The sequence below is a fragment of the Phalacrocorax aristotelis genome, chromosome 6 (assembly GCF_949628215.1).
Source record: "Phalacrocorax aristotelis chromosome 6, bGulAri2.1, whole genome shotgun sequence".
Classification (NCBI taxonomy): Eukaryota; Metazoa; Chordata; class Aves; order Suliformes; family Phalacrocoracidae; genus Phalacrocorax; species Phalacrocorax aristotelis.
Genome location: NC_134281.1, coordinates 54,929,290 through 55,056,285, shown reverse-complemented (window position 1 = coordinate 55,056,285; position 126,996 = coordinate 54,929,290). Strand labels below are relative to the sequence as shown.

Genomic DNA, 126,996 nt, shown 5'->3' with positions numbered 1-126,996 from the left:
GACTTCCTGACCTTGGACCTGTCTCGTCACCCTGACACTGCCTTATGATATGGGCTCTTGGTTGGGCCTGTCCACCATCTACAGGTCTGTCTTGCCTACCTTGCTTGGGTGCTGTGGGATCTCTCTTTCCTCAGGTTCTCTTGGCAAGCAGCCCTGTTCTTGCTGCCTCCTGTCATGCTGCACCTTTGTAATACAAACCTGAAGTCTTAAAAGTTTATTTAATGTCCAGAAGACTCAGGCTGCTGCCCACAGCCCAGATCCAGTGAGAACTGCTATTTGGTGCCTTCCCGTGTCCTGTATTTCTGTGTGCAGAGCTGTCCTATCTAAATAGACACTGAGCCTGCGTTACCTGTTGCTGTATGGCACAAATTCAGACTTGGTAGGATTTAGCATGTGTCACAAAAGAGGCTACTATAATTCTAGACTTAAGTATTCCTATAAAAGCAAATGGCTAGTCTTTGCCCCCACTACAGTAACATCCACTCTCTCCCTGCAGAAATATCTTGCCACTTCTCTCACTCTTACGTCCTCTGCTGTGACACCCCAATTTGAGTGGGGGAGAGGTGATGTGTGCTGACTTCATGCTGCCCACCTTGCCAGGCTGACAGGCTCTCCAGGAAATTGAATTGCAGTGCAGAGGCACCTGAGCATCTGATTCGTGTAAGCAAATCAGCCCTGACGGATCAGAATTCAGTACATGTACTTAGATGCTTCTGCATTTTGCTGCCCAGTGCATCTTGCAGTTCTGGTATTAGGAGGACTTTTCTACTGCTGATGAAATTTTCCTATCTCGCTGCCCAGGAGAAGGCAGAATTGATTCTATTGTCATTTCACTGTTGGAAATATCGTATCAGTGTACCACATGGTACAGATACATCTCACGTGCCTTTGTAAAGAAGTATTATTTCTATTTTATGGGTGAAAAAGAGAAGCATGCATACTAGATGATTCTATACTCCTGTCATTGTCACTAAAAAGGGTTTGTCACTGTTGCAAAATTAATTTACAGTTGTATAAAAGAAAAATGCCTTCCCCAACAACCCCAAAGCTGTTATCCGTGCAGCAGGAATCTGTTGAGGTACAATGGTTGGCCTAAATAAAAAAGCTTTCATATCAACTAGGATTTTCAAAGAAACCTGTGTGTAGAAAGAATGATAAACTATCATATTTCAGTGTTTTAATGGTGCATATAAATGAAATCCAAACTTCAGATTAATATTCTGTATACAGTTTTATTGTTTAAGTAAAGAGCAACTCTTCAGTAGTCCTTTAAATATGAAAATATTGTATTTCTGTAGTATGAAGTTTTTGTAGCTCAGCTAATGTAAAGACTTGATCTAAAACTAAGATTTCAGAAACAGATTTGCAAGTGAACTCTGCTGTAGGAATACTCTGCAAAACACAAATTCTAAAGATATTGTATGAAAAAATTTGTTTTTAAACTATTAAACATCACAAGGCAATAAGCGAATACATCTTAAATACGTTACACTTTGTATGACAGTCTATGACATCTAATCTATTGAGCACATGGCTGGGATCGGGGAGGACTTGTGCACTTTGTTCTGCCAGAGACTCCGGAGGTCGTGCTCCAAGCAGTGTACGAAGTGTGAAGTAAATTAGATGAATGTCGGAAATAGACTTTCTCAACCTTGTACATATTTCAGATCATTATCTCCTGTGTGTACTTATCTGATAGGCACAAATTCACTGCTGACATGACATTGAACCAACAGCATTGGAATAAATCTGAATCTCTATCCATTTCCTTAACGGAGATGCAGAATATTTACGTGGTAGGAATGTTGTGAGAGTAGTTCTTGTACACCATTGTCAAGTGAATATGAGTTTTACTTGACAAAGGTATACTAACTATCTAACCAATTTATATGCAAAAGGATTTCATTCTTTTCTCCCAGCCCAAATTTAAATTAACAAGGCATCAAGAGACCTGAATCATGAAAATAAGTGCAGACTTTTCTGGCAATTGAATCAACATCTTCAAAAGATTTACAGCTTCTTTAGGTCATAAAGCTTAGATAACAATTACATTAAGAATTGTTGTGGTGATAGTAACATAACACACAGTAGTTGTCATGTTGCAATAAATCAGACTAATGATGACTTCAGACTTATTTAAATAAACCTGTATGAAGCAATTTCAGTTACACCTGCTAAGGTGTGGATTGAACAGGTGCTGAAAACACTTATATCATGAACGAGCACATTAACTACATGAGAAATGGTGCAACTTTGCTGGGGCAGGAATCTTATTACCATTTTTCTTCTTGGTGATTCCTGACCATATTGCTTAAATAACGGTTTAATTCCTGCCTCCAACTGCAAAGGAGGAATGATTAGCACCCTGCTACTTGGGCTGGCAGGCCAGCACTAGCATAGGGAGCCTTTAGTAACACTGAAAATATTTATAAAAACTGTTTTTATTTCCTGGATGACCACATCAACTTAGTTGACCAGCAGATATAAATTTCCACTTTCTTTCAAGTTATGCCTCACTTTATCTTGCAGCCTTCATACAGTGGAAATAATTTATTTTTCTTACTGGCTTGGTGCTTGCTCAACAATTAAAAAAAAAAAAGCTCTCCAAACTGCTGAAGTTCTGGAACTCCCTTTTAGTTAAACAGGGGCAGACAACAGATGGGAACTTGAAGAGATTATTTGAAAAAGAATCTCCAAGCTTTGATTACTAAACAGATAAAGACTCTCTGAAATGATATTTTTGTGTAGTTAAAATTAGAAGTACTCACATCTTAAAGCTGTTCAAAAACATGCCCGAACCAAAGGGGCCCCACTAAGCTTGAGTGTAATTGACTGTAGTCTACGGATACCCTTGGTGTTACAGTATCCGCTTACATCAGTACTGAATCTCACCCAGAGCGTGTTTGGAGTGATGAGGACTATAGAAAATTATTAATATTAAATGCTACCTTGTGTCATTATATGGCTACAGCTTGTAAATTCACATTGATCTGTACGATAAAAGATGTTTACAGTAGCAATGAACTCAATCAAGCACATTTGCTGACAGATAAAAAAAAATAACAAACCATCTTGCTGGGCATTTGATTTCCAGGAGATAATCCCAGAGAGTACTCTGAAGATTAGAGAGAGAGGAGATAAGAAGTTGTGACAGGCTGGCAGTATCTGCCTGAAACACCATCCCCTATTAGCAGGTGTTGGTGCTGCTGGGAGGCTGTTGCAGGTGGCTTATTATGGAAGAAATGGGTGTTGCTCTTTGAAGCAAAAAGTATGGTTGGGCTGAGAAGTCCAGCAGTGAGAATCCTGAGGGGATAGAGAGTATAGGGAGGGAACTTGAGCTGAACCTTGTTTCTTCATTGGTAATGTTTTCTAGTCAGTCGCTAGGAAATGAGTGATTTTTGACTGCACAGACTGTGTTTGGACATAGTTTTATAACAAGTGGGAAAATACACCTGTTCAGAGAAGCATAATTAACTACTTTGTAAATATATTCCAAGATGAATGTCATGCAAACAGAAGAAAACACACTTGGAATAGCTAAGTTTCATGTTATACAGCTTCATGCTGGTCCTGTTTCAAAGATTTTGGACTTCAGGATTGTTACTTCTAATGTTGTGAAACACAGTCTTTCTGGCACTCTCCAGCACTATCAGCTGCATGAAGATACAACCTGTTCCCAAAGCAAGGGCATAAACACAACTTCAGATTTCTGGACCGTATCAGACTGTGCAACCTACTGCACCTCTGCAAGCTGATGGTTGAATGGACAGGAGAAATAGATTTGCATCTCAAAGCCTGTTTTGTTACTTAGTTCAAAACCCAATATTCTTTAGAGAATTTAATTATCGGCTTTATTTTGAAGGAATTATATTTCCTGGCTTTGAGATGGATAACATATGCAGCTTTACAGTGCTCATAATTATTCAGGGAGTATGTTACCGGTATCAGGAGAGGTGAAATAGGAACTGTGCTCAAATAAATAATCAATCTGTCTCTGAAAGATAGGATTGATCTGATTGCCCCTGTAATTCTTCTACCGTAACAATCAAAAGTCATAAAGGTATGCAGCATCCTGGAAGGAAAACCAGGAAAAAACTGAGAAAATACATAGAAACATGTAGATCTCTGAGAAAGCGTTCTTACTGATCTCTAGTTTTCTGGATGATCTTCATGCCATAAAAGGTATTTTTATTGCTAGTTCTATTACAATAATTATCTAGGCACATCTGTTGTCTCAAGTGCATCAATGTTCAATATTTAAACTAGCTCAAGTTTAAAAATAAAATTTTATTTCATGTTCCTAATCAAGCATCTGTGTATTTAATACCCTGTTTTGGTTTCTTACTAAATTTTATTAGCTCTAACGTTTCAACACGGAGGTAGTGAGTGCTGTCTACTTTCAGAGTGTTTCAGAATACAGATCACATGTGGGGGGAAAAAAAAAAGTAAATCTGATCTGCTTCTGGGAAATAACAACTAAAAGCACATTCTGGAAGAGATTAATGCCTCCCACCTCCCAGGAATGGGGATGAGAAAAGGCATTTGTGCTGCCAGGCTTAGGTCGTTGCCGGGAGGCTGTGTCATAGGTTGTGATTTCCCAGCTGAGACCGGCATCTCTTTGTACCAGCCCTCCCCTGGAAAGGCGAAGCATTGGAAGTGAGGCTGGGCCTTTAGAAAAGTCTGCCAGGAGCAGAGCGGGGCACAGTCATCATGCCAAGCTCCAGGTTTGCCTGCAAAGTATAAAGCAACAGCTGGGCACAATCTCTCATCATAAACTCTCATTTGATTTGCTGCTTTTCCTGCTATATAACATAATTTGCTCAGCAGAGAGGCGCACCTCGCTCTGGGGTGTTAGAGACCAGGGCACAGCATGCGGGCACGCAGCTCAGACAAAGCAGGCAGGATCTGCTGCAGGCCCCAAGCAAGCTTTGACCTGGACATAACATGCAATGCATGTAAACTGTGTAAGTGGTTTCATCTGCAGTCGGTGGCAGCATTCCAAATGACTAACGGAAGGAAAATCAAACCTTTCCCTATGAGCATCCTGTAACACATCCTTCTCGCAGCTGTGAGGAAAATAAAGAACGCTTTACATGGGGACAACCTCAGAGCCCATCGCCTCTGCTATAGCGTGGCATTTCTTTCATTAAAATTTAGATCTGTTCCTACAAACATCTACCTACACAAACAAGCATGTGAATTTCTATGAGATTATATGCTTGTGGGCAGAAATTATACCTCTGTTTCTTTTTTTTTTTTGACAAGCCTAACAAAGGTTTGAGTGGTAAATAAATGATAATTTCTGTGTATCAGTAAAACCCACACTGTAAGCTGCAATCAAACCCAATAAAAACATGTCCGTAAAAAGTAAGACATTCTTTAACTTTACAAGGTACAAATCCATACTACACATAACAAAACAGTCTGATGTCTCTCTAGGATCCCCTAAAGGATTTTTCATGTGGCTTTTTGTCCTTAAGAATCATTCGAATACTTGCAAGAAGCACATGATCTGCTCCTATTAAAATATCAGCTTACCCTGCAAGATGTTAAAGTAGAACAAAAACCATAATGCTGTTCAAGTTGCAATTACATTTTCAACCAGCCTGCTTCACATCATTTAAAATTGTCAACTTCTTCCCCTCCAGTTCTTTCAGGCCAAGAAAAAGAAAACTTTAAGCTAAGCCTACTGATTGGATTTATTTGTAATTACTTTGGGAAGGCAGTTGGAGAGATTCTCTTGGAAGGCCTATTTTAGCAAGAGATTGTGCAGAAAAGGTTAGACTGAAATTGATTTTAAAGGTATGCAGTAGTGAGGAATGTGTGATGTAAGAATGTAATAGGATGAATAAAGTAAGTTAATTGATAAAACAGAAGAAAACCCAAACATTAGCAAGCAGAATAAGTCAGTAAAAGATACAGCTAGTTCCATGGCAAATATAAATCAGCCTAAATCCAAGCAGTCATTTCCACTGCTTATGAATCGGGCTCCTAACCTTGATAAACAAAAAGGGTACTAAATCTATTGAGAGAGTGGATTAAATTTCAGATACTTTTATTATTCTCAAAGAAGATTTTAAAAAAAATTTTATTCTTTTGGTAACACTCTATAAAATCTTTGCGTGACAAATGTTCCTCCATTTTTTTATAACCTTTAATGCATTTATCTGACGAGGTCGCGTGCCTTACGCCGGGACGCGGAGTGCTTCCGCAGCAGGCTGAGACGGCGCTTCCCGAGCGGCACGCAGCCCTTATGCACGCAGGAGGAAAGCATCGCTTACTAAACTGAACGAGAAGGGGGGAAAAACGCCGTTTTCAAAGGGCGTACAGCCCAGCGGCTCTCGGCAGGCCACGGCGGGCCCCGCGCACCCCGCGGCCGCCACCGCCGGGGCGCCGCCCGCACCTCACCTCACGGCGATGCCCGCTTCGGCGGGGCGGGGGAAGCAGCGCCTGGCTGGCGGCCCGGCCCTCCCCGCCTGCGGCAGCCCACCGCAGCGGCCCTTCCCTACGGCCGGGGCCAGGCCTGGGGCCCCCTCGCCCCGCAGCGGCCGGGAGGCGCGGCTCCGAGGGGCGGGAGGCAGCGGAACCACCCCCCCCCCCCGGCCGCGGCCGGGCCGGTGAGGCGCTGCCCGCACCGTTGCCAGGTCCTCCGCTCGCGTCCTCGGGCAGGGAGACAGCGCGGGCCGCTCCCACCGCCAGCGGGGAGGGGGAGACCGGCGGCTCGGCGGGGCTGGGCCCCGCTCCCGGCACCGCCCGCCGCCGCCCGCCCTGCTCGGTGGCCACCGCCCGCCTCCCTCAGCCGCTCTCCCCGCGCGTACCTGTGTGGGAGGGCCCGTCCTCCTCGCCCCGCCTGTCCGGCCGCCGGCGGTGCCCCCGCGCGGGGAATGGTTTCTCCCAGCTCCCCGCCGTAACCTCCCGCTCCTCCTCCCGCTAGTGCCCGGCTCGGCAGCCGCCGGCTCGGATGCTGCCGCCGGGGAGGCGCACGACGCTCCGCCCGGCCCGGCCGCGCCGCGCCGCCCGGGAGCACCGCAGTGCTCGGGGGCCTCCCGCCCCCCGCCGCCACAGGTAACCCTGAGGGAGCGGCGGGGCGCTCGCCCTCTCCGCCCGCCCGTCCCCTCACGCCACCGGCGGCAGGCTGCCCGTCCCCGGGGGGAGGCGGCGGAGCGGCCGCCTGTGGTGATTCAGCATCGCCGCCCGCGCAGGAGGGGCGGCGGGGAAGGGCAGCCGGGGGGGTGCCGGCGAGCGGGGCGGCGGGTGTGTGGGCACGGGGAAGGGCCGCCAGCCCCCGCCGCTCCTCGGGTGCCCGGCCCGGGGCGAAGCGCTGCCGGCAGCGGGGGGGCCGGGCCCCGCAGCCCGTGGCGGGACGGCGCGGTGCCGCCGGCCCCTCGGGAAGTTTCCTGAATGCTGCGGGCGGGAGGGGAGCGCCACCGCCCGCGCCCCGCGGGGCGAGGAGGGGGGGCCCGCTCCGGGATCTGCCTCCCTCCCCACCCCGCAAATTTTGCACGCCAAGTCCATCAGCCGTGCGGGACGTGCCGCCGGTACGGCCGGGTCTCGTCGGAGCCAGTTAAGGTTAAAACGGGATCGCCTGTTGGCAGTGGCGGTACCCCGCGGAGGCCGAAATGTAGAACAAGTTAAATCTCCGGAGATGCGAGTCCTTCCTGGGCTTCTCTGCGCTTAGCTGGGAGGCCGTCATCTGCGGAATATTTCTGAATTTCTGCTATTGAAATCGCACGTAATTGTAAGGAAAAAGGAAAAGCAATTGGTGCTGGGGTTGCTGCTCAAGTCTGCGAAACTGACTTAAGGTCTCAGTATTTATCGCTTTTGTGCCTTTTGTATTTGCAGTTTGAATACCAAAATTAGCTACTCCTTCTCAAAAAAAAACCAACCCTAAACCAACAAAGAAACACCACCCCGCCCCGGTTCAGTATACTTCTCTGCCTAAATCCTTTGTTAATTTTATGTACCAGGGTGTTAGCACCTATCTAAATAATACTCGGAGAAATTCTGCTTGCTGTTTTCACAACTGAAAGACTAGAAGCATTTTTTGTGTGGGTAATGGTTGCCCCCCAAATTCTACAGAGTAGCTCTAAATATATGGTGACTTGGCATCAGTAGAACCTTTTGCCCCTGTTTTAAGTACTACCATGTAGTTTTTAATAGAAATAGGGTATGTGTTAATGCTACTTTGAACAAAAAATGACAGAAGCAGTTGTTATGCCAGGGGTTTTCCTACATGGTGAGTAAATGTAATGTCTACGCTGACACATGGAAGTATTATTTTTGAAGCCAGATTCTCTGAAGACAAATGTTACAAAGTTTCAGGAAATTACATGAGCTATTTCATACAGAATATGTAACTTCTTTCATAAGGAAAGAATGTGTTTTTACCTTACCTGTAGATACTGTCAGTATTATGCAAGAAAGTCTAGAACAATGGTTGTAAATTTTTTTTTTTTTTTTTCAAGAAAAAACGCCCCCTTTCTATGTTTCTGATGGTTTGGATACATTCCACATACTTCCGAAGGGATCTGCCCACTAGTTTGGGAGTGTTAGAAGAGGCCAGGAGATCAAGCCTGTCAGCAGTTATTAGGTAATTATTCCAGTAATCTAGCAATCATTTTAGTAATCTGGGGCTCAGGTTTGCAATCAAATCAGGCGTTGTTCCCACGCTCTTCTGACGCTGACAGTGTCAAACTGGCAATGTAGATAAAGTTGTGGGCAAGTCTGAGAAACTAGGAGATGAATTGGTCAACAAGCAGTTAGACACTAAACCATCCTGCAATCTTTTGTGTAGGTAGGACTTTTTTCTAAGATCTTTATAATACTCTATGTTGATAATGAAAGCCATAAATATATTTTTGAAGGTGAAATGTGGGGGACTAATGCTGGCTGCTGACTGTGCTTGCTCTGGATTGTCAGCATCAAGAAAGGCTGAAATATGATTTCTTGATTTGAATCTCCATCTGTGGGTATTTATTCTAAGTTTTAAAAATCTCTGTAGGATACATATGGCAAATGAGTCATTTCTTGGACTTCCGCATTTTCTAATGTTCGGGGGTTTTTTCTTTTTTTTTCTTCCCTATGTTTTAATGTTATATTAAGGAGTATTTTTGTGTTTAATAGGTACGTGCAGATGCTTCATACAAATTGAGAACGTGTTATTAATTTAAGGATGGAAATCCTTAGAAAACCAAGAAAATTGGAATGAAATCTTAACGTCTGAAATCGAGAAATTGATAACATTTCCCAAGCTACCTTGCATCTACTTGTATCAAGCTTCTGTCTTGTCCTAAAAAATGAGCATGACAAAATGTTGCAAGATAATTTTTTGATATGTGAGTCACTAATGTTTTTTTGGCTTTGTGCTGCAGTTTTATCAGTGTAAAGGCAGCTTATTGAAATCAACAATGCTTATTTCTCATATCTGTAAGTTTCTGCAAACCTTCAGAAAATGTTGGGTGTTATTACTGCCTTGAAGGCTTGTGACTTTTTGGCCAATCCTAAATCATGAAGACAATGAATTGTATTGATTGGCCTTGTAACAGTCCTTGAAGAAAAAGATGAATGCTTGTCAGCCTTCTACCTTTTTGATGAGGTATTTCCATCATCTGGAGTTGACACAGTGACTCTACAATCATCTGAGGCAGGAGGGAATAGTCATATTTTCCTAAAAGAAGGCTAGATGCGGTATGAAGATAGTGGGAGTTAATTTTATTTGGAAAGATGCTTACAAGCATTCAAAGTTAAGAAAATTCATTGCAAGTACTACAGCATACGTATTGGGGGATATTAGCTGGATTTTGGTTGCCCCTTGTGAACTTCACAGTATTTAGCCTCAGATTCACTACTTTTTTTTTTCCTTACACACCTACAGAGTTAATTGGGGCCATTCAGCTTCTGGCAGTAGGATTCAAATGGCCCTTATTAAATATGGGGAAGCTCTTTAGAGCTCCATTAATGCTTTCCTAAAATCCTGCCAGAGTGGTACTTTGCAGCTACTCCTTTTGCAGACATTACGAGCTTCATTTAAAGTTTACTGGAACTAATAAGCCTTTTAAATATTAATATTTAAAATGCTAATGTATTTTAAATTTAGAATGGAATTCGCTGATACCCTCTACACTGATGGGTAAGAGAATCATCTGTAATTGGGAATGGATACGGGGAAAAAAAACGTTGTGACGTACTGAAGTGGTCAACCTTTGAATCTGTTGAGCATTAGAGCAAATCTTCCTGCTCCACAGTAGCACCCCTCTTGGAGCCAGAAGCTTTCTCAGACCAGGAGGTTCTATAGTGCCTTGTTGTTCTTTGTGGTGGTGGATGCAGGAACCTACAGGTTCTGCAGGGCTTAGTCTTAGCCTTTTGTTTGTTCGCAATATTCTTCCTTGCCTTCTCTTGTAAATGTTCATATAGCTGTACAAAATCATTTTAAAATACCACCACATTAACTTATACTCACTTAACATTTTTGCTCTTGCCTTGAACTCCATACATCAGGAAACAAGCTCTAATGTAGCAGAAGAAATTTTTGGTTTTGTGTATTAAAGGACTAAATGAAGCAGGCATAATGGTTCTTGCCTTCAGTATCAGTTCTAATCTGAATATTGGGGTCTCAAAGATGAAGACCAATGCATATAGTTGTAATATTTCTTTTCCAGATGTCAAAAATAGAAGTTCAAATAGTTTAAAATGTTTAAAATATAGGTATTCATTTAAAAAAAGATCTTTGCTTCAAAGGCAATATTTAAGAATATAATCATGTTTTATGGTGAGCATCCATCTCTGGGGACACAGAAACAGTACTGCTTTATGGAGAGTCCAGATTAACCATAATAATGAAAGACACAGAGAAGAAGACAGCATTCTGATTTAGTACTCGCCTTTCCCACCTGCGCCACAAGCGTCACTTTGGGAGGATATCCCACGGAAGCCTAATACACACCACTGCTCAGATGCACCTTAGATGGCTGCATTACTGTTAACTGATAGAAAACCTGACCGCCTAAAAGGATGTAAGTGCTTTACGCTGCAGTTCAGGAGCCCCTTCTGGCCAGCAGTACTAATAGAGTACTAACAGTCACTCTTAAGAAGACAGACTAAATCCACTTCTCATATATAATAAATGCTACAGAAAGAATTGAGTGGGGTGTGGGCTTCACAGTAGGACACAGCAATGTGTTGACAAGTTTATTTTCATCCTTGCTTAGTAGCAAAATGCTAAATATATTCTTCTTTGGTTACATTCAAGTATGTTTCCTTCCAACTTTGTCCTTGGGTTGACATGTGTTTGTTTTATTTTTAGCGCTTGAAAACCAGCACGGTGATATACCTATAGGGTGCAGTGGAAGCACTGGAGTATAGTATGAGAAAATGAAATCAGATGCTTAATACTGAATTCATGCAGGTGAAGAGGCAAAGACCGAGATACTGTGTATGCACGCAAGAAAGGGTGGACTGACAGGGCAGAAGGCTGTGAGATTTGATGGGGAAATTGCTCTTATTTGTGTGCTCAGAATGGACTTTTCTCAGAAAATGTGGAATAGAGCTATGTGATGGAAGTCTGCATTTTCTTTGCTTTTGTGGGTGGTTTTCATGTGTTTAGTGTTCATTGAACATTACATTTCTGTGAGTTTTGTTATATTGTTTTACTCTTCCAGGGTTATCGCGGTGGGGTGCGGGGTGGGAGAAATGTGCTAAAACACTTTATATGAATTATTGATGGAAGAGATCTGAAAGACGTGCAATTTATTCACCCAGGAAAAAACAACCTTTTTATTACATTTTATTTCATGTGGCTTTTTAGAGGGATATAATAATATCCTACTTTTTTATCTTTATGTCAACCTGAAGTCTTTGAAAGGCTATAAATTACTACTGAGCATTAACAATTAGGCATTAATTTGAATAAAAGATTTTTTTTGCTTAAAAACGCACAAGAGTGATGTGAGAACATGACTTTGGTACATTTTGTACCATTTTAAAAATGGAAGCATTTTCTGAAAAGAATGCTTCTGAGGATGGGGAGGATATATTCAGTAAGTAAAATAAAGTGTTACTGCATGGCGAGCCAGGAATCAGTGCTGGTTTGGACTGTTGCAAGATTTTTAGTAGAGTTGTGAGTCTTGTAGGATATCGGCCCAGAGCAGCATCCACAGGTGAAGAAACAGAAGAAAAGTGAGGGAACAATACAGAGTTAGGTCTGAAATTCTAGACACCAGTTGAGAAGTGATGTGGTTAATGACCCCAAGCAGTTGCTTAAAAAAAGCCTGTTTATGACTTTTCTCTGTTGCCTCTAGGTATGAAGAGAAAATGACAGGACATTGTGGCCCTTCTGCCAAAAGCAACACTTGGGAATCCAGACATACATGGGAAGCAAGCCTTTGATATTTCTGAGAAAGTGAAATAAAGTTTATGAGGAATGAAAATAAAAGATATATTTTTGTGAGTAGGTGTTTGGGAATGCCTGATGCAGATACTTAGCGCACAATTTAGTTTCACTGATAAAGAAGAAATACCTCCCAGTCAGTCGTGGGATGTGCATGCATAATGCTGTTCCAGCTGTTTGAGGGTGACACATTAATGGTCCAGTTGAGGCTGATTCTCTGCAGCAGTAAGAAAATTGGAACCAAGACAGTATGAGGGGCTATGGGAAAAGTTGTCTGTGAGAAGAGACCTGAGCAGAGATGTCCAGGTTTCACCACCAGTTCTGTGCTTCCACAGGAAATTGTGTCTTGGTTGGTTGCACTGAATTTCCTCCCAGAACTTCCTACTGTTTCAAGGTTCTTGAATTCATCTCTTCTTCAGTTTTGGAAGATGTACCAGTCCAATCGTGGCTCAAGGAGAGGTCTTAGTCCTTGGTGGGCTGGGTTTTTGTGTTTGTTTTTTGTTTATTTTACGTAGGGTGAGGTTTTAATGCTGAGCATCTTGGATGGGATTCATCTCACCAACATTTATTCATCTACAATCCAGATATCTGCGGCTGCCTACACTGACTGTATGTAGGCTGTCTGTGAAAGCACCTCAGAGAAACCAGCTCAAAATCTACATTGTAGGGGTCTACATTTATACAGATGAGTCCACTGTTGTGTCTTTATATTTGAGGAATAAATGTGCTTGCATCATAAATGTGTCATCTGTGGGATTGCATTGTAGTGCTTTTCCCTACTGATTTGGGTGAAAGGGAGAACCACACTTCTTATGAACTGGGGAAAATGGCAACAAACTGTGGTAGAGCTATTGAATTTTCAGAGCATTATTTCTTTGTACTCATGGTCCAAATATGGACATTCCTCTGACATTCTATTTCACTTGAATGGGCAAGCAGGAGAGGCATTCTCTGTTGTTCAGAGAGAGCATCTACTCTTACAATTCGTAAACTTAAGGGGAGAGGAAGTGAGAGGAAATGCCATTTACATATATTGTAGCCTTTGCACATTCTTCTCCCAGCTTAATTCTACCTGTATGTGATTCCTGGAGGATGGCATTACAGCTAGTAGGACTATAACCGCTTTACGTGAATATATCCTCCTTCATCTCCCTAGAATCTGGCTCTCCACAGCACTTTGTCTTTGCAGGACAGGTGTGAAAATAGTGGTGCAGTTGGCCTTGTCTGGCACGTGTGATGGGCCTGACTGCTCTACGACACAGGCACAAAAGAATGGAGTGCAGTTTTGTTCCCCAGAGTTTTCTCTCTTTTTTGTTTTTTGTTTGTTTTTCTTTTTCCCAAGAGGAGAAATAACCTGTTGGACCAGTCCACCCTTCTTAAAATGTACTGAGCTATCGCATCAGACCAACCTTTTCTTCATGAAAAAGAAAAATAATGTGACCGAAGTCATCTTGTGAAAGGATGTCAGAAAACAATTTCTCATTGATATAAATTGACATTGTAAAAGAAAAAAACCAAATTTAAGAAATGTGAATGGTTTCAGGGTACTACAGAAAGGGTTATCCCAGGACAGGAAGTAACATTTCTCTTTCCATCACTTAAGATTTCATTTGGTTTAAAGGTTGCTGTATGAGGTCGTAATCCTGGCCCCACTGAAACCATCGGTTTGATTTCAAAACCTGAATCTTATTGGTCTGAGGCTGGAAGAGAATCATAACCATTTTTCTTATAGCGATTAATGAACTATTAATCTTCTTTAGCTTACTTCTGCTACTATTTTATGTTATAGTGGTCTTGACCTCTTAATTATGCATTTGGAGAAATCATTGTTCTGGTTACAGTACCTCATGTCTCTGGTATAACTCCTTCCCAGTCACTGAGTCATTTTCTGGTTTTAGATTTTACTTCTTTTTAGCTTATTGTTATGACTAAATCCTACTGACTTTCTTCCCACGGCTCTTGTCACACTGTAAGTAAGGTGGGAAATAGCGCGTTCTTTTCTTGTACCGTGTATCATGCATTCTCTTTTCACTCAAAACACAGGGAGAAAAGGCCTAGAAAGGGTTAAGAAAGACATCTATAAAGTGCTAGGGATAGGCTGAAAGGGAAGGAGCTGCTGCAGCAGCGTGTCTTTCCCTGGTGTACCGGCGCTGCCTGAAACTGTATCAGCTGTCAATTATTGATAGAAAAATCTGTTTCCAGGGGGCTGACTCTTCAGATAGTTTCAGCAATGCAACACTAACGGTAAGTGATTTCATTTTGCTACTTCTACCGCAGAATTATTTTAAATCTGTTTCCATGTCAGTGGGAGGTCCCGGTATGACTGTTTATTCTGCAGTATCTAATCTTGTCAGTTAAATCCATGATAAATAAACACTTTGCACTCTTATCAGTAATTTGTATGCAGATGCATTTGGTATATAATCCTGCCACATGCTGCTGCTAAGTTGTGTGGTTAGTTTTTTTTTTTTTAATTGCTATTGCTCTTTATTGGAAACTATGTTAATTGAAATACATTACCTTCCGACTGAACGCTTATACATTCTGTCCAGCGCATATATTTTGGAATGAGTTTTTTTTCCCCCTCAGGATTCTTGTGCCTTTTTTCCATTTTTCTTTCTAATCTATCCTTGAGCTTGCAGTTGATCTTTCCTTATAATAAAGAGAGCTAGATTTGGTAGCATCTTCTGAAATCTTGATCCATTAGCTAGACAAAATATGCTTCTGGAGAACAGCATGAAGCTGTTCCTCTGGTGATATGTCTATATATTGCCTGCACAGTAATCCTGGATTCTGACCCTGTGCATCCTACATGAGCTACAAAATTTGAAGCACTGCCTTTAGACAACCAAGCAGTTCTGAAATGGATGCTTGAAGCTTATAATCTTTGTTGAGAAAGAGAGAAAATCAGAGGCAACTCAGTTATTTTTAGCTCTATCTCTACTGTGCTGAAGGTTTGATTTAAATGGACTGTAGTTATGACGTGGATGAGACATGGGTTGGTCTTGCTACCAAATGAGTCTGTGTCAATTATATTCCTGAATTGTGCTGCCAGCAGAGCTGTTCTGGAACCAAAACACTATAATACAAAACAAACTGTGTCCACAAAAGTCAATAGAAATATCTATATTTACTTCACTGGGCTATGGGGAAAGATCCTGCTAGGTATGGCTTGATCTCATTTGCACTATAGACTTGAGACAAGTGTTGTACTTTGTGTACGTTTCTTCCAAATGACAGAACTGGGAAATTTCCTGGAGAAAAGCTCTTTCTTTGAGTAATCAAAGGAGCATAACAAATGGGAAGAAGTTTAATAGTTGTGAAATAATATTTAGAGTCCTGGATCAACAACCAACTGTGAATCCCAGTTTATTCTCCATTTCTTTCTGTTTGGATTATCAATGGTCTTTCTCCTTCATTTTCATTTGTACTAACACTTTGCATTAAACATATAATGGAAGATTTATTCTTATGGTTAATAGGTGTGTTGTAACTTTTCTATACCTTTGTATTTATAAATAAATTTGGCTCAGTTTGATGCGTTTCTTTCTTCCTAATCCATGGTCATCAGGTAAATATAATACTCGCTGGCTACAAAAAAGTCTTCTATAATACGAAGGGTGTGATTTATTTTGAGTCAGAAGCACGAAATAATAAACATTATAGTTTTCAGCCTAAGATAATATGATTAAGAGTGTGTGGATCAATTCTCAATCATGTTTTATTTTGGGTGGTGGTGTGTGTTGCTATAACAGTAAGAAATTAATGTATTTGTTTCTTTTGAATATTTGAAAACCAGTTAACTTTGTAGCCAGCATATATTTGACTGTCTAAGTTTATGCCTTTCTGCTTCATTAAGAATGCACCTTTAAAAAATACAAGGTTAAAGCAATGAAAAATCAAATTGAGCCCTGCTAAATGAATTGAATATCCCACTGCTCAAGCTTCTGGCTGCGGACTTTTATTTCAGTACATTTATCAAGCGTAGCTCTTAACCAGCACACAATGACTTTTTTTTTTTTAAAAAAAACAACCACCAAAACAAGAAAACCACACACTCCAGAGCCAATTGCTTTTAAGTGTTGCTTTTTGGGAGCTGACCAAGATGGATGAGGACAGGGCTAACTGTGATATTGTTCCAAACTTGGAACTGCGCTGCTGCTGTGGTTTAAGTCATGAAGGCAAATAGGCATGCTTAGGGCAGTTATCTCCACAGATTTTGAAGTTATTTTAAACTGCATTAAAAGCTCTGATGTCAGTAAGATCTCTGTACCTCAGAGGCAATGTATGATTACTCAATAAATAAACTGTTCCATGCTACAGGGTTGCATCAGTAATGCTGTACTTATCATTCAGAAGGTACCTTATTCTCATCCTCCGAGTTCAAGCATATCCTGGAAAATTACTTTTTGGTGGGCTATCCTCATGCTTTGTTCTTTTAAGCAAAAATTAAAACTAGTGTGTATGACGTATGATGTACCTCATTTGTCTGTCTTGTTTTGGATATTCAATTTAGGGTCAATATTTAAGGCGTGTTATTTTTCTAGGCTTTCTGACAACATGCTGAATTTCTCTACCAATGAGCAGTATATACACAAAATATTTCTATAGTATGATACTGGAGTCTCATCTCATTACTGATGAGGACAGTGACTCTATTTAGATCCCCTACAATGGCTAAAAATAGCGTGACACAGAGGGTTTGGAGCCAATCCAGCCTTTTAAAGGAATTTTTATCAATTGGGTCAATTCTAGTTAGAGAAGCTTCTGAGGACTCCCATCCTTTTGAAACTGCTGATTTTTGCCCTGTTTTCATTTGCAAAAATATTTTCAAATCAGGGGTACCCCATTGAGCCCCAAATACTAAGCTGTGGGGAGGAAAGCATGTTTTTGCCAAAATGTTTCGTAGGTGTTGGAGCTTCTGGCTGGCTTGATCAGCTGTTTGTAAAGTATGATGAGCACTGAGTGTTGGTTGCAGTAGTCTTTGTGATGCTGTAGGCCAGCTGCGAGTATTTGACTGTCATTTTTTCTTTACAGAGTAGAAGTACATGGCACAGGCATTAAAATGTTAGAGGTCTGCCAGCCCTCATACAAGCATACGAGTATTCCCAGTGGAGCTGAGCTCATTGATTGGAAGTGTCAGTATAATATGATAAACAATTCAGTGATCATGTATGAGCAACTTCTTTGTACTTCCATGGTCAAGAAGATTTCGAATAGATGTTTCTTGTGAGTGCACCTGGTGGCTTATTCAGGGCCTGATTTTTTTTTTTTTTTTTTTAATGTTTCACTTCAGGTGCTAAACCTGCAGGCTAATGTCTGCCAATTTATATTTCAGGCTGCTTTGTGAGAGTCATCCTTGTTGCTAAACTAGAAAACATTGTTATGTGGCAGCATGTGAATTAGGATGATGTAATCCTCAAATCAGAGTTGTTGTGGGCCATGTGTGATGACAGCAGTCTGCATCTAGAGATGCTGAAATAGATCTATGAATGGTAGGCCTGTAAAAAATGAGATGTAGTGGGACATACTTCATGTGGGGCTAAGGTGTGGCTCTTGCAATGCGCAGAGGTCTGTGGAAATTATTTTAACTATATATGTATTCTTGTATCCCTGAACTTGAGGCTGTTTTCATACCTAGCCAATGCTTTAAGCAAGAGAGGCAGAATCTGATGTGTGAGTGGGAACCTTCTAAAGATAGTATCCTCAGTAAATCTTCCCCCAAGGCCTATTTATAATATAAGGAATCATTGCAAATATATCGGCTTCATTAAACAATTACTGCTTTTTCTGTTCTACAAAGACAACTATGTTGATATATGTAAAATGTTAAATTGTCCTGTCTTGTAGATACTGAAGATCTCTAGCTCTCGCTAGAGAAATAAATCTTTTGAGAAGTGAACGATAGAAAAAGAAAGGAATAGTTTAATTTCAGCAGTCATTAGTGTGTGGTGTACACAATTTAAAACACTCTGTGGTACTTGTTGGCATATGTTGACATGCTGTAATGAAGGGCATGGATGGCGCACTGCAAAGTCAAAAGCAGAGCGGTGATGTTCCCACAGAAGCCACAACTCAATTCCTCTCTGAACTCTCTCATTTACCCTTTCCCCTACCAAAACCACACTGTTAATGTCAGACTTCAATATTACCGTTACACAAAACCAGTACTGCACATTATCATCTCTGTTTCTCTCATTAGTGGCCATGGCTGTCTCACCACAAAGAGCATTGGCCCTTAGCGTGCGGCAGTCCGGCAGTCCGCATGGCTTCCTGCACTTGTGGTCCCCAAGACAAGTTGAACAAGGGTCCTTCAGCTGTTTGCTTTGAAGGGAATGCTTCATTTGAGGGGACGGGTATCATGCCACTCAGCTGTCTCTTGCAGAGCTGATGTGGCCAATGCACTCTAATGTAGTGTATGTTTCTAGGCTGAAAATGCCTAGATTGCGCCAGTGCTATTTTAAATGAAGGTGGAATAATTGTTGGTGTTGCTGAAGTAGGTAGTTACAATAAATAGGGATGGGTTTCCATTCAGCAGTGTTCAGTGGAACTTATTGTGGGGCTAGGAGTTTTGAGAGTTGGTGAAATGCTGTCCTGCTGACAGATTTATGGTGCTATCAACACTTAAGGAAGTGGTGAGCAGTTGTGCAAGACCTATGCGTTGTCTATGCTTTTTGCTGACAGAGAGTAGAACATTAAAGCTGATATTTTTTTAGCAGTGAGTGATGCAGATATATGTTTTCTGAAATTAAGATTTTACTGTGTAAAAACACGGTTGCACTTTGGGTTGTTTGGGCTATTTTGTCAGTATTTTTCTGTGCCATTTTGAATGCTAAATGATATTTATTAAAAGTTCCCTGCATTTTATTTATGAATTATTGATTTATAAGTCAGGTTCTTTTCACTTGCCTTGTCAATTAGTATATTTCCTATGTTTACTGAACAAGCAAAAGATTCAAACTTTGTCCATTTTATTGTAGTCTTCTAATTCTGTCTTGCTTTCTTTGATGGTCCTCTCTTTCAATATTCAGAACATAACTGTGAAACTCTATACCACTCAATTTGCTAACAGTCTCAAAAATGTTATCACATTAGAAAGGGCTTTTGAAGGGTGAAAATGAGCGAAGAGATAGTCACATTGTGCGCTCTTCTATGAAAGACACTTTGGAGGTCAGTTTTTGCAGAGAAAATCAATCTTCAGTTTTGAAAGCTTTGACATTGATTTAAATTTGGCCAAGGATTTGAAGCTTCCTTTTGGAAAATGGATGAACTCAAAAAGAAGCAATATTGCTTCAAGACAGCACTGAAAAGAAAAAAAAATTGCTTCTGTGCCCAATTCCGATCTTTGTATATTGTGAGTAGGAAGTGATTAATTCCTGTGAAACACTTCTGTTGTGACACTTCCACCATCTTAACAGCTTCGAATATATTTCCTGTTTTCTGAATTGGAGATATATACTTGCCATTTCGTAGACCTTTTTTGATAATAAACAATGGAAAACCCCAACCCAAAGCGGTGAAGTGCAAAGGCAGGAAAGACCAAAAGAAACTCTCCCATGAGCTGAGACGGCAAAGCCCCCGAGGCTCTGGGCCAACGTGTGTGGCTGAGCCTCGGAGCTGGCACCGAAGGGTTTGTCTTCTCACCAGACTCCAACCATTTAGGATAACCCATCTTTGATGTTCTCCAGCAAAAGATACAGGTTCACAACTGTGATGTGGACTCTGTTCAGCATTGAGTTTGAAGGTAGACTGGAAGGGTCAGGATAGTTTATGCTCTCAGTATTGCTAATAGGGGTTGTAAAATTATGTTTATTATATAAGCTGTGTTGCAGAGGGCTAAGAGTGACTCTAGGGTCTTTACTGATCGGGGTCTTGAATGGGAAATGGCAGCTGTAAGGTTAAACTCACACTAAAATCACTGTAACTTATGGATTCAGAGGTAGAGTGCTGTTACCATAGCTTGGTTTGGTCATTTTGGTTGTCTGTTTGGTAGTTCAGAGAAACTTTGGAAGTTTTAGAAGTGCTGCCCATTTGGATAAACTACTTCAGAGGACTGTTTTACAGAACTGCATGATTCGAAAAAATTTTAAGTTGTGTAAATCATGCTGTTTGTATTCTTGTGTAGCTTGTAGCTGTCCACTTAGCAAATCAAATACCTGAGAACTCTGTACATCCACTTTATCTGAAAGAACTGCTGAATAAGCATCTCATCTCGTTTGATGGTGAGAGCAAAGGCTGTTGAAATTAATAGATTTCATTTGACTTCAGAATATCTTGAACCAAACCCTAATGTGTATGCATTTTTAAGCCAGCTGACAGATAGCCTTTTAGAAACAAACTTATCACTTTGATACATTGAGCCTCAAAATGAGGATTGCTTTTTGCATCTCGGATTTCTCTGTAGGAGTGAGAACTTGCCCTTGCCACCAAATTGTTTTTTTAGCATGTTACAAAAAAACTGCTCAGCTATGCTTGGTTGTAGCAAGGACACTTCAACATAGGTTTTGTCAAGACACATTGAAAAAAATTGTGGAAGGGTATGATGCTTTTAATTCTGCAGTTTAATTACTGCAAGTTGTTATTACCTTGCTTTTTGAGGGTGGTAGTGAAGAAGGCATTTTTGGCTATTATAGTTTCTGTTCATGTCTTAATCTCATTTTGAATCCTCATTTTATAGCTTAGTTCCAGATCAAAAGTAAATTATAGTTTTGTATAACTGCAATAAATAGCAGACCCCTCACTATGGTGTATCCAGTCTTCCATGCTCTAAGATCTAAGGGAGAAAAAAACTTATTTAGGTCAGACTGAAAAAAACAGAACTCGGGTGTTCGCTAGGTCAATGCTCAATGCTCTGAAGACTATTTTAACTTCTTTCTTTTTCATGTGTCTGTGAAATTTTTAATTTTAATTTCCCATCTAATTGGGGAGTGGGGATTGCAGCGTGGTGATGTTGTCCTCCTATCCCTGTGGTCATCTGCCAAGTTCTGTAACTATATCTTCAGTGTCTCTCCATTTCAGAGTGAAAGCTCCTTATGTCAGGAGCTTTGTGGATTTCTTCCCAGCTACTGTGCATTTCCAGACACTTTTGACAGCACTGAGTAAATTGCACTAATGGGCTCAGAAAAAAAGCAGTCTGCTAGTTTTAAAATCTATTCTAAAATATTCCACTGTTGGTGAGTGATTACTTGTCTGTACACAAAGAATGCAGGAAATAAAACTGACGATCTAGTTTTTGTAGCATTTTACCTAAGTAAATACAAAGACACTTAAGAGATATTAGTTGTTTCTGAGAGGCCCTATCGTTTGTGCCACGGCTTAAACTTTGAAGTCACATTTTCAGTTCATGTATGTAAAGTTAAGCACATGCATAGCCTATGGAGCTTTTCAAATTGGTCACCAGTGGTGTCACAGTAACTGGAAGGAAGGAAGGAAAAGGTTTGCTTTAAAAAACAGTGCGTTGAGTGGTACAGTGTTGTCTCTGCTTTGGAACATGGAGAATTTTGGTAGGTGAATGATTCTACCATTCTTAATGCTTAAATTTATTAGATTAAATCTATTTTAAACATGCATATGCAATCTAGTCTCTTTTTGTTAGGGTACATAGTAGTGGTTTCATAGTTACTGGTATGATCCCAGTTAGCCTGAAGAATCTCATTGACTTGTGTGTTCTTTGGAATAGAATCTCAAGTTGCACCACTTTATTTTAAGTTTGAATTTGACTCCCCCGTCTCTATTTTGATCTGATTAATTCAACCTTTCTCTAGGTTGCTTACTCTTTGGGAAAAAAAAGGGTCCGATGGCATGCAGTTTCTATTTAGAGATTAAAAATAACCTTTTCAGCTCCACACTGCATCAGGATGTAAACTGAAAGATCATGAAAGGCAGAGGTCACTTGTGAGTAGTATGGAGCAAAGAAATTATGAAATAAGAGAGGGATTTGTTCAAAAATGCTTCTATATAACCTAGGCCTAAAAAAATATTTTTTCAGGCAATTTACTAGCTTCTTAGGATACACTTAATTTGTATAACAGCAAAAAATACTCTTAATTTTTTCTTTTCTACAATATATTACAACTTGTTATCAAGCAAACATGGATCATTCCATTAACTATGAAACCACTACTTCCCACTGTCCGCTGCTCTTCACCCAGGCGCCCTTATATCTTGCTCAGACTGTTCCCTTAGATGGACTCGAGCGTCTGCTTTGGTCCCTGTCTGTGTGCACCACTTCCCTCTCCAGCCAGAGCACCCTCCCTCTTTTGCACCTGGAGGAAGAAAGCTCCTTTGTTTTTTTCTTTCCTTCCCCCCCCACCCCTTTTTCTTTTTTCTTTTCCAGTCTCTTTCTAGGACAGGATTGTGTGCAGCATTATCTCTCTTGCTGGCTCTCTCGCACCTTTGCCAGGCAACAGAAAAGATATCATCTTTTTTTCCCCTGTAGAACACTTTTATTCAAAGTGCTTGTTTGTATAAGAATGTGCTAACCTGACAAAGATGCATTCATTTCTTCTTCACAAGTCTGTCTCCATGTATTTATAGGTTACAGTTTTTGTTCAGCCACCCTTGAATCGATATGGGTGAGCAACAGACCTTCGCCAGTTTGTGTGTATCATGATCTCAGGGGGGAAATGGCATGTACAGCAGGAACTGTGATACTTTTCTGCTGAGTGTGAATTCAGAGATTCCCGGTGGCTGACTTGCCAAGGTTAAGCAAGCTCCGTCAGTCCCATTTTGGAAATCGAATACTTTCTTCCATGTTATTAAAAGCAATCTCTTAAAAACAGGTCTGTCAGGTAGGATACTAGATAGATATGCCTCTACATTGCTGTAGCTGAGCGCAGGTTATAGGTTATGCTTATTTTATAAGTAAAAACTTGTCACGGTTATAAGAACTGACTCGGAATTTGATGTATTCATAAGCTGACGATGCTGCTGCCGTTACTGTTGCGTGACCCGGTGGGCCCTGCAATAAGCCTTGCCCTGTAAGTGGTGATTCTGTCGCGGCGGCCGGGGCTGCTGCAAAGTGGTCTGCGCTGCAAGTCTCTTCCCTTCGGTATGCCTGAGACGACTGCGCTCTGACTGGGCGTGGGGCTGGGCAACGATAACAAATGAAGGGATGTGAGCTAGAAAAAGGTGCCTGGGGAGGACCTGGGTCAGAGAATGAAGTGACTCTGGAGTGATTTCTGCTGTATAGAAGTCAAAAAGAGGAAAGACGTGCGGGAGCTTGTGGCTGCCAGGGCATGTGGCATGGCAGTGTTGCATCTCAGTGCTCTGTCAGTGTGCATCCCTCTCCTTCCAGCTCCCTCCCCGCAGCAAGAGCCCTTCATTTATTGCTCTGAGGTGTAGTCCTGTCTCTCCCGAGTGACCCGTTCCCCCGTTAGACACTCATGTATCTTTCTTTCTCTGTCCAAACCAGATTTGTTTGGAGTAGCTCTTAGAGATTCTCTGCATCACCATATGCTGAGACAGGGATGAAAAGAGCAACATTTGCAGAGAGTTCGCTATTGTCTGAGGTCCTTGGGGTTTTTTTGGCACAGCTGTTCCAAAACAGCTCAGGAAGGAGCCCCATCCTCTTCTCATTTAGCAGCTTATGAAGTGAATGAGAACAGTGTGATGAAGCCCCACCATGCACAGCCGTGTTAATGGACCTAACAAACAGTTGCAGTTTCCTCGGGAGGATTGCAGCCTCCTCAGTTGCCTGGTCTTAGGTTTTCTTGCTGCAGAACTGGAACTGCACCGGGGACGCACAAAGCATGGAGGTCTAAGCAGGAGCAAGTCTACTGCTCCCGCACCTTAGCCTACAACTCGCAGCGAGTGCTCTGGGTAATGTATTCCCCCAGATGAGATGCCCTATCTCTCACCTGGCACTTGACATGGTGGGGAGAAAAGCTGAGACTGTCCAATTTCATTGGACTGTATTTGCCTGTTGGAAAGGAGGTGCTTCCAGCAGGACAAAGGAAAGGACTGCATTGTGTGTATAATATTTTGGAAAAGTTCTTCTAATTTAGAACTGCTGGTGTTTTGGCATTCAGTGAAATGGGGGTTTGGAGATGGGCGGCTTAGGAGAAGTGAAGCAATTGTAAAACAATTTTGAATTATTATATACAAGCTTAAGGCAGACTACAGTTTATTGGCATAGGACAGTGCTCGTGAAAAGTCAAAATCCTGGAGTAAGTTTGAATATACAATACAGTAATGGTCCCTTTTGTCTTTGAAAAACTCAGTTTAAATCAGGTTTTGACAAATAGACTGCATGTGTCTTTTCAATAAGATTTGGCATCATTAGAGGAGTGCATGCTTCAGCTGTGGTAATGAAAATTGTCATCCATAATCTTGTTAAGAAAAGAGTTACTTCAAAGATCAGTTTGCAGAGATTTTTGTAAGAGTTAGTCAGTCCAATTACTTTGTTTTCCATATGGGCAAACTACTAATTGTTCATAGAATACTCTGAAGTTGACCATAAATCTTAATCATCGACTCGTGTACGTGTGCTAAAAAGTTGGCTGGCTGAAAGTCATGTGCCTTGAGGGTTGGTGCTTTCTACTTAAACCTGGAAGAGTGTTTTAGGCAAAAGAGTAGAATAGTTTCTATATAAAGAAAAACACTAACTCAACAATGTAGTGCAGTTTGGAGCTTTATGGTCCACCTTCAGAATACGGTGTGTTATAGTTACTTTGGGCAGGTATTTTCCTGCGACTATAAGATGAATGAAAGCTCTATGAGCTGCTTGGTTTTTATTACCATATCATAGCTTGTAAAGGATGCTGTATTAGTAAGGGCTGGCATTTCTCAGAGGGAAATATTAGTCTTCTTGACATTCTTCCAAATTTGTTGAAAGTTTTTAGCCAGTACAGCGGAAGAACCACTGCTAGGCGTTTGTGTATGTGCATAGAAGTCCTTAATTGGCTGACAGGCGTACTTCAGTATTATTCCCAGGAACTAAACATGTCTTGTGCTCTGGTGGTATTCTTAGCTTGGGAAACAGATAACATGCAATATTCAGTGAGCCATTGTGCCCGGCACTGCTTTTCCTTCACAGTGGTTTTAGGGAAGATGGATGCTTTCCTTTCCCATCTCTGTGTCTAATTTTAGTAGGCCAGCAGGCAGGAGGACTTTCAGGCCACCTTCTCAGATGATGGCATCCAAAACATTAAAACTTCAAAATGACCTGCCAGTTTTAGTTCAGTTTGGGGGGATTTTCTTAGTGAGCTCTGGTTCAGCAAAGTATGTTGCGAGGAGGTATGGCTGGGAGTTACTACTGTGCTGTCAAACATTGCATCTGTGTGTAAAGGTATGAAGCTCAAGGTATCTGCTTTTATAGTTTCTTACCAAGAGGGTGACTTGTCCAGAATATAACTGTATCTCTCTCTCTCTCTCTCTCTCTCTCTCTGTGTGATGTGTCCATGTATGTACACACACACACAAAAAAAAAAAAACCGAACCAAAGAGGATTTATAAGTAATGCTCTGGTCATTTTGCTAATGCACATCTTGTGCAATCTTATGACCAAATATGTTTTACATCATAAGACATGGATGAATTTGACTTTACTGTAATTTTCTGCTGTTTAAAACAAGTTTTGAAACCACCACAAGTGGCAATATAAACTCGTCTAAAGCTAGGGTAAGGAACTTTAGCCACACATATAATTGCAAGAAAGAAATGAAAGCATTTAAAAATCAGTAACTTATATTGCATATGTTTTGAAAACGTGTAGATCTGTTTGAGGCAGCCTGCCAAAGACAGCATTTATTTCCTTGCAGACTTTGTTATAATAGTGCTGCACACCTGAAGTCATGTAGCAGTGCGTTTAGAAATATTTTATTCCTGAAGTTTTTTCCTAATATTTTAGCCCATTTTTCTTCTGTGCTTAAGCTGGACCTAAGAAACTTCTTAATATGTGGGATTTTCACATGTGGTAGTGTATTCATAGAGGGAAAAAAATTTGAAATTTTGCATCAGTGTAGACTTGAAAAACAGCATTTTATGCAAATAATTACTAATTTTAGAAGCTGACAATTCAGATACTTGCCAGCCCAAAGTGCCTTTGAAATTATGTCCGTTGTGTCGTGAAGTGGTAATGAAACTCCAGCCATGTGTTACCAAGCGATTATTGGACAAATGCTTTAAAAATATTGAAAAATGAAGAAGTGGAAAAGCATTATTAAGGTGATTTCAGTTATTTCCTATCTGGTACCTGAAAACACATTACACAGTGTGTCTCATTTTAAATTTTTCCTTAAAATACAGTTTAAAATTGCTATAAATTTGAAGGGCTTTGTGGAGATAGAAGTTTGCAGTGTTGATTGAATTCAGTGTTACCTATTTTCATGCCCAAATTCTCTCATACACAGATGAAAATTAAAAAATGAGGTAATATAATCTCATTTTGAAAATTAATACTGCAAAATTATTTTTTCCAGGAACAAAACAATTGAATTGTAATGAACAAACTTTTGTATATACTGTAACTTGATCAGTCTTTTAAAATAAGCATTAGTTTTGACTTGTTACTACAAACATTTCCATATTTAGTTTTCTGCTGTTTATATTTTTTTCAGGATCTCTGTGACAAAGTTTCTCCTATATTTTATTGTTTTTTAATACAGATACCTATCCATTCTGGAAGTAATATTTGCTACAACCAGAGACTGAAATGGTGTGACCGAAGCTTTAAATAATTTGGCTTCAACAGATCCATCATTTTCTGAGCACTTGGAACAGAATTTGGGCTCTGCTTCTGCACTATCCTAGGTTATAATGCCATCCTTGCCTAATGAGGGAGGTATGGTAGTCTTGGATTTTTAATACAGCCTATTAATTATTCAGTGTGCTTGTACCGCTAAGTTACAATGAAGTGCATGTTTGGGTTTGTAGTTCATTGGTATACGTTATTTGGGTTATAAAGATGTTGATAGTTACAACGTTATTTCTCAAAGATAACCATGGAACTGCTCCTCTGACTTTGAGTTCGGAACTACCCTATCAAAGCACAATTAAAAGGAAAGTCAGAAAGAAGAAGAACGGAGTCATCACTGCAAATGTCGCTGGCACGAAGTATGAAATAGGTAGGAAGCTACATATTTTGTTTTCATCCTAATAGCCACTGACGCGAGTGAATTACTAACTAATGGGTTGGATTAACGGACTTTGCGTCAAGCTGACAGTGAGGCATTTCCAAAGGATTTTCTTTTGTAAGAAACCTTTGGGGTTTGTTTTTTTTTTTTTTTGTAACATTGAGTTGATAGCTTTGAACACTGTGCACCTATTACTCCCCACTTGTTACTTGGGAAAGGGCCTTGAAATGCAAAAACTTAAGTAATTAAGAAAGCTGTGGAAAAATCCTCTAATTGTGAGTTATGGATGTGTTTAGAAGTTTACTTAAAGCTTTGAAAGATGAACACTGTAAATTTAATGTTAAATATTATTATACAGAGGTTTCTCAATAAAATCTACTACTGTATTTTGATGCTGGGGACTACTTCAGAAAAATCTTTTCTGCTAGAACCTGAGTTGTGTCTGCCACATAATCAGTCTTTTATCTTTTTTTTTTTTAATATTAAAATAATGTATGCATTTGCTTTTGTAGCTACTGTACCTTGACTAAGGAGGCATTCTTGTCCCCTGTCTCCAGTGATGCTTAGAGTCATTACTTTTTTAAAATTAACATATGTGGTAGCTAAGATCAAGTCTAAAAGCTGTGCAAGTGGACTTTTACTAGATGACCGTGGAATGCCCTGAAGCTCTTTACAGTTCCCATCAGTGGTTGTGCTCTGATTCCAGCCTCAGGTGCTGTAATGCTGTAAAGACAGGTTTGCAATAGGCTGATGGAAATATTGTAAGATAAATAACAGCTTGCATGCTAACATTGTTCTCAGACAAAGGGCTGAATATTGGAAGTGTTTAAATTCTTAACTGAATTTTTAAATTTTGAAAATGAACTATTTTAGAGATTTGAAATATTCCTTAAGTATGTGATTTCTCCATAGTACGTGTGGTAATACGAGAAATGGGATTTGTGAAAACACGTGATGAAGATGAAACAGCTAACCTTATATGGAGTGATTCTGCTGTGCAGCAAGAAAAGATCGCTGAACTTCGGAACTATCAGGTAGAGTGGTAGCAAGCATTTCTGACACGTCTCACTAAACCGCTTCACTCTGAAGCGTTCAGTGATGTCTCACCTCTGGACAGCTACATTTGTATGGGGAGAGAAAAACCCACATAGAACACCACTGCAATAAGGCTGTATCACGATGTATTTTAAAATCCTATTTCCCTTTCCAGAGTTATTTGTTCATACCACTTGGAATCTGGTGCTTAAGTATTTGGGGCTGTTTTCATGCTTTTGTCTGCCAGCTGGGTGTTGTGAACGATCAGAGTTTGAAAGAAGATGCAAAACATAATTTATAAGTTGCTTATAAGCTTTTAAGCAGTAAGTTAAGAAGCAGAGCCCTCTCCCCAGTTTCTGTGAATAAATAATTCCTTTTTAACCGTTACTTTGTGATAGCATTTTTTGTTCCTAGGTAGCTTTGTGAAAAAGAGTATTATAATCTCCTTTCATGTCTGAAATGAAATCAATGGGCGTACTCATGTTGGTGGAGGAGGATACAATGTACAGTATCTTTAGTATTACTAAGAATACATAGTATGATGTAAGATATTATCTTAAATAATTTATGTGTAACACTAATTATGTTTGCCTGAGCATGCAGTTGAACGTTTTAAATGATTGTATTAGGTATATCAGGAAGCTAAAAAGTACCAACTAACTGTCTTTTTTATTCCTTCCTCAGAGAATCAACCATTTTCCAGGAATGGGAGAGATCTGCAGAAAGGATTTTCTGGCAAGAAACATGACTAAGTAATCTTCCTTTTAATATTAAGAAGTTTTTCAGCCATAGTATTTAATGTAGTACAATACTGAGTTATTGCTTGTAAGGTTTGTTTATTTTTACTAAGAGGCTATGAGAGGACCAAGAATAGTTTCCAAAGTTCGTTAATAACTTTGGCTTTGGTCCTGGATCTGTAGCATTGGAGCGGGCTATTGTATCTCTCCAATTGACTTAGGTGGAAAACGGTGCGGGTTCAGTTCTCTGTCTATGCGCTGCAGAATGTAGGAGAGCCATAAATTATTGTATAATGCACTTAATACATAATACACCCAGGCATATATCCTGTAATGGTAGAACAGAAAAAATAACAGGTATGTGGATAGATATTGTTTAAAATAATTAATTGTTATATTTTTGTGTATATTAAATATGAAGCATCGTACTGTTTGTATAAGAAATAAGTCAGAGATGCTCTTCTGTCTAATTATAAATTCACCTCACTCCAATGGAGTAACTGGGTTCTGAGAAATTATCCTAGCTGACAATCTGTGAGTAAGAGCTGTAAGAAAACTATACTAAATAATGATTCAGCAGCCTGGTAATAAGGAGAAGTTTAGGGATAAATGTATGTGGATGTTTTGATTCTTCTAATCTAAATTAGTTTAAAGAGCAGTTATTAATAGAGTTAATCTTTTGGCCCCCAATGTTACCTACCCTGCATTTCCTGTTACCAGAACAGAATTTGTTTTCATATGTTAATATAATTAATGTGATATCTCCTCTCTCTGTTTCCTTTTCTGTTTTGTAACTAGACCACATAGCATGTAGCATGTATGCAACTATTATGATGCAAATATTACGTGCATTGCTATGGTGTCTACATGTCTTACATATGGATGTGTGTGTCCATACATGCTACACAAGCACTTTTCATTGCCCCTTCCAGACTTAAACACTAACTAAAACCATAGAGATAGCAAACAGCTATTTGGAGAGGTCCTGGAAACAGTGGAACAGCTTGGTAGGCAGCGGTCTCCCTGTGTTGCTGCAGTTCTGTGATGTAAAAAAAAAAATGTGCAAAATGGACAAAAGGCTCTTGTTATCATGCACGCATTGTTTTCAAATACAGTCTGGTTATACCTCTCTCTGTCTACTGAATTCTGAGTTCGAAACACAGTTTAAAGGTACTCGGTGTGCAGATTGCACATGTTATAGATAAGATGGGAATAATTTCTCTGATACGATAACTCTGGGTCAAACATACTTATGTTGTGACTTCACTTAATATCAGTAGAAATTAAGGGTTATTAAGGGATATTAAGATATTAACAGGGGTTTAATCAGTCTGGTTTTCGCAGTACTAACCTCACAATTCAGTACTTAGTATCCATAATTTACAAAAATCAAAATGATACGTCTTGAGACTGCTCGTGAAGCAGACATACGTATGTGAAATCACAAGTCAGTTGCGGTACGTGGTTAGGCTGGCTCTTGTCCGTAGAGTGGAGGATTTTGTTCCATATCCTGCTGTTCTGTTCGTATTTGTTTGAACAGGATAGTGCAGAAACATTAACTGTTCTCTTGCTTTTCTGCTGCATGCAGTCTTTTCTATTGCTGATGCTGACTCGTACAGAATAGCTGTGGGTTTTGCACCGTTGATAGTTTATGAAACAACTGTTGCGAACTGGTGGACAGTAGACACTTCCTTTTTATTTTGCTTCTACCTTTGTTTTTATACTGATCTTACCCTTCCATTTTATGCAAGCTGCTGGGAATGGAGAGAAAGAAAAAGATCTACTGGACTCTGAGAGGCAAATGCTCTTCCGGAGGAATTGCACTTCAGGAATTCCTCTTACAGCCAATATCCAGGCACTCTGGACCACAGGACAATGTGGTTTTCACATGCAGAAGGGTGGAAGAGAGCATTGTAATATGTAGCATGTGTAATGTGAAAGAAGACAACCCAGCACAGGAAGTGTAGGGACACATTAATGGAACAGACAGAAGCAGGAATGTAACTGAGAACAAAAGGAGGCATGAGCATCATTTTCAATGAGAATGATCAGGGAAGAAGAAAAAAAAGGTGCCGTTGTAGGGCCAACTAGATCTTGATTTCAGTAAATGGTGTCTTAGATGAGATCTCCTCATGTGAAGGATAAGTGTGGTTACCGAATGAATATAGTAGGTGGAGGAGAAGGTGTACAGGATTAATGGAAAGGGGAACCCATGTATGAGGTGACATTTTTTGCAACACCTTTGTTTTTTACGTTTAAAAGGTTTGTGAACTGATCATGGACCAAGAATCGTTCTCATCCATACCTACCCACTGACCTCCTTTCATACTTGAACACTCAGAGGATCTATGAAACCTAGGCAGTGGAACCTGTTATTAGACTGACAAGTCATGTCTTTAGTAACCTACGTTTTGTTCAACATCTTTGATTCTCTTGCACAGAAAGCACTCTGAGAAACAAGAACACAGTCTGACCACATCCATGAGCTAAAATAGCACTCAGAAGAACAATAATTTGCTGTTCAATTCTCAGATCTCCTGGTAAGGGCTGCAAAGGCTAAAGGATAAAGCAGCACAGTGAAGAAGTGGTTACCCGCAGTAGTGGATAGCAGATGTGCTGAAAAATGGGGCTATTGTAATGGAATAGGTCTTGATTCCACAAGCTCCTTGATGATGTTCCGAAGCCGTTTCTGAATAGGGCCAAGCAGGGAAAGAACTGAGTTGTGTTCTTATGCTGAAAGTTTTAGAGAGCCCTAGAACTTGTAGACAATGGCTAAGTATTGAGCTTCATATTATTGTTTGTAGCCTACCCATATGCATAAGATAGAAAAAGGCATATAGAACTGATGTACTTGCAGTCACAAAATAGTATTGATGTATCTAGAGTACCATGAAGCTATGTTCATTGAGTAGGGAGTATGTGTATTGAAACCTGTGTATAAGTTAAATGGCAGGTCTCTATTGTGTAAGACTTCAGGGTGTATATGATAAATAATTTGGAGAGGGATGGAAGCTAACACAGAAATTGCTTTTTGTCTAAAAACAGGATAATTTCTGCCTAGATAAGCTATTCAGCTAGCAAGGTAATAATATTTGTAAGTATATAGCAGATGGAGAGTAGTTTAAAATATGCATGAATCATGACTTATAATATCTATATATGTGTTTTAAAACTTTTTTTGTGAATATTTGGTGGTTTTCATCAAACCAGATCTGTAAAAATAATAGTTACAATGAAACTGCAGAGGCACTGAACCTCACGCAGTACTGTGACTGCTATAGCTCCTGTGGTTTCTGCAGAGTGTTTGTTGGGTAGTTGGCTAAATATTTCTGTGACAGTGTATCCATTATACCAGCGGGGCTTGGCTACAGTCCTAGCCTTACAGATGTGGTTGGCAGCTCTGTTTTTTCCATTAGCATTTTAGCCACTTAAAGGAAAACTGTCTTATGCTGCACTGGGAGTATTATGTAGGCTCACAGCAGAAGTGGAAAGTTGAACTGATATTGTAAGTCTCTTTTACATTTAAATTATCCTGATGCTATTAGTTTCCATTACAAAAGGAGAAGTATACCTAAATGGGTAATTAATTAAAAAGTATTAAAGTTCATCATAGTGTCATTTTTTAAAAAATCAAAGTTGGGGAGCTTCCTGTGTCAGTTAATTTCCTTATAAACAACCAGTCACTTTCTGTTGGTCAGTGGATGTTTGTATTTTAGATGTGTCCACCCTGTGTTACAGAGTAGCTTTGAGTTACCCAAACTAATTTCGTATGAGGTTATGTATGAAGTGTCAGGTATTCTGAGTACCTAAAACAAGGTAGCTGCACCAGTATTGAACTCAGGAAAGACTAAACTATTCAGCTGAGAACTATGCTATACTAGTCTGCATAGTACCACCAAGTCCTCCTTGCTTCTATAACTTGGCTGTTAACCAGTATTAAAGCCTCTCTGCTTGAAGCTAAGCCATATGTATCTAGCCCATACTGCCGGTCTGGTGTGGGCGTATGCTTCCTATCTGCCAGATACACAGCTTTGGGTGATGGAAACTTCTGCTAAATGAATTCTCTACCATTTTTCCTCTCTATTTGTCTTTTATGCATTCAGACAACAGAGCTATAAATGAGATATGCTCACTGCCTCAGCTGCCACAGCTACTAAAGCAGGGAGATGGGACCTTGCTGCATCCTTTAACCAGATTCAGTTTCAGAGATTGTTCCCTATGATGTCTTAACCTTATTTTTGTTTTGGTTCTTCTATTTTTTCCCCTCTTGGCTTGCTTTGCGTTTCTTTGCTTTCTTTTGACTAAATAAGGTGCTCAGGGAATCTCAATCACAATATGCTGGTATCAAACACAAATCCAGGCTTCTGTGTTTTGCCCTAGATTGGAGGTACATGAGCAGTTGCTCGGCCTGTGTCAAAGTTGATTTACTACAATTCCTTACTTTTGAAAATCCTGCAAAAGACTTGAAAGAAACAAAAAATTCTTCTTAAATGGCTGTTATTTTAATTTTGATTTCAGTCCTTGTTGTTAATATTTTTTTGCACCCATGAAGAAACTCCAAATATCCCAGGTCCTCTTTTTTTGTGTGTTGATCCTCCTACACCCCCAAATACATACCAATATAAAACTTGCCAAATATCCCCACCCCTGCCAAGGGAAAAAAAATTAGAAAAGAGGAATCCAGGAGTCTATTAGGTAGAAAAAGACCTATAATCACATGGTCTATTGTAAGTTTACTATTTCTAAGAATAGGAGTAGCATTAAATCATCTAACTGAACAAAAACTACAAGAGCAATGAATGGATGTCAAGAAACGAGATGGATGCCACTAACACAATAAGCAAATACGATATGATAATAAGCAAAAATGCACAAGATAGTCTGCTTTTGTTGTTGTTAAAGTATGCATACAAATATGTTACAGAGCTCTAACCGTTCTTAAACGACTGCAGAAGTTTGCTTTAATATTTCAGCATTTTGTTAAAAAAGTTAACTTGTCAAATTATTGTAAGTGCTTTTTAATCCTGAGGGTTGATACATCAAAGTAGTTAAAAGTTTTTTAACTCAGTTATACTTTTTTGCAGAATGATCAAGAGTCAGCCTCAGGAGTATAGTTTTATTCCTCGAACATGGATCTTCCCTGCAGAATACACACAGTTTCAGAACTATGTAAAAGAACTGAAGAAGAAACGTAGACAGAAAACTTTCATAGTCAAACCAGCTAACGGTGCAATGGGACATGGGTAAGGTGCATGTTAACTTCAGGCTTCTTATTCATTAAAGGTGCAACCCAGTGCTAGTTACAACATTAACAGAAGCTGTGTATTAGTAAGAAGTTTGTAGTTAAAGTTGTATGATTGATATGAGAAAGTTCACGTATTGGACAATGGGTTACCAAGCAGAAACAGCTAAAATCTAGAGCTAAATAAAAGTGGTATTTTAATGTTGTTCTGAATGTGACATAATTAGAGAATGCATTTTCTGATAAGCCTCAAATAATTTTTAAGATTAGGATTATTTTTATAGCGAATTTATCTAAAGCATATATTTACTAATCTGTTGTGGTTAGATTAACAGTGAGATTGTATTGGGCATAAACGGCAGGGTTTTGGGGCTGGCTGCTGCAGGGGTGTTGTGGGTGGGAGATGATCAGGATCTTCCACAGCTCTGAAACCCGCCCAACCACCCCATTGTGTGCCAAAACTGCAGCCGCTCAGAGAAGCACAAACACGTTTAAGAGCGGCAGTCACGAGGTGTAGGAGAAACAGAGGAGGCACTGCTGGGGATGCGGCTGGAGGTGTGCCCTTGGGAGCAGGCGACACCCAAGCCGGAGGGACACCCCTGCAGAGGCTGCAACCTGCATTTGAGTTGAAATGGCTTTGCCTGTGAGAGGGCTGCACAGTAAAACCAGTGAGATAAATATTACGATTTCGTTCTTACCTGGATTCTTGCTTATAGATATTTCCATTTTAGCTTTTATTGCTTTTAATATCAGTTTGGATTATCCAGTTTAGTAAAACTCTTAGTTATTAAAAATATATCAGAATTACTGTAAGAGTAAAGCTCCCAAACTCTTCCATTTCCTTATTCTTCAGTCCTCTTGACAGGGCCAAAGATAAGCTGAAGAAAAAGGTAGCAGCATATTTCAGAGAAATGCCTAGAAAGTACTTCAGTATATTAGGAGTATTCAGCACAAGAACACTGAAATATATCCTAAATGATAGAGGGTAAAATTAAGGCAACAAAGGTATGGGAATTCAGGGTTAATAATGATATGCTGAAATATATTAACTATTACAGTTATTTAAAAGTCTGTGTAGTTAGGGGCTGCCAGTTTATTGTCTGTATACAAACCTTTTTCATTCTGATGTGGGGAAACTGGCATACAGAAATACTGAGCTTTAATCTATGCCATCCTGAGCTGTACTGATCAGTGTCCTGCTTTGCACACATCACTGAGTCAGGTTAGCACCGAAAGTTCTTTGCACCTGTAGCTTGGGCAGAAGTTGTGACAAAGGCAGACTGGAAGCCTATTTTTGGAGCTGCTTGGGGAAGAATAATCACAAAAGCTGGAGACTGGTCGTTCTGCCAAACAATTTCTAAGTGTAGAGGGAAATCATTATTACAAATTGTTGAATCAAAGGAAGCAGAAAGTTATTTTGAAATGGCTCATTGCCTTTTTTCATCCAGTGAAGCACCATAAGGGACAGGAAACCGAGAGCCGTGTAAGCGAATGGCACTTTTTCTCTACTTTACAAATCAGATATGCAAGTCTCTTTCTTCAGGTAGACTTTAGCCGGACTACCTGGCTGGGTGACCATGAAATCCTATTTTGAAGAGTAATGTCAATGTTCCTTTTTTTTTTTTTTAAATAACTTTTGTTTTTACCAGGATCTCTTTAATAAGAAATGGAGAAAAGTTACAAGCTCAGGATCACTTGATTGTTCAGGAGTATCTTGACAAGCCATTTCTTATGGAAGGCTATAAGTTTGATTTACGCGTGTATATTCTTGTAACCTCCTGTGATCCATTAAAAATATTTTTATATCATGATGGACTGGTGAGAATGGGCACAGAAAAGTATCATCCCCCCAGTGACTCAAATTTGGTAAGTTGGAGTTCATTCCAATTTATTGCTTATGCACATAGAATTCTACCTGGGTAGTTTTTGGAGGAGGTAAAATAAAATAAATTGACATGAGATTTAATTTGGTATTCATCTGGCTGAACTTTATATTACCTTTGAAGAGAAAAAATTAAAATGAAAGATATTTAACTCATGCTTTTCTATCTTATATCACAAGTATAGCCATATTATTGCTTATGTATAAAAACTTTATATGACTTTGCATGTATGAATGCTAAAGAGTTTAAATATTTCCTAAAACACAGCAAAAGATGTCAATTATTGGCATTCAAGCCAGAAAAAAATGAAATAAAGTGAAAATCACTTCAAGAACAGTTACATTGCTTTTGCATTTATCTGAGATTCAGTTTGGGGTGGGGTAGGGGGGAGGATAACCTTATCTCCTGCTAGATCACTGTTTAACATCCCTGAAGTTTCGAGCTTTTGCTGAGGACCCTGCAATGTCTCAGCCTTTGTGTTGTGAGCCTACACAGAAAACATAAACACAGCGATATAAAGACCAGGGCATGAGAGTGGTTACTGCCGGCCCTGAACATGAGGGCATCCGCTGCTGCTGCTGTTTGTCAGTGACTGCTTCAGCAGGGAAAGGAGTATGTACCTGACAACTTTCCGATGATAGAGCAGGGCTGCCTGTGAGCTTGCAGAGAACCAAGAAATGTAAGGGACGTGCTAAAGTTTTTTGACACTATAACACTCCTGTTCACTGTATAGCATCTTCCCTGTTGGGAGGTGTAACACCTCTCTTCTGGCACAGACCAAAATGCAGGTGTCTGTTATGAAGGAAGTAGATTTGAAGCATTGGGAGGCATCAGTAGGCTTGAGTTTCTTATACCTCACTCTACTCCATTGCCACCGTATCGTTCCTTTGCTGTACCATATACTTTTAGAGTTGCTTCAATGATTTATGCAATAGACAACACATGGAGAGCCTTCTTCCCTACGTGTCACTTAAAATTGTGATTGTCTCTTAGTGCTCCTTTGAAGAATGCAGGTATCATTTGGAGCCCAGTACAAAGGGAACATTTGGAAGAGTTCCAATGTTATATTTGGAATAGTTGACTTTTAATATTTTCTATTGTTACTAATCTCAGCATTAGCAGCATTGAAATATTCTCTGAGTGGATAAACAGAACAGTGTGTGTTCTCACAACTGTTGGTGTTGTAACCTTCATTGTATGAAATAGCCTGGCTTATCACTAATGACATTGTTCTTTGGATGATATAGTTCCACAGTGACATTGTTCCAGATAACTTGAAACTAAATATTAGTTCAGGTGTTTAACAGATGTTCTAAAAACACTTCCATTTTCCTGTAGTCTGAAATAATTTCTATTTCATGGAAAGATGACATTTATAATGACTGAAAACCAATAGGTTTCAGAAAGATTCTCAAGGCAGTAATTGGAAGCCATGGGAGAAATTCATTACTTGCAGTGCTGATACAATATATTCTTAAGTAGCCTGCAGTTAAGCTGATTGGTTTTGATAATTTCATTAACGTTTTTTTTAAACATACGTAAGTGCAGTGAGATAAACGACAGCAGAAGGCTTGTGTTTTCTATTGGCTATCTTATCAAAAAGGAATTGGAACAGAAGGCTTATGGTCAGCTTAGAACATCAACTATGCTCAAGTAAGGAATCAAACAGAGAACTGTCACTGTGCTGAGGACACGCATCACGGTAGTGTAGGTGGAAAGCTGGAATAATATCTGTGCTGGGAGATAACGTAAATGTATAAATAATGATTTATAAATTGGCCTTGGAAAGGTAATGTTGTTTTCCTTTTAAATGCAACTGATAACATCAGTCTAACATGAATGCTGGTGACATATAGCACTCACTCATTTATGCAATGTATATCTTGAAATTTACCTCCCTCTGATGTATGGCTACCAGCCAGTCAAAAATGAGCAATTTTGGCAGATATCGACATGGCAGATGAGTTTATATGTGAAAGATATTTTATAGTATCACTATCATGAGAACATTTCTCATAAATAAACTACAGTGAAAACTGAAACTGAAATGTGGGATTGTCTATGAAACAGATGCCAGAGTGTTTTTTAGCACTTTTAAAGTAGCACTTCAAAATACCATCTTTATTGTTTGCTTCTTGTGGAATGTAATCATTCTGTAAGTTATGATAATTGCTCTTCACTTTTTTAGGTAGTTGTTTACACACAGACCTGTAAAAATAGCAAATATATTGCCTAACCAGATGTTGAGCGAGCACAGGTTTTGTTATAAGAAGGCTAGAACATTCAGTAGATGAAATCTCCAAGAATCAGAAAGGCTAAATCTGCACACAGTATTATTTACAAATATGAACTGTTTGACTATGTCATTATTAATTTAACATATTTTTTCTTTTAACTAATTTGAATTGACCATTCTAGAGTTGTATTTAAGCGTTTTCTTATGTCTTCTCACCCTTTTTTTAGAGTCAATTGTATATGCATCTGACGAACTACTCTGTCAATAAACATAATGAACACTTTGAACGGGATGAAACAGAAGACAAAGGAAGCAAACGCTCCATAAAATGGTTTACTGAGTTTCTAGAAACAAATAATCTGGATGTTTCCAAATTCTGGAGTGATATTTCAGTAAGATAAAACTAACATGCTTTTCTTTATTTTGTATATGTATATTCTCAGAAAATTAATTGCTTCTGCTGTCCACATTACTGGAATCCAGAATGATTTTTGAAAGTATATTAACCCAAATATTCAGCAATGCATGCTGCAGATGACATATTATAAATAATGAGTATGGTTTTTAAAAGGCTCAATTCAGAGTTTGATTATAAATTTAATGTTAAACTTTCTGAGGGACGAAAGCCCTTTCAAACAGTTATTCACATAAGTAACATGATACAAAGGAACCTTCCCATTTAAATTCCTGGAGACTTTTCAAGAATATAAAGTGAATTTTATGTGTGAATATTTCCAAAATTGTAGTCAGTGTTGCATGTATCTGTGGACTGGAACCTGCGCCATTGAAGTCAGTGGTTACATTACCGGCATCTCTGGGTGAGGAATAGGCCTAAGACTGTTAGAGCTTAGGCATTGTCTGTACATATGATTCTGAGATTATTTATTGAAAATTATGTTGCATAATGAAATGGGTGAAGATTGGCTATACTATGCTTTGAACCCAATATACCCTCAGCATTTAAGTTACTACATAACTAAAAGTACATATGTACTATGGAAAGTATAACAATATACTCTAGAGCTATATAAAAAAAATCTATCTGTTACTCCATAGGAATAGTTCATTTATTACAGACCATTTTTTGCTATTTAAAATCTATTTTTAGTAGATACCGTAATGAAATTTAAAAGATTACAGTACGAAACACATTAGTTCAATATATACTGGTGTCTTCTCTCCTGATAAATTTTTCTGAAAAAAATCCCTACAGGAGTTAGTAGTGAAGACTCTCATAGTTGCAGAGCCACATGTTCTTCATGCTTATCGCATGTGCAGGCCAGGGCAAGCACCAGGAAGTGACAGTGTCTGCTTTGAAGTCCTGGGATTTGATATTCTGCTGGACAGAAAACTAAAACCATGGCTCCTAGAGGTAAACCTCCTTAAACAAATGTAAAGTAAATTTTTAAGAGTAAAGTTAACTAAGCCCCAGCTGAATCCATGTCTTTGTAAGAAAACTTCCAAAGAAAATCTGTGCATTGCAGGAGGTGCTGTTGTTGAGTACATAAATGGTGCTTTTTCTGCAGTATCCGTATGGAAACACTGCCTTGCAGTGATTTTTGGAGACTCAGATAAAGGTAATTGTCTTCCTGGAGGAATGTTGCATTTCAGATGTTTTTGAAAGTTTTAATGAGAAATGTGATGTTAATCCAGTTGGTATTTTAGCTGAAGGACCTTGTTTATAGCAATTGGGTGCTACATAGATTTACTTCATGAGTATGGCTCTGTATATGGTTCTGGCTACTTCTGTGAGTGTATGGTCTTAATTTTATTTTTTTGGGGGATATGTGTTCTTTTCTTCTCCTGTGGCTTTTAAAAGCACCCATGTAAACAGAGGAAACTAATTCAGTATACATGAAATATGGCCAAATGATTGGCATGAATGGACTGGAAGAAACATTTCTCCTCTGACATATTACTGGTACAGTTAAGCTTAAGTGGTGCTTGAACACATTTTCAACCAGGAATGTTTGAGGTTTGTCCATTGTGTCTCTATAATTACACTATTTATAACATATACGTGGAGTTCACTTACCTTTATTTAGGTTGTCTTATATCGTTATGGTAACTGTTTGGGAAGCTGTGTAGACAGAAGAAAAAAGCAAAACGTATTAAAAATCAGTCTGTTGACAGCAAATCATGAATATGATTTTACTACTGATGAGCAAAATGTACACAATTAATTTACTGAATTATAAGCTTGTTCTCAGGCCATTAATACTGTCGACAGTTGTTTCGTTGTGCTTATTTCTCTCAGGGGTTCAGTATAATTTTAATTAGAAAAATATAAATCCCTTCACTGTTGCCATGCAGACGTAGGCATATTTGCTGGCTTTGATGTGCTAGCCAAAAGGAGCACATGACATGAATTTAGTCTGTGCTGCACTGGCATCTTTTTTTTTTTCCCAAGCAAAGCCTACTATCTGTTTGATTTAGCTCTACACTTCCAGATTATCATCTGTAGGTTGCCTGCAGCTTGCGTTTAAGTGTAAGTAGTTGTTTTAAGTACAGACTGAAGTTGGTCTGTGTATGCATTTCATCCAGCCTTGTAGCAAATGGTGACAAACTACTTCTGTGAGAAGTGGTGGATCAACCTGTGCAGTGACTCCATTCTGAAGGTCACCCCTCTATCTCTGTGGATGTTTACATGCAGTATGGAGATTTTAGGGGGTTTGATTCACCATTTATGATAATGGGTCCCAGAACAGAATCATACTATCCTTGACATCTTTTTTTGTGAGGAAGGGATCTCATAAACTAGTAAACGCTGCTCTGGTACTTTTGGTTGCTGGAGAATACTTCAGGACTTGGAGTGGGGTACCTGGTTATTTTTTTTTAAATACAGAAGTCTAATTATTTCCTTTTCTGCTTTTGGTGATGCAGGTATCCTTCAACTTATTTTGCCAGACATTGAACTAAATTAACAGAAATTTCAAACTTTGAAACTTACTAATTCAGTGGATGAGTACAGAAACTAAGTTTTACTGTGCTTGTTCATGTTTTTTGATGCGCTCTCAGAACAAACATACAGTATGTGTATGTATGCACACGGTGTGTATACTATATGTAGTGTAGTAAAGGTCAAATATGCAGTGTGTATATATACACTATACTTAATAGATGTTCAGTGTGCGTGTGCATATATGTATATCTGTATAATTACTTTTTTTCCCCTTTATCAGTTCTGGCTTCTTCCCCAGCTTTCCACTCTTATCTTTTCCCACCATTTCCCTCTTGCCAAACCCCCCTTAGGAGAGTGAATCATTCTTTCTAACAGTGCTAACAAGTACTAATCACAAGGCTCTGAATGTTCCCAGTGTTATGGGAAAATTGCCAAAAAAGGATTGGGATGGTAAATCTAATTTCATGTTTCCATGGCTCATGTAGCTTTTCTGCTATAAAGATAGCTTAATAAACTATTATAAGAAATAAATTGTGCAACGTTATAATGGCTCCGCTTTCCTGAGATGACTTTTGTATGTATTGCCCTGATGTGATGTAGCTCTCCTGCTCCTTGATGCTACTGAACTTCCGGAACCTTCCACCAAAGTGAGGGCGTGGGAAATGCGTGATTGCCATCTGGTGGCACCAAATGTTTCTGGCAAGCACCTCTGCAGTCCCAGCAGCCTCCATCCTTTCTGAGTAGCAACAACTACCTAGATCTCCCTTTGGTTCCCAGAATATCCAGTCTTACTCTTTTTGGCCACAATTTCCGAGCTATGTTACTTTGTCTACATAGAAAAACCATACAGTTGAAGTTCTTGGATGGACTCCAGTCTCGTTCAACCTTATCATATCCAGTTGTGATCACAAAGTTGTAACCTTTTTCTCCAAAGATCACATTTTAAGAACTGCCTCAAGCGCAGGGTATCCAATTTCCCTTGTGATTTATGTGGATGAGAGAAACTCACCTGATATACAGATCCACAAATTTATTATTTAGTGTAACTGAACTAGCAACATCTATTCAAAACTTTATCTGTCCAGTTAAAAGGACTTTGGACATCTTAGGCTGAAATATCCAATTTTGCTAATTCCTATTTATGAGGTAGTTAAAGCTCCCATACACAAACTTTCTGGTATCTACTCCTTTCTCTTGTGTTACGCTTGCCCTGTCTGTGCCTCTGGACATCCAAGGGCCAACACGGGGCAGGAGAGGTCTGCTCCTCCCCAAAAAGGTGGGTGGTTATAGCAAGTTGTTGGTGTCTTGTGTTCCTCACCAGGAAGAACACACTGTTGATGGTGAAGGTTGCTTCCTCTTTGCTCGTAGCTTTACTTAGGGTTGTTTTTATTCATTTGTTGCCACCATCTACTTACTGGCTGTTCCTTCACTGGCCAGCAATTTTGCATTGTCTTCAAGTTTTACCATAAGTGGTTTGTTTCACATTTCCCAGATTCTGCTCTGTGTTCTCTTTGTTATCCCGAAGCCCACTGTTATCTAGTTCATTCCTGCAGTGAACACTACTTGGCCACTGTGATCGGTGTGTGTCTCAGAGTCTCTGGGTTTTCAAGGCCTTCGCTATCATCATTTGGTTGTACTTTTGGGGCCCCTCATACAGTCCTGGTTTTGCCAACAGTCTTCAAGATGTGCCTTCCTGATAAAATTACTGATGCTATATTAACACAACCTAGTCATGTGTATGTCCCGGTTCTCGGGTCATTGAACTCTAAATAATCGTCTCTCAGCAGACAGATACATATACAATGCTTTGGTAACCTGTTATTATGAATACCTGTTGTGACCACTGGTATGTTATCAAGATTCCAGCGCTGCTGTCGTACAGGTTAGTTAGCAACCATTTTTCTTGCCTGGAAACAAGGGGTAGCCACATGAAAAATAAGGACAGTACTTTCTTTTAAGGGAAAAGCAAATTTCTTAACATAGTGTTCTTGCCTAAGACTTCCCAGGATTTCTCACCTGTGATCATATTTGACAAAGCAGGACACTTTGTTCCACGTAGCCAGTGTTTAGCCCCTTACAGGAGTAAAATTATGTGCAGATATCAAACAGCTGAATATATAGGGTAATGGTATCTGCATTTCTTGTATTTCCTCATAGCTGTAGTCTAAGTAGTACATTCCAAATGTATCTCATTGCATTTCATTGGTGCTTGAATTGTTCCTGTGATACCATTTTTCATAAAGTTGCTGCATAAATGTAATCTTTTTTGTTTGAGATCGAGTTCTGCATCTCAGTCAGCAGCATGGCTTGTGGAAAATGACCAGCCTTCAGCAAAGTAGACCAGATTCAGTCACACCTTCTCTCTCTCAAAGTGTTGAGCATGAGTCAAAAAAGTGCACTTACAGTGATGGACCCACAGATTGATGGCGATGATCTGTTTGGCACCTGTGAGGCCACATCTCGCATCATCTCATGTGTGTGGTCATGTGATGATGACCAGAAATCAGGAATATTCTGTCCAGTTTTATCCCCCAGACTAAGGGAGAGACGTCAAAGTGGAGCGAGTTCAGCAGAAAGGTGCTAAGGTGCTTAGGGGGCTGGAGCACATGCTGCATGAGGAGGAGCCGGGTGAACTGGGTTTGCTTCACCTGGAAAGGGAGGGCTTTGTGGGATCTAACTGCAGACCTGAAGTGGGGTTTGAGAGAAGCCAGTCAGGCTCTCCTTAGAGATGCACAGTGAAATGGCTGGAAAAATTCAAGAATAGTGCATAGGGGCATGATGTGGAAAGGTTGCCTGAATGAAAAAGAAAGAGAATAAAAGAAACAAATACCTAGAAAAACTTCCTGTGTGATCTTTTGGGATTTCTGTTATTGCTTTGAAATAGGGAAATGTATCTCTTGTTGATGCTCTGATAAATGCACATAGATGATTATACCAAGTAAATGTGCTGCAGATTACTTGTCAAGGGGAAAAAGCTTAAACTCTTCTTCATACAAAGAACTTAAAGTGAGATTCTCATTGGAAAAATAACTGAACTGGCATTTTGGGCACCTGAATTTGTTATGCCTTCATGGTTTCCAGACAGATATAAGCCCATTTGGGCTTTACCGTGAGGCTGGCCATTGTTCCTTTATAATTTAGAACTGTAAGAAAACCGTATTCTGCCAGCTGCATATTGTGCCAACTTGCCACAGAGCACGTGAATTTTATTCAAATGGGAGATGGAGAACGTTTTGGGTAATTTTGTCAGGTACAGGCAATCCCCTGTGATTTTCAGATTGCTCTTAACAGTCATAAAAGTTAAGAGGATTTAAAAGCATTCGTGTTTGAAGGAAGCTTATTGTAAGTTTGAAAAGGAACAATTTATTTTCTTTGTAGATTTGCAAGAGAGAGCACCTGCTTTACTCATATTCTTCAGTAAAAACTATATGTGTTTCATAAAGCACTTCTATGTCAGTCACCGAGGCAGTGTTAACAGAGGAGCACAATAACATAGCACATTACCGATCGGTTAGGTGAGCACAGCGCCAGTAATGCTGCCCTCCCATGGTCTTCAGCGAGGTCAGCATTTCAGTTGTTTGATGAGTGTATATATACATATGTATAAAAGAAAAGCTGCAAAAGCTCAGTTGCCCCTTGACCTAAGAGTTCAGCAATGCTTAGAACCTTTCCAGTTACTGTTAGGAAGAGCAACTGATGAGACTACTCATTCAGCTCTTTGGTCGAATCCTTTCCTTCTTTTAAATTATATTTATTTATAACAAAGAAGACTTCCTTTCAGTGAGTTTTGTGCCCAGGCAGCCTCTCCCTCTGTTGCCTTGGAGAGCCATTTTTGGGGCTCTTTCTCCTGCTGTCTGCTGGATTTTTCTTCTCTCTGACACTTGTACAAGGGTTCTCCTTGCTCTCAAACAGTAACAGTGAATCCACTAAGCACGCATGGTTTTAACTGGCTCAATATTTGCCTTCAGTAGTACCTCCTACTCCTCCCGCTTTTCCAGTAAATAAAGAGTGGAAAAAGACTGCAGTTTGATTTCACATATAGTATTGTGTTGCTGTGGGCAGTTGCCCGAACAGCTGGTCTAGCAACTTGTCTCTGTCTGGTGGTCATGTCTATCGGATGAGATGTTTCTGGTTGCTGTTTGGATGAACATCTTATTTACCATTCCAAGCAAGCCATAATTTTACACCAAACCAACGTGCAGAACTTCCTCACGCAGGGACTTTACAACGCTTGGCCTGGCGCAGGGAAGAGGGAAGTGGCATGAAGGCAGGACTAAGAGAGGGGCAGCACCAGTCCTTTCTGGCCGCCTGCAGTCACACTGGACGAGGTTAAATGTGAAACTGTCCCTGTATGAGGCAGTTCTGTGGTGTTTAAACTGATCAGTGTACCAGCTGCAAGATCTCTGCATTCCTCCCATCTGTTGTTGAAGGCTTGTTCCCTGCCCCCTTCCCTGTGACAGCACTGGTGCTTGTAGGATTCCTTCCTGAGATGATCAAGGACCAAAGAAAAATAATTTGTGGTGGGCTTAATATTCATGTGGATCATTGGGATCAGCTTCCTCACCCTCTGTGGACCCCAGGGCCAAGACAATGAAGTAAGCAGAGTGTGACAGCTTGGATTTGTATTAGTTTTAACTGCCATGGAAAAACAGCCTTCTGCTTATGCTAAGAAAAAGGGGGTTAGCACCCTTGCAATTTGTGAAATTTAGAAATGAGTGATTAGAATGAACTTCATGTTTATCTCTAATCAAAGACCTGCTCAATGATAGCCACTAACAGCACTCTGTGTAATAGGATTTTTATGGCTTATAAATTTCTTTTGCTTTTCAAATTCTGTTGTTAGCAATCTCAATCACTTTAATAAAGAATGAGATCCCTTCCAAAACATTCACGCTGCCCTACAGATTGAACAGAGATTAAATCCCTGTTATTGAAAGGATGTAATATTTTATTCAATTGATTTTAGGTTTATAAAGTCATTCCTGTAATCTCTCTTTATATTTGAAAGGTCTTTTTGATAGGTATGTGTGACAGATAGTGGAAAATTTCTTTTTCTGTTCCATACTAATAGGCTGCAGCAGTGGGGAGTGAGAACATGCTCTTTGACTGTTTTGGTAAGAGGTGAAATGCCAGGCTAAAATCTATCCCATGTCTTGGTGAAGAAGAGAACATTTACAGAGAATAATTTTTGTAAAATCAGAATCCTTTGCAAATGTACCTGTGGATGGGAGCCTTCACAAGAGGTACTTCAATTTACGGTGCTTAATTTAAGCATTACATGTGTGAGGTTCTCTACTGACAAGTATGTAATTATGAAATACACTGAGCTACACAACTGCTGTGCTTATAAGCAGTTTGATTAATTTTATGTGCTATATTCAGTGAAATTTTAATTATGAAACCCACGTTGAAGATTTCAGTTGCAGGAATTAAAAACTTATGCAGACAATTCAGTTCTATAGCTATTGAAAAGTCAGAGAAAGTAAAGAAGCTAAAGTATCATCACCAGTAAAGCAGATATTTGGGAGATAAAACTGTGATACCATAAAAATAATAGATGTGAGAAACATTATGTCCAGGATTCTATATAGAGGAATACTGTATTTGTTCATTAAGCAGTTTTTCTTTTCTGTGCATTGCTGTATACAACAGATTAGAAAATTTGAAGCTTTGAAGATAGTTTATCCAACGAAACCTAATGCACGACACTGCCATAGCTCCGGAATTGGTGTTATAAAATCCATGTGAGTAGCTTCAACCAGACAGCTCCAAGTGTAAGAGTAGTGCTGATCATGGAAAGTATTCAGCTAGGTCAAACCTTTGAGTGAGGTCCCAGGTAGTCTATAATATAAGACACTGTTAAGAAAAAAGGCATTAGTTACCTCTGAGAACAAGCAAGTGGAGCCTTGAAAAGGTATTGTGTGGTGAGTCTGTAAAATGTGGTAACCAGTTCAGTTCGTTGTGCTCTTTGCGGGGAGTGTATCTTCTGTAAGCTCTGGAGATTAGATGATCTCCTGCTTTTCCTTTTTTTTTCCCTGGCATTGAAGAGGGGTTTTCTGGTCTAGAAATGTTATTTGTGGATTAAATCCTTTGTTTTGTGACTTAATTATGATTTCTCGAAGATTTACATCAGGAGTATGGGTGGTTTTGCACATCAGAGACTTACACAGCGGGTTCAGGTTATGAAGTTTTGGGTAGCAATGCTGGATGAAGATATTTCTTTTTTATACCTCCCATAACTCCATCTCACTTAGTGATAAGTAAACTTTATAGCTGACATTTAAGGTCAGCTGTCAAGACTGCCTCTTGAAGTTTATCTTGTGAGAAGGGAGATGCATAGCCAAGGAAGGTAAAGAGAAAAGTTTGTTGCTGAAGCATCCGTGCACATAGTGACACTGAATCAAGAGGCAGCTGAAGTATACACGTAGACAGTATGGAACAGCTAATGAACTTTACATTCACACCTGCTTTCTGTGAGTTAACTTTCTGATGTACCCAGTTGCTCAGATTTTATTTGTACTGGACCTGCATCTACTGCTACCTGAAACATATTGCACCAAGCCAAGTTTGCGATGGATATCCAGAACTGGATTGCTGTTTTTACTGCCCTTCTGGTTATTCGTCAGGATGGAGGTCACAGTAGGATTGGGATCTCAAATATTAGTCATGAATGGTGTGTCAAAAAATGGAGGACGGAGGTGATAGAGCAGTGCTCCAGTTTTAACTATGACTGCCGTAGCTATTCAGCTTCTTAAGTGACTGCATTAAAATGACAGAAATCTTAGCGTGGAATGATTGTGTAATATGTCACAATAGCATTTTGCTTCATAATAGCATTGCAAAAGCCTTCTTACGTCTTTCCTACCACCACTTTACTTGTCTACTTAATAAACACAGTCAGTATGGTTTTGTTTGTTCAAAAGTGCCAGATGTAGATTTTTGGCAAAATTCACCAGGTAGGAGAGAGCCTGTCATTTAAATTATTTTACACTTTTCATACTGTTAATTCTCACTGGTGCTCATATAAGTAACACATATTTATAGCATTTTTCTTAATGAAGAATTTATGCCCAATATTATACTTCGAATAGTTGTAAGTGTAGGAAGTACCCAAACCAGATATGCATACAAGTGTGCACTTCTGTATGCTCTCAAGTTGGATGCTTCAATGCCATGTAAGCATGCGTCTGTGCATCTCTCAGTATTGGACCAACATAGCATTTTACATGTTCAGAATTAGTCTCACTGGATTTAAGGATTCAGTGTATATAAAAAATTAGAAATTAATTTGTTGGAAGTTTGAAGTAGTATATTCCTGTCTGTTAATCTGCTTTTAATGCATGCAAAAACATTATTTCAGAGTAGAATATTGTTAGTTGCTGCATGTTCATATAGAGTAAAAATTTCACTACATGGTACAGAACACCGTTTTGTTCAATACCTACCACTTCTCCTTAATAAAGAGCTGGGGCCTCATTTTGTGCCTCTGTTTTCAGTCCAGTGAGCTTTTTGTGCACTTGGGTATTTGCTGGACGGAAGCAAAAGGCTCCATATTGGATCTTGATGCATATGTTTTTAAACATCCGTAAATCCTTCCTGTATTAGTCAATATGATATCTCAAAATCAGAGTAATCCCAACTTATTTCAGTTACCAACTGTATTTAATCAATGCAGCTCTAGTGAAAGTGTTTTGTTTAAGCTTCATGTTGGAAATGAGATGCGACGTGTCTGGTCTTGTCAACTGCCAGTACTCTTTAATTAAATGTTGGAGAACTGGGTTTTAGTCCTTGTATTTGTTTCTCTGAAGGTTCACGTTTGCTTAGCTGAAAGTGGAACATTCACATTTAAAAAAAAATGAAGGTCAATAACTGTACTATCACAGGAGAGAAAAAAAAATTAGCCTGTGTGATGTGATAGGAGACGAACGGGTCAGTCTAAGGAGGTTGGTCAATTAAATATTTGGATGAAAGTTTTCCAAAAAAGAATATGTATGCACTTTTTCACTATTTCTGCTGAATTTTCATGATTTTTCTTTCAACATCAGATCTCATTGCTCACTTTGCCAGCCTGCCTGCAAAACCAGCAAACAAGCTGACTCTCAAAGCCAAAAAAGGTACCCTTCGGCTATAAGCAGAAGCGATGGGGCAGCTGGGACTCAGCAACAGGGCAGCTGGTGGCTCACCAGCCAGAATAATTTTGTCCCACAGCTGCAGAGGTTCTGCAGTGCTCTAATGTATTAGGAGTGTTAAAACACAATTTTAATGAACTGCTTTTGTCCTCTGCTCTGAACATACTGTCTCCGTATCCCACCTCTTATTTGCATGGGGCACTAGGTATTAGTTTTCACTTCTGAGGCTCTTTAGCACCTGTCCCTTCTGTAACCAGCACTGCTCATCACTGGCCAGGTGAGATCCCCACCTCTCATTAGCACCCATTGCTCATGTATAAAGTTTTATACTGGCCTGGAAGGTGTTCCTAGACGTGTTAATGCAGCTCCTTCATTATCCCGCCTCAAAGCTTTCCAAAAGCTACATTCTGCTGCAGGGGCTCCAAAGCTTGGCAGTGCTTATGTGGTGGCTGGTTGTGACTCCTGGCTGTTAAGCGTGTGATTTAGTCTCACTGATTCGCAGTCGTGTCTCCCTTGCTCCTCTATATTTACGGTAACATTTTTCATCTCTTATCTTGTACTTAGCTTATAGGCTTTTTGTTACTGAGACTGTTAATTATTTTATGTTTTCACACTATGTACTGATTTAATAACTTAGATCTCTAGGTGTTGCTGTAGAGTGTATCTGAATGGTTATTTAAATATACTTGAGAAGACCTTGAATCAGAGCCTCTTTGTGTCCTTATATAGTTGTTACTTTTTAGAGAAGTATTCAAAGTCGCTTTCAGACTGGGAGCTAGGAAAGAGTTTAACTCTTCCTGTGCTAGACTACCATAGCACGGCACATAGTCTGTTATAACGTGTTTAACAGCACTTTGCATGGCAAATTTTCTGACTGCAGCAACCAAGAACAGATTAGACTGGATTTATGGTGCCAGTACTTGAGTGGAGTTCATCGTCAGTGTTTGGATAACTTGGTGGCTGAAAGGTACATCCCCTGGATCCCAGTATCTGTGATACTCAGTGCTCTGTTTTTTTTAAAAAATACAGACGGAAATGAGCTTCTCAACATGTGTTCTCTTAACCTCTGCTATATTTGAAAGAATGGTTTCTCCAAAGGCTGTTACAATAGATGTGTTCCCAGTGAAGGTGAACATTCCTGAGTGTTCTGTGTCTCATTTTTTCAGATTAATCGTGCCCCAAGCTTTGGAACTGATCAAAAAATAGACTATGATGTAAAAAAAGGTGTTCTGCTAAATGCATTAAAGCTTCTCAACATACGGTAAACTTCTCTTTTCTTCAGTCTGGCTCTCTTTGTGTTGCTTTGATTTTTATTCTTTTTTTTAATTTGACTGACATAGGGAGAAGGGAGACCTTTTTTCCACCTTTGTATTTTCAAAATGTAAATATTTCCCTTGCTGTCAGATTTGCTATTGAAATTAACCCCAATTTAATTATTCTCCTTGCTCATGTGCTTGAAAAAAGTGAATTGTAGTAGTAACTTCCATACTTTTTAATGATTTTTTCAAACAGGTCTCAGAGTGGGGATATGAATACAATCATGGGCATGGGGCCACACAGGAAATTTGCTTTGGCGATAGTTTCACATATGGTCAAAAACCATACCCCTCTACAGGAAAGCTTTGTAGTTAGGATATATTGGAGAAAATCTGCACTTCAGGAAATTAGATACAACCACGTTTGTACATTAAATTGTAGTACAGAGTCATTACAGCACACCTTAAAGTGTGAAAATATTGTAGCCGTAAAAGTTAATATTTAAAAAAAACTCTTAATGAGTGTTTTCATTCTAATTTTATATCATAAACTGCACATGACTGAAAAATACAGATGATATACTTGAGATGAAAGTGCTGAGATCTCATCTCAGCTGCATTGGATTAACATATCTTAATATTATCTATGTTCCAGGACAAGTGATAAAAGGAGAAATTTAGCTCAACAGAAGGCCGAAGCTCAAAAAAGACTGTATGGTCAAGGTTCAATGAAAAAACTGTTACCAGGTTCCTCAGACTGGGAGAAGCAGCGTCACACACTGGAAAGGAGGAAAGAAGAACTGGTAGGAAGGAAAAAAATGTGCTGTTTCTTGCCCATGGCTTATGCCCTCTTTAATTGTCCTGTTTTCTTGATTTGTAGAAGGAAAGACTTGCACAAGTACGTAAACAGATCTCCAAAGAGGAGCATGAAAATAGACACATGGGGAACTACAGGTAGCTATATTTGTATTAGTAGCAAGTATTCAAGGCATTCTTTAGGAATAATGGAAACAAATATTTATGGTAGATTATAATTTTCTGCCAAAAATGTGTAGGCATTTATAGAAAATATATACATGTACACCAGGTAGTAAAGGTTTCTTTTTTCGGATAGTCCTTTTTTTGATTCCATATTTTTGCATGTACTTAGGAATTTATGTGACATCAACCACACTAGTATTTGTGCAAGACATCTGCTAGAAAAACACGATTGTTCACATGTTCACGTTCAGTGTACCAAGAACCATGACTGTCATTATGGACCTGTTCTGCAACCACATACGATGATTCTTATCTCTAGGGGGCAACAACACAGGGGTGTGAGTATTCCCTCATAAAAAAATCAAACTTCTGTATTCCCTTATAAAAATCAAATCTGAATGTTATCTATGTGGCTTCCATCATTTTTGTTAGAATGGCATTTGAAATACTCTACTCATATTCCTGCACTTTGGTTTTGGATCTTTGTAGACTTAAACGTAAGTATCTTCAGATGCCTTGGTAAAATTCATCCAAAAGGAAGTTTTAGCTTGTTGGTTATAATAGGCATTGGCCAGAAAACAAGAATCTTGTTTTATGATGTTATTAATATTATTTCTTGACATTTGCTTCAATGAAAAGTAAAAGCAAGGCCTTTGAATATTTGATGAAAGGGAGTGGAGTACAGCTAGGAAGAGATGATGGGAGCATTTGCCTACTCTTTATAACATTCATCCAGGATGCGGGAGGTCTGGGTTCACATCTTTTATTCTGAATTAGTCAGAATGCCTTTACTGCTGTTCTTCGTGTCTGGTTTTTTTGGGCAGATGTTCTATAATTCCCAGTAAAGTTCTTAGTTAAACAGACAGATATTTCTGTGAAATTTTCATTTTTGATGAATTAAGATTTTGCCGACAAAAAGTCTTTCTTTGTAACACTCCCAGTTTTAATTACATCCTTTCCTTACATATGTGGACCTGAACTAGTACATCAAAAATCCCCACAATGAAGCAGTTATTTTCATGCTACTTGAACTTTAAGAAAGAGAAATATGATGATGATGTAATACATTTTGCTTTCTCGATAACTTTAAAGTCTAACTTCTTAACTGATCACGTTTTAGGTTGCTTATTCACTTCTTGACTGAAAATGAGCCAAATGTGCTCTTTATTTAGCTTTTTTTGGTAATGTAAGTCAAAAATACAAAAATATTGTTTTTTCTTCAGGAAAAAGTGAAGTATTTTGTGAGGAATGTGCACATGTAGAAGGGCAGAACAGCTTTGTGTTTTCTTCTTACCATGTGTTTGCAAAAAGGCTGAAGAATCAGCAGAGCTTGGGAAGTGAAGGAATCTTGGCTAGAGATGCAGAGGAGTTTTATCTGTGATGTTCTCCTGCAGAGCAGAGCTAGCTTCTGTCAGGCATTGCCATAGAATCATGGATGTTTTGGGTGCTAGTATTGCTGCATGGATTAATATTGCTTTCTGAATAAAAATCCAGAGAAACCTCAGTCAACCTCAGCAGGTTTTGGTTTAATCTATGGATGTCAAGTTCAGCAGTTGGCTTAGTCAAGTGTCTGTCTGCAAGGACAACTAGCCCACTGATTCCAGTCGGAGTCCTGGGGGGCCAAAGTAGGGGCCAGGCTTTCAAGCATGAATTCATGAGGAACTGAAAAGGATGTATATGCATTTGAAATGGCCTTTAGCTGCAGTGTATTTCTACATTTATTAAAATGAATATCCTTTCTTTGAAGTATTGTTCTGTGGCACTTTTTTCAGCAGTAGAATCAACACCATTAAAAAGTGTCAACTGCAACTAGATTAGAGCTCCTATGGGTATTTTATGCAAACTGGCACCACCTTCAGTTTGCTTTAGAATTGCCCTGAGTCTAATGGGATCATAACCACCCTTTTTTCATTGCAACAACATCATAATGAAAGATACTTTTTCAAGGAGGAAAAGACTGAAAAGGAAGAAGGAGAAAGAACCTTTTAAAAAGTTCACAAAAGATCCACAAAAACATAAAAGTCACATAATGCCTGTCAACGTATAAATGATCCCTATGCTTCACACAGCACGGGCGGAATTAGCTATGGATTACTCCTTACAATACAATACAAATTAGTCTTCCTCCTTCATCATTTCTGGGTGTGTTTCAGGCATTCATGACAAATGGATTGTAGTGGTTTTCTTCAAAGCCCATTGTTGCTCAATGAACGTGAATAAATCACCAAGTCCTGCTTCTCATACCGTCATAATCTCCTTACCTGTGATTTTTGATAATAATGGCATAGCTGCTCTGATGGAAAATCAGAGTCACCCTGCTACATCCATGTACCACAATTTTTTTTTCTTATAGGTTCTATTTCTTCCTGTTCATTATTTTGCAGGATTTAGTGTTCGAGCGCAGTAGAAATTCGATCTTTAATTTACATCATGCCCATTAACTCAAAGTAATTGTTCAGTTTTTCACTGTTTTGTGTCCTTTTATTGCTAATACAAATTGTTTTGTGACTCTGAATTTTACATGCAATATTTTGTTAATATTTCATGCATTATTCACACCTGAATGCATCATTCACACCCACTGAAATTTCAGAGTACCACAAAAATGAGTTTTGATATATCTCTGGAATGACCTGCATGGTATTTGTTTTGACTGGCTAATTGCTGGTTTACACATGAATGTGTTCACTGAGTTAAAATTAGATTTAAAGAGCAATGTTCAGAGTATATGTTTTATTATATGATATTATGTAATTATTATAGATGGGATGCATATGCATTATAGAAGAGACTGTGAATTAGCTGCATTACTTTTGTTCCTAGGGTGATAAGTAGCTTGGCTTCTATCTTTAACTCAATTTTTCCCCCCCTGTTTTAGGCGAATTTACCCTCCTGATGATAAGACATTACTTGAAAAGTATGAGAGTTTGTTAGCCACTGCTTTCCAGACATTTCTTGCTGGGAGAGCAGCTTCACTTCAGCGGGAAATGAATAACCCTTTAAAAAGAATGAAGGTACTGAAACACAAGAAGTATTGGCTTTAGGAGTTATTTATGTTGGAATTCATGATCTTGTGGATTAGTTTCACGATAATCATGTGCGATGGCTAATAAATAGCATTTGATAATGTTTCCATCATTTTATTATTATTCTTTGTGCAGCTTGCGGGCCAGATCCTTGAATCTGGATGAACTGCAGTGGACCCAGGGTGGAGACAGGCTAGATGGGTTTAAGCTACTTTACCATTTCCCTGATCCTCAGCCTTACCCCTGGGCAAACCAGAGGTTGGCAGAAACTGCTTTTGAGCTGGTAATTGCCTCCTTCTTCCTCCAGTAATGCTCCCAGCCTATTCATCCACTTGTATGGACTGCACTGAGAGATATAAAACCAGCTCCACTAGTTTAAGGCACCCAAAAACTCTGGCTGATTGCCTACTTACGTAGTCAGAGATAAACAGTAGGAAAATGGCTACCTTTAAAATAACCAACTACCGTGATTTAATTTGAAATCTGAGAAATAATTTCCCATCTTTGTAGCTGGCATCATCCAGCAGTTTTACAGGAATCTTTGTTCAACCCTTTCTTCAGACTTTTATCTTTAATAAATGTTAAGACTTGATTTTAACTTCCAGTTTCATGCTGATTGCAAGCAGAGATGCATGCATCAGAAGAAATACTTTTATATCCTCCTATGGAGAGATTCATAGTCTTATTTCAGGAATTAGTAATCGAAGTAATTTCAAATTCCTACCAGTTGGTGCTTGAACTCGGGAAGGGTAAGATATGTCCTGAATTAATTGTAGTGAAATTCCCATTTCTAGGAGGAGGACATTTTGGATCTTCTGGAGCAGTGTGAAATAGATGATGAAAAACTGATGGGAAAATGCACCAGGCAGCGAGGACCTAAGGTATTTGACTTTTAGATACCAATTTTTTTGTTTCACTCTGTAGAGAAGTGATCTGAGAATTTTAAGTGAGGAATTTAGTTAGCTGATCCTGGTGGAAGCTTTCTTCCTCCGACTGCCATTAGCCTGTTTTGGTTTTGGTTTTTTTTTTTAAAGTACGAAGAGAAGCATAACTACCATTAGCCCAACTAAATCCCATTAAAATTTTAACTGGATATGAGATCCTTCTTTGCTTCTCTAAGCTGTTTTGAGGAATTGTGCATGGCAACAACTGTTGTACAAGAGATTGCTTGATTTCAGTGTGTGAAATTATTTTTTTACATCCATAGCCTGTCTCAGAAGAATGCTTTAATCTTTAATCGATTAGTGCCACTAAGGAATTTTGAGATCATGGGATAAGAGGCACTATGGAAGCTCAGAGGATTAATTGTGATTATGATGTATCTTGCTTACTTGCTAAAAGGGTTGTACAGTATATCTTGGAGCCTGTTTTGTATCAAAAATCCGCTTCTAAAGTGAATGTATATTATTTTTAGCTTAATGCTTTCTGGTTGTGTGCATAGTTCATGCAAGTGTTTGCCTTAAATACACTGCATATCTCTGTAAGCCAGTAAAGATAAATAGTTTGGGCTTGGCTAAAATAAGTATGTTTCTTATATCCTGCAAACATTTTAGGCTAAGTCTGCTTAGAAGAGCCTACATTTGTATCCCTGGGTTCTAATGGATTTGCTCATGGATGCATGTAAATTTTTTTACAGCATTTTATGTTTCTGAGAACGTGGTGTACAAATCTAGGAATTTCTGTACAAAATGAATGCTGACAATTGTCCTGAGCTTGCAGGGGTACTTTATGCATGTGCAGAATCCAAAGAGCTACATCTTATTGCAGGCGTGCATATTTGGAAAGAGGATCTCCATACCCAATCTGGTATTAAGTTGGATTTGCAGGAACCTCATTAAAAATATGGTGATTTTGGGAGCTAGTACTTTAATGGTGGATTCATTTAAAGAAGAGGAAAAAAAATCCAGTCTACTCTGACAACACACTCAACCCACATTCTTCAGGGATTCTTTCCCTTGAGGTTTCCTTTTCAGTTCTTTACCATAGGGTCACTTAGTTCAAGTTCAACACTTCAGTCATGTTTTTCCTGCCTTCACCCAGCAGCCCTCAGAGAGCATTTGTCTGGCTGACTTGATCTATACCATCTCTACACTGGTTGCACACAAGCCATTCCCAGGCTGGAGGCCATAAACATTTAATAGGGACTGACCCCAAATAGAGAAACCTCTTTTAATTAGATTTAAGATGAAGTTTGGTCAATTTGAGTGACACTATATGGCATGGTCTTCTTTTGTAGCAGCCAAATGGATTCCGCAGTTTACAAGCTGCACTACCAGTACAACATCGTTAGTACTTACAGGAGAAAGAAAAAATTGTGTATAATCAAAATTCCCACTTTTTTTTTTTTTTTCCATAAAATCGATGAAATTGGAAGGCTGTAAAACTCATCTTCCTGTAATCATAAAACCCTACAAATAAAGATCCATTAGTGTATAAAAAAGAACCACCTATGCAAGGTCTGATAGACAAAACAAACCCAAAGGAGCAGTATGTTTCATGTCTTGTTACCCAACATGAAAGGTTCTTTTGGAAGGTCATGAAGTCGTGCCCTCCCTTAAAAGTCAGTGGCTGGCCTGCTGACAGAAGCTACTGTTAGGAAGTCTGCCTTGGGCACATCCTCTTCCTTGCAAAAAGGAACAATCAGGGCTCGGAAAACTCTATACAGAACAGCTGGAATAGTTAGGAGAGGTGTTTTCCTCCTCATCCTCCTCCATATATAGAAACATATATATATATGCACACACACACACACACACACACATATATATATCTGAGGGATAGAGGGATGTGTGTGTATAAATAAGCTGTGCATGTAACAGCTATTCCGCATCTGCTAGGATTTTCAGCCTTATTTTTATTTGAATGTGATTAAGAGCTCAGAGTAGAAAACAAGTCAAGAATTTCCCAGAACGAAGGCATTTTTGCCTGCAGTTAAAATACTGCTGAATTCTGCTTAGTTTGAGAAATACGTTCTGGAAGTGTCTGGCTTATTTGTAGCCTCTAGAGGGCACCTTATCCTTACACACTGAAAGGTTTACTCGTGTTTATTGCATTGCACCTGTTTGTGCAGGAGAAAGAACTAAGGAAATAAAATAACTGATTTTTAGAGGAAATGAGCAATTAATTTTATTTTTATTTTTCTGATATAAAATCAGATGAGTTTAATCAAAGAAAAATTAGGTTAGCATAAGGGGAAAATCAAGGTGATTAGAACCGCTAAGCAATCAAATATCATTTATTTTAAGAGGTCAGTTTAAAACCAGATCTAGCTATTACTTTTCACTATTGCATTTTGTACTTTCATCGACCTTTCTTTTTTTTAATTCTTCATTAACTGATGTGAAGTCTTGGTCAGGATGTTCTTACTGTTTAGTGTAGAATGCCTGCGGAACATGCATATGGTAAGTGGGAAAGAGATTTACCTTAAAGCCCCTGTGAGTTTTGATTAAAAAATGTTTATTATACCTTGTATACCTCATCAGGAATGTCTGATCAATCTATCTCTGTGATATGCAGCATTTCATGATTAGGACAGCTGTTTTTGAGAGGCAGTAAGTGTTGAGGCACCTTAATCAGTCCTTTTGGCAGGTAGATATCGAAATATTCTTTGTGTAATCTAAACAATTCCAGGAGTCTCCTCAATGGGATATACTTCTTCAACTCTTCCTTATATGGTCTAACAACTTGGGCTTGCATAAACATACTGTTGTTTTTAAGTTAGTGGCAGAAATTTCTTTCCTTCCTTGGCTGGAATAGAAGTTCAGGTAGAATATATTTAGTTATAAAGTGTATCTTGCAGGAACAGTATCTCTGGGGCTTTGTTCTATTGCCCTTCACAACAAATTTTGGTGCATTACGTTATGCTAAGATAATAGGACAATTTAAATTCATCCCGAGAGTTCTTCTATTTCACTGTGACCCAAAATATGTTCAGAAATCATCATATCAATTTTTTTAAATCTGAGTTTTAATTGCGGTCCGTTGGCGGAGTAGGAAGATGAAGCCATCACCGTAGCTTCTTATAGATGAGAGTTACTGGAAAAAAAGAAAAGGCATAGGAAAAAAAAGGGACCACATGAGCCTTCTTAGGATAATAGATATAATGGAGGATATTGCATTTTTCTTGTCTGCCTGATGGTAGATGGAAGAAGAATAATTTTCCGGTGTAGTCTATGTTCTTGCATCAGTTTCTCTGTTTCCTACTTTCTGCTTCTTGTCTTGCAGTATCCTTGGTAATAGCACAAGATTAATTACCTAATGACACTGAATCCCGCGTGCATATGGCACACCAAATACACCTAGCATAGCTTGCTATATTCTTCTGGTTTCCGCTTGCTGCGGGATGTGGATTAATCACTTTCTCATTCAGAAGTGTACCAGCCCAAGTCCCCTGATGTATTTCTTTACTTCACATTGATCATTGTTAAACTATAGATTCAGTTATTGCAATTATCAGTGATGCATTGAAACTGATGGTAAATGGTATTCCATATCACTTCATTTATGATTTCAAACTATAACTCAATATGTCCGGGAGTGTAAGTCATACTTGAAATAAAATTATTTTTTTCCCCTTACTATGGTATGCTGCTCTTCATGTGAGAAAGATTAGGTTTGCTGTGTAGTGAATTTAATGAAATATTCAAGCGTTTATTTAAGAATAAACTTCCAATCAAATTTAGGAGGGTTTAAATATGTACAAATGAACCTGGCTGAATCAGGGACCTGGGGTGATAGTAAAGTGTTCTTTTGGGATTATGAAGGAATTTAATTTCTTGGGCGTTTTTTCTTTTTTTTTTTTGCTTTAGCCCTTGTGTTCCATGCCAGAAAGTGCACAGCCCCTGAGAAAATTTAAGAACTACAATAGTGATAGTAGCTGTGATAGTGGTAGCAGTATGTCAGAATCGGGAGAAGAAACTGAAAAGGAAGATCACAATGAAAAAAAGGAGAAAAAAGTTTCATATGATCGTGAAGAAAATAAATACAAATCTTTGGAACGATCAGGTAGGTTAAATGATCACTTTTCCATGTAAGTCTGGCATTCACACTGAATTATATAAAATGCTTCAGTATTTTAGAATGTATCAGCATTTGTAACTCAGGGTTAAGCACTGGTTTGCTTTAAAATATTTTCTTTAAAATATTCTTTAAAATATTTTCTAAATTAATGAAAAAAAAAATTTAAAAAAGGTAAAAATGAATATTCTCTACCTAAAGAGAAAAATACAGCTGGGCTACGCTTGGAAACGGTGTGAATGTTCCTCTTTGCTCTTAGAGGGTTTTTTTTTGAGCAGATTGTTGTTTTTTTTCTCTGTAAAAGGTAGTCTTATCATGCTTAAATTTGCTGGAGTACAGAAAGGATAAAGAAATGTATCTGGGGATGTATAGAAGGTAATGTCTTCCAGATGAGATCCCTCCACAGATTTGTGTTTTGTGATTGTTTTCTTGCTTGCTGCAGAGCATTAGTGTGTGTTCTGTTGAACATGGTAGATATAGCGTGTTATTTTTTGTTTCAGCAGTGTATTGTCTCAAAGAATTTCATTTTGTAACTGTACTCATGTAACGCTGCTTCTAAAATTTTATTTTTCATAGCAGCACCCTTTATTAGCAGAAGACTGAATTTAAAAACTGTACAGCTATGCAGGAGGAGATGAGGGAGACCGGATCTGCAAACATGGGATCCATGAACCAGACTTTCTCTCCTGCTTCCATATTCTTACAGTCGGGAAGCCACACATAGTAGCCACATACTTTTTGACCTATAGGGCATATGCACTCTGTCATAAATCTGATGCATCTTATAGAGGACTGGAGTCTACCTGATTAAAGCTGACTACTAGGAAGAAATAAATATTCTTACAGAGTATGTAAATTGTGTATTATTAGAGGATCTGATGTGACTGGCTGCTACGTATATAGTTCTTAGTCAACATACATTATAGTATAACATATGTGCACACATGTTGGTTGTGTGTTGTTAGTGACAAAGAACGAAACATGGGTGTTAAAAGAATAATAAGTAATTGCATCATTCATTTAATTTGTCCACAGGTAGAATGAACTGGAAACCTTCAATTAAAAATATAAAATCTCCATTATGTTCATCCCCCACATCATCCACAGGTCCAATAAGGCGTTCTGTAAGCTGCCCTCGTTCAATATCAGTATTGACTATGCAGTCACAAGCAGCTGAGCAACGTCCCTTTTCAGCCAAAGCATCTCTGCAAATCCAGCGTGCATCCTCAGTGAATAGGTCTCATTCTTTAAATCGCAGCCCATCTTCAGCCAGAGTCTCTCAGACACCCGGCATGGGAAGTACAAATTCTTCAGGGGTGAGTTAACACAGCAGTTGCATTAAAAATGTGTTCTATTTATCTAAAACTCAAAAAATACATTACTAATTTTTACATTGTTGGAAAACCTGAGTTACTACAGTCAGTGCTATTTCGACAGTAACTCAGGACTATAAGGTTTCTAGACCTGCATATGACTTGCAGTGGACTTGTGGTGAGAGTCAGTCTCTGGTGCAGCAATACAGGTGTCATGTTTTGCGAGAGTGGAAATCTTAGAGTTTTTGTGACTGGGAAACCGGCTCTCCTAAACAGGTGTTTGAAGATAGAAAGAATTTTACCCCTGCTAAAAAGTTTCTGTGATTTGTTTGGGGACTGCTGGTTCTGAATTCTTTACAGTAACAAAAATATATCAATATTTCAAAATCAGTCTATAATCCAAGGGTAAATACATTTTACCAGAATAAAATGCTAGTAAGACTTTGTATGGGTGTCCATTGTAGAAGAAGGTGTAATTAATTTTCAACTTACTGTACTTAATTCTTATACCACTGCAGTGGAGCTTTACTTCCAAAGTGAATAATTTTAAATTTATAGATAGCTCTTGTCATCTTTGGGATTTGCCACTGCGATAACTGTCTCAGAAGCCATCTCTTTTTTTTTTTTTTTTTTAAGTGAAGATAAAACTTCTTTCATTTTGAAGCCTGTCCCTGAGGCAGACAAGCATTGAGACTCAGGTGGTCTAACTAAATAATTAATAGAATAAATAGATCAGATTAAACACTTCAGCTGTTTAGAATTTGTGTGGCTAGCTGTAATTTCACAATCTACTTCTGAACCACACCCTTCTTCCTGTTGTGACCAGACTGTCACCCTCTTTGGTATCTCCTTCACAACCCAGGCATTTCTTCTTTTGTGTTTGCACGGTGGACTGCGTATCCACTTATCCCTGGGCAGTGTTTGCTGGGATTGGTTCCCAACCTCATTCAGGATTGCACTGGGTGTTGGTGCCAGTGCATTTCCATTCACGTTTTGGTGCCTGACCTGTACACTTCATTACCCAAATAATTCATCTGGAGATGGGGCAAAACAAATTGGCACTTTTACCCCATATTTGCAGCCTTTGTCTGTTGAGGTGAGCTTTGATTGTGAGAAATCCTTTTTTAATGCTAATTAACTGCTTCATAGTATTTACTATCTCTAATCATCATTTTTGCCCAGTAGAAAGCTCATTGTCTGTTTTGCCTGTGAGGCTTTGTCTAACTGATGAAAAAGGGTCCTCTTAAAATTGTGTGCTGACATCTTGTGAAATAATCCTTAACGTGGTTTTCCATCTTTAAAGTCAGCTAATAGAATTGGAAATACAATAAGATTGTGTCTTCACCACAATGTGTTAAAGGTATTTTTTATCACATTAGCCATCTCAAGTTTAAAAAGTACCCTTTTATCATCAAGATGTACTCTGAGAGTTTAATGAGACAGGGCTAATATAGATTTTCTGTTCACATTAACTCTATATCAAATACAAATTACTGAAAGATTAAAAACAGTCTCTTACCATCTGACATTAAAAATGGGCTACTTGCTTAAATTAACGTTAGTAAGAAACTGTACTCTCTTTTTCATTGAGAAAGCTCCACCATAGAAATAATCTTGATATGCAGAACAATTATATTGGGTGTTAGAGCTTAGGTCACACTTCTTAAAATAATGTGAATAAAATTACTTACAGAATGGATAAGAGCTACTCATAATTTAGCACTCTATTGTGAATGGGACTCTGTTCATAATTATTTTTGCAACTAAGAATAATATACTATATATTACTGCTAGAATAAAATTAAAATTGATAAACTGTAACTTACTAAGAAGAAACCATTTATACGTGATAAAGTTTTAGTTTATCTATCCTTTGGGTAAGAAAAAAGCAGTATATCGCCATTTTTGGAGGCTGCTGAGATCCTAATTCAGTAAAGGTATGAAAAATAAGTTTAGAATAAACAGTTGGGACTTACAGACGTGGTTATAGCAGTTATAAACACAAGTGGATTTGGAAATATTTGCTCTCTTATTTCAGCCATGTTATTATATATCATATAGCAAAATATTTGGTTATGCTTAATATTTATCACTTAAGCTGAAATATCCTTAAGTATTGTAGTTCTTACAAAATACAAAGACTTAGAAATGCCTAAATATTTTGCATTTCACTCTTGAAAAAGCATAAAATTAAGCCCACTTAATCTTGCAAATGCAAAAGTATGCAAAAGTAAAGAAAGAGGATCAGAAATACTCCTAACTAGTCTCTAAGATTTAAAGAAAATCCCAGACCTCTCCAGAGATCGCCTTATTTAGTAAACACTGTAGCGGTTTGTGCTGGTGTTGGTATAAAAAGCACTGATATTTTAAACAGAATCTTGCACAACTGAAGATACCATCAGAACGCCCGCTGACCGGAAGAGGGGCAAAATGTCCTTACGTTTCAGTGCTTCCTGAATTCTTGGCACAATGACATGTAATTGGCAGCTTCTGTTAAATTGTTGTAGTGAAGAACTGAAAGGAAGTTTTTTATGACTAATAATTTCTTTTCAGTATGTTGAATTTAAATTCAAAGTCTGTTATCTAAATTTCAAATTTATATTTTAAATGGTGTGGACATCATAAATCTCAAATATATATTTGTTTATTCTGTTTCAAACAAACTTACATTTGAACTTTTTCTTTAATTTCTTGACAGCTATAAGTAACGGTGATGTACATGAGGCATATGTGTGTGTATATTAGTTATGTATTAGGTATTATGTCTGTCCACTTCAATAATGTGTTTTATGTCACCCTATTTTAGAACTTATTTTTGTCAAGGAAACATCTTTGTAATGTGAGCTAATGACATGCCTGACGTTTTTCCTCTGCTCCGTATTGGTTTTTAGGGTGAGTCTTTGCTGCAACAGAAAACAAAAGAGCAAGAAGTTGCTTTGACAAAAGAGACTCTTCTCATTATCAATGACATGAGAATGAAGTTCCCAGGTAAAACAGATGAAGAATCAGAATTAATTATAGAAGATGTAAGTATCTATAAATAAGACAGAAGAATTACAGTCTAGGCACTGTTTAGGCCACTAAAATGAAGGAAAGTAGAAAGCTCAATTTATGATTCATGAGCTCCTGTGGCCTTAAAACTTCCGTAACTCAGCATAATTCAAAAGATTTCAAAGGTTGGAGCTTTGCATACTTGAAAGAGCAGTACTGAAAACACTCCTATGTCTTTATAAAATATATGAGAAACAATCAGGAAGGTTAGGGAGATTCAGTTTTTCATTGTGGAGAAAGTTCTAACTTTAAAGTTAAGAAGAATGTTACAGTTCATTAACAGTTTATATTTCATCTGATATTGTTAGTACAGAATCTGACATGTTTAGCTTACCCTTGAATAGGCATACTGCAGAACTCAGAATGGTATCCTGCAAGGCAAACTGGAAGTTTGCTAGTTGTGAAGAACACCAGACACACTCTTTTTGGCTCTTTGGTGTACAAGCTTACCCTTTCTTACACCTGACGTTGTCCTGAGCTTCATCATTTGGTATCAAAGACTTGTGAAACAGTGCCCGATCCAAAAGGCAATTAAAAAGCAGCACCGAATATTCAGATATATAAGCAGAAACTAAGTGGTATCTAGATCCCTTTTAAATATCTAGTGCCAAGAAACTAACATCAGATTAGAAAAAAAAAAAATTAGTTCTTTTCTCAGTCTAGTAGAGATATGGAGAGATCTAGTAATTTAAATTAACACCAGTATCCTGATGTAGTAGGCACGGTCCGCGGTGTGTTAAAAATTAATCTAATTCATTAGCTGGTCAGAAATGTCCTTTGCTCTGTGAGCTTTGGAAATGTTGATTATGTGTCCAGTAATCTGCACAACTGCATCACAGTGGAAGGGAATCGTCCTGTAATGATGGTTGATTTGGATGATTCTGGAAGATAGCATTCATAATGAGCATATGTAGTTTCTCATCTTAGAATCAGAAATAAACTGCTTCATTAAATTTTCTCCTTCAGATATGTGAGAGCGTATGTGCATTTAAGCACGTATGGGAGCGTGTGTGTGTACGTGCTCCATCTGGTGGTGCTTTCTCATACAACGTTAGCATGGTTATAAATGCACTTCCTTATTGCAGAATTCTTGTATAAATTTGCCTGACCTTCAGCAGTTTCTGATGGGAAACAATATTTCATCATGGAAGGAAACAAGTAATGGTATATTAGTTGTCAGTGAGGCAGAACTTGCCATAGGTCTGGAATAGAATAGAAAGATAAAATAACAAAATAAAAATAAAAATGTATGTTCACAGCTCAACCTATTTTGGTAGCACTTAGACATCATAAAAAGAGAGTATTGCACTTCATATATGATCGTTTATAGAAAGGATGTTTTCAAGGTATGTCTAATGTCCTTTATGCAGCAGAAACCTCACTATTTAAATAGATTAACAGTTATGCATTATTGAACTCATTGCTGTGTTCAAGGAATCTGAGCTGAGTCAGTCAAGACAAGTTTGTACCTGCTTTGCAGTGTACGGCTGTCAGAATCAGGTGGAAGAGAGGGTAGGATTAAACTGAAAGATTGCCCATGTCTTTGCAAACATTCCCCCCCATAAATCTGCAAATATTTTTCTATTTCTTTTAGAGAAAAGTTCTTTTCACAGAGGTCTTTTAGATGCTCACGCTTTTTAGCATTAGGAATGCTCATGAACGAAGTGTCAGATTTCAGCTGTTTTTATGTGTATTCTTTTATCTTGTGTTTCATGATGACTACAGATTATGGATAATTGGAAGTATCATAAAACAAAAGTGGCGTCCTATTGGTTGGTAAAACTGGATTCTGTAAAGCAGCGAAAAGTAAGTGACACATATTTTGTTTTGTGAAGATCGTCTGAAGTAGACACATAGCAGTGTTTCTACTGGTGTTTAGCAGTAGCTGGCAGTGACTTGAGATGCCAAAATACTGGCTATTAATACTAACATATATACAAATTAATTGCATTGCAAGAAGTTATGTTGCTCCACATTTAGACAAGCATAATTATCCTGGAATATAATTTCAAAAACAATTTCTTAAAAAATTAGTCTGCCCAAAGAAAAGCAAACAAATAAATGATTAGTGCTTACATACCTGATTTTTAGCAAATGTTCTTAGAAGTGTATTGATTCAGCAGACTTGATTGATAAGGGATAAACCAGCCAGCAGTTTCGGACCAGGCATATTAGCGATATTGCACTTGGTTATTTGGGTTTTTGACCCACCGTATTACAACAGATCATGCTGAATAAAAAGTAGACCTGCCAAACAAAGGTTGTGGACATTGTTACAGCGTTCAACTAGCTGGTTTAGTCTTGCAAAGGACTAATTATATTCGTTTATTCTGTCTTCCTTCATCTGCTGTCTAGGAGCTACTGTCGCGCATGACATCTAAAGAGTTTTTCATCTGTTTAAAACCTGACATACGGTAGTATTTCAGTCATATCTGTATGTCATATGTCAGTCAAAGTAATCTTCCCAGTATAATATTTATTTTCCTTAATGTAGCGGAAATTATATCTATTATTAATACTTTAGTGCCCCTAAAGCAGTATTTTGGGTCTTTCTCTGCCTCAGTCACCGACTCATTATATGGATTAGCATATCAGTTCCAGGCATTTAATCTCTGTGTGTCTCAGTTTCACAATCTGTTTTTATAGACCATAAAAGAAAGTAACTTAAAATGCTGCATAGATGGTAAATATTATAATTGGAAAAGGTTGGTAGGCTGTTATAGAAGAACAGAAGAACAATTTCAGATCCTCATCTCAAATTACTTTTTGTAAACTCAGCAGTATGAACCTCAGTCTTTCAAATTGTATTTTATTAAATATTGCATTAAGTGCTTGTGCTTTCATACTGGACGGAGAAAACATGTCCATTTAATGTGATGTCATGTGATGGAAATATATGTGACTATCCAAGGTAAATTCAGCTATTAAATGGAATATGTGTCCACACAGCTTTCTAAAGCTGAATTAGACATGACAGACTGAAGAACTTGGAAATGTAGGAGGCTATAATTTAATAAAAATTCTTCTCAAACCATGTCAGATGGCAGCACAGATGTATAATTTAGGAGAATTATTTCTTGTGCCATTGACAGGAGTCAGCAGAGCAACCAACTTCATTGGCTGAAATTGTGTCAGTTTTTTGTTTGATCTACAGCTGTTCTGCTGAATAGTCCTTTGCTTAAAACGATCTCTTATTTCTTTTTTGTTACAGAAAAGCGTGCTGTAATCCCAACATATGTGCACACAGGTCTTTTCTAATGTGTGCGTATGGCAGCTGTAGCCTTTTGCCCAAAACCGGAGAGTCTTAGTGAGGGCTTGTAGAAAATGGTGATATGGAAGAAGAGCTGCTAGGATGGAGGAGGGATAGGTAGATACATACACAGGTGGATAACAGGGCCAAAAATTCACACTGTTGCTGCAACAGAGATCTCATTTTCTCAGCAGGAATCTTTGGGACAGTTGGAACTGGTGGGGGGTGTGTTGCTAGAATTACGTTCTTTAATCTATGATGCCACAAGTGTAGAAAGAAGTCACCAGACTGAGCCCATTGTTGCAAGCGAGCTACAGGTCTTTCACACAAGTCTGGCTAAGGTGTCAGTTTCAGCTCTTCCCCATAGGTCATTCCCCAAAACTATGGCAAGGAATTGCCACAGGGAGAGTAATAAATCTGCTCTTTGAGGGGATGCCTGCACTACATTCCTCAGTTGCCCTTCCTAAGGTCCTTTTGGCCACCTGACTTAATTTACCTGTGTCTTTCTGGTTTTGGTTTTTTTTTGTTTTGTACTTTCTTTTCAGTCTAGTCAGAATTTTCTCCTTGAAGCGCTGTTTCAGAAAGCCTGCAATAAAGGGTGGTTCTTCCTTTATTAGACTGACAGTCATGTAAAACCAAGGGCACATGTATAAAGTCAGGACGATACGAGTCGATATGCCAGGTCATTATTAGCAAAAACTGCACAGTCAGAAATGTGGATTTCTTTGCTCTTCTTGTGAGGACATCTTTTACAACATAGGAGACATACAATTCCTGAAGCACTAGTGGGCCCTTCATCTTTGCTTGCACTGGAAATGATTTGCCGCCTTTTTTTTTTTTTTTTTTTTTTTGGTTTAAAACTGCTTTTAACCTCAGTCCCTTCAAGCAATCAGATACTGATTCTTAGAAGGGCAGTTTATAAAAATGGATTAACTTTGACAATGACATTGCAGCTGAGGACTTCCAAATGTGTAAGCTTTTGTTGATTCGAAAGAAGTATGTTTTATATTCCAATGAGATGGGCAAAGGAGAAGTGAGCTCAAGGTGGAGAATATTTATGCAAGTAAGGAATCTGTCTCAAAGGTACCTTCTGCAGCTTTGTGAAATACAGACCAGAAACTCAGTCGCCTTCACTATACTTACTGGGAGGTTCTAAAACACGAGAAGAAAATACCTGGGCAATGTACTAGATTTCACAATGTTAATGTCTGACAGGTATATTTTCTTAAGAATTATTCAATATGATGTAGAAAAATGAAACTGATCGTATTTTTAGTGTCTAATATTCTGGCATTGGCATTATAGCAGAGGTACAGGAGGCATTTAGAAGCAAGCTGGGAGTAAACTGATGAAATCAATACACGCTAAAATGAAATTTAGTCTCCCAAGACTTCTAAGAAAAAAAGACTTTTCTGTGGGAGGAGTTGTGACTGCTTTGTGTTACATCACTTTACATAATTTCTTTAAATGTGTTTTGATGGTTACCAGAGGGTCTGTATATCTTGTTTTGAATATGCTTTTTCATAACATCTTGTTCTGTCACACCTAGATAATTGGTTACGTTAAAGTAAATGATGTAAATTAAACAGAAAGATGGGGGCAAACTAGGGAAATTAACTTGGAAAATGGGGATGTAGGTTTCATGAAGTTCCAGCTCTTGTGCAATGCCTTGTCTCTTTCCTTAAATGGATGATTGAGGCCATGTTTGCAAATGAAGAACAATTAACTGGGACATTTTCCCCTTTGGCACATTGGCAGTATCAACACAGTAAAAACAGCAAGAAAGTTTTTCCAGAGTACCTCCAGTGTGCAGCTTGCTCTAAGATGCAAGGTTCAGTCCTTAGTTTTCTTTAGCTCCAGGTGCTAAAGTGAAAGAAAATGCTGCCCATTGGCATCATGGTTCTTAGTACATGCCTTTTGGACTAGTGAGAGAATCTATATGGGGTGGAACTGTTCTGTTCTACACAGGGAGATAAATTGCTGTTAGTCAATGTAACATTATAAAGAAATTTATGGTTGATCCTTTATGAGAATTAGGGACTTAGTTGGTTCAAATGGATGTATAAGATCACAGCTAATGGCCATTTGTGTGGAAAAGCCTTAATCAGGTGAGATATGAGGAAAAGGCTGCTTAAGAATCACAGAATCACAGGTTGGAAGGGACCTCAGGGATCATCTAGTACAACATTTCTAGGAAGAGCGCAGTCTAGACAAGATGGCCCAGCACCCTGTCCGGACAACTCTTGAAGGTGTCCAATGTGGCCGAGTCAACCACTTCCCTGGGGAGATTATTTCAATGGTTGACTGTCCTCAGTGTGAAAACATTTCCCTCTGGTGTCCAATCGGAATCTCCCCAAGAGCAACTTGTGTCCGTTCCCCCTTGTCCTCTCCATGGGACTCCATGTAAAAAGGGAGTCTCCATCTTCTCTGTAGCTACCCCTCAAGTACTGGTACACGGTGATGAGATCCCCTCTGAGCCTCCTTTTCTCAAGGCTGAACAAACCCAGCTCTCCCAGCCTATCCTCATATGGCAGCTTCCCAGTCCTCTGATCATCTTGGTGGCCCTTCTCTGGACCCCTTCCAGCCTGGCCACATCCCTTTTGTACAGCGGGGACCAGAACTGCACACAGTACTCCAGGTGTGGCCTGACAAGCGCTGAGTAGAGCGGGATAATGACTTCTTTCTCTCTGCTGGCAATGCCCTTTTTGATGCAACCCAGCATCCTGTTGGCCTTCTGGGCCGCAGCAGCACACTGTTCACTCGTGTTGAGCTTTCTGTCCACCAGGACCCCCAGGTCCCTTTCCACAGAGAAGTAGGACAGTAGGCTAACGCTGCTAAGGGAACGTCTGAAAATCCGGACCTGTTCCACAAGCGTGGGCAGACCAATACCTGGGTTTAGCTCCTGTACTCACTAAACAAGATAACCATCCTTAGGTTATAATTTGCTACTCTTTGGGAGGAAGAAACCACAGGTGTGGTTTTAGCATGTTAGACACCTGTATTCATAAAGATTCCTGACAGAGAGGGCAGCACTGTGCTCACATTGGGTGCATATGTGCATGGAATTAGCGCAAGACCTATGCACGCAGACTAATCCCATCACAAAAGAGCTTAAATAACATGCAAATGACATATTTCACTGAGGTTGTCATTATTAGGCAGCTATAGATGTTCTGCCAATGAAACATTTCTCTTTGTTACACAGCTCCTTTGTGCTATTGCAAGCATTTTGTTCATTTATGCTTTTTTACTTCATCATGTCTAATCAGACTATTTACAAATAGTTTGTTACGCAGGACCAAAAAATTGAAGGTCTACACCATGCTTCCATACTTCACTGTTTTACTAAATCCCCTTCACCTTTTGAGAGTCAGATGTTTAACCATGTGATCAGTCTGTCACTGTACATCTGAAAGTTTCCTGGACCTTCTAAATCTTGGAGTTCGCAACATCTTGTACCAAATAAGTGAATACCTCCTCCATCTGTTCACCACCCACTTGAGCCTGACTGGTTTTTGGGAAGACGCTGTTTTGTGAAGGGTGTCTCCTTTACAGGAAATGATGTTGACGTTTTTGTTGATAGGTTACATGCACCACAGACTTCTGTTCAGGACATATTTGACACTGTTCAGAGTGCCAGTGTGGGGCCTAAATACTACTTCAGTCATAAAATTATTCCCTGTTGTACTGATAGTATCTAAATAGAGAGAAGCCAAGACGCTCTGGAGCCTGTTTTTCTCCAGTGATTACGGAGGGGATCTAGAGGCCTGACATAAGAGAACGTACAGGTGTTTAAAAGCAGGCAAGATGACTCCTGCCTTCCATGTCCCAACTCAGTGGGGTGTGCGAGGGCGCATCAGAGGACTCTGAATTGGATGTGCCAGTGCCTATTAGTGTGTGTGTGTCCACTGAGTAGCTAAGACTTACTGGCTAAAACTCTCAGTGCTATCCTGAATCCAGCTTAGCGTTTTGTTCACCCATCTCTTTACACACTTGCATTTAAATGTAGTCCATACGTAATAAATTTGTTGTGTTTCTATAAACATTGCTATTTCAGATACCTTGCTGGTTATTTTATTACTTATCGATTTCACTACACTGCTTCCTGCATGAATGGTAAACCGGAATGGTTTGTTCTAAGGTACCACCGAGATTCAACAGACCTTAAACCAAAAGCAGCTTGTTGTGGGTTTTCAGGACATTTTAGTTCTTTATAAAATAGATGGTATTTTAAAAGGGAGGGGGAAAAGAAGAGATAATCTTCAAGTACATAATGTTGGGGTTGTTAATTATTTGTCCATTTTGTTTCTATTTAAACTTTTTTTTGTCATTTAAATGAGCTAGTATTGAACAGACAGACAAAAGTAGAAATGAACTTTTCTATAATAAAAATAAAATATTTTTATTTGGTTCTGCAAAATGTTATTGACAGAAGAAGTGTATCAGAAAAGTTTGCTGATGAATGCACAGAAATGAAACAGACATCTGTGGAAGTTTATAGCTCTGCAGTCGTCTGTGGGTGTGTGTTTGTGCGTGTGTGTGTGTGTGCAGTGAATCAGCTAGCAGTTGGTTTTAGGTTTTGCAATATGCCTTTGCTTTGATTTGCTTGGAATACTCTTTCCTAGGTTTTGGATATAGTGAAGACAAGTGTTCGTGCAGTTCTACAGCGTGTCTGGAAGGCTCCAGACATTGAAAATTTACATCTGTACCGTCTCTTTAACCGTGTATTTAATCGCTTGCTTTGGAGCCATGGTCAAGGTCTATGGAACTGCTTCTGCAATTCAGGGTAAGCCTATTTTTCTTAACTTAGTCTTCTTCATAACTCAACAATTATAGTCAGTGCTGGCATACTTTGTTTCTCATTTTAATTCAAGAGAATGCTATACTACATTGAACTTGCTTTAAAACCGTCTAAAGATATAGTATAATTAGAAATCTAATAATCTAGGCCAACCATTTCAGTAATGGAATCAGACATTTAGTAATGTATTTACAAATATAATATTCTAAGGAACAAATCTAATTTTCAAAATATCTGAGCTTTAGGTCAACTCTTTCATTGGATGGTGCACAGTTTTGAGGCCAGCCACTGTGCCAAATGTGGACGTACTATCAACAGAAGTCATTGTCGTATCTATTTGAGCTCACGACGTACAAGGGAAGAATTCAGTCACAATTGCAGCTGACGTCTTGTGCCAAATGCAGTGTCAGTTCTGTGATTTAAAAATAATGACTTTGAATTTCTGTGCTTGATTACGTTTACTGTTTCCCACACTGGCGGGATTTTAAGTATATGCAGAATGGGAAATGTCCACACTGATGTAAGCAGATGTTTTTGCTTTGCGTAGCAAATACAAGCTTTCTATGAGGGGAAAAAGATCAGGCCATATATTAAAAATTCGATATCTTACACTTCAAAATCTATGTGCCTGAAATCAAAGGCATTCATGTAAGGGTAGGTTTGGAGGACCAGATCATAGCTATAAAATAATCTCCCCCACCCCACTGAATTTCTTTATAAAATAAGAATACAAATGTGTAAATATTAAATATATTGCATACAAAAAGACATTTTCTCTGTAAGTATATACAATATCTAAAGAATGAAAGGCGTTTTGATTAGCTTGCATAAGGTGTTCTAAGAGATTTATTGAAAAGGAACAAGAGCAAGCACACATAGTATGCCGATGGATATTGTATGTACAAAGGAATCAGGTCAATATGTTCTTCGCACATAGTCATTTGTCATATGTAGAGAATGCATGTAATGCACTTGTTAGTTGTTTCCCACCAAAATGGATCACACAAAGAGGAGGGATCTAATACCATCCAAAAGGTCATCAGTTCTATGGGCTTTTTTTACCGTTATCTTCTCATCGATGAAGGCCTGTTGTTGTTGTGCAAGCCATTAGGAGTCTTCGCATTTTTGTCACTGAGACAGGCCGTGGGAACATGTAGATATCAGCCTTAAGATTTGCTAGAGGTAGGTATTGGGAATGCAGCACGCTCCAAAAGTTAAAGTAGGGTGAGAAAAGGTTTCTGTGTTTCCAATCTGAAACATTTTTTCTGTGTAATCCCCAGCAGCTGCAGGGTCTCTCTTCGTGCCGGCAGAGGTGTGTGAAGTCTTGAGTGAAAGCTCAATTTTTATTGTCATAATAATTACCTCCCCTTTTAATAATGCTGTTGTTATTTTGAATTTTAGTGTGCAAATCTTCTAATATGCATAAAAATTTTCATTTAGGATTTTTTTTTTTCCAAAGAATGGGTTTTTTTGTTCAAAACCTTTGAACACCTCTGCTGCTCTACCTGGCTTGGGAGAAAAGTCTTTGAGCCAGCAGAAGAGTTCAATGAAGAGCAGGATTTCACATCTAGCAATAATTTAATTCATGCAGAACAGGACCCTGCTGACTCCAAAGTGGAGCTAAATTCTTTGACAAAAATCCAATTCCTTGTAAGAGGAGTTGCTATGTCAAAGATTCTAAAAATACTGTAAAAGTAATATACAAATATCCAGTATGTGTAGAATCACTCTGCATGTAATGTACTTAATACAGAATTCACAGAAGAAACAGAAAGGCTGTTTGTACCTCCCCAGTACGTTGTTTATTCAGTTACAAGCATCCTTCTTGTCATGTAGTACACAACAGACAACTCCTGACAGCACCTCCGTAGCAGAAATGCCAGCTTCTCATCACTCTTTCTTAGAGTGATTTCAAAGAACAGATTGGAACAAGCATAGGGCATGTGTAGAATTTGGGGAAACCTGTTGGGAAGGGGTATTAATGTGCTAATTCAGAAACAACATGAGTACATGAAAATGTACTGAGTATGGCACTTTGACTCTTTGTAAGATATATATCTTGGGAAAAGAACAGAGCTAATAGCCTGAAGGTTTCCTCTTGCTGGTTAGATCTCTGATAGGCATGTGCTATTTTAGGAAAAAGAATGAGCAAAGAAACAAAGAAAAGCTCAGTGAAATAACCACAACGTAGATGGTTTCATAAAGCTACATTTGTTTTACTGTATAATAAACAATTAATAAGAGAAAACTGGTAGAAGCAGTTGACTTCAGATGGTTACAAAAAGAATAACACGTAATTGACCGTATTGCACAATCAAGCATAATATTCTTTTCTGGATCTGGTGAGGACTCCATGATTTCTTACTAATGTATGGAAACTAAAGTTACAGCATAACAAATTAAGCTTCCTTTGGTAACTACTCTGATCCCTGTTGACTGCAGTATAATGGAGTGTGAACTGAATCTGTGTAGCACATGGAGGAGGCTGCACAGGCACATTTATACGACAGCTCGTTAAAATTCACATATATATTTCTGATTCTCAATCTTTATTATTAGGGTAACTGTATACCACTATGTTCATAATCCGCCATAGTTATAGCAGGCCACATATTATTCTTCACTGATAAAATCCCTCATAACTTTAGGAAGGTGACCACAGACCTCAAAGCCCAGAACTTGTTGCTTCCACAAGATTTTGGAGATTTATGGATTGAATTAGAATATAATTCTGTGTAGCACTGTGAATCTGCTGAACTAATGTAATACTTGGAACTTCATCTTGCTGCTTTCTACCAACCATCACATCACTTCATGAGGAAGGGATGAAGACAATAGATTAATTTCCATGTAAAAATACATGTGGAAATTTCTCAGACAGAAAACAATATTGAGAAAAATATACTAAAGAAAGTAGTAGCTCTTCAAGCAGTAGAATTATTCTGGTTATGAAATGAAACAGTTCTGATGCCTTACAAACAATGTTTCTTAATTCATTATATGGATAATAATTAATGAGAAATGCTTGCATCACTAGAAAATTATGTGTGCAGTGGAAGTTCTGTAGCAGTGAACAGTTTCAGCTGGAACATATTATCTAGACTGAGGAGCCAGGCTGAAAAGTCAGTTATCTATACATACAGTTTATCATTTAGTCATTAATATTCATAATTCCATCCTAATACAGCATAATTAAAAATATCTTACTAGGCATAAGTAAGCTTGCTGGTTCTTTGATGTTGTTTTAAGGACAAACTTCCTACACCAGGGATGTGAAACCTACTGCTGGTCTCGGTGGACAAGGCTAAATCATCCCAGCTGTTTTGTTGAAGCCAGATTTTCCTCACTCTATGAAGTGCTTCTTTCATAAACAAACAAAAAACCTCAAGCTTACAAACCATCTGTGCTACTGGATAATGGTTTGGCCAAAAAAACTCTTCACAGGGATCATGTTGCCTTTAAAACAGATGTAATGATCTGTAATCTGGTCAGAATTCTGCACACACAGATGCGTTGAGGTGTATGCAGAGAACTATTGTCATCATCTGTGATAAATCATACCTCGTTTACATTGGTATGGCAGGGTCTGGGGTTTTTTGGGAAGAGAAATCGCTTTTTAAGAAAACAAAAGCATGATGGTCTGCATTTCAAAAAGGAATGCTTCTGTAGATACACTTTGCAAGTTGCACTTAATTGTAAAAGACTAGAAGAATTCTAGAATTGTAGAAGACTCCGTAGGACCAGATGGGGTAATAAGTAGTATTTGAATGACTAAACTGAGAAATTCTTGTCATATGATTATTTGGATAAGGAAGCCGAGCACATACTAATCTCCTGTAAATTAATTTCATATTTGTTTCTTAACATCATGTACTTAAATTAGAAGAATTTTATTATGCTGTGTAGACACTGAGAAATAATTTATTATTTTTATTGATTCCTTTAATATCACGTCACATTCACATTGAGGTGGTGGCCTGTTTTTGTTATTCCTGCTGTAAGACACACACACAATTATATGACAGTAAATCTTTATGTGCTAAACCTAAGTAATAGCCCTATAAACGCTTTAGGGAACAAAGCAAGTGAAAAATGGCTGTGGGCATTTCACATACGAAGATTAACTTCTTAATTTGTGTTTTGGACTCAGCATCTGCCAGCATTTGTGTTAAATAGTATAGATCTTTCCTGTAAACAGGCAAGGTCATGCTTTTTTTCTAGTTCCTCTATTGTTAAATCTGATATAAAGCAGTAAAGCTCTCAGATTGCAATTTGTGACAGAAAACATGAAGTTGTGTCTTTTTCCGGAACAGGAGCTCTTGGGAAACCATGTTCAGTAAAAGCACAGAGGTGGTGACTCCTGAGCAACTCCAGTGTTGCCAACGAATAGTGCAGCTTTGTAAACACTGCCTGCTGGTGGTTTACAAATATTCATCAGACTCAAGAGGATCCCCAACTGGGATTAGCCCCCACTGGGATGATACAAGGTATGCATTTCAATATTCTCTTCCTAAATTAGAAGTATAAAGGGTAATATTGAAGCAGGTTTCAGTCCATGTTGCTACCACTACACTTCCCTTTAAGCCTAGTTCACTAGGTATTTAAAAAAAAAAAAAAAGGCAAAACTCCCAACATTTCCCTTGATTCTGAGTTTCTATTGTTCTAATCTCTCTAGCCCACTCATGAAGTGCTACTAAAAGGAGACTAGATATACACATTTTATGTGAAGCTACACTTTAATTAAAGTCTTGGTTGCCTACTGCCTAAGTGGCTGCAGCAAAGGCGTTCCATAAAGTGAACTGAAAATTTCCTTTCTTCCCCTTCTCAGATCCCTCAAAGTCACTGATTCCAGATTTGCATTCCTAGAGGTATCCTAACATGTATGATACTTCTGGCTTGACATTCGCAGTGGGATGCTATAGGGGCACAGCTCCAGCCAAGGGTCAGGTAAGTGCCATCTGATTTACTGTTTTGCACAGTTTTGCAAAGTTGACTTCCAAAACCTACAGACTGAAAGTTCTATTATTTCATTTTACAGAGCATAAATATATTTTCAAACCTTGCAAAACAGCATCATATAGTAAAAAAATTATTTGGCACTTACCCGATTCTCCATTGGCTGGTTTAGTTCTCCAAGCGGATACAGTAGGGATTATAATATTGTCAGTATAGGGATTACTGAAAACGCTCCAGCTGTGGGAGTCAACGGTCTGCAATTTAACAGTCATAGGTGGAGAATGTACGTTACAAATTACTCAGGTTCCAAATTCTATCCATAATGGCAATTTGAATTATTATGTATATAAACTTACAAGTGCTTTGTTTATATGAAACATCTTACAGACATTATTTCATAGAACAGGTCCATGAGTTAAATATTACGTGAAAAGCAAACCTTTGATATATTATCTGTTAAACTTATTTTATGACTTAATTGCTTACTTGTTCTATCTCAGACTAGTTATTTGATACACTGAACACATTCGTTATTTTCATATGGATCTTAAGGCACTCTACCATGATTTAAAACCAACCAGAAATGGAATTTGTTTGGTCACAGCAGAAGTAGATGTATGTTAGCCACAAAACAAATTGTATTCAAAATTAACATCTACTGAGCTATAGCAGGAGTATGGTAAAGTCATCTGGATTAGCTAAGACTAGAAAATCTTCAACCTTGAAGTTTTTATTGCTTTTACTCTTAATACTGCAGAAAATTTTTCATCATGACCAACCACAAACTGTTCAAACTGATCGGATTACTCTAATGTACTGCAGCTAAAAAGCTTGCATATGGGAAGCAGTGAAAGGGATGGTCCCTTAGAACTTTCTCATCTCTAGTTTCTGTGTTTCTTTGAATGCTGAATGGAAGTTTATTCATAAATTTCACAGGCTAGAGGAATCTAAGTCCTGTATATGCCAAAGATCAGTACGTCTTCAGCAACGGAGTGTCATGACAACTCTGATTAAAGTTACAGTTTTTTAAATTAATCTCCACAAATGTTAGGTCTATACTGTGGATACAGCAATATGCTGGTTAACCATGATATTCTGAATTTGTTAAATGAAAGATATGTATGTAAAGAAATATTATGCCCCCACAGTTCTAAGGTAATGAACTATTTTTCTAGAGATGGGAGAATCACAATACTATGTCACTTTTCATTCAGGTTTCTGTTTTTAAATGATGTAAGAATCTGCACTACTAACAGTAATTTTCTTGATGGTCTGTAAAATTGTGTGAAGTGCAAGAAAAGATCAGAGTATAATTTAATAAACATAAAAGAAGTAAGTTTTTTTCAAGTGTAAAGAAAACAATAGGAGAGCTCAAAAACTATACCAAAATCTCTTTAAAATAATAGCTAAAATAAAACTGTAAAAAGTCAGACTTTTCATATTTTGATAAATTCACCTGTGTTACAAAATTAAAAATATACCATGGACTGCTCGACCCTTACAGCTTGCTAAATAATCTTGTCTATTACATGGCCTATTCTCTGGGAAGCATTAGAGTTTTCTACTGTATCATCAAGCAAAGGCAGGCCTCAGTCTGGTGACGTAGTGAACTGTCAAGCCTACCACCAACCCATACTAACTCAGACTTTATATTTTTGTGAATTGTTTAAAAAATATATTGGTGATAATATCTTTAAAGTAACAGCTTTTCTCAAAGCTTAAACAAACCAAATGTGTACTCTTTCCTATATAGATTGTCTCCCATTGATGCTGTTTCTGTCCATGTGATTAGTAGGATCGGTCTTATAACTTAGTCATCATTAATATGATTCACTAGAATGATGACACAATTTTTAAGCAATAATTTATACAATGTGTTGTGTTAATCCATCCTAACATTGATATAATTCATTATGAAATTCTGATTTAGTGTGGATGTTATTTTTGCACAATTACTGTACTCATCTAACGGCTTCTGCAATTAGCTCTTAGGAAATGATAACATGAAAAGATCTAAGAATGAATATTAGGCATATGATAAATTATTGGTTGTAGTATTACATAAAATACGAGCTATATAGTTGCCTGAATTTAAAAGGTAAATAGTCACTGATGTGACTTACTAGGTTGTAGCATCACTGTTTCTTGATTTACTAGAGTACAGGTGATAGTGTGTCTATTTTTAGAGCATTGGAGCTGGAAACGAAAGCTGAAAGTTTTTCTCCCTAATTAACTTTTTTTTTACAGCTTAACTTTTTGTAAGCTGCTTAACATCAGTTGCAGTTTTTACCCAGTTTAAATTGAATAAATAGTACTATAACAGAGAACAATGGGTGAAATGTTAATTTTTGGTAGCAGCGTTACACAGAATGCCATTGTTTTATTTATCCGCTTGCGTTAAACATAAAGGACTGGAAAGATGTTTGATCCTCATATAACATCTTGAAATTTTGCTAAGAGTTTCTCTCAGTTTAGATCTGTTTCCTGAGTTAGCTAGTGCCTTAATGCCCTGGTGTTTTATGAATAGTATTTATTGTGCATAATTTCTTGCATACAACGACTTTAAGTTATGGCGCGTGAATGGCTAATTCTTTTGCTCTTGAATGTCACTTTGACTGTAAAATCTGCTGTATTTTTCATATCCTTTCTAGGTATTTATTGCCAGGACCTTCACTGTTCATCGTTAAATCATCCTCGTCCAACCTTAGCTGCAGTTCACCTGGAATGCCTCGCCCTAACATTTTGTTCACACACAGATACAGTCACTTGTGAAGCAAAAGGAAAGTTGCTCTTCTTTGTAAATAACGGCACTTCATTTTTTTTTTTTTAAACTAAAATTTGTGATGGAGCTAAAAATAAGCACCGTTATATATTTACTACCATATTATGATAACATTTAGCTGAAAACGTACTGTAAAAGCATAGCTTTTCTGGAACATAATAAACCTTGTTAAGTTGTTTACACACACATGTGAATGTGTAGATCTTACTAGGTTTATAAGTAATTCCTTCCTACTAGAAATGTTATTTTTGCTGCAGAATATATAAAATGGAATTGATCTTGAAGATCCCATTACAGTGTTACATTATTTTGTAAGTACAATACTTTGACTTGAATATTATTTATTGTAAAGTATACTATTTATTGTCTCAAATGTAATTCATCCTTTAATGAGGAAGATGATTAAAGAACTCTAGTAGAACAGTAGAACTGCAACAGTCATTGAAAATAATCTGATCATTTCTTGGACATGTTTGATATAATATAATCTAAAATAATCCCCAAACCCTGTAAGCCAAACCTAAAGCAGACACTTTATTTTTCCTCTGATATTACAAGGTCTATTTAAAACTGCTATTTTTCTTAAAGGACATGGTGTAGTATCTTTTAGCCAAAGTGAAGGCATCTAGTACACAAGCAGTAAAAATACCAGTTTAGGCATTCAGTTTCTAATCAGATTCTTGTAATAAAATGGAAGCCAGTGTTTGTTACCTGGCTTTCATTCACGTTACTGAAGTCCTGTGCCTTTAGGTTTCCTTTGGGAGCAAGCAGTCATCTCCAACTCGCACAAGCATGCATAGTGGATAGTTTTTCTGTTCTACTGCACAGGTGGTCAAGCAGACTTTTTTAGGAAATACTGCAGCTATAATGTATTATTTCAACCTTAAACGAATTGGTTAGTTGTAGTTTTTAGCATACAATCTAGTACATACTCTAGAATGTATCCTCACAATGGACGGTATTTTCTAGATTGCTGATGCCTTTAAATGTTGGAAATCGAATTCATTAGAAAGCTCTCATTCAGATTCAGTTTCCTGGGCCTGGCTGAAGGGCACCAAAGGAAAACGAGCCAGAGCAGGAGTCTAGTATTAACAGGACTTGCAACCTGAAAATGTCATTTAGGATTTGCTACATACGCCCGTTCATCCCACTCCGCATTGTGCCATATGCGCCTTACTCATTACAGAAACAATTATTAAAAAAATCAGTTAATCTAGATGTAGAATGAATTAAGTTTTTAAACTGAGTAAAGAACAGAGTAGTTATTATTTACCAAAGACTTGTTTACTTACCAATCAGGTAACCCTGTAACGTGTTTGTAAATTATCAATATATTTCAGGTATACTTAAAAAAAGATAATTTGGGGACTAATTATCCTCAGGAGCAAGTAGGTTAGAGGTTTTTGATATCCAGAGGTTTAGGACAAATTTAAGAGACTTAAAGGATTTAAGACTGAAGTTGTCTGGAAATTATTTTTAAAACTTTAGTCATAGCATATATAAAACTGGGAATTTGGGTGAGATTTTTGATGCCTGTGCTGTAGTGCCTCAGCTCTAGAACTGTAGGATATATGATAATGAGACCATTTGTAAACAGTTAAAAACACCTCTTGAGATTAGCCAGATATAAGCAGTCTTCTGGTACGGAAAATTCTTTTTCGTTTTTTGTGGTAATACTGGTTTAATAATAATAATATAGTATGTTCACTTTAATTGTAGATCTCTCTTGGTCCGTACGGTGACTACTAATATTAACATACTATGGTTATCTGTAAGACCTAATAAAAGCTGTAAATTCTCTCTTCTTGGGGGAGGCTTCCACTGCATTCTGCTTTTGGCCATGAGGATAAAACCAGCTTCCAGCTTAGCTTGCCAGACTCAAACAGAGCCTTAGGGCAGTAGGGTCACATGCCTTCCCCACCTCCCCCCACTTTTTTTTTTTCTTTTTCTTTTAAACTACATTATGATCTCTGTTCTCAGAAGCCAGTGCTGGGACAGGTCAATCTGTACTGAATACTCTGCCAGCAGAACGAGGGCTACTAACCATACCTGTGCGGGTATGGACAGATCCAGAAAAAAAATACATTTAGCATGTACAAAATCGGACCAGGTGGTTGGTTTGTGTCTGATGTTGCTTGATATACTCATATTTCTGATAATCTTTCCTAAAGTGGTACTGTCTTCCTAATCACATGTGAATCAATACTTTCAATAAACGTAATGCCACGCTTCCCTGCCCAGCTCCTCCTAGCAAGTGTGCGTGGTCTGCGGGTGAGTTACGGGCTGCGCCTACAGTCGCACTCCAGGCACTGCTGAAGGTGGAAGCATTCGCTCCTTTTCTCCTGCAGAACAGCAGCACTTCCTTCATGATCAGTAAGTAGTCCTAGTAAATGAGCCTTTAAATAGTAATTAGTTCTGGCCTCGGGCTCTTGCACCGCTGCGGCTGAACCTTCAGCCTGGCGACCAGCAGATCTGCTGCCCCCTCGCCTTGGCCCCACCAGCAAATCTTTTCTTGGGAAGCAACTAATTTATTAAACGTGGAGGTGAGACCAACCCCCGAAATGGTACAACAGGATGGCAAGTGTATTTCCAAGTTGTATGAGAGTTGTAATTAGAAGGAAAAGAACATAATCTTTTTAGCATAGGTTGATCTTTACCCATGTAAGAGACGAAGAAAAAAAGGTAACGCGTTTTGTAACGGCCTGTGAGAATCTTAGTACCTTAAAAAGAGCCCCTCATACAGGAATCAGGTGCTCAGTAGCTTTAACGTAGGAGCTGTGTGGTTTTAGGCTAACAAAAGCCTGTGGGTGCCTCCTGGGGAGTCCCTGGGGAATGGGGTGGGAGCACGAGCGCACCTGGGGGGGCGGGCCCCAGCCCCCGCCCCACCTCTGGGCGGGAAGCGCCAGGCTGGCAGCCCTGCAGGTGTGAGGCTGGCCTTGGGGGAGGCTGCACCATGATTACGTTCCCTTGCTAAGTTGTATTAGAAACCGACTCTCCAGAAACCCACGTTTAGACAAAAATATTGCCCTTTGCTGGAGATTTTTATTTCGTGTTACATCGTTAGGGTTACTTCGCTCGGAGCAGGCTGGGAGCGCCGGCAGCGGCGCCCGGCGTGGCGGTGGGGAGGGAGCAGCAGGTAAGGGGCAGCTGAGGAGGGGGCGACGCTCCGGGGCGATTCAGTCACTGAGCTTTGTTGGTGCGGTGGCAACTCCTTACCGCAGCTCCTCGGGTAGCGCAAGGCGCGGGGCTGCGGGTGACCGTAACTGCTGTGAAAGACGCCTGTCCCGCACGCCTGCTGTCTTGAAATAAAGCCCTGTGGGTTACGGTGTGGTTACAGCAAGCTGGTGGGTTGAGTAGATGTTTAGAAGGAGCCGGCTCTGGAGGGACCGTCGCAGCGCGGATGCGGGTTTGCTGCCGAGGGCCGCCGTCTCGTACCGCGCTGGGCGAGGGCAGGGCAAGCGGCCTGGGGCGGCCGCAGAGGTGCTGGTGCTGAAAATCTTACAAAGGCTTCATTCTTCATCTGTGGTGTGAAACAGCTCTTATCCTGCGAGGGCATGGCCTGGTGGCATCTGCTCCTCTAGGCATTACTGGTGAAAAACACCTGCTGGAGCCTGCAGGGGTTCGCTGGGGCTGTGGAAGGAGCTTCCAGGGCTGACCAGAAAGGGGGACGCTTTCCACGGCGGGGTGCTGCAGGTCCAGGCCTGCGCCTTGCCCGTGGAGGTCTGCCCCTTGCTGCGTGCTCAACGCAGCCGGACCTGTCCCATGCCTGAGGACGTGGAGTCTTCTGCTGAAAGAAAGTGCTGCTTTGGGTCTTGGCAACAAGCTTGGGAGTCCAAATACAAAGGCTGAAGAGCAAGGAAAATACTTTTTCGAAAGTATTGCTTTGCTGAAGTAATGTTAAAAGAAACATTACTTAATATGCCTCACGAGGATACCCGTTTGGCAGACCTCAGCCTTGGGTTAACGTCCTGTCTGGAAAGGAGTGTCTTCTCCTTGTTACGGGACAGTCTCTAGCTGTTGATTGTACAGGAAAGTAAACAAATTTGTTACCTTCTGAAACTACATCTGAATGGTTCCTTAGCTGGGCCAGGAGGTCTAGAACAAATTCACTTTTAGATATAAACCCGTAAGTTTATAGTTTTTGACTTTTCCTGTATATTCAAGTGAAAAGACTGAATTACAGTGACAGTTATAACATTTAATTTAGGTCTTAGCAAATGTGATTATTTGCAAGTTAGCTTTGCATGCAGTGTTAAAACAGTTAACTTGAAGCTGTTGCATTTATTCCCATTTTCAGGAGAAAATAATTTGCTGTTAAGCGGCGTACTTATTGGAAAATCTTTCACTCTGGCATTTGCTAAAAACATTTGTAATGTTTTCTGTATGTGGTAAAATTCCCATGCATTAGTTTTTATTCTGCATCTGTGTTCTTTATTCTCTGCCAGCCACCCCTGTGCTGTTCCCTGCGTTGCTGAAATCACTTGTTAATGTGGCAGAGCCTTTGTTGGTGTGTAAATACCTGTAGCACTTAGGACTCTTAAGGAAATCAGGGATTATTTTACCATCTACATATATTGAACAGGAGAAGATTCTGTTTGTGGGGAAGCTGTGTGGATAAATTTGTGGTGTTTTGTTTGTTTGTTTTCTTTAGTATATCCATATCTCTTCTTTTAAAACAAAAGGCAACATTTACCTAGTAAGGAGAGCTGAGCTTAGAACTGCCCTCCGTTCACCACAGATGTTATTACTCATACTATAATAGCTAAAACTGCTGTGTATGGCCCCTGAATGCCCTCTGAACAGGCCTGCCTGCTTGCAGCCCCACAGAGGCAAGTGGAGCCTGTGGCTGGCACGGATGCCCCGGACCTCATCGGTGTGCCACGCTGGCTCAGGTGGCCGCACGGCAGTCGGTCGCCCTCTGCGCCCGCCTGCCGGGCGTTAGCAGCAGCATCGCCAAGGGTAGAGGCGCGTAGGGCAGTGACCCACGCCCGCCTTTCCTGCTGTGCCCTCATCAAAACCTGTGCACACGGCTGCTGTCGCGGTTTTGCGGAGCGTCGCCGTGCAGCGTGCTGCTGCAGCGGGGTTTGGCAGCATCGGCAGTTCTCGCTGCAAGGCACAGGCCTTGAAGGCTGCGGGCGGCAGTCGTGAAGTAGAGCAGAGCCCAAAAAGGCTGTGAGAAGTCAAAACATCTGGTGAGAATAATGTTTCATCCTGGAGTAGGTTTCACATTAAAGGCTTTCCTTGTGCCCATCTTTGTGGAAATGATTTGCTCTGTTGCAGCAGAACAAAAGACTGTTTCATTTAATGCTACATATGATTTTCAACTGAGTGGTGTAGTGTCATCCGACCATCTACAGCGTTATACCCACTCAGTATTCCCCACAATCCACCGTCTCTCGTATAGAAGCTTCTCAGAAGGATATACAGGACCCTGTTTTCTAAATAGAAGCTTTGCATTTCAAGATAAAAAGTTATGCAATGCCTGGATTGCAAACTTCTATGTAGTGCACAGATTTCTTGATCTGACTCGGGCACCAGAAGCACTCTGGTCGTCATTGCATAAGAGGGATGGGATTAATTTACTTTGCAAAGAGAAATACAGCTCTGAGTGACACACGAGTGGACTCAGCAATACTCGGCAGTGGTGCATCTGGCACAAGAACAGACAGATGAGATCTTGGTATGTGTTTCCAGGAACGTGCCCCTGTGCCCCAAGCAGCCCTTGCAGGTAGGCACCTCTCTGCTGAGCACCGAATGGACCCAGCTCTCGCTCATGCCGCTTCCTTGCAGCTCTGACATTGCTTGCTACGCCAGGGCTGCGGGCCACGTACAGCTGCAGGTTTCATTAGTACAAGCGTGTGTTTGCTAAAATAACCGATATGCAATATCCCTTACAAAGGCAGTAAATTAGTCAAACAAGTAAACATTGCTAATGAGAAGTCGGGTAAATTGTCCTGCGCAGAGATCTGTGCTTTCTCCAGTACCTAATGACTTAGGGGGCATTGAGCAGCGTAGATCTATTTTTAGTAACTGACAGCGTGGATAAACAGTCAGCAATCCCAGAGGTATGCCAGGCTTGGGAGAGGTGGGCTTTCCTCCAGCCCAGCTACCCTTTTTCTGCTCAGCCCTATTGGGTGATTGTGGGCGTTCTGGGTAAGGGCACTGGGCACCCGGCCTCTTCCCTCCCCGTGCAGGGCTTGGGCTGGTCGTGGCAGTGAGCTTTTCTTCACAGTTGTGTAGGATTCAAGCCCCTGATTTCTTCGGATTCAGAGAATGAATACAATAGCTGCATCAAAATGACATAGTACTAGACAAATACGCTAAAACGGCGGTTAAACTTTAGTCACTTTGTTTTTGGTTGCTTTGGTGTTTAAAACATTATGCAGCCAGAAGCAATGGAGAAGGCTTACTGGCAGAGTGAAAAGGAAGTTCCTCTGGCACTTAAAATGTTTTCCACCAGCACTGGTAAGCCAGACCTGACAGCATCTTTCCAATCCTTAATTTACTTAATTTATGGGATGATTTGCCAGATTAATCAGCATGATTGCCTACAGCTGTGTGGTTGGGTTCTGCTCGGGTGCAGTGAACTTTGCTATGTTGCGTGCCAAGATTAGAGTTTGTAGTACGTATAAAAGCATACCTTTATTTTTGTCTGTAGTGGTTTCAGAGCGCGTGTTCCCCTCCTGCCACCACATCCTCTGGTTTTGTTATGAAACGGGGGGCGCGAACCAGAGACGGCTCCTTAACTTCCCTCAGCCACGACATACCTTTTGACGTACTGAGAAGCACGCTTTGCTCCGCGGGTGTGCCAGTGAGCATGACCGTACTGGTCACAGCTGGTGAATAATGGGAACATAGGTAGTAAGAGGATTTTTTTTTTTTTTTTTGGAAAAGCAGCGTACAGTGCAGTAGTTTTATACTTAGCAGCTTACAAGCTGCTGGTACCTTGCTTGCGCACGTCGTTAGAGCTGTCGGGGTAGGGTGGCTGGTTGCTGTGGTAGAGGAAGGCGCCGCTACAACAGCCCGTTCTGTCTGAACTGTGAAAGTTTGCAGCTTTTCTTCTCTTCCTCCCCACACCCCCGCCTGCTCAGGTGGAGGAAGCAGTAAGCATTGTACGTCTTAGAGCTTCCAAATGTTAACAAAACTGGGTTTGAGGAAAAAGCTTTAATAGTGATATGAATGATCGTCTAATGTGAATCAGTGCTCAAACTATCCCACTATATGTTCTCAACTGTGTTCTCAACCAATATTTTTATAGGAAATATGTTTGATTTGCCCAAACTCTATCCAATTAATATACTTTGTAACATCTCTGCCTGTATATATCTTCTTTTAAGTATACAAATACATGTATTATTAACAATAATAGAAACCTACTTAGGATTAGAAAGCTACTCATACTTGAGAAACGCTCGAGTTTGGAAGAAGGTTGGCTCTCAGGTGAGCTTTTGGAATGATGGGATCGATTTCATAGTAATTTTTTTCTCCTGTACAGACTGCAACAACATGGTGGGGATAGCTTTATCGGCTATTACAGTCAAGTAAATAAAATTGTTATACACTTTTGGTTTAGTTGGCTGCCTGTTCTACGATTCTAGGACAATTGTATATCTTTTGTATCAACAATGATAACAACATCCAGTAACACTAATATGCATTTTGCCGTGTCAGCATTTTTGTTATTTAGGAATTTGTATCTCACCTGAGTTGCAGTTTAGCTTGCAGAGTCTCAGCAGGAAGTATAGCCCTGTACTGTAATTATTTAATCAACAATAAATCGTACTTTACTGTGTTGTGCCCTTGTGCTTTACTCCTTTTAAAGAAAACGCTGTATCCTTCAGAAGCAACTTTGCTTTCACTGCAGACCTGGTGGTGAACCATCACTCTTCAATATAGTGGAGTAACTGGAGTCTAGCAACGCTCCCTTCTTGTGTCCATACCCTCTAAAATTTAATATCGGATTTTGCTGGTCTGTGGGCAGAAATGGTTTCCCAGGTTGGTTGTGTTGCTCAGACTAGTGAGTGGTGTTGAGATTATTTCTAGTTGTGGGAGATGCATGTGGAAATCTGAAAGCGGCTGAGCCGCAGGACAGAGCACCGACGCGGCGCTCGGCCTCGCCTCCGGCCCTCAGCACGTCGGTAACGTCACCAGTTACGCTGCACGCGGTGGGCAGCGTTCCCAGTAGCACAGCCTGTGATAGCAGGGCCTGTGTCAGGGACGGTTTGGCACCTGCAGGAAGTCCCCTTCCTCCCAGCCCTCGAATGCCGGGCTTCGTTTGTATTGTGGTTTCGTGAGTCTGCATGGGCAAGCTTATAAAAATAATTCTCCTTCCTGAGAAGGGAGGGCTGTCTCAGCCTGCAGGATATGCTTGTTCAAAACACCAGCGAAATAATCCGTTTCCAGTCTCAAGCCCTTCAGCACAAAGGACTAAGGTTTTGCGGTGCCATGGCAATAAATTACTTCAGCACTACGGATGATGATTTTTTCTTAACTATTATTATTATTATTATTATTATTTATTAATTATTATTACTGTTTTCTGCAAAATCACTGGGGAGGGGAGGGAGATTTTTCCCAACGTAACTTTTTCTTGTTGCCAAGGTCAAGGGAGAGAGCAGTCTAAAAATAATTACCCCAGCCTTTTGGTACCGGTATTTATTGGTTACCCGGAAAAAGTTCTTTGGGAAGCTTTAATTTCTGTGGACACTTTAATCAAATGGTGCAAATGATCCTACCGCTACTTAACTGAGGAGCCATTCTTAAGATAACAGTAGTTTGCTACAAATTAATAACAAGTAAGTATCTATTTTTTTAAAGAAAAAGTTATGTTATTTTAGCAGGTGGAATATAAGGGCGAGCAGCATTTGTGCAATCAGAGATTGTCAGACAGTAGTTTGAGACGCAACTACTTCTACATCCGCAGGAATTATGAGACAGCTAGGCATGCGCCAAGCCCTTCAGGGCTGGTGTCTCTGCCCTCACAGGTATCCCAAAGCAAGCCCAGCCCTGCCCTGCAGCTGCCCCGCTCTCCCTTCCCGGGGGCTCGGGGAGGCCGCGAGAGCTGTGCTCAGCCAAGCTGCTGAGGAGACGGGCCTGGGCAGCAGGAGCGAAGGGGTTTAGGCTATCGGTATTAGGCTGGCAGGTTGCAGGGAAATCTGTCATGATGGTTTCTGGAAAACCGTATGCTTTAAATCGAGTTCAGTCAGGCTCAGCTGGGTTGTAATATTTCTCAGGCTGAGCAGTTGCTAATGCGAGGGCTTCTTTTTCAGGTGCGGTGAGTGGCATGTAGTAAAAAATACTTCCAGGATCAAGCCGATAATTGTCACATACAAGAATGCAAATCAAAGGTGGCATCCTTAAGTTTATTTGTTTTTAAAAGCAGTTTTCTTTTCTTACCTATTTTGAGTTGTGTGGCATAACATGAAAATTACATTTTTAGCGTCTTATTGTAGTGCAACTTAAAATACTAGTGTTACTCAGGAGTCCGAAATGTCACTAACATGTAACTTATCTGTGACATACTTAGTCCATGCAATTTGGGGATTAACTTGCAAACCTAATTCATGTAATCTTAGTGATATGGGAAACTTGCACTTATTTGGAAGAAAAAAAGGCAGATTATTAGAGGTATAGAAAAGCCAAGTATTTTCTAATTACTGCTCTAGTTAAGGAAGAAAACCCCAAACTCTTCTTAAGCTCCCCCCAAAGGAGTTCTCCAGTTTAAACTAGTAATTGCAATTAAGCACATCAAGTAAAAGAATTATATAATGGCGCTCCATTTTGCTATTAAAAGCTTAAACTTTTTCTCCGTTAAAATTGAAAGAGGGAAAAAAAAGAAATCCAAAAAGGATTTAATTAACTAGTAAACTTGAGTGTTTAGCAACTGTAAAAATGATTTGATTTCCGTAGCAATAGGGTATAAGTCAACTTGCAGATTTTAAAGATCAAAGTTAAAATAATTACAAAAACGATGATTGGCTATTTATTTATTTATATTTTTAATTGAATTTTTAAAGCTCAGTATTTCAGGATATTTTTTTTCCCCCCCCCACTTACTACGGGTTATTGGGATTTGGTATTTAACCTTGCATTTATTCTGTAAGCTGTAAATTAAAAGGCTAAATAATCTGTGTGACCCTGAATAAAACCTCAGTGGGAGAAAGTTGCTCTCAGAGATACCAGCTGTGTCGAGGGACTGTAAGCAGCAAATTTCTGCCTTCAGTTCACGTTTGGGCTCAGCCGTAACTGAAATGGTTTCAGTTAAGGTGTAGTTCAGATCAGCAACAGTGTATTAACCGCTCTGAACTGTGAAGGGTCGTGGGTGTAACAGGCTGCGTCCTGCCAGCTGCGGAGAGCTCCAGCCTGACAGAGTGATGGAGCCTTGATTTTCCCTTCCCCTTGGTCTCCCGGCTGCGCCAGCTTCTCCCGCTCTCCAGAGCTGGCTCGCGGGGTGGCAGAAATGGAGGAGGGGCGGGATGTGGAGCTGTACGGGGTGGTCCTTCCAGGGGATCAAGAGACAATTAATAGTGCTGAGTAGAAAATTGAAAATTGCCTTGCAGTTTCTCGGGGCTGGTTTCCAGAGAGATGCAGCGGTGGGTGGTATTCTGCGGAACAAGTGGTCTTCCAGGCTTGGGGTGGGATGCGCAGAGATCACCGTGACTCTTCCCATGTTAGCGAGTATTGTTTGAATGACCGAGCTCTCACACATTGCAGTGCAGTTTTAAAATGTCCTTGCTCGTGTTGTAGCGGATCTCACAAGTGACGAGGCTGTATCCGAGGGCAGCAGAAAGATAAAGATGTTTGTTCTGCAGTTAGTTTGTGGGAATTCACGTACTTTTTACTTTAGAGCAGCACCGTCATCTGCCTGACTCAAAGTCATTTCACAACCCCTGTCAAGGTTCTGGCAGGCAGTGTTTGAGTGAGGAACAAAGGATTATGGCTGTATAGCAAATTGCAAGAGTACCCAGTGAAAGCGTATGAGCAGGGAGGGTAGATCCCAAACACTTCAGCTGTGACCCACAAGGTTCGTCCCCGCACCGAGCCCGTGTATCTCCTCCTTGGTTTCTGCTCTGAGGTCCTCTGAAATAGAAGCGATCGGCTACTAGGGTTGAGTCGAATATCTGCTCTGCACGTTTTGCTATCCAAGGTGTGGTCCTACAGCTGCATCCTCAGCTCTGAAACCGCTCGCAGGAGGAGGGGGCCGAGAAGAGCTGCAGCAGACCGTTTTTTGGCGTCCTCCTGTAACTCTTCACATCTACTGATTTGGGGCCAGTTTTACATTCCATGTTAGATGTGCTTGTTTGATACCTGACTCAAACTTGAATTATCAGTAATTGATTTTGTTATTTTTATTTAGCGCAGATAATACTTTAAATAAGCGATAGATTTTATTTTAAAATTGTTCTTTGTGCTGTGATAATTTCCCTTTCTGTGTTACTAGCAATCATCTTTTGTCCTCTATAATGTTATAACCTCAGTTTTTCATATAATCAGATTTTCATTGTGGTGCTCTTGATTTCCAACAGTTTCCATTATTGCAGCTTACCTGATATACTTTCCCCGACATACACTACTGTTTTGATTTTGTTGTATATTGCAAAGATACACAGTTAGCCAAAACAGCTAAATTTCTGCTCCAGAGGTGTGGTGCTGTTTGTGAATTACTCAGTCTGTTTTCACCATTCATGACTTCGGCAGACTTGTCTGACTGAAATATGGCTCCATTAATCTCTCTTCACTATTTACATGTAATAATTAGTTTAAAATTTCACTCGTCAGGATAGGTGCATTAACTATAATATCTTCTAGTTACTCCTGGGGCAGCAGCCCCAGAGAATTAGTGGGAATGTTAAATCGGACGTTATGGTCACAACAATTCCCCTGCTGTTACTCTGCTCTGTGTATGGACACAGAATTGTGCTATGCAATTTCCCTCACAGATTTTTAGGGATATTTTAAAGATGCTCAGAAATACCTGATCTAGTTAAAGATGTACCTGGTCTTGTTGAAGATGTCCTGCTCACTGCAGGGCGGTTGGACTGGACGGGCCTTAAGGTCCCTTCCAACCCAGGGAAGGGAAGATACAGATTCTATGAAACTCTTGTCCAATTTAACTCTCTGGTCTCCTGGTACAATTTCCATTGGTTTAGAGAGTAGGTGGGTACATCCAGATCATGCAGGATAAACAGCTTTTTGAAAGATAGTAAAAGCTGAGATTTTTCTGAGTAACAGGAAGTTTTTCGGTAGCTACTTTTTTGTATGGTTATGCAAAATCTATGTTTTTCTTTCTTTTTCTGTGAACAATGAATAAGGACAAAGCTTTCAAATTCTGGTGGCTGAAATTATATACCAAAAACATCAATACAGCTCAGTAAAAGAGAAGGGATTTAAAGGTGTTAAGCATTTCATTTTGTTCCACTGAAATCCTAGAGAACTGTAAGTGTTCACCTATGTTAGTAAGGAATAATTCTTAACTATTTTTACACATGTAGGTTTGAAAGCTTTATTTTAGGTGCTTATTTTAAGAAGATTGTCCTTTGTTGATTAGACTTATTCACAAAAATAAATGGAGAAAAAGTATTTGCCCTCTTTTAGTACTTGTAAGCCCATGTGTACTCTAAGGATTAATCTCTTCAATTTAGATTATTTGCCCCGAATGAGAAATAGCCTGAAGGTTACTTGGCCCTGCATAACTACCACATGGAATTGGTTATAAACATTATTACTGCGGTTCTGTGCAGCCCAGGTGGAAAGGACAGGGATTATTATTAAACATTTTTATAGCACAACAGATGTACATGCAAACAGTCTAACACAGAGGAGACAAAACAGGACAACAGCTGAGGAAAGCAAGGATAGAGAGATATCACTGGTGAGAACGTGCCAGGTAAGGAAGACTTTAAACCAGGCGGTTTGTGAAGGTAGGAAGGCCCGCTGAGGGCGAGGGGCGAGAGGGAGTACAGCGTGGGAAGGGCTGTGGTAGGGTGCCGTGCACGAGCAGTGCTGGGCTCTCTCAACGAGCTGGAGCATGAAGCACATGGGTCAGTTTGTTTCAACTGTCACATCCTGTGCATTCTGCCGCTATGCACAAATGACCGTATTTACACCGAGATTTTCAGTGAATGATTTACTGTTTGCTGCTTTTTGCCGTTCCTGCCTTAACCTCAAGAGCAGTCAAGTATGGCTGCCATTGCCGTGTGAAAGAAACAAAATAACTTATATTTTTTTCAAAAATTGTTCTTCCCTTTCAACATACGTATTTTGGGTTGATATTTTTGTGCATGTAGATATGGTATTGATCACTTCGGTAAAGTAGCCTGTAGCATATAAGACTTCAGCCTGATGAAGGAGCTGGGACAAAATCAGCTAACGTTTGCTATCGTTAGCCATTTCTTAGCTGAAATAATGACGAAAAGAGAATCAGCTTTTAAAAAAAGTGTTTAAAATCAGAAGCTAAGGGTTATTTGTAAGATCAGTTTTGGAATTAGAGTTGAATAAACGTTTTTTTTTTTAAGGGCTGGAATTGTTGCACAGAGAAACTTGTGTCAGTACTGCACATCCACCAAAAGAGAGCAACATAGGCACGCTGTACGTGCTCAAGGCGAGTGGCCATTTTACACTGTAAGCAGGAGCATATTGTCCTCTGGTTTAGAGTCTACATTTTACCTGCCTCTGAATGTGATGGATGTGGTGCAGTTATTAGTTGGGTTTACGGCTATTGATGATGTATGCTTTATGGATCATATTTTTGTCTTTCAGATGTTTATGTACAATATGTTTCCTCATTATGATTGCGTTTAGGATACGTGTTTATACATTTGCTGAAGCACTGCTGCTTTTTTGTGTTAGAAACTTTTTTCAGCAGCAGACTTTGCATTAATGAATTTTCTTTGGCTGAAGTAATTAAAATGTACCTAACATTTTTAGTTTTCTTCAATGCTTTGGCGTGATGTCAGCTATATTTTTGACTGACTTGAAAAAAAACTTATAAGCCTAGAAATGTTCTTTTTTTTTTAGTATTACTGATTGTCACCATCCTAAGTCTATACAGACTGTTTTATTTTACATTCAATTTCATTCTGCTGAATAATCTTTTAGCCCCAAAGCTAATAAATGCACTCAGATATGTAAGGATATTTATTTAGGTAAGCATGTGGAAGTTCCTTGAAGTCTCCTTCCTAAAATATTATGTCCATCTTAAGTTAGTAACTGTGATTTTTTTTTTTTTTTTAAAGCAAAACTTGAGATAAGCAATCCTCAAAATAAAAGAACAAGGGATTTGTAACACACAAGGTTGTTTTCAGACAACAAGTACTTATCTACAGTATCCGAAACCTATCCGTCTCAGTTTTTATAGCTTGGATTTAGGATTGGTTATTAGCAAGTTGGTTGTTTATGTTGTCTATATATTACTGTACCTTGTGGTCCTTTGCTGGCACAAAGGGGCGCAGTCTCGTGACCTCATTTAGAGCATTGCTAGAACCTGTCCTAGATCTATGTAGGCTGAAACAAGGCAAGGGGAAGGGGGAGATGAGCAGCAAAGCCTGCCCCATGCCAGGCTGAAAAGGGCAGTTCTCTCCTTCTTGTACGCAGGAGAGAACGAATGGTTTGACTCCTTTCTCCTTGATTTATTTCCTGTATAGTCCAGAGGTTGAAATAACAGATCCAGCTTTGTTGCAGCTATTTTTCTGCTCAGCCAGTAGAAACTCAGTGCTGTAAACTTTCCGGTCACTTCCAATGTCCCAGTAATAGACATTTCTTTAACACTGACTGCACACAGCAGCCCTGTGTTTGGGAGGACATGCTGTGAACCGAGGCCCTCGGGCGGTGGTGGTGGTGCCGGAGGTCCGATGCAATGCGTGGCTTGTGCCAGTGGCCGCGCAGGGCTCAACAGCACGGATGCCCTCAGGCGAGTCCCAGATTCTGCAAGGACTCTTGAAAAGATCCTGTGGTCCAAATGGGCTTTACTAGGATTTGCTTGAGGGGGTCCAACAAAACGTCAGCTGAATGACATCTTCAGGCCTGTAGAAAGATGGAGGGGGTCAGAGAGCAGGAAAACAGGAAAAATGGAGATGCTGAAGAATTGCTGTAGCAAAACCAGCATCCCATTGTGTTTATTAGGAATGTAGATGAAGCATAGTAACAGAAATGAAACATGAGATGTATGTAAAATAGGAGTGAGTTTGAATCTAAATGTGGCCAGAGGCAACGCAAATGGTGGTATGTTTTTAATAGTTAGAAACGTCACTTGAAAAGGCTTGCTGGAGCCAGGAAGTGCTAGGTGTGTGGGTCACTGGGAAGAAAATTATGTTCTTCTGTAGCCTGGCTTTGTGACTGTATGTGCCCCTATTTCCTTCTGTTTAAAAATAAAAAACAGTTAATTTCAGAGTTCAGTATTCTGTGAAAGTTCCCTGCAAAGAACAAAAGGGTAGCTCCGATAGATGCCTGGTGTGGGAGTGAGAGTATGTTGGGCTCTGGAGAGCTAAGCAAAGATACAGCAATATTTGGCTGTGCCTGAGGCTTTGAGCCTCTGTTTGTTTGTTGTGGTGTGTCTGTTGGAATAAGGAGCTCTTCATCTGAGACCTCCGTGCACAGAGAGTGACCCTGTGTGTGCCAGGCAGGCTCTGCCCCTGAAGAGCTGCGCTGACATCCCTTTGCCAGCTGCACATAAGCATTGGATTGAACCTGTTTTTCACTCCCACTAGAAGAGATGTCTGCATAAGCTGTCCAAAGTCTAAATGTGGGGACTGCATATAAAGAAGACAAAATGCGTATATATTTACAGATCTACATGCATGTGCACCCGTGACTTTTGCTCAAAATATATAAATCCAGAATTCTGGAAGAATAGATTTTTTCAATAAAAATACATTTTGCTGACTACTAGCCAAGACATCATCCTTTTTCTAAGTATTTTCAGACTAAATGAGCATTTGAAAGAAGTGTAGGCTAATAATTCTGAGGCTGCCGAAGCGTTCAAGACTTCGGACTCTGGATGCTTCACATCTGAGATTGAAATAGAGCATTTCTGAAACTCCTGTTTTAAAAGGATGAGCTCTTGCGAAATAATCTTGGCTTGTTTTATGCAGAGTGGGGGTACACTGGTTCTGTCCAAATGAGGAGTGTTCAGCATAATTTAAAAAAGCTGAATTCAGAAAGTTTTATAGACTGAACTCAGTTTCCTAATGCTGGCTCCCAATATGCGACAGGAGTATTCCCTATTTCTGAATTAATGAGATTCATCATGGGTTATACAGCCCGGTGAGGGAACCCAGCTAGGGAAGGAGCATTTGCACAAGGGGCATCTAAACAAGACACCCTCACGGATTTCTGAATCTACATTTTTGTACATTGTTCTGGACAAAAAAAAAGAAAGAATGGTATTTTAACTATTGTGTAAACTTATTGATGTGAATTCAACTGACTTCAGTGTGAGTGTCAGTGGTCCACATAGAGACAAAGCGTGACTCAAGGTTTCCAGACAAAGTTTGTACAACTCCTGTGAACAAAAGGTGCCCATCCTTTTCTAACAAGTTATGTATGGGTCAATATAGTCTGCCGTGTTGTTACTGAACCATTCTTATTTACAGCAAGGCCTGTAATTTTCACGACTCTGCTCTGTTCTTTTATCAGTAGAAACCTCCTGCTCCTGAAAGCACTGTTTGCTTTCCTGCAAACCAGAGCAACTACCAGTCCTAGACCAGAAGTTTTGGGAAGTTTTAATGGAATGAGCTTGTGTGGCTGAGAACGTGCTGCCTATGGGTTCCCACTCACTGAAAGTAGGGGGGACTTTAAAAAATGAGGGCTACTGTGTATGTGGGATGATGTGTCTGAAGTGGTAAGCAAATGAGCGTGTCTATGCTGAGAGCTTTGAGCGCTCGGGAAGTGCCCTAATGTACACTGCAGCTGCACAGAAGTTTCTTGCTTTAGCCTGCACCCTGTGAGAGTAATGGCTAGTGCTCAAGACCAGAGCCCTGTTGCTTCAAATTGTGATAATGTCAGCATTAAAAAAAACAGTTAGGGGTGATCCCAGAGTAGGCAATACTTTTCATGGTCATACCATGCTCCTGTGAAGGTCAGATTTGGGACAAATTTAATATATATATACACGCACAAGTTTGTTTAAAAAAAATCTGCCGTCTGTTCCCCCATATTTTAGCCATAACTATTAGTGATCCAAAGCTTTAGTGGTGTTCCAGATATTTGCTGATCTTCAGCCTGCCTCTTTCTAGTTTCTGTCTATTGACCACTATTTTCTGCTCATCTGTCTATGCAAAGCAGAGCCTCAAATGCTTTGTGCACTTGGTAATGGAATTTTTGGCAAAGGTAGATTTCAGCTGCTGAGAGAGAGAAATTATTGTAATGGGAGAAACTTCCAGTTCAGCTCTTGCTGTGTTTGCTTCTGTGATTTGTTTGTGTAACACAGTTCTGTAGCTCTTGCCACCTAAACAGCCCTGCATCATCTGGTCCCCTGCTGTAAGGGTGAGAAGTCTAAAAGAGCACAGCAGGGGCATGAGAATTGCAGAACTTGAAGATCAGAATTGACCAATACACAGCTTACAATAATTGTTTAAATCTGTAGTATCCAACTGGTGGTGGATGATGGCTTCAGACTTGTGCTTCTCATAACAATTTTAATGAAGCTGCAGCTTTCCAGCCATGTACGATGTGAGTTTGGAGACTGGTGGTTGCTCTGCAGTGCCCTCAGCAGCAGGATGCCGACACTGCTGCCGCATCACTGACGGGGCGCAACGCTGCTACCGAAAGAAAGCATGTGAGCAGGAGGATGATGCTAGGTATTTTTCAGGAAATTATTTTGGCATTTGTTTTATACAGAAAAGCTTCCTAAGATCAGCAGTCATTTAAAATGCTTTTAAGCATAGAGCTGAAGTGTAACACGAATTACCATTTCATATTTCATTGCTATTCTTTGCATGCTGTCGGTGATTCCTGGCTCTGTAAATTATAGCTAAGATAGGCCAACCTACAAATCCTGATATTTTTGCATAATCTCTGTTGTGAACAGTAAAAGCATCTGTATTCTACTAATCCATATTCGGATACAAGCCTGCAGTCAGAATGCTAAATATAACTTGTTTTTAGGCCAGGAAAAATAAGTTGTTATTTTTTTTCCCATGAAAACACACTTTGAAGCAACTGAAATATTGCCTGTTTTGTGTGTTTTTGTTTTTAAAAACTATTTTTAATATTCCACAGCAGACATTCTACCCACAGAAAACAGCAGGAGAGTTTTCTTACATAATAATCTGACAGATGTGTCATGGTATCTAATCCCTTAAACCTCCAAAGCCCTCTGATAGCGGAGGTTTTAAAAGGCCAGATTGAAAAGCATGCTGCTCTTTTATTGAGTCTCTGCCTTCAGTGCCCATTCCACACTCGATCGCTTCATTTTGCTAAAGCAGAGTACGTGATAACTTGGTGTCAGGAGAAAAAAAAAAAGACCTTAGAAAACAGAATTAAAAATACCATTAAAATAATTAATGCCAAGTGAAAACACCATTTAAAATTTGCATTTATATCTGGATCTTCTCATTAAAATATTTTTTCCGTGCCTGCTCTGAGATTCTGTCAAGAAGTAAATCAATAATAATTACACACACAAAATGACCAGCAGACTTGCAACTGAACCATCAAGATTTTCACATTCCTTAACTATGCAACCGTGTAATCACATTACTGTAACTCTTGTACTCTTTCTTCTCAGGCCTTTCTGTGCCTCTGAGCATCGTGGCTGAGTACACCGTGGGCCATTCAGAGTAGGGGACTCTGTCTCCTGCTTGCCTGGGCCAGCACCTGGCCTTCTTTTTAAAATAACAAAGTCATTAGAATAGTCTTTGCCTCTTAGCTCATTTTAGCCTTTTCTTTTTCAGAGCTGTTATAGCTTTAATAATCCAAATGTCAGAAGGAAAATGAATTCGGAGGATCAGGGTTTCAGTTAATCACATTAAATAAGTTCCCCTGAGAGCTGGATACAGCAGCATACAACCTTATTTCAGCTAGCAGGAATTTTGGACAACTGAGGCTCGGGTAATCAACATTGCAATACACGGGACGACTGTGTCGTTTGCTGTAAATCTGTGTTCTACGTAATTAAAAAAATTGTATTGGGTACTGTTGTGTGGCCGTTGGATCTGAACTTGCTTTCTAAAAGCAGACTTACTTGGGATTTTTGACATTTGCAGAAGTGCAACGTGGTGTTAAATGTATAGATGAAAAGCGGTGCTTTAAAATACGTAAGAACACCTAGAATCTCTTTCAAAAATGTTGTTAATGTTTGTTTTGATAAAATAATAGCTTTTTAGTTTTTATAATCCTTATTACTTTTAGTAAGGCAATTATTTGGGGCTTTTTCTTTGAAATGTGAACTGACTTGAGATATCTCACCTGATGAGGTTATCAAAGATTTGTGAAATGACACTCTGGGACTGAGAAACTAATCATCTCTTCTTTGATGACATAAACCCGTCTGTCTTTTTCATGAATGCAGCAGCTAACCTTGACTTCACACATGGCCAGTTTCTACATATTTTTGCAGCTTTGGAAAAAAAAAAGGTATTTTTCAACAGACTAATCCTATAATGCAGTGATTTCCGCCCCCCCCCCCCCCCCCCAAGTGAGGATTTCTCAGTGATTTTTAGTTCTGTTCAGGCTAAGGTTCTTTATATGCCAGCTGTATACACATAAAATGTAAGATAAAAACAAAAGAGGACAGACAAGAAATGAAGATTATACACAAAGACTTCTGGGTTAAAGTGGCTCTGCCAGTCTAGCAAATGTGAGATACAAGGTTAAAAAAAAAAAAGTCTTTGTTATTTAAGTGGCACATGTTTCTTTATGGACAAGAGCTTTTCTTCGTATATAGTATGGTGCTGTCTAAGGATGGCCTCCATTCATTGTACATCTCTTCTTATGGGGTCAGGCTTCCTCTAATTCCTGTTTTTCCTGTGAAGAATTGATGATTTTCAAAATACCACCTATCATTTTTTTAAATTATTTTAATTTTAAAAATTTTATTACTGTGTGTATATTGAGGGCAGCTTGATGCCTCAAATTAACATTTTAATATTTGGGCTTAATACTACAGTGCCCTATAGTGTGTGTATTCCTCCTGTACCGGTAAGATTCGATAGTGGATTTCAGACTCTTGCCCCACCATTCACAGACACTGTTTGGGAATGGAAATCAGTGATACGGTGCAAATGTTGCAGTCTGGGCAAATCTGTGAGCACCTTGCTTGATGTGATGGTTCAGGGCTATAAAAGATGGGAAAATGTGGAAGAAGAAGAAGAATTTGTTCTCTTCCTTTCCAGTTGGCTGGAGCGAGGGAAACATCTGTTGATTGGTTTGACGCTAGTTTTACTGTCTGTTGAATAATAAGGGTTTTCAGAAGCAAGGATTTATCTTGTCATGGAACCATTTCATTCCAGAATTAGTGGTTTATTCTGTACGCCTGTCCTTTTGGTACTGCCCTAATCCCTCTGAAACCAAATAGCTGTTACTGGGGAGTAGAGTGCCTGTATGGGGAACTCTTACAAAACGTATGTTTTTCAGCAGCTATTTTGGTCAATTTAACTTAGTTGATGTGCCCTCAAACCTAGTTCTTTTTCTTATTCCATTGCTGAGAATGCTCTACCAGTTAAGTGAACCAACTAGGGGAGCACTGTAGGCTCCAGCCCTGCAGTACATAATGAGGTGAGGGGTCTGCTCAGTTCTGCTGTCTTTCTAGAAGTACAGCTAGACCTTCTGCTGGTTTATGCAATATATTAAAGGAAAGGAAGAGGCTGTGATTAAAGTGTTTTAGTTTTTCGAGGCTCAGACTTTCTTCATGACTTTTGAATGATAACTTGGTCTCAGATTCTTAAATGTACTTGACAACCATGTAAGACCTTAGTCATTTGATTTGCCTTTGAAGTGGCAATGATGTTTTTGAAATCATCCAGCCCGCGCTACATCCACCAGTTATGAATACCTCATTGCCAACCATTTGTTTGAAGCCTTCACTTGAAGCCAGAGCTCTGCTAGATGATCGGTGAAGCTGAATCGCAGAGGCACTTTCTGAGCTGACAGCAGCTGAACGCTGCTGCTTATGCACAAAGCAGCTCAAACCAAGAGCAGAGAAGCTATGGCATGCTGAGGTGGTCTGATCAGAATGCTTGCCCAGAGTGAGGAAAATTCTGGTTTTGTTTTTTTTACTTTGGAGTATGAATTTAAATTTGGGGCTTTGGTATCTTAGGATAATATCCTAGATACTGTGCTGTAGATAAAGTGTACTTTCGTGTTATGAATATTACTTATATCAAGCAGAGGAGTTTCAACAGGAAAGTAACACCTCATACTTACAAATATTTTGGTGGCGTGGGGTTTTGATTTGTGCTTCACCTCGGTGGTTTGACTGCTCGTTCAAGATTGTGAAGTATTTAGATTTTTTTGTTTGGTTGGTTTTAGGAGTAAGGTGGGGTGTTTTTTATATAAAGCAGTGGTGCAGGTAGAGACGTGGATCTTAGCTCTATATTTTTAGCAGGTGGTTAACAGGTGACTGTAGACTGGATCAGTCCCTTGGGCACAGGGGCCTGGCCTCTTTCCCCGCTGTCACACCTCGTGCTGTTGGGAGCTTCCCACTGGCGCTGGGGTTGCACTGAGCACCCGGTGCCTGGTGGGAGGGGGATGCGCAGCCCGACATTAGCTATACAAGCTGCTCCTGTGGATCAAGCCCTTCATTTCTCTGCTCCTGTCCTCTCCGTTTGTAAAACAGAGAGTATCAACAGCCTTTGTCATGTCAGCGTTGCCTGGTGAAGATTAGAAGGTGTTCAGACACTGCACTGTGCTGGTAGGGACCATGCAGACGTTTCAGCCAAGTGTGAAATGGCTTCGCTAAGCTGGCTGCAGAGGTGCACTAAACTGGCAAACTTCCACATAACGTAGTTTGGGTTTAGTCTACTGTTTCTATCTGGATCTTTACCCCAAATCAGCTGGTTTTGCTTGATGAATGCCCAGCTTTTGCAACTGGCCTGCATTTCATGAAACATGGCTGTGAAAGACCCTTGCTGTTCAACATCTACAGTCAGATTGTTTCTGTCTAAATATATAGTTGCTTGGGAAACATGTTATTAAATGAATAATCTACTGAATAACTTTTTTGCCCTTTTAATTATCACATGACAATTTCTTATATTCCTCTCTCAATTTTGATGCAATTTTTGACGTGGTTTGTGTAACACAAGTCCTTACCTCTGTGATTGAATTTCAATTGTGAAAAGAATCAAGATGTGATTTTTAAAAAACAAAACCAAACCCAAATTCTTTTTATGTCCTGGGTCCTGATTTTTTTTTTCACTCTGCTAGTGATGTTTACATCAAATGTATTCAGCTTGCAAACAGGAAAGAGAGAGAGTGTTATTGTGAGTACTATTTATATTTTTGTGAACCATTTGCTACATTGTTGAAGCTCTACATTTAAAAAAAACCCTGAACAATAAACCAGTTCCCTGATTCTAAAATCTTGTTACAGCACTTCCAGATGTTACCACATGCAATATTTTACAACAAAGCTAAGCCTTGTGTTTCATTGCTTTGGATACTGAAGGAGCCTTCAAGAAGGAAACATAAACCAAAGATTTCTAGAATAGATAAAAGCTGAAGGACATGAGGACATGCAGGCAGCGCCTTCAGACGATGTATCATCCTGTTCCCCTGAAAAATGGAACAGGAAACACACTGTTCCTACCTGAACATTCAGGAAAATTACAGGCAAGAGGTACATAGGCTGCTCCTCTGCCTTAAGTCTATATTCCACGGGATATATAACCACTTTTATTTTAAAGAACCTTCACAGGTTTACTGCATTTATTTATTAGCAGAAAGGTTACAATCACTGAGAAACTGTTGAAATCTGCCATGGCCCATCTGTCCTCGATTAGATTCACTGTTATCTTTCTACATCCAAAATTTAGATGCCTGGAAATCATGCAGTCAGCTGGCTGGCTATAAATGTTGTGGGAAAGCATACATACTGTTTCTTACATTGGAACTCTTTGAATTTTTTTTTTTTTTAACAAATGAACTAATTGTTCCTGTGACCAAAAAGGGACACTTGAGACCAGACATGGGAGCAGCTATCTAGAAGGGGAAAAGATATGGTCCTGCTCTAATAAATATTTTAAAAAGATATTTTAATCTAACTTGATTAAAATAAAAACAGTGTTCTTAACCTAGAGCTGTGGATTCCTCCAGGTACCTAGAATTAGGTGACCTGTTGGTAGGAAGGGTGTGCAGTAGGAAAAGCCTGGCTCCAGGGGGGAGGAGGTGCGACAGCCAGTTGTACGGACCCTTCTGAACTGGCCATTCCGCACAATTTCTGTGGGATGTTCTCTGTGTGCCATCACCAGCAGTAAAGACTCATCAGGCCAAATTCTGATATTGCTTGCATCTATGAAGAGGCCATGGGCTTGCACAGGTGTAATGGGTTGGAAATTAGTGAAATTAGTCAATAATTCTGCTGGCAATTCAGAAGGAGGAGTAAAATTCTCAGTCTTGTGCAGTTGGCCAGGGTGATTACCTGCACGGGGCTAGCAGGAGTGAGAGTAGGAAAAATGTCTGAATAGACACTTTTGCAACTGAAGCTATTGGTTAAAACTAGTATTATCTCAAGACCACTTCTAGTGAACTATTAATCAGGAAAACTAGAGATACTAGGTTTAGTTTTGCTACGTGACTCTTCTTTGTTACCTAATTGTCATGTAATTAGCCTGCTGTTCACTGGGAAGGCACGCAGTGTGACAGCTGTCAGTGGTATCTACTTCTGTTTAAAAAAAAAGACCACGAACCAAAGCCCAAACAAAAAAACACCTTAAAAAACCGCATCGTAGCTTGTGTTGGCTGTAACACTTGCATTATGATACTTTGGGTGGGAGGGCTGTTCGAAGATGCGTTGTGCCTTGAAATCAGAAGGGATCCGAAGTGTCAGGAGCTGGGTAGTGCGGAAACTTCCACACTGCGGATGACTTACAGGGGTTTCTGGCTTTGTGGAGAGGGATTTTTGTGTAACTGTTCTTCTGCTTGGTGGCAGAGGCACGATCACAGGCCAGAAGCAGTGGGTGTCACTCTTCTAACTGTCGTCACAGAACCGCGGAGAAGCTGGGCTAGGCCGGGGCCTCTGGCGACCACCTAGTGCGACCCTCCTGCTCAGAGCAGGGCCCGCTGGGGCCGGTGGTTCGAAGCTGTGTCCGGCTGGGTTTTGAACACCGCCAAGGACGGAGGCGCTGCAGTCGTTATAGGCAATGTGTTCCAGTGTTCAATTGCCCTTACAGGAAAAAAGGGCAATTTCCCTAAACGAAATTTCCTATATTTGTTACAGTCAAATCCTGTGCAGTCTGGGGAAATAAACCCCACGGCCGCAACACTGACAGTCTTTAACAACCTTTCCTCCCTCCCCACTCTCCCGGCACTTGTCCATAGCAACGGTTGTAAGTAGTACAGCACAGGAAGATTTAAAGATAGTACTTTGTTGTGAAAAAGGCCTCACTAAGAAGAACTGGACTTGATTTTAATACTGAAAACCAAGATTGACAAGTGTGTACTATTCAAGCCTGACTGCTGCTGCAGCTTTTTGCTGGCAGTCTCCCGTGCAGTGAAGGTCAGAAGGAGCACGGGTTCCTAACCAGGAGCTGAAGCTTGAGACTGGCATTAATTCAATTACGTAAGGATAAAGTGGCTCTAGGCCCCATTTTGGGATGTTTTATGTGGTTAGATATAAATCACTTCAGCACAGTAACTCTGTTGAAACGAATGGAGCAGCCATAGCTTGTAACATTGGATGGTTTCCTGTCCTATCATTAGCAGTCAGAGTTGTTTTCAACTTTCAGATTACAGTAAAGTTGTTTCCAGTGTTTGGATGCTCAAGTGCTAGTAGTATCTGAAGGTGGCTATGGATGTCTCCACATAGGTTCTCCAGCATGGTTCAGCGGGCGTCCTATTGCAGGGGCTGCTTTACAGCTTGTTCCAAGAGTTGTCTGACTTTTTTCCCTTCTGCAGCTCTGTTCTGACAACGCTCCCTCTCTGACAGTTCACGTGGAGAAAACTTGTTGCAGGATCAGGATCTGAATTGGGACCAGTGGTCTGTGCTTATTAACAAAAATGCTTAGGGAGTACAGATAGGTTAATTGAAGTTAGTTGTGTGTGACCAGGTTGGTTTGTCTTTAATCTCTTATGTTTAAATTTTATATGCATGAAGACAATTAATCCTCTTAACTGCTGTAGACTTTGAATGCTTAGTAAATAAGTGGCCTCTTTAATTCATGCTATGGTGTTTGCTTGTTTAAGCCAAAATAAAAGTAAAGAGCTACACTGGGCCTTGAGGGAATGTTCCGCAGTGTAGTGAGAGGTTCTATTATATAAAAGGCTTAAGAATCTTCCCAGCTCATTATTTTTATAGTACTGTCGTCTTTGCTCTAAGACAATGCTCTTTTTTTAGCATCAACAATTTTGAGATCAGAGAGCATTTCCTGAGTCAAGGCAAATTGAGCAAGATATTTCAGCACTTGACAATCAAAGATGCACTTCTCATGCATGCAGGTTAACACCGCTTTCTCTCTCTTTTATTTTTTTTTTTTTAAGACAAACCAAAAAAAAAGAAATATTCATCTCAAGTGAAGGGCTTGTTATCTTTGCAGTGTGTACAGTAAAATAATAGTCCAGAGCGAATCATGAAGTGCTTTGCAGAGTGTATATCTAGGGATTACTCACTGGCCAACCAACCAAAATACCGATATTCTGTACGAATAAATCTGTGTAACAGTTTTAATGAGATGTGAAGAATATCTTCTTCATTTCTAATTGCATCTTGAATTTTGTTCAGGTAGCGTGTTAGCGCTTATTCCACTGAAAAGCCACTGAAAAATTCTACTGAAAAACACAGCCTTGTTTATACCAGGTTTCAGATCATACCCATGTTTCTTAAATCACGTTCAAGTGCTGTTTTACTTTGGCCTGTGTGGTCAATAGATTAGGAGTAGTAAGATGGAAAGGAGGAATCTGACATTTCAGGATAATTCTTCATACATGAGGTATGATGGAGAAAGAGATTGTTGTCTCATTTATAATTAAATCTAAATTCAGATGAGTTTCACAATAAATATTTTGCCAGGCTGCAAATGTCCTCAAGTATTATGCCAGACAGCGGCTGAGCACAGATGAGAGTTGTTAGTGCCTCAGCTAGGCTTTTCCTGCGGGTCTCCCACTCGCTCACTGCCTCAGCTTGATGCTGCATAGCTGTGCTCTGGAGTTATCAGATCTGATCACATTTGCTTATACACATAATTGTGTTCATACATAATTTGTTATTAAGTTCAGTCATTTAATAATTTTGGGGAGCTAATAATCTATTTTAAGTACAGTCTGTATTTTTGAATAACTTTTCTTTGAGGTTCTTAATTTTTTAACACAACTTTTAAGGTCAGTGGTCAGACTGTGTAAATTATTAAATACTTCTGAATTTTTTATAACTCTCCCCAGCAATGCAGACTGGATTTTCCCTTCTCTTCACAATTCCTGGATGTGCAGTATGGAGGGTGATAATATACCTCCTTTGTTTTTTGTTTCAGATTGTAGTTGTTAATGTGAAATCCAAGCTCTCATTTTACTCGTTGTAGTAGTAACATAGAGAATATTTTGCTCCCTCCCAACAGAATTGACCTGCTTCTTTAATCTGTATGAGATTGAACAGCAAGTGTCACGTTCATCCCTTGGCCTGGGCTTCCTCTGTGCACAAGCTGAGGTACAGCTGTGGATCAGCTCTCAAAGCAAGGGCCGGCACTACCCCGAAACAGCACTGCTGCAGCAGAATTTGATGGTCTGCATTTCTGCTGGCTCTGAACCTGAAGATGCCCTCCTAGGAGAGACTCTGCTCCTCTGAAATCGTGGAGCAACTGTTTTAGCAGTTGCCACTTGTTTCAGCAGGGTAACAGTAGAGGGAAAAAATTTTGCAAGGCAGGGAGAAGTCAGGCTGAGATCCATTTGAACTAATAGATCCTTATCTTCTGTACCTGACTCTGTTTTACTTCAGCACCTATGTGACTGAATCTGGCTGTGTGGTGGCACCCCCGCGGAATGGGTACCTGCTCTATATTCTTGCTCTCTAAGCAAGGATCAACCTGTAACACACTTGGCAACCTGTAAGAAAAACCCTTATAATTGGGTAGGCATGTTTATAAAGTATATATGTAATATGGGGAATGAGAAGCTGCCCTATGCCTCTGGGCTGTGAATTGCCTGGAAAAGTTGTCCCCCTCATCCCAACCCTCCTCCCCAAGCATCCCATAAAGACTGTTAACAAGTCACCGCACGGCCACGCGAGCGACGTGGGGTGCCACTGAACTGAGCTTCCTGGGCTGGCTGCACAATTTACAGTCTATATTACTTTCCTCTTCATAATTCTTGAGTGGAAGAGACTAAGAACTGTGGGTGCCGGCAGCTTCTTATTTATTTATTTATTGGAGAGTGCAGTGTTTCTTATCCTTCCTTTACTACTTCCGTGGAGAGTAAATGGCTTTACCTGGTAACAGCATGTTGTGATGGGCACGCAGGATATTGATTATTTGTGGAGGGTGTAAACACACTGCCAGTCACCTGCTGTAGCAATGAAACTTTTAAGTCACAATGAGCTAAAATTCTCACTGCAAAATTTTCAGCTGGAGTAGTTTATGCTCACGGGAATTGAGAACTATCCCTTCTGGTGCTTTAGTGTCCGTTTCCTTGCATGGATTGGAAATGTTTGTCTTTAAAGTAGTAACACTGCTAGATAAACCATAGCTTTAGTAACAGTTGTCTAAATTTGGAGGCTTGTTTCACTTTCCCACGAGCACACGTCTGGAACAGTTCAAATAGTTGTCAGCTGGAGACCACCATTAGAGGGTTTGGTGTCTGCTTCCCCTCCAGTGGGCCTATTTTAATGTTGTGCCTACGTCACCCCGTAGCCAAAAAGTAAAAATGCAGCTGAGTAATGGCAAGCATTTAAATTCAAATGTGAATTTGAATGTTTGCAACCATGACATCGGTTTTGTTTGGGTCGGCCTTTGGATGCTTGCTGCCCTTATTAATAAAAATCAGTGCAGTGTCTTCCTATCAATGACAGTCATGTCAGCGGCGGAACCAGCAGCTGCAAAAGAAGCTATAATGCAAAAATACCATTCACTACAGTTTTCAAAAAACAAAAATTACCCCCTCACCAGGAAGAAGTTGCCACACGCCCTTCCCTGCACTTGTCTTTCTGCACTTTCTTCCATGACTTGTCTAAATGTAGAAATTTTGGTGATATAATTATTCTATCTGTCCTGTGGCACTCCAAAAATGGTCATATTTCCTTTACTCATGTTCTGTGATCTATTTTAACACCTTGTTTTCTTTTTTCCTGAGAAAAAAGAAAGAATATCTGTTTCTTTTAGTTCAAATGCTGGAGGCATAGGGGATTCTCTTCCCGTATCCTTTTAATTCTAGCATTATTGAAGCTTTTTGTAAACTTACCTATGTTTCTGGAGACTCATTCTTGCTGTAAGGAATACTTTCAAGTAGTGCCTGGATGTACCATGTGATTACAAAATCACCATTCTGTATGTAAGGAATTTTAGGGAAAAAGATAGAAATTAAGAACAACCTAAAAATTAGAGAATACACGCCAAGATAAATGAGCCTGTGCACGGGACCTGCTCATGCTTAACCCTACAGCATGTACATACCAACAGATGCCACAATCTTCAAAACAGCAATTCAAACACAAAACAGGGTTTCCTTTTCGTTTCGTTTGTTTGTTAACAAGAAGCTTAATTTCATGCCGATGGAGTCGGGCAACATGTAACCTTCTCTGACGCTGCTGGGTATGCGTGCAGGCTGAAGTGACCACCCATTTTGTGTCTTGTAATGCCTAGTCTTCCGAAGCCTCTCAGTCTTTTCAGGCTGAGCTACCGTGTGCTGTTGTCGATCCAATGTGAGCTATGAATGTTCAGCATTTCTGGAAATCGGACGCAGATTGTCCTAAGCTGGGTGCCCCAAATCTTCAGAAAATACTGCTATTTAGGCATTTTGCTGGAGGGCGCCCTCTGAAACCCCTGAGAGTTAGAGTTACTGTGATTGAAGTCCCTTCTACTTTGGCATCTAATTTCAAAATGAGTGACAATAAACACAGTGCCTGATCAAAAGACATGCAAAGCATGGGGTCCCCTCCTGCTGCATATTTATATGTTGCAATGTGTTATAAATACATTTAACTCAGTAGAAACCATTGTAGTTTATATAAATCAGCTGTTATTGAAGAGCTAGCCAGTTCATTAGCGCGTGTGCTTCTGCATATGTGCTGGGCTGCTGGAGGCAGAGTTTCTGGAGTGTCAGACCTGTGATGGTCCTCCTGCATTCTTTTCTGTTCAAAGGTATCAGCAGTTAATTACTGAAAGCTGTGCAATAGGTTTTGTGAGTAAAATCCCTGAATCTTTGTCTTTTAAAAATATCTTTAAATCAGGTACAACACAAGCAGAGAAATAGATATGAAACATGGGTGACCTGGGGAAAACATCTCTACCTTTCAGAAAGAGATGGTCCCTCCTTTTAAGGTCTTTTTGGAGCATTTTGTGTCAGTGTTGAAGCTTTTTCTCTGTGGTTTTATCTAAACCAACATGCCTATGTCAGGAGAAAATTAGGACCCAGTGATTCATATGTGGTTTTACCTTGTAGATAAATATTCCTGCATTGTGAGAGGAGGACCATGAGGCTTTTTTTGCCCTCCTTGGCATTAGGACCACTGCCATGATGTGGAACAGAGACAGTTCTCCATGGACTGAGTAAAATATTTCTATATGACGCAGGTTTTTCTGAGCTGTGTAAGAGACAGAATTGTACTGGTGGAACTAGCTATGCATTTTAATTCTCTTGCATTCTTGTACATCTGTGAGAACAAAATTTGGAACGTCTAGAACATATATAAGCCAACTATATATATAAAAGATAATTTCATCTGTCATATATTGTATAGTAATATATTATAGTCAAGTGGAAACACTGACCAAATATGTCTCTAACATTAGCAGGCTTCCTGGAAGGAATAAAACCAAAGAAACAAGAATACCTATGTGATTTTCCAAATACAGAAATATCCCTTTTTATTTTGAATGTGTTAGTTCCTCCTGTGTATAGCTATTTATTTTTCCAAGACACACCAATACCCTTTTCTTTTTGTGAAGTTAAATGTTAATGGTGGGAAAATACCTGTCAAAACGGAGAAGTTACTTCTTTGGGGGGATGGTGGTAAGGGGAAGGAATGCTCTTTCTCGCCATCTGTTTTCCCTAGGAGGTGGCCCGTGTGGAAAATTGCATGTATAACTGTAAACTCAACTGCTAATGAGCCACTGGGGGCAGTCTTGGAGTAGGAATAATACGTCTTATCAAACTCCTGCTCGTTGTGCTTTACGGACATTAATGTTTGCAACGTTCCATGAGTTGGTGAAATGTTACGCGAGTATTAGTCCCTTTTTTATATATCGGCAACAGAGCCTAGAAACAAAATGATTATCTCCCAGTCACAGGGAGAATCACTGCTGGAACTTGGCACAACTCTTAGGGAAACCTGTTTGCCTCTCCTGCATTCACAGATGCATCAAGATGATCCTTCTGAGTGTTTGCTCAGCGCACTGGTGTAGTGTGGCACCAGTTTACTGCGCGTGCAACATACTGTACCTCTGCAGTAAGCTGCGCTGGCAACCAGCGAGCAAGGCTCTCAAGCGCGTATTTAACTTCAAGGCCACCAGACCTTCGTTTTCGGTGGGGCTGTTGTCCTGTTTAAAATAGCTTGCAGATCTAAGCACCTTGTTGAAGCAAGGTATAGTCGTAGGCAAGAAACTCGAACAATCCAGCATTAACAAAGCTGCCATAAAGAGGTTCGCACCTCTGCAGAAGTACAGAGCCAGAGGGCAGCTGCTGCCTCTGTGCCTCATTATCAAGAGTTGTGTGTTGGCTCGGGAGGTAGCACGGATCCGCTAAACCAGAGAATCTGTAGACATACATAATTATCAGCTTCCACTGAGCCCTGATTCGGACACCTGGTTCCCTTTCTAGCTGGAGAACTAGCATGTCGATAATAGCTGCTTATTTTACACAAGAGAAGTGAAGCCTGGAGGAGGAAAAAAATAGTTCCTAATGGTAATATTTGTGAAAGTCTGGTGGAATGCAGCCGAGAGTTGTCGTGGTCACAGACAACATGGTGGGATATTATTTGTGGGAAAATGTGAGCAGCTCACATTTTTTTCTTGTTTACTGACTCAGATAAATTAGATTAGTTTGATGGAATAGATAAATTAGTGCAGCTCAAAGTATTTAAGTTTATGAAAGTGTTTACTCCCTGCTCATTTTGTTTAGTTACACTTGCTAGAAGATAACCAGATTGACCTAAACTAGTAATTTTCAACTGGTTTGGTCCACGGGCCTTGTTTATATAATGTCCCTGCTGCACTGTTCTTAATAATTTTATGTATGCCATGATCTCAAAAAAAAGATTAGCGGACTTTGTTGGATATGAGAAAGAGAATATTTTTGTTCATTAGTGTGTGATGAGATGCATTGTGTAGAGAATATTCTCTCGCGTTAGGCAGCTGCCTAGTGGATTAGGTTCTGTTGCAGAGCCTTGATCAGAGGTTTTCGGTGTCAAGCTGAAGGGTTGGTGGCATCACTGCTCACTAAGCAAGTAAATCCTAAAGTGTTTAATGCAACCCTGAAATAACAGTTTGGGACAGTGATATTTTAAATGAAGGTAGGATAGGGAAAAGGACCCTGAGCAGGAGGAAGTTTTGACAGCAAAGGCTGTGCCAAGGAGCAGTGTGCTTTGTTTATGTATTCTCTTTTTGTTATAGAATTCTCATCCTCAGCAGATGAAAGGAGGTTGTGTTTTCTCTCGGTTTTAAACCTAGTGATACTATCCGAAGATGCTTCTTACCCACACATTGATTTAATGAATCTGTAATTTTAGGCTTGTCTATTTGGAGAGAAGGGATTTTCCAGCGTTTCCTGAGGAGAGTTTCTGAAAAGCAATAACTATAATATTAAAAACCTGTAAGTCACCTTTTTCTCCTCATAGGAAATAACACAGCTTTCCTTGCATCTCTAGCAGTATTTAATCATAGCCAAATTCTTACAGAATGACAAATGGCAGGTTGTCTCAGTGGCAGAAGATTCAAATTTTTAGATGGGAAATGCAGATTATGTGGGTCGTGGATTATCTGGGCTTTGCCTGTGTATTGGAGCTCTGTCGGGTTTTTCCACTCTCCTTTGTACCGTAGAAGACACTAAAACAAATGCTGCAAAGAGATGTGAAGTTAGCAGCGTGTCTGTAACGTCTGTTATGTGCTTCTGACCATGACACCTCGGCCCGATTTATTGTCTGACCCTGGACAACTCCAGCGTGTGCTGGGTGGACAGTGGTGGTAGATGCAGATTTATTTACAGAAAGCTTCCTTATTCCTTCTGTTCCTTTTCCTGCCTCGGTGACTGCATGCAGAATCTTCTTCATGATAGAAAGATCTTTGTGTCTCGTTGGTCTGGGTTTCTTTTTGGTCAACCCACAGTCAAAAGCCCCTTTTGCAAATAGTTGCCAAAGGAAGGAGGATTTGCTGACCAGAGCGTTCTTTGGCAGCAGGGTTAGAGGCAGGTTATTGCCACAATAGAAAGTTGTTTGTGACTTGGCTCCCCAATCCTAAGCTTTGCAGTTACTGTCTCAGCACAGCACCAAAAACATTGCAAGGCATCACCTCTTCAGAAAGTTTAATGGTTTGGGTCTGACAATCTGTTTTATGTCCCACAGCAAGCCCTTGAGAGGCGTGCTGGAGCTCCAGCTTTCTGTGCATCAGCCCCCAAGTCCTGGTGGCTCAGAACAGTTGTACCAGAGCTCGCTGTGCAATCGAGGGCATCTTGTCACAGGATTGACCCGTCCTGTGTCGTAGCAAGGCAAAATAAACCGTTTGGGGCCATTCTGCAGCACAGAGTGCCTGTTTGAGAGGTTTGGTTGGTTTGCGCTGAGGGACTGCGTCTTCTTGGGTGAAGCTTAGACATGTAGCAGGGTCTCATCATCAGCTTTTAGCTTCTGCCCCTCGGTTTTGGCTGAGGAGGGAAGGGAGGCTGGGCAGGGCAGACCTGCTGTCCCCCTGGTTTCTGTTACCTGCCGCCTCCTCGCTAGAGCAATGCACCTTTGTGGTGCTGCTGCCAGTGAGTGCCCTCCTCCCCAGACTGCGACTTTTGCTTGAGAAGAAGCAACTTTAGATGCGAGTGATGGGTGTTTCCCCTGGAAGTCACCAGCACCTTGGCCTTGGGGTGGCGGGGCGGGTGTCCTGGGGCCCACCCTGGGAAGGGGGTGATGGCAACAGGTGACGCTATGAAACTGCACAAATTTCTCCTGGTTTGGGTTTTTCTTTTTTAACGCTGTTTGATTATCAGTTTCACTTAGCGAGTTAAACCACCCTGTTTTGAAATGGAAGCATTTCATGGCTGTCTACCCTCCCCTCAGCTGAAACTGGCAGTGCTTTGCTGCTTGGCAAGCACCAGGACCAGCTCTGTGGGTGCTTTTTATAGTCCTAATTTGAAAAAAAAAAACCAACCCATATATATATATCTAAATATATTTAAAAAATCACCACCCCATTAAAGCACTTTTTGTTGTAACTGCTGGTAAATGTGAATGCCTGCACAGATTGAGGCTGACTGAAACTCTAATCATTATACTGTGAGAATATTTTTTTGATGGATTTTCAACAGCTCCAGAGATCCTGTCAGCATCACTGTGTGGCTTTTTAAAGTTCTTTCCTTTAATGGGTCCCAGGACCCATGAAAACATTCAGGTCAGTTTAGTACCTGAGTCTTCCCAAGTAATTAGCAGGTAGAATTACCTGGTAGCAGTCAGTGTTTTCTACTGTAATCCATCCACAGAAGCTGCAGCAGAGTAATTGCTATCTCTGGCGGCCCTGCAAATATGTCTAATTTAATGTGTCAATAGGGATTTTTCTCTCTGTTTTTTTCATTCCTGATGCCAGGCTGTGAATTTTCCTTTCAGAAGGCCAGACTCAAAGTGAGATGGATATATGGAACATGTGGATTTCAAGGAAATGTTTTTCCCAGCAACTGTAAATGTGTAAAAGCACTCAGAGCTCGTTCTCCTCCCCACATGACTTTTCAACAGGTTAAATAAATGTATGTAGCAGACAGATACTCAGCGACGTGATCCACAGTTACTGGAGCAGATAAATGCTAAGCTGACCGTGGTGTTTCCTCGCCAGCAGCGCAGCATTTCAGTCCTCCTGGCTTCACTGGGGATGTTCGTGTGTTCTCTGATGCTGACTTGATGATATCAGCTACTGGTGAGACACGTGTAGCTTTTTAGTCGCCTCTCAGTAAACATTTGCCAGCAATGAAGGAACAGATGGGCTCGGATCTGCTCCGAGATCAGCTGTGGAGTGAGGGTATTTACAGGATACTCTGCAGCGGGTTTTCCACCAGCAGGTTCTCTGTCGTGGCTGGCTCCCTGGGTACTTCTGCGGTTGTGCTCAGGAGCAATGCTGGGTCAGAGGGCTGCAGTTTTCTTAACTGCTTCATGTGTCTAAATACCGCCTTCTTAAGTGTTACTTTGCAGGGGCTGTGAGGTTCTGTTCTGTATTGAAAGAAAACAAGGTCCTATTCTGCATGAGGGAAAGCATATATTCTAATGATAAAAGGGGTCGTTCCCAAGAGGCAGATAGGGAGACATATACATTATATATTCTCTACAGATCTATAAACAGTCCTTTGAGTCGGTTCACATCACGCTGCGAGTCCCTGATGTTTCCTATTTAGTTTTCAGTGAAGACCCCAGCATCTCTGTTGTAAAGGAGAAACAAGAATAAAATAAACTGATGGGGAACAAACCCATTGGGCATGTTTCTGAACAGTCCTGGGTACGCAACACACGATATTCTTAGTTGTTAAAGAAGAGGATCCCTGAGAATCAGAGTCACGTTGTGTCAGGGATTGTAGCCTACAGAATAAAACTATCCTTCCTGAGAGCACGAGCAAGATCTGACCCTTGGGTGACCTAACTGGCATTGCTAAGCTGGAGGCAGCAGACCCATATCATATTAGCCTCTTGATAGTATGATCTTCGCTTCCTTTAAGTTTTAAAAATTCCCTTTTGAAAGAGTAGTTAGTGTCGATTTGAAATACTAGAGGACTGTGGTGTGCTCCTCAAGGTCTTGTTGATTTCCTTTCCTTAATTTGAATTTCCCAACCTGAAAATGGAACCCTTGAAATTTAAAATGCTGGTTCCAGTGGCTAGCACTCACGTACGTGAATACTGGAGTTATGGTGTAAATGGATATCAAGATTAAATAACTGTGGCCCTATAGTGAACATGAGCAGCATGATTTTATTAATGAATTAAGACTGTAATGTCATACAAACCCAAACTAAGTCTTATGTCAATTGGAAGATTCTACTGCTTTAAATAAAAACAAAATTGCTTGTCATCAATAACTACATCTTTATTATAAAAAATTATTTGAATATTGGAGCCTTAAATCTATGAAATATAGTAATGCTTCAATGTGGGTCTTTTCAGAAGGAAGACCTGGAAGTTTTATAGAGAACTCACTTCAAACTGCCTCTCTATTCAGCAGATTAAAAATTGAGGTCCTTCTCTGGTTTAAATGGCAGTCAGAAAATCCACAGGTAATCCCTGTAACCTTTCATATAAATTTGATAACAAAAGAAAGTGTGCTACCGGTATCTCTATAACATAACTAAGCTTCATTGCATAACTCAAGCCATGATGGAGATTTTGACATGCTCACTGCAACCTGACAGATGTGTCATAGCGTCTAATCCCCGAAAGCCCCAAAGCTCTTTGAAAATGGGTATTTCTGAAAGACCGGATTGGAAAACATGCTGATTTTTTAGTAAGCTTTTTCTCTCAGTGCCTCTATTACTTACAGCATCATCTCATTGCCAGGCTGGCCGTACAGATATGCACTAACTAGGCTGGCAATTCTGCTTTGTTAGCAAAGAAGTAAAATATATATAATTATGTATATTTAAACTATGTATTTTGTATAAATTATGTAAAAATGCAGTTGTTTTTGCTTACAGTTTGAAAATAACTATGTTGGGAATTTAGGGCTATTTTATTCCACATTTTCCTGTTCTGTACAGATGTACCTCTGGTGTGTCCCGGCCTTGGTATTTCTGGTATTCAAAAAAAAAAAAAAAGAAAAAGTGATAACATGAATATGAATTTGTGATAAGTTCAGAAAGTATTCTGGAGCAATATTTGAAATGCCAGTTGTAGTAAGGAAAATAAATTATGTGCTTGAAAGTGATTTTGACAAAATGACCCCCAAATTTACATGCAGACAGCGTCACTAGTCCCGGGATTTGCCAGCATATCTGTAGGCCAGACTCGTGGGAGACTAAAAGGAGGTTTCATTGCAACATCACCATGTCCTGTAGATTGTGCTCAGTGGCGTCTCCGTTATTTGGATGACATCCACAGTTGGTAAAAAGAGAAAATTGGGCCAGTTTACATTCTGTTACAGAGCAGCTTCCTGGATGACAGAATAATTTCCAATCAAAGTGCCCTGGATTACTCCCTGCTGTGAGCTAATAGGGTGCTAATTAGCATATTTCATTTATTTACTTAACTGGGATAAAAACAATTGGGCACAGGTCCCATTTACAATGGTTTCCTGGGGAAGCTGCAAACTGCTGTAAGTGTAACCGTGCTGCATTAGGAAGATAAAAGCTCACATAAACATAACGTGCAGACTGAACGCAAACTGGCATGGCTGTCCAATCGCCTCATACACTGAGAGCAGTTTAGAACATTAAATAAAGCTGTATTTCTGTTTCCTTCAAGTCTTTAAGTGGACTAAATGAAATTAGAACAGCATTTTTCCAATCTTTGCATGTCCATTGGTGACAGTACCAAGCAAGTGCTGTGCTGTGGACAGCATCGTGCTTTGCCTTGTGCTTTCTCTTGTGTTCACTATTGCTTTAATATTTTGTGACTATTAACAGCACTGAAGGCTTTTGTAAGTACTGGATTACCCATGAAACAGGGGTTGGGAATTGTTGTCCTGCAGCTTTTTTCCAACTCTCTCCCGTGCGTTCCCAGGGTAGGGCACGCCTGCCCAGCACACCGTGCCATTCTTGAAGATCTTTCTAGTTGCAGAAATGTTGAAAGTGCCCGTTTGTTTATTCCTCACTCCCAGCCTCCCCATGCTCCCAGTTTCCTGCGTATTGGAAAACTTAGAAAATTTCCAGCACCCCACCTAATAGCTCATCTGGGGAAATTTTGAAGGTGTTTTCTATGAGTTTGTAGAGGATGAGGCAGGAAAGAACTCTTCTGCTTTGTTGAACAAAGGTCTCTTTCCAAACTGTTTGGCATTTTAAAACAGATCTTTGCATTTTTATATCTTCAGAGTTTTACTTAGGATGAAATTCCTTATCCATTTTGATTCACATTCTGCTTAGTTATGAAAATCTGGATTTGCCCTAAGGCACTGTAATATCTCTCTGCATCTGGGAGGTCAGTTCATTAAATGAACTGGAGAGATTTTGAGATCAAGAGACCTTGGGTCTGTTTCTGCCCTCTTAACATCTTATTGTGTGACACTGAGTAATGTGCATTTCTGTTCTTCGGTTTCCTTAGCCGTAAACTGGGGAGAACGACGTTTTATCCTGCCCTTCTTGACAAGCTTTAATGTTCTCAATTGGAAGGTGCTTTTTGGCAAAGATGCCCTAACCTCCAGCTTGCTCCCCACATCCCAGTCGTAGCTCGCCATTTCAGCACACAACCACCTCCCGCCTGAGTATTTGCGTCGTGATCTACTTTTTATCGTTTGTCTTGTTTCCAAAATCAACCGGTACTAGGGTTATCAGTGTGGTAACAATCGCTGTTCTGGTTTGTACGATCTGCTTTCCCTCCTCTCCAGCTAGCCTGGGATGCCTCTCATTCTTTTCTGTGGGAGAATTTTGCTCTTAGCCCCACAATTTGAGCACATTCACTAGCCAGTTTCATCGCTACAGTATACTGGCACAAATTCAGGAAGATGTAAAACTAAAAAAACCCCAAAATTCCCCAAGGCTTGTGAATTTATGACCACAGGCTTAGAAATGGGACTGTTGATCTGTGTGCAAAAGAAACTACTGGTCATGTTTCCAGGGCCATTTGAATTCCATCAGGGGCCAAAAATCTGGATGATAGTTCTGTATAATTTTAGTGTGTACCATGGTGGAGAGCTCATCATCAGTGATTGAACCAATTTTTCAGTAATCTTTGTCACAGCAGGCAAGATAGAAATTGATCTGTAATTTGTAATCATTACTTCTTGACTTGAGATTAATCCTGGATCACCCACAGTGAAAAAAGATGCCTCCTAACCTCAGGAAGGACCGTTCTCCATTCAGAAGGCCACTGAGGCTTGCTGTTCACAAAGCACGCTTTGTCTTGACCATCCTTCTTTTTTATGTCAGGTGAACTTTTATCTATGTCCTGCTTTTCTCTACAAGACTGAAAACTCCAGACACTTTACATAAAGCGATTTTTCTCAGTTCTTAGTACTGAGAAAAAGCTTGGAAGGTGGTGGGGGAGAGTGTTGGAGTTTTCGTATGGATATATTTTTCAGAAGGGACAAAAAAAAGTGCTATAATGCACAGAAGTAGATGTGCGCAGTGAACAGAAATAAACTTTATTAACATAGGAAGGCTCTACTGACTACCAGGTAGTTAATATGAGGAATTTCGGCTAAAGGATGCTGTGATTCTCAAGACCTGAGTTGGCTTCTGAAAGCAAAGCATTGAGAAAGCAACCCGGCTAGTCCGGCACTGTACTATATATAGTGAAACCTGTGCACTGGAAAGCCTCTGATATTCAAAATGATTTCTTAACTGACCTCTTTAAGGTAGTACCAAGGTTTCTTATACAGTGTTCTTTTTTTCAGTTAAAAGCCACCTTCATTTGGTCATTGATTCCCCTCTGTCCCCCTCCAGGCCTGGCTTTCCTTACATGGGCTAAAGAGAGCCCTACCCTAGAGTTTGGTGTTCTGCTGTAAAATGCCCTTCAACTGAAAAACTGAAATCAGATTGTTTGCTTTAATATTGAAGGGCTTCAGAGTAAGAGGCGACAGAAAAAGATAAAAAAAAAAAAAAGATAGATATATGAATAGGTTGTAGGAATGGCTGTGGGATACCAACACTGAAACCAATAAATGTGGTCATCGTATTCGCCAGGTGTTGCATTTCCAGTAAGGACAGGTCAGTATTAAAACCGTTATATATTCTTGATCACCCCTATCCAAGAATGATAAACTCAGTGTAGCATGGGTAAGAAAATTCTTCTGGAGTGCATAGGGCATTGGAAAGCCTATTTTATGACAAACAACACAAAGGAAAAAGTTATGGAAGCTGAAGGGCAATGTTCAAATACCAACAAATAGATATGAAAGGCCTGTAATTAAATCAGAAATGAAAGGTTTCTTACCATCAGGTACCATTGTTGGTATATGCACATATCCATATGGTGGGATGAAACATGTGGTGGTATAACCATCACTGAATAATCTACGAGGTCCTTTCCAGTATATTTCCTATACTGATGTGTTCTTAAATAGCTGTGTTCGTGTAATTTTCTTGAATTGGGATAAAATGCCAGAATAATGGTTTGAGATCTCAGGTTTCAAAGAGTGAGCACGTGAATTGAAATACATATGTAACTTGAAACAAACTTTAAGATTAGAAATCTTTGAATAGCTTGTTTTGGTTAACTTTTCTCTTGATCTGTAAACACCAGAGTTACTGAGCCTAATGTAAAGACAGCAGCATGAAATACTAGAAAAAATGTCATATGTAAATTACTGGTCACATCTTACTGACTACTTTTTTGTTTAATTCAGAAGTTAAAAGCATGTCTTGTACTTCAGATTTAAGAGAATTCCAAAAAGGGGGCACTGGAAAATTTTGATTTTTTTTTTTCTAATATATCCATTGAACCCATTAACTTTAAATGAGTTCTTGGAGTGTCGCTGGAGGGCTGTAGCTTGATTTTAATTTCCATTGGTGTTTGTTCAATGGGGAATGTGTATGCTTAACTGAACTGAGCTCCAGACAGAAGCTGGGAGAAACTCAGCACCTTTTTTTTGTATACATTAGAGGCATTCCTCTTTGTCTAACTGGGATGTCTTAGGTTTGGAGACTTTCAAAGATGACCTTCACTTATCATTTGTGGTATGGAGTTGTGTTATGGGTTTCTCACAGTCCTTTCTGATAGATCTGTTTTATTTAATTATGCATCAAGACAAGAGAGAGGAGAAAGGTTTGGATATTTAGGAAGAAAGTCTGTGGCTCTGACAAGAGCCAGGCACTGGCCTTCATTGTGTCCTGCCCCTGGCTCTGGATGAAGGGGTGCCCCTCAGGAGGGACAGGGTAGGAGTGTGCTGAGTGAACTAATGCTGGCAGATACTTGGAGCATCGACTGAATGTGTGAGTACTCTCTGCCTCTGCTTCTTCTCTCTTTATGCTCCAGGAACACAACAGGGGCCCAGCAAAAATGAAAGGAAATTGAGCAAAGAGTGTCTATTTCTGTCCCATTTCTCCAAACATTTCTGAAGTGCAGTGGGTTGGCATGCCAGTCCTTGCTGCCCGCTATGTCTGCACATCCTGACCAGGGGTTTGTAGTTGGGAGGAACTGAAAAGCTTCTCCTGGCTCTAGGTAATTTATAATGTGCCTATTTATATAGAAAAACTGGGGAAGGGGGGACATTGTGGCAGCAGGATGACTGCTCAGAGGAGACAACTGGACAGTCATGATCGAATGAAGTTTGTCTGTTTCTGCTTCTGTGCACACAAGGGATGTACTCAGATATATTTACTTAATTAATTTTTTGCTATTGTCTCATTTTCTGTGTTCCTTTGTTGCCGGATCAACCTTCTTGTTATTTGAGCTTGCTCTTTTTCTTCTGCTGAAACCGATATGTGCATAAGCTGTAGCAAAGATAGCTGAATATTTGAGATTTTGCATCTGTGACTCATTCTACTGTGAACTGAATGTATTATTTTCTTAGCCTCTTTATCCTTTACAAAGGCATTGATATATATATATATTTCATTAAATGAACAAGCCCTGCTTCTGGTTAAAGACTGAGAAATAAAAAAATCTTGTGGCTTATTTTTTATATTTCAAAATTTGGTAATTTCAGTGAATTAGTGGTGGATATTTTTCTGCATACATCTGCCTAAAAATTAAATTCAGAACCTACTTGATCTACTCCATAGCAACTTAATTCCTTTAAATTTCAAAAGAGAAAGAATAACAGAAGAAAAACCTAAAGGTCCCTGGTTCAATCCCAGGCTTCAGCAATGGTTTAAAGGTTGGACTAGATGACCATTGAGGTCCCTTCTAACCTGTGATTCTGTGGTATTTAAAAACCCCGTATAGATATAAAATAAATTTGCCAAATTTAAGTTTTGGTTTTGAGGAAGTATTCTTAGTCTGTATAGGTTTGTATTTTGCATTGTCTGCAAGGGCCACGTTTCTTTTCACCATCAGGTAAGTCCTGTGTTACCTTTTGTGGACTCAAGAAGAGGCTGCGTGACCCGCTGGGAGTCAGGAACCTCCTTCCCTGTCACTGAGGTTGGGCAAATCCATGTCGCTCTGCTTTCCATTCCTTGCTCTCTCCTGCTAATTCCATGTCGAGGTGTCCAAAACAAAACAGGGACCGTCCCTTACCGTTACCCTCGGTGTGGAGAGGGCCTCTCCCAGCGCAGTCCTGTTCTCTGTCAAAACTCCAGGTTGCTGCTGCTGAACAAACTGTACCTTTTTTTGTTTTGCTTGTGGATATTATTACCTAGGAATGTTTCAGGAATAAAATGTAATGCTGCTATTGACAGCACGTGAATTGTGTAGTAGGCACTTCTTGTAAGCCGTTCACACCGGAGACTCATTCAGCCTTGTGGATAACCAGCTTTTACTTTTGCATTGTTAGTTGGAGAGCTAAATGCTTGCTTTCTTAATGCAAAATGAGGTTGGTTTTTTTCCTTAGTGCAGTAAATGACCATGACTTATAAAATGCTAGCAGCTGACATTGTCATGACTTCGATATGCAAAGACATTTTTATATAACTCATACCTTCTATTAACTCTGTTTTCTTCATAAGGTGGTGATTCTCAATTGTATACAAGGATATATAGTAATGGCTATTATTTTGATACTTTATCAGAAGTCTTCATGCATCTATCCTTTTGTAAATATATGAAGCTGTGGAGAGAAAAGCAAAGCCACAAAGAGAATTGTTAAATCAGACTTATGTGCTTTGCCAAACAAAGGAAAAGTTCAAACTGCATTGTAGATATAGTGCAAATGAATTTCTTTGCACCCGTAGACACTCATCCGTGGTCTAATAAAGACCATTCTAATTCTGTCCTTTCTTCAAGACTTTACAGCCCTGTCTGTCTTTCTGGGAATCCTTATCAGAATCATAGCAGATGGTTTGAGAACCTGGATCACCCTGGGAAGTTGGTCAGGATCTAAATGGGGCCCAAAAGCAGTGCTAATCACAGGCCATTTTTAATAGCCTACCAAAAACCCGCACCAGATTAAAGAACACTATTTTAAATAAGAACTCAGACATTCCTCTTTATGTGATGAACTCTTCCTTTGAAAAGCTTCAAAAAATCAAGACAGTTACAATATGTTCGAAAGTGCTGGGGGAGGAAGAAAAAAGATAGTGTTCACAAAGACTAATTGAAGCACAGAGATAGGTATCTTTCTGTGTGTTCATTAATTATTTTTCAACACTTGTTTTATTAACATGCATCTAGTGTTACATATTGCTTTAATCTCCTTGATTAAGACTTGCTGAAAGGGTCTGTCATTATTTATTGTCTGAGTGCCTCAGGTCCCACTTTTTGTTTTACATTAGCTGTGCCAACTAGCTCTGACTTGTAAAGGAAACACTGTAGTTTTAGTAAAGGTTAGTAGGACTGAGCCTCTTTTAAAACAAACAAACAAAGCAAGAAAACCCAAAATCAGTTGCACGAGTAATTATTAAGGCAGAAGACACCACTTTCCTACAGCTCATATACAGTAAATATACTTTTGAGCAGCTTCTCAGAGCTGTTTTCCCTGTTCTTTTCTTACTACAGGTTTGCTATGAGTATTACTTTGCGGATGAAATACCTGTTTTTCCCTCCTCTGGTAAATACATGTCTTCAAAGCTGAGATATGTTGTCTCTTCAGCTGGAAAGAGTTAACTCTTCTTGCCAGTGCTTTGCTGCTGAGCATTATTTTAGTAGTTCATTGAGGCATTGTGACTGTAAATGAGATACAGCATCCTGACAACTGTTCATGATTTTTTTTGGTAAATAAATAAAACTGCATCAGAAGACATTCTACTTCTAAGGAATAGACAGTTAAAGATAATGCCCCTGCCTCAAGTCCCTAGAAACAAATTCACAGGAGTTTACTATGATTTCAGCCCAAGAGCGGAAAATATGTTTTTAATGTAAGATTTTTTTTTTCCCCCTTGTCAGTGACTTCAGGAAGATACTTAACAGGAGAATGAAATAAAGGTCCGTTGTAAAGGTACCTAGCTCGTCATTACCACATGCATGCTGTGCACAAAACACATGCTACTCTTTCTGCTGTACTGTTGTCTTTGATATTATAAAGTTGATTTTGATTTTTCTACTTTTTTTCCCTAAATTGGCTTTTATATTCAGGAGTGTATCTGGCATGATATCACTTAAAGAATATTTCTAACATATGGCAGAAGAATTTGTATGCATGCAAATACTACCCTGGATCCCAAACCTAGCCATTAGATACCTTATTTTGAGTTTTCTTTGTTTGTGTGTGCGTGCGTCGCAGAGAGAGACTCCAGTTATGAAAGATTCCAGTTATAGTACCTATTGGTTAGGGAACATGAGATCTGCTTGGAGAATTGGTAGCTAAAAATGCCATTTAAATATTCTGCTCTGTTAATGCTTCAGGTTAATAAAAACTGCTGTAAGAAAATATTTTAGGATATAGATATTTAGAGCAGTTGGATTACTTTTGACAACAGTGCAAGGAATCCATTCAAAGCTGATTTCCCCCTTTTGTTCACTGAGGACCTGCAGAATCTAAGATAAAAATGGCAGTTGTCCTCGGGGCACCCTGAGGCATGTCATTAAAATTGGAATTTGATCCTCTTTTCATGGTTACTTGGGACAATCAACCACAGCAAACCTGAAAACTCATCAGTTTTCAAAAATATGACATGCCCTTGACTTTGTCAGTTTGGATTCAGTGTGCAAGATTTGAGTATTTCAAAATCCCTTTAGATGTCACTCTGTCTTCAAGGATACAAATATTGTGGCTTGTACTGTATGAAAGGTACAGTACTTCTAAATATTTCTGAGCACCTACCCTATTTATGACAAGGGATAAACTAAATTATAGTCCTCTAAGTAAAATGCTTTATTAAGTGAGAATTTTGTACACTGCTAATTATAATAAATAGAAGTATATGGACTCCAGTTCTTTTTGATTAATAAAACAATTTTTTTAAAAATGAAAAATTAGACTGTCTGAAGTAATCTTTCTAAAGCTGGGTGAAACTATCCATTCTGCCTGGCTGCGTATTTCTATTGAATAACTGCAGTTTTCAAAAATATCTGGAAAATGGATGCAACACGACATTTTGCTGTGTTTTCCTCTGTACCTGGGCTCTTACTGCTTTGAAGCACCGTGCCTTCCGCCCTTCCAGGCTCCCAAGTTGTAGGAATTTACACACATTTTAAGGTGTATTATTTTTTTCTTATCGATAGCAGAATAATTGCTTTTCTGATCCCTGTAACCGGCATGCCAGAAAATTGCATTTTGTCTCCATGGCAGAGAAACCACGACCTGGCTGTTTTGCCATCACTGCAGCTTGCCATCGGGAGCTCACTGATGCTTGATGTGCTGGAAGCCATATGGCCTCCTCTCTCTGCTCTTCCTCTTGCTGCTCCCCTGGAAGTTGCAAGTGGAGAAGAACCAGCTGCTGACACCAAGGAAAAACAGGGATTTTGTTCAAGAGAGGAGCAATGATGGCGAGAGACCTTTGCTGTACCTCGGTTCCCCCCAAGACATTTTCCTTCCAGCTACCCCCTGTCCTTAAACTTTCTGTAATATGCACATGCTCCTTCCTCCTGTTGTTTCTTTTTTTTTTTCCTCTTTTTTTTGTACATCTCATTTTACTCTAGTCTGTAAACTAAAGTTCCTAGTTAATATGCAGATTATTTGTAACTGCAAATCAGTTCATTTAATAATTGGCATAAAAGTGTTACACTTGGAGCAGCACAAAACTTGGCAGCACGAGGCAGGAGGAGGTTTCGGTGCCTAATCCCCACCAGGCACATGGGGTAAGGTGTTTATTTGCACCATTTGTGTGGGAAGGAGAAGTCTTGCCTGTTCATGTGGAAATTCCTAATTGCTTTCTTCATTTTGACAGATTTATGGGTTACAGCAAAACATAATTGCAAGTAACATAACAAAGTAACACTCTCATGAGCACCTGTAGTGTTGCTATTATAAATAGGACTACTAACGTACGGTGTTGATTATTGTACGAGTACATTCATCTGAAGTTCTCAATTTTTCTTGCCGTGGGCGTAACTCTCTCAGTCTTCTGCTTCAGTTTGCAGGAGAATTCCTTCAGCCTTCAGCCCAGACAGGCAACATCTGTTGCCTCAATTTTCTCATCTGTTGTTCAACACTGAAATGGTTAATAGGATGTGCTAGAGGCAAGTGAGTTCCTGGTAACCTGTTACTTGTCCTGCATTTCCACTCTCATGATTTAAATTAATCCTTGGGTTTTTGGAGAACGCTCTGCTTTGTAAGGTTGTCCTTTGCAGAAAACTGTTGGACTTTGTCAGACAAAATGAAATAGAATTGTGCTGCTGGCAGCTGAGGAAGTTACTCATCTATATGCTCTGCAACAAGCTGGGGAAGAAAAAGAGATCCTTGGATCTGCTGTGATGTCCGCTTTGCTGGTGTGACTGTTGAGGGGCTTCAGGTGGATAAATGAGGGAAGGAACCATGACCACAGGTTGGAAGAGGTCAGGCAGGTTGGTGTTTAGGACACCTCTGCTGTGTGCCGGCTACTTCACGTACTGACTTCTCTTTCATGACAGTTGACCAATTATCCTATTTCTTTAAGCCTTGGTGTCCTTCTCTGTAAATTGAAAATGTTTCGGCATTTTAAGAAAGAAATTTCACTGGCAAAATGCTGTAAGAACTCAAAAGTTTTGCAGGCTCTGTAAAGCTCCTTGGATTAGTTATTACAATGACATACAGTGAATATATATTACATTGGTTATATAGGAATATAGCACGTCAAGCAGTTGGTGAAGAGCTGTCTTTATTGAGGGAATAAAGAAAAAAGAAAGGGAACCCACACAAGACGGCGAGCAGTTCTCTGATTTAGGCCTGTCCGGTTCTCTGATTTAGACCTATCCAGTTGTCTGGCTTCACCATACAGTGCACTGGGAAGGCTTTGCAAACCTGGCTTTTGTCTGGTCCATTCTCTGCACCTGAGATGCAGAGTGGCCTGTGCACACCCGGACGGGCCTCCTGCTGCCTTAGTTGCTGCGGTAGCCTCAGTTTCTTCCTGCTCGGCTTTGAGATGGGCAGAGGGGATGTGAAATACCGGTTCAAGCGTTTTTAGGGACTAGTATTCTTTTTTTGAAAAGAACTGGAAGATGTCCACATTTGCCTTTATATAGTACCTTACAGGATTTTCTTCCAGAGCTCTGAGGTCAAGACCATTGTGTCTACAAGAGAATAAGAGTGAAATCTCGACAAGTCTGAGGCTGGGTGTGATGGTCTAATAAAAGGAATAGTAACAGTGTGCCTG

The 126,996-nt window shown here is 39.7% G+C and overlaps 1 protein-coding gene and 1 long non-coding RNA gene across 7 annotated transcripts; one reads left to right on the top strand and one right to left on the bottom strand.

The window, feature by feature from the left end:
• The first annotated feature begins 6,881 nt into the window (after nt 1–6,881).
• TTLL7 (tubulin tyrosine ligase like 7) lies at nt 6,882–87,847 on the top strand. Of its 6 annotated transcripts, none has more exons than XM_075098013.1 (22): nt 6,882–7,065; nt 26,992–27,167; nt 27,322–27,450; nt 28,372–28,493; nt 29,179–29,246; nt 34,316–34,474; nt 36,123–36,339; nt 38,820–38,984; nt 39,806–39,964; nt 50,790–50,884; nt 51,535–51,682; nt 51,760–51,833; nt 54,739–54,874; nt 55,681–55,767; nt 59,695–59,890; nt 60,938–61,218; nt 64,107–64,241; nt 65,992–66,072; nt 72,142–72,302; nt 76,631–76,804; nt 77,146–77,185; nt 79,925–87,847. In XM_075098013.1, the coding sequence occupies exons 2-22, from the start codon at nt 27,143–27,145 to the stop codon at nt 79,958–79,960; spliced, it is 2,688 nt and encodes an 895-aa protein (XP_074954114.1). In that variant the 5' UTR covers nt 6,882–7,065; nt 26,992–27,142; the 3' UTR covers nt 79,961–87,847. The 6 variants fall into 6 exon arrangements, 5 of the variants coding, with proteins under 5 accessions (XP_074954114.1, XP_074954113.1, XP_074954112.1 ...); XR_012661278.1 differs by having other exon boundaries at nt 6,885–7,065; nt 59,695–59,894; nt 60,942–61,218; nt 77,146–77,264; XM_075098012.1 differs by having other exon boundaries at nt 6,885–7,065; nt 59,695–59,894; nt 60,942–61,218.
• Nucleotides 60,891–65,328, bottom strand: LOC142059301 (uncharacterized). The gene is made up of 3 exons (XR_012661279.1): nt 64,717–65,328; nt 64,601–64,637; nt 60,891–64,118 (listed from the first exon to the last, which is right to left on the bottom strand). It is a non-coding gene; the product is annotated as an uncharacterized LOC142059301 (long non-coding RNA).
• Nucleotides 87,848–126,996: the final 39,149 nt, after the last annotated feature.

Excerpts from the sequence above, each read along its gene's own strand:
- TTLL7 (XM_075098011.1), top strand. The coding sequence starts at position 27,143 with ATGCCATCCTTGCCTAATGAGGGAG. Across the intron at positions 51,683-51,759 it reads AAAGGAGGAAAGAAGAACTG|AAGGAAAGACTTGCACAAGT; the intron begins GTAGGAAGGAAA and ends CTTGATTTGTAG. Across the intron at positions 55,768-59,694 it reads CCAGGCAGCGAGGACCTAAG|CCCTTGTGTTCCATGCCAGA; the intron begins GTATTTGACTTT and ends TTTTTGCTTTAG.